The sequence below is a fragment of the Melopsittacus undulatus genome, chromosome 6 (genome assembly GCF_012275295.1).
Source record: "Melopsittacus undulatus isolate bMelUnd1 chromosome 6, bMelUnd1.mat.Z, whole genome shotgun sequence".
Classification (NCBI taxonomy): Eukaryota; Metazoa; Chordata; class Aves; order Psittaciformes; family Psittaculidae; genus Melopsittacus; species Melopsittacus undulatus.
This window is the reverse complement of record NC_047532.1, coordinates 36,074,799-36,218,977: the sequence shown is the minus strand read 5'-3', so window position 1 is coordinate 36,218,977 and position 144,179 is coordinate 36,074,799. Positions and strand designations below refer to the sequence as shown.

Genomic DNA, 144,179 nt, shown 5'->3' with positions numbered 1-144,179 from the left:
ATTCAAATTCTACCAAGCTAGTAGTCTGCAAAGACTGAAACTTCCATAATTTCTTAAAAGTACTCTTTAATTCTGAAATTGATAGCATAATATTTGGTATGAAAATTGTGTATAACCTCCAAGAGCTTCTCCTAGCTAGGCCCCAGAGAGATCAAGTGAGCAAGTCCTCACTCACTGGTGCCGGGGCTGTGACCCAAGCCTCCAGGCATCGGTTCAGGATGCTTGGCTATGTGCAGGACCTTTCTTTCCTCACCTCCGTCAGTTCCTTCTGTCTGTTTGGGTGCCCCCATATCAACGGTAGGGCCTTGGCACTACAATAGCCCAATCTGCTTGACAGCTCAGAAGTTGGTTCTGTGCTCTCCTGAGTGTTTGCCCCTTAAATTCTTCACTCCGCTTTCTCCTGAGCTGTTTGCCAGGTCAGTCAAGGCGCTGTGCCAGCTCTGCGCTGCCACTGCCTTGGCACCTGCCCCTTAGCCCTGGCACCTGCCCCTTCCTCCACTCTACTGAGCTGGAGTCAACTCCATAGCTGCATCAGTTCTCTGTCACCATCCTGGAGAAAAATCAGTTTCCTACAAAAGGCTGTTATTTGCAGTGGAAGGAAATGCATTTTTAATCAAACAACCCCTCTTTCACAGAGAAATCTCTGTCAGAGAGCATGTGCTGCCAGGGGGTCAGTGGGTGCCTGCATACCCACGTGGCACCAGGACATGTCCCTCTGCAACCCTCAGGCAGGGGACAAGCCCAGAAGGACCGTGCCCTGGGTGTCTGGCTGAGAGGCGGAGGGATACCCCAGGCCCTGTACCATGGTGAGCTCACAGCTATTGTGTTTCTTTGTTACCATGCAAGCCTGGAAGCTGTCCCGTCAATGGCTAGTACCATGTATTAGGACCTGGCTTTGGTTCTTAACATTAAAAAACAGAGCTGAGGCACTCACTCTCCTGGGTAAGGTCCATGAGACCAGCAGGACTTTTGCCTATAGATTTCAGTCTGCCCTAAGTCATTGCTACAGACTCTGGGAGGAGCATGCAGGATGGCTGCTGGTGCTACTGCATAAGAGTCATAAACTGAATGGAGAAGACTTTTATGAATTATTTACATAAATAGCTCTGCTGTTCCTTGGCTACATGGGAATGCCAGGAAGGGTAAATGGTGTTTCGAGTACTTTAAATGAGTAGATCTGTTGTCACTCAGAGACATAAGAATGCTCCCATGGGCAGGCAGCAGCTCAGTGGGACCCACACAGGCAGAGACGCAATTGCTCAGGACCCTGGTAACAGGTTTCCCCTTGGGAGCTGCTGCCTGAATCTCAGCAGGGAAGTCTGGTGTATTCCCAAGCTTCAGGACACCCTTCTGTGGGCTGCCGCTCAGTGCTACCTGCCATGACCCTGAAGGGGAGCAAGCACCCCGAAGGGGCTGGGGCTGCTGTAGGTGCAGAGAGCCCATCCAGCTCCTGCACATCAGCTGCTGTCCTGGCAGTGAGATGAGCCATTCGTGCAGCCCAGCTGCGGGCCAGGAGCAGCAGGCAAGATGACGGGAAGGTGGTCACCTCTTCACCCTGCTCCCACTGTGGGGCTGGGGAGAGCAGGGGGTCACTGCCACCCCACAGAGGGGTGACATTGTTCCCCAACTAGCACTGTGCTAGTGTGTGCACCCCAGAGGCTATAAATACACCTGGTGCTTCACTGTCATCTTTGTACCTCACATGGAGGCACTGCTAAAATTTGTGACACCCACACTCAGCTGCCATGTAACTCACAAAGTCCCTGGGTATTTATATTCCTGCAAGCAGACATGGTTGGTTCCACCTCAGCGGTACCAAACAGTTCTGCATCTCTCACCCCTAACCCTCAGTCAAGTTTAAGCCCTGCGGGGATGCAGTCACAGCTACGGGGCTAGAACCCTGTTGAGTCCAGTAAGAGTGTGCAGTGGTTGCCAACATCACTGCTGGTAATAATTCAGGGCAAACCCCAGAGGAATGAATCTCTTCTCCCAGTGGTCCCCAAACGTTGTCCTACTCTCAGCCCAACCCACTTGAACGCAGCCTGAACCATACTGCAACATTCCCAGTATCTCGCTCCCACTCCCATTGGAGCAGAAGCCTGATGCTGGTGGCAGCAACCTGAGCTGCACAGTTTGAAAACTCACATTTATTTAATTATTTATCTCTTCAGCCCATTGCCTATCACCGCAGGCTTGTCTTCTACTTGCTAATGCTGTAAGCTGATTCTAAAAAAGTTTATAAGCAAATATTCCCTGTGTTCATGCATTGCCTCACATCAGCCAGGGTAAAAGTAAACTGCATTTTTACCTTAGGCCTGCATTCACCTTAGGTTAAATGAAGCCAGAAATAAATGCACAATCAGTTCAAGTATTAAAATATGCTGTTTACAGGCTATATGTTGCCCTTTATGTTAAATAAAATCAGCAAGAGTAGAGCTTTACAAACTCCAATGCTTCTAGACCTGACTTACTTGTGAGATTTAAAGGTTTCTGTGTGGATGGTGGAAGAGACTGTTGGATATTAGTGGGTACTGGATGGGAGAGGGAACTTTGGGAAGGCATGAAACAGCACTATTTGTTGAAGATCAATCCATTTACTAACAAGAAAATATCATTACAATTAAAGGAATATTACAGCAAAGCTGAAACATTTTAATGAACTGCAAAGATAAACCAAGAATGAGTAAAAAAAATAAAAATAAAGAGGTAAATAAATCTTAAAATAGAGCAGGTGAAATAAATTGAATACTGATATATTATATCCCACGTACCTGCACTTTGTACCCCGTTATCAGTGTCAGCACCCTGTACCTTCAGTTTGCAAGAGCAAAAAGTCTTCAGCAACAGAGACCTGTCCCTCCTCTTGCAGCTCTAGCTGAAGGTCTGGGCCCTTGGTCCCTGCTCCAGGATTTTGCCTCATGTAGTCACTGGGCCAGAAAGAAGATGGCAGGAATTATCCAAAGGTCCCCTGAAGCAGCTGTGCTACTTTGGGAAGCTGGGATGCAGGAGACAGCAGAGGCACAGGTCCCAACATCCTGTGGCTGGCCCCTTGGAGCCATCTGATGCCAGCAGCATCCCCAGCCAAAGGAGCAGGGTGCCTCTGGGCACTGCAGCTGTCCCACATGAGTAAAGAGGGAAGCAGAACGGAAGTCCACAGTGTGTGAAGTTAGGGTAGCTGCAGGCAACGAAACAAGTCAATGGCATGAAAATAGAGAGTGACATAAAATCTGAAATACCCATACTGTCAGATAAGGTATGGATAAAAAGGAGTGTTAAATATTGGAATTAGTTTTTAGATGCTAAGCCTTTTGGGAAGGAACAGTCACTCTGCATCCTGCAACAAAATCAACATGCAGCAGCCATTGTCAGAGGAAAAAGGAAAGTTTCTGTAAAGACAGATTCAGCTTTGTACAGATGAGGTGGTGCACTCCAGGCTGCCCGATTGCAGTTGTATGTGCTGGACAGTAACCACAGGAATAAATACATGAGAAAGAGCTGCCGAGGATAAGGGACAGTGGGACTGGGAACAGGTTCTTCTCCAGCCAAATGCTGGAAATGGGAGTCATGGTGGGGGGTGCCCTCCACCAGCAGAACCACACACATATGCACGTCCTCTGTGTTAGGGAAGTGGGTCGTTCTCCTGCCACCTGTGGGCATGCTGTCTCTTAAAATCCTAGAAAACGAAGCATCACTTGTTTACTCACTTTGCTCTCAGTTAATCCGCCTGGTTCTTCCCAGGGTTTTAAATTTCATATGCCTTGCAAATCTTTTATTATCTGTTCTTAAGTACATATTGCTGCCTGAATAATCACTTGGAAACATGAATTAACTGCAAGAATACAAAAGGCAGAAAAAGTGTTTCATAATTTTATTGGAGCAGTTTCAAAGTGAGGTTGCTAGGTACAGTGCCAGCAACTCTGTGGCTGCAGTTCTGCTGCCACTAAAAATAGTTGTAACTTTAAAAGCCATGCCTAACAGTAAATGTACATGCGAAAGTACACCTCGTGCTTTATTAAAAAGAAACAAATCCTTTTATTCATTAAAAGTATAGACAAATAAGGGGATTTTTTTTACTACTATATAATTAAAGCAGTTACATAACCTGAGCTTAAATACCAAGTAACACTCTATCTGCAGGTATTGCAATAAAAATTCACTAGTATTTGCACAAAAATTGAACTCACTCAACAATATTAAAATCACAGTACAATAGAAAAATAAACATTTTCACCTATATCCTTGAAACACATTGTAACTCACAGCCACAAAATAAGTAGTAGTTTTAATTCACAAGTCGTGAAAATATTTGCTATTATTGTGCCAATAGCGTTAGGCTGCAGAAATACTGTTCTGTAGTAGGTTCTGATTCAGTGCAAAGACCCTGAAGTTAGAAATAATACCACAAATGTAAGGAGAGTGAAACAGTCCCATTCAAGCAGCTACAGTGTGGGCTTTCTCTTAAAGTTAAGGGCTTTTAATGTCTGTCTAAACCAACTTCCACCAAAATCAGCACTTCCCCTTGCAGCTTTACTGGTCCAAGTGCTTGCACTATCCCCAGTTGCTTAACCTGGCTGCTCAGGAGCTTGGAATACATTCTTCATATTCAACTTCAACTTCAGGCTTATAGCTGCCTTCAAAAATTTTACCCAAGGGGAAGACTAACTACTGCAGATAACAAATACGAAAGTATAGACTTGAAAAATACTGATCTTATAATAAAAATAAGCAATACCTGTGCTAAGACCTCACTCTTTATTAATATTTTTGTTCTGGACCAATCTGAAGAAAAAAAAAAATAGTGACAAAGGGAAAAAAGGAAGAATCCCAGAAAGGCAATTACCAGGTATTTTGCCTCCAGGCACCTCTATGGTCAGTGTGTTTACCTGCTACAGACCTGACTCCAGGTAGGACCATCTGTGGGTTGCAGTGGGGAAGAGCAGCCCCTTCAGCCCCTTTCCATAGCAGCTTCTGCCCGGGTCTTTGCAGGACACGTGCTCAGTGGCCTCCAGACAGACTGAGCTGGGCAGCCAGAGCAGCCACAGTGGCAATGCCTGCTCCCTGGGGCTCCTGCCACTTGGCTGGGTGCCCAGAGCTCTGTGTGTGTCCATCCTCCTTGTCCTTCCTCATCAAGGAAGAAGAGGATGCCAGGCTCAGGAGAACTTGGCATGGCCCTGGGGCTTTAGTCTATGGACCCACACTACAGGAACAAATTTCAGCTTCTGTCCTGTGTGAACAGGAAGGCAACAGGATGCTCTGCAACATTCAGTTCTGGTCCGTCGGCCATAGCAACAGCCCTGCAGATTCCCACAGCCACCATCCACAGGGTGTGGAGGAACTCAGGTTGGGAGGCAGCTTGCCAGGGTATCTACTGCAACCTTCTGCTGAAAGCAGGGCCAGGCAAAATACTTCTGATTCCCCGTATCTGCTCCTTAATTCATTAACTTGGTGTCATATAAGCTGGATTAAAGTACAAAATCCATGGTGCTGTGTTATGAAAATGAACCGACAGAAGCTCATGTGTAGGTTTCATACTTATTTTGAGTTAAAAATTACTATATGCAAGAGTTAATGGGCATAAATGAGAAAAAGATTAACCCTATGAGCCAGAAAAAGCAAAATATAGCTAATGAATAATGATTTGTTTTGGCTGGATCATTGTAAAACGCTTTGGCAAAACTTAAGCTCTAAATAACTATTTACTTCAAACATTCTGGTGTGTTCAGTGAAGGATTTGTAGTTATTAAAAGATTCCCAAATCTACACAGAGAAAAAATAGGTTAAAATCAGAACCACTAAACCATAGGTTTAATCTCATTTGCTAGTCGAAAGCTAATACAAGTGAACATGGAACTTCAGGTGGTCTTCCTGTAGTGAGACAATGAGCTGAATCTCATTCCAAGTAAACAAAACACCTGTGTCATCACTGATTATTAACTAACAGCCCAAAGGCTGTAGCTGAGATTGCATTCCCTTTGCATACTGGATAGACCAAAAGGAAACTCCAGACAAGTGGCTTAGGAAAGGGTTCTCTGACTATGCCCATTACAGAGGATTATAGATAAACACAGGGATCACCTTGGGCCTTTAAAGTTGGTGGACTGTATATTTGTGTCTTCCACAAATATACAGTAAGGGTAAGTGCCAAAAGGCAAATATTTAACAACAGCCTTGCAAGTTCTCCAGGAGGTAGCCCTCCTGCCATCTCCAGCCATCACACTGCCTGGACAGGAGTTGCTTGGGTTCATCCAGGTCATGTGCAACAGACACCATTCTGTCATGTTGCAGGTAAAAAGCAGTCACATAGAAGGAGGTACGGATTTAATGTGACTTTGCAGTGGTTCTGACTACTCCATGTCTAACACAGCAATGCTCAAAAAAAAAGAGCAGGAGCTTTACATGAGATTTTGAGGCTCAGCTTCAAGTTCCAGCTTGATTCGGAGGAGGCTGTGATATCTCAGTATATGTACAGCAAAGAGTTGCATGGGGGCAGGATGCAGTCTGAGGTGATGGCTCTGCAGGTCATGGGATCCGAAAGATGGAAAACAAACTGAGGAAAATGTGCTTAATGATCCTTCTCAGTGTTTGTCGGGAGGCTCCCATATGCTTCTCTGTGAGGTGACGATGCTGACTGCAGCTGCCTGATCACCAGTCAGAGCGATCTTCATTAAATGAAGTGTCAGAACAGACCTCAGCAATCAACTGGCCAACTGGACAGTCCTCTTCAGTGGGGCAAAGCAAAACACAGAGCTTTCAACAGGTTCATGAGGAAAGGGGAAAGACACTGCAGGTGTCCAAGACCCAGAAGACAGTGGGAAAGACAATACAAAAGCAGCGCTGTCCAGAAGGTGGGTCACCCTGGCAGGGCATCCATCCAGCCGTGGGTCTCTCCTGCATCACACCCAGCCTGCTGCAGGTGTTCCTGTAGAACACTGTTGGATTTCATACACACTGTAATAGTGAGCCAACTTTGCCATATTAGAGAGACATATTGCAAAACAACTGTAAGTAACTCCATAAGGACCAACCTGGGCGTGCGGCTTCACATTCTGCTGTGGCTGTTCAAGATCTTTTTTCAGACATGTATTAGTGGAACATTTTATTTTCTAAGTGAAAGAAAAATGAGGAATAGACCACGAAATGCCAGGAAATGAAGATGATTTTAAACCTACAGAGGCAGATTCAGAGAATATCCTATTTTTATGCTAGCTCTCCATTTAATTCATCTGCCATTCCAAACAAGACATGCCTCAGTTGAATGAAGTCTCAAATAATCACATAATAGGAGAAGTCATTTATTGTGAATCAGGCTCATTCTCCGGTGATATAAATAGGCTGTGCTGTTCCACAGTCTTTTGTCAGTAGGGATTAATTAGCAATTGACCCTTGGCTGGAATGTCTTCACTACCTCTACATTTTTCATCTTATGGGGCTAAATGAGAGCTTAACACTGCTTTTAGAAGCTATGCTTCCTAAGAACTTTAATTTATCTCTAGGCTATAAATCAGTAGTTTAATTTATCACTAGGTTACGTATCAACAGTGAATAGTCAGGGTGGAATTGAGTTTATTATCAAGATGTTCTGTTAGAAGACACAGTTTTACAGTGATTGAACCATGCTGTTAAATTTGCCATTAATGCCCAATTCTGCATATGGACACTGAGAACCACACTTTACATACTTTACATTCAGCTTTCTAATAAATAAGTTCAATAAATAGGGAGTTTGCAGATTAAGAAGCTGTACATGTGAACAGAAGCTGCTTTACAATGTTGTCAAGAAAACAACTAGAGCTATTCTTGTTTGTTACCAATCACTGGAAATAAGTAAGTAAAATGTAAATATTTTACTCTTACTATGAAGACTGGAGAAACAAAGACCTGTTAAAATCACTCTTAGGATTACACAGAACTTAAATTTCGTACACTAAATTTATAATTCAGAGCATGCTGCACACAGTATTTTCAAATACATTTCTTAGAAATACGAGAAATGAGTAAAACTGCCCATATAAAATTTCAACGTCTGTGCTCTGATTACTAGCTCTTGTGTTACACAATATTGCAGTTTGGCTAATTTTGGATGACCTATTCCACATTTGGAGAAGATATACAATGAAGGGCCAGACTTAGTCTGTAGTCCATTGCAACATCTTGTTAATACAGTGATTTATTTGTCACAGTACAAAAAAACTAATTCACAACTATTTTATATATATATATGTATAATATAATCCATTTATATTATCCATTTTAATAACTATTTTCTTGGGAAACAACTCTTACGTTATCTCTAAAGACTGCCAGGAACAGAAATACTCTTTTACAAATGAAAACGCAGGTAACTCAAGCGACTGCAGTTTTACTGCTCCGAAGGTACAGTTATTTTCAGTACACACATTTCTCACATTTTACCCGTAAAGACCTCCAGCAAGGCTCCCAACACCAGCAGTCAGGCACTTGCATTGTAGCGAGCTCTTGGTCAGCCTGTGGGAAGGGCAGCTCGCCCCAGCTCCGCAGAGCTCGCCACGCACTCCCCAGGTGAGCCCAGTCCATGCTCAGCCCTGTCCTGTGGCTCCCCCGCTGACAACACGCTGGTTTTCCTCAGCATGGAAGGCAGGATCAGACTATCAGCTGCTCAGAACCAAATCACCCCCCCACGCATTTGCACACTGACATCTGTTCATGAAACACACCACTATGCGCACGTGCGAAGCAGGCGCCTGCCTGCACCAGCTCCTAGCGAGACCTGCTTATCTGTCTGCCAGTGGCCAAGGTGTCAGTTCACCTGGAAGCCAATTTGCCTTTAAGGGTGGTCCAGATTTTTCATGAACAAACATTGCAATCTGAAAGCATAATCATGCACACATCAGTAAGCCTACTTTTTGTAAAACACCAGCACTCAAAGGAGACTGAATCATAAATGCCACCAAACTACCAAATAATTACCAACACTGGATGAAGAAATAATAAAACTATAAAGGTGAGATAACTGCATTGTGACTTTGATTTAAATACTTGTTTACAATGGCAAGTGAGCAGAAGGCTAGGTATGTGGACTGAGCCTCAGAACAGAAGATACTGCTCGTTCATATCTTTATTTCCCATTTCTAGAGAGGCTGATTGAGAACATTTTTTAAACGTGGGACACTAAGTCATTAAAACAGAAGCACTTGGATTGCTTTCTTCCTGTAGGGGATTTACTTCATTTTACTTTATCTGACACAAGTCAGAAAGAAATGAGAATATTGTAAGGAGAGGGAAAAGCAGAATTTTGACAGGTTATTTTCCACTGAAATTCCTCCACTGGTTTTGTTAAGCTTTTTCTAAGACCAAATAATGAGGCTTTACCTAAAACAACTTTGAGAGACTGGTAAGATTTTCCTCACACATTTGTAGCACTACGGTGTCTCAAAGCGGAGGATTTTTTCAAACTTCCCAAATCTTTCACATTTGTTCACAAACTGGTATCTCCGTTCTGTTTATACTCTGATAAAATATTGAGAGTCATTTCCTCGCTCTTCGACTGCACATTGTGCTCACTTCTTCTGGATGATTTCCTGGTTGCCCTGGAAAGCCGCCTTCGAAAGGTATCGCCTGCCAGAAAGTAAAGAATAGGGTCGACGCAGCTGTTGAGGCTGGCCAGACCCCTCGTCACCTGGTAGGTGGCATAAACCTTGTCGTTGAAGGCACACATTTGTGGTGTTTGAAAATCCACCCTGGCTCTTAGATTTAAGGTCTTCATCACATGGAAAGGAAGGTAAGACACAGCAAAGACTGTCAACACAATAATAACCAGGTAAATTGACTTTCTCCTGAGAGGAGAATTGTCCAAATCTTTGTAAATTAGAGCTTTCACAATGAGCCCATAGCAACCAAGAATCAGTATGAATGGGATGCAGAACATAAACACCGTGGTGCACATGCTGTAAATGAAGTAACTTCTCAGGAAATCATCAGCTGTTGTGTCATAGCACGTCGTGGTTTTATTTTTCCTTATCCCCGTTCCCGAGTAGAATAGTATTGGAGAAATCACAGCCACCACAATGACCCAGACCAGGGCACTGATATACACTGCATTCTTCTTCTTCAGCCTCCCCAGTGACTTCAAGGGGTGCACCACTCCTGTGTATCTGTGCACACTTATGCAAGTCAGAAACAAAATGCTGCCGTACAGGTTCACGTGGAAGATGAACCTCTGCAGCTTGCACATAATATCTCCGAAGATCCAGTCTGTTTTATTGAAGTAGTAAAAGATGAGCGCAGGCAGAGTCAAGACATACAAGAAATCGGCTAGTGCCAAGTTGAACATGTAAACTGATATGCCGCTCCAAGGCCTCATGTGGAAGACAAACATCCAGATGGCCACGCTGTTGCCCAAAAAACCAGTGATGAAGACCAGAATGTAGACAGTGGGCAGGTAATAGAACTGGAAGCCGGTTTTGGTAAGGGAACACTTGGTGGTGGCATTTCCTGCAGACCAGCCACTGCTGGATAACAGGTTGGGTTCAGTTCCATTCAAAGCAGCAGAGAAGAGGACTTCTGTCATGATCCTTCCGCCTGAGTCACATAGGTCTGAGGTGAAGCAACAAAATCTCTACAGGAACAGTAATGCAGCTGAAAGAGAAAAAAGCAAGGAAAGCCTAACTGGAAGGCAAAACCTGCCCTGCATTTCCAAGAGGCTGTGCTCGGCTGAGCGTGTTCCCCCGGCACAGGTCGGCCTGCGTGGGGCGAGGACCGTTGCCCCCGCAGTACCGGGACCCGCCGCACGCAGGAAGCACGGGACAGCTCGGCGGGTCGCTGCCCTGCGCCAGCCAGACCCTCTCGCGGCCCCGCACCTCGACGGGGCAGGAGGGGCGGGAGCGACATGACAGCGTGCTGCCCCGGCCACGGGACGCGCCGGCGGGAGCGGGGAAAGGCAAAGGGCGAGCGTCGCGACGGAGCAGCGGTAGCGGGGCGGGTCGGGGACAGCCGCTCCGCCCGCGCTCCTGAGGTGAGCACAGTCACCCCGCCCGCCTCCGCGGCGGCCGACCCCGTCCCTCAGCCCGCCGCCGCCGCCCGCCTGCCGCAGCTCCTCCCTCTCCCCTCGGCGCGCCCGGCTCCCCCAAGTCACCTCAGCGCGCCCGGTCCCGCTGCCCTCGCTTCCGCCCCTCTCCCCCCGGCTCACTTCAGCCCGCCCGGCCCCGCTCCCCGCCGCCGCGCCCCAGCCCAGCTCCGGGGAGCGCTGGGGCCGCCCGCACCTGCCTCCCATGGCGCCCTCCTCGCCGCCCGCTCGCCTCTCCTCGCCGCCGGCAGCGTCCGCCCGGCGGGGGGCGGTGTCCCGCCCGCAGCTGCCCTGGCCGAGCCGGCTCCCATCGCCGGGCAGGGCAGGGCAGGGCAGGGCAGGGCAGGGCAGTGCGGCCGGGGGTCAGCGGCTCTACGGCGCCTCGGGCGCGGGGCACCCCTCCATAGCGTCGCCGCCGCCACCGCGGAGAGCACGATCGCAGCCCCTCTGCGGAGGGAGGCAGCGCGCCGGCCCCGGTCGTATTGCGGGCGGGCGGGACGAGGCGCCGGCTCGGCCCAGGGGCGCACCGCCCGCCCCGCGCACCGCCCTCGCAGGCGGGCGGTGCTCGCCGCTCCCCGCCCGCGGCACATGGCTGCCGGGCCGGGGGCTGCCGGTGGAGCGCAGGGCGGGGCCGGGGCCGGTGCCACCCGCTCGGGCCGTACCCGGGACGCGCGGCTCGGACGGACGCGGACGCCGGCAGAGCTGCGGAGGCGGTGGCGCAGCACGCGGGCGGGCCCGCGCGGCGGGCGTGGTGCCGCCGGCGAGGCCAGGGGCAGGCGGCCCGGCTGGCGCGGTGCCGGCCCAGCCCCGGCATCCCCAGCCCCTGCGGCTGGAGCCTTCCGGCCCTCCGCGTGAGGGAGGTGAGGACACCGCGCCCCTCACCTTCGGTGGAGGCTGCCGTCAGCGCGGCGCAGGCGGGTGCCAGGTGTGCTGCTCCTGAGCTGCTGGGAGCGGCTGAACACCATTCCCTGATACTGCTTTCACTCAGCACTTTGAAATCTGTTCTGCAACCCAGTTTAAGCTACACGAACATGTTAATTGCTGTGAATGGAACAGCTGAGCAGAAATATGCTCTACTGACCTCTAATTAAGCTCTATACATTTGGCACTTGAGTCAGAATACGATTATTATTTATTGTCGTAGCAAAACACAATCTGCTGGTTTCAGCCATTTCTTCCTTGTTCACATTTTAGTTGTGTGGTGAGTGATACATGAGCTAGTCATATCTGCTTTCAGCTAAAAGCTGTGTTCTAGACTGAGGATTATTAGTACTTCATGAATATGTATTCATTTTTCAAACTTTTGAGTCTGTCTAAATTACAAAACTACTTTGCTGGGAAAGCTTAATTGGGAAATCAGCTGCTTATTGTACCCCTGTAGGAATATGCAAGTGGATGCAGATGGAGTTGCCAGCCTGGCATCTCTTTTGGGACAATTTACACGGACTGCATTAAAGCAACAGCTTAATTTTTTTAAATATAATACTTTTTCTTCTTGTATATTAGTTTTTTCTTTCTGTACTCACCCATTAACTGCATATTTACTCATTTGAAGATTTTTTTTAATGCAAGTTTAATGTAAAAAGAAAGGAAAGTGAAAAATGAGACAAGAACAGCAACACCTGTAAAATCTTTGTAAAGGAAGCCCGGTTTTCGAAACTGTTCTGTGGTGCCCTCTAGGATTTTAAAGTGTGAGCCAAAATTAATCCTTAGCCTCAGCATTACCACAAGAGAAAACACCCAACCCACAAACCAGACATACAGTGAACGCAGTTTAATAATATCAAGCCCACCATGCTGGTTTCTGAAAAAGCCATCTTGCTCCTCAGAGCATCAGCTGCATGGTCCAAACCAGTTTATTTTAATAAAGGACTTGGATCATTGTGTAAAAAATAATAATAAAAAATTACAAAGTAATGCTGTTGGCATACAAGAAGCCTTTTAGTTTATCTTTCCCTTTCTAATTGTTATTTCATTAGTAGTTTTCTCAGTCCCATTGCTCACATGTAGCTTCTCTTGGCAACTTCCTTGAATTCCCTGTCTTGAGCAAATTTTGAGTCATACCAAAGCAGTGCTAGATAGCACCTGTAAATATGCACTATGAACTACAGCTGTTTTTCCTTGGTTACCTAAGCAGCACCATAAATCCAAACTGTGAAGATGAAAGGTTAGAATAGTAATTCAGGGTGACCACAGCTGCCCAGGGAAGGAGGCGTTTCTGAGGATCTGAGACAGGCTGAGGTGCAGCCAGCAAGGCCAGGTATGAGGTTGGGTCATGGGGACCCCGCTATGCCATGAGTGGGTGCTAGCAGCACAAGTGGGAGCTGGAGCAGGCAGGAGAACGTGGCTGTGTGTGCTGGGTTTGCCCAAGCACCCATGGCAGCGTTCACACCAACCTCAGGCTTAATGCTGACATGACGTCTTCCAGGATGCAAGAGACAACACCTGATCCAGTAGGAAGCTGTGGCTGCGTAAAGAGGTGACACCACATCTAACATAACATTCCTGTAGGACCAATGCACATATTCAAGGATGAACACAAATGTATAAATACCTGAAGGCAGAAGTGAATCTGTACCAAATCCATGCTTCACACCCTTCAAGCTGCAGTACTATTGATCTGCTACCGAAGACTCCAAGCTCAGATTTACAATCTGGTCTGAGAAACTTTTTTAGTCTTCTCTGCCAGGGTAGGATTTTCCAAGATACCTGACTAATCCCTGTAGCTTTATTCTGAGTGTCATCTCATTTTCCAATAACTTTTCAGGAGGATGGGCATCAGGAGCAGACACCTTTGTGACAGTGTTGCTCAGATTGACAACAAGCATCAAGCTACCTCCTTGCCCCAGAGTTGCTGATGTTACACACTCATGCGTCATCTCCTGGCTGCTTCTGGGAAAGGACCTCCAACAACAGATTAGGTGCTACCACACACTATAAACAGCAGCATCTTTCCAGAACCACACTTGCCTTGCCTCACAAGAGGGGAAAAGAGCCATTTCTCTTTTCTATGCACATTTTCTGAATCACTGCCATTCCTGCCTGCTTTTTGCTCCTTCCTCACATTCCTCGCTTCATCCAAGCTTTCTTTTTCCTTTTTTATACTCCCCTTACTATGACTGCTCATCCCTTGCCTGTCCTAACAATCCTCATGTGTTGTTTCTGCCTACTCCACATTTCCCCTCCTCTTACAACTTGGAGTCAGCCAGGTGTGCTGAGGGAGAGCAGCAGCGCACAAAGGACAGCAACCCTTGCTACTCACCTGCTTTAGAGCACATTGGACCTGCCAAGAAAACTGCTTGCCCACTGTGGCTGGACCCATGCCGCCCATGCTGTTTGAGCAGCTACATCCCTGCTGCTTCATCGGCAGCCTGCATCTGAGGCTGCCGGTACTCGAAATGGAAATCTCACATACTGGTTTTAACAGTTTGCGCATTCTGACTGCAGTGCTTCAGCTACGAAAGGTCCAGGAGCTTACATGAATAAGGAACGAGGCATATTTTTCAGCAGCCATACTGTTACATGCCTTCATACACAACCAGCAGATTAGTGTCTTCCTGCTTGTATTACTGATCTGTTCTTATTTTGGACTACAACCATAAAGCATGTTGCATTAGCACCTTTTCCTCCATAGCTCTAGCATATGCCTTGTAGCTGAATAGGTTTCTGTCTGGTATAGCTGAAGCTGAATTCCTTCCAGCTTTGCCTCTTAATGCACTTTCTGCAAAATCTGGGATTTTATACCAGTGATTTTCATTAAACTGAATGTTTTGTTCTGTTAACAGCTGATTTAATTCAAATGGATGATGTATCCCTAATGAGAAATGAAAGCATGCTCGAGAGCAAATGGAAATTCCCAGTCAGTCCAATTAGCGCTGAACTATCGCAGCATGTGGGTGTGCAAAGGGAGCGGGCTGGACATAAATCCAGCTGTTTCTACCTGTTGGGTTTGATTATCAGGAAGACTTGGATGCAGATTTCAATATTTCAAAGTGTCCTGGTATGAACAATGGGCCCAAACCAGGTGCAGACTGAGGGGCTCATAGAAAGAGCTCCATAAATGATCATCACAATGCCTACACATAGCGAGGGTAAATATACATATATATAGTATATAAGCTGCTCTGCATCTCACTCGGGAGTGCTGCTGGAAGGGGTGGGTGAGCACAAAACTGGGAGGGTGAGCTGCTCTCTCTCTGCAAGACATCTGCTGCAAAAATGCCTGTTTCTTTTTTCACCTGAATTGGCTTGTAACCTACCTGTCGGTTTCTGGTGAGCTTCATTCCCCTTTTCATTAGGAAATTTGTTAGGTCAAATAATGATTTATCACACTATATTTTCTTCCTTCAGTCTCTGCAGTTCCGCATCTTCCCTTTTCATTTGTCACAGGAGATGGCATCTCTTCCCAACACCCCTTATGCAGCATGCAGACTTTCCACAGTGAGCTTGAAATACTAATTTATTTTATTTTAAAATACTACTGCCTGCAGTATTTAAAATACTACACTGTCGAAGCTGGGAGAGGTGCCTCAACTGGACTTCCAATGGCCACCTGCACATAGGTGAGAACTGAGGAAATTCTGGTTGAAAGGATTCAAAAAAACACTTATTTGCACAAAAAAATACCAAAGCTCAATGTCTGTGTAAAAATTCTTAAATATATATAGCAGATAGACTGGTAGCAATGGCTCTTTACCCCAGTTTTTGTTCCTTTCCAGCTTCAGCTTCACATGATGAAAATGCCCAGATTTGTCCTGAACTTGTACATAAATCTTTTCGGGAAATGTGAGGGTGAGCACACAGGAATGAAGAAAGTGGCTTTTGTGCAATGAGCAATTGCTGTCACCTTCCTTCAAGAACTTGTGACCCTTAGCATCTGAGATGGAAGGCTGGCAAGGAAATGATGTGCAAGACAAAAATGTCTGTAACAGTAAAGAAAACCAGGAGGAAGTGTAAAACCTTCCAGGAGAGAGACCCAGCATTCCCTTTTCCCCTTATCAAGGGCTGACAGGGTCGGTTACTGATCTGCAGTTTTGCACCAGCCCCCAGGATCCCACTGTGGGAGCCACTTGTCTGCAGCAGGGAGTGCCTGTGTCCTTGGAACCTGGAAGAGGGCAAGGGGGGCAGTGGGTAGCATGGGGAGCAGGGACCTCTACTCCAGTGCAGCAGCTCTGGCATGCTGCTCCACCGCAGCGAGCCTGGCACAGCGTGGGACCTGCTCACCTCTGCAAGCCTCTGCTGCCTCTGTTTGCCTTTCCTCGGAAAACAAACCTGGGAAATGTCAGTTCAAGAGCTGATAAGAACAATGAGACATGCCTGTTGCAGATATGACATGCACTGCAGGTTGAAAGCAAGTCTTAACTGAATTCCCAGCCTGCTCACAGAAACTGACAGCAGAATACATGCCCAAAGCTCTGCGGGTGCTTCTGCCAGCAAAGTCTTTGCTTCATCACTGCTTTGCCCTCCTGTCCCTGCAGGGTGGAAGTTGCTGTCCTTACGCTGTTCTTGGAGACCATCAACCTGCTATTTAGGGGGTGACAGAATCCTGCTGTGCTACATCCCTCAAGGAGATACCTCTGATGCCTGCTGCTAAGGCACAGGAAGAGGCTCTCTCCCCCACCCCGGTGAGAGAGGATCATGCGCCTGTGTGCATTTTTAATGTCTGAGCTGACATTTTGCTGTCTTGAAAACAAAAGCTGTTCATGGGCTAATTAAATAGATCTGCACACAGCATAACGTAAGCCCCAAGGAGCGACAGAGCCCCTGCAGGGTGTGAACTTTGGAAGATGGAATGACAAAGTATTGTGCATACAAAATATTGTAAATTTATAATCAATAGTGGGTAATGTGGTGAGCACCTAGCATGGAATTCAGAGTACTTGGTCTGTAAGGCCTGGTAAGTATCCAATATGATTGTCACATAGTCACATGGGGATGAGTACTATACATCTTTTCTTCTTCCTCTTTGCTTTTGTTAATATTATAAACCAACAAGAGTAACGCTGTTTTGGAGTGCCTTCTGTATTTCAGAGTATGCAAATAGTTTCTGATGAGCACTGCCACAGTGATGCCCCTGTGATACCACACAGCAATAAATAAGAGTTAATGGAAGTGACTTATTAATCCTAGTAGAACAACTACACTTCCAGAGCCTAAAGATAACACAGTATACTGGAAAACTTGTTCTAATTACAGCAGGGAGCATCTTGCCTCCTTCCTATATTGCCATTTTAAATTGAAATTACTATTCTCAGTAGAAAAGATCTTTTGTTCAGCTACCAGCCAAGAAAGACAATTCTACTGAGAAGGTTTAATAGTGCATTAATACTCGCATTACACAGTTTCCTCAAATGGCCAAGAAGACAAACAGGCAGGAAACAGTGAAGATTGCATACCAAGGGAGACAAAATTAAGTATTTCAATTAAGTACTTGCTACCTAATGCATGGACAGAAATGAAAACAGCACTCCCTCTAAGGTGCTGTAACTGAAGCATCCTATAAGCATGTCTCAGTGGGGTACAGGGACAGGCATTCCTGGTTCCAGGAAAGCCACTGGGGTGGCAGCAGAGCTCTGCAGGTGCCTCGTGCTCCCTTCCAGCCCCGTGTGGCTCCTTTTGCTCCCACAAAAGGGCTCTGCACCCCAGACCCACGCAGCAAAGCTGAATTTCCACACATGGCCAAGCCCCCAAACAGCAGCGCCATGTACCACCCTAATGCTGTTTCGAGCCCTAACTGATTTTCACTGGAGCTAACTTGCAAGTAAGTGTCCAGTCATGCACCCTGCATAATGGGCTGGCTGGGTGCTTTTAGCCATCTCTTTTCCCCAGTGGGGAAGGCTGTGGGTTTTCCCAGCCCATCAAGGTCTGTGAGTTGTATGGAGGGGAGGGAGACCACACTTGGGGAGCTGCATGGCACCACCACACATACACAGCCCTGCTGCTGCAGAGCTTTTTTGTGTGGTTTCAAGAGTGTTGTGAATTCTGCACTCCATGTTAGTGATCCCAGGAGTGATCTTGCTTGAGGTGATGGAAATGGGTGTGAGTGCCATGTTTCCTCAGAGCAGTGTTTCAAAAGCTGGTGGTTTAGTGTATGTCCTCACTCCTCACCTCTGTGGCATGTTTCAGCTCTCTCTTGCCTCCTGTAGGAACCTGTGGCTTATGGATATGGTTAGGCTTCTGTACTGACAGCAAGAATTTGGTAATCAGCACAGCAGGCATGTTCTTCAGGATGCAGATCGGAGCAAAGCCCTCAGTTTTATCTAGTTTGAATGCAGCAAACCCATACTCCTTAGGCATCAGTGATGTCTCTTCAAGTACATCTCTGACTGTGGCCAAGGCAAAGGGTGTGTGCTGGAAGAAGCACTGTTGAATGGTTGGTGCTGACAGCAGCGATTTACTGTCTGTAAGGAGATGTCCTGCTAATGACCTGTGATAATGCACAGGGATCCCCAGCATGTCAGGGCTGGCCCTGAGATGCACAGAAGCTGGCCCTGCCTCACTCCATGCTGACAGCCTCTGCCAGGATTGCAGTGCAGGTGTGGGGAAGGATGAATACCAGACTCCCACCCAAGTTAGGGACTTGAAAGAGGTGGTCCTGCATCCCCTGGCTGCATTCCAGATGTGAAAAGAGTGCTCAGCTGATGCTCTCAGAGGAATCAGATCTCAGCCACTTCGCACATTCACATGGCATTGGCCTCCAGCACTGGTCTCAAGCATGTGCCTGGACCCTGGCTTCATGCTAGTTTGCAGGGAGAAATTGTTTGAATGCACTTCCCAAAGCTCACTAGGTTGCTGAGAGAGTGGTCCTGCTGTGGGCCCACAGCTGGAGGCAGTGTCCACTTCTGGAACAGAAGAAGTCAAATGTTATTCAGAAAATACCTACATCTGCATCGCTGTCAAATCATATCAATGGCAAACATCATCTGCTAATGTTTAGCAGATATTGGAAAACATGTAAATACTGGATTTTCAATTAATTTTCCCTTTTGGTATTTCTTTATAAGCATGTTTAAATGTAGGCCAGATTGTTTCTTGGCATTTTAATAAACTATTTGATCAGGTAATCTATTTGGTTAAAATAAATTTTGTCAACACTAAAAATACAGGAAAGCTACAACAGACAACGGTTTCAGGTGCTAAACTTTCCTGCTGTGTATGAAACACTGGGAAGATGTTAAAACTGCTCTGGAACAATATTTTGAAAGCAAAGATTACAAAATCAGAGAACAATAATGTGAAAATAGGTGAAAACAATAGGTGAAAGCCTAGCATACTGACTTTCTACGGACTGGAGGTAGCAACAACTGCAATTTCAAAGTTGTGGACATGACTTCTTGCTGCTGTTAACAAAACACACTTGCCGAAGCCCCTTTGAACTTTAATCCTTCTGTTTTCCTTTATCCTGTACTCCCATTTTCTTTCCCAATCAGTTCTACATGAATTGATCTAGATAAAAAGATGAACATGCCATATACCCACACATAGTATTATATTTCCTGCAGAAATCTCACCCTATGCTATTATCCTGATGGAGCTGAAGTGCATGACTCATCATTTCCCATACAGTGGCATCTCGCCTGCTGTGGTATAGAGCACCTGACAGCCTCTCGGGCGCCTGTGCCAGTGGCTCTCACTAGCCCTGTCATGTCCAATGGGAGCTGCTGAGTTCACTGTGCTGGATGCTCAGGCCTCTGCTGGTGGTGCCCGTTCCCCAGGGAAAGCCATGCCCAATGGTAAGCACTGTCCCTGCAGCAAGGAGCTGTACTAAGCTTGTCATGACATTCTTCCACCTCTCCAGGCTGGGCTGCTGCTCCAGGAGCTGTAGGCACTGCCTTGCTCTGAATGGAACCAATGTGTGCTGGTTAACTGGAAAATATATAGCTTTTGAAGTCTGTTGGATTGTTACTTCCACGTGGATAAAAATAAACATCCACGTGGATAAAAATAAACATCCATAAACTGCTTTGTTGTACAACAGCAGTTACATGCTTATGCATTCAAACACTGACATATTGAATATCTAACCCTAGAACTGCATTTTCAAGGGCTCTCAGTGTAACTTGGTGTTATTCACCAGGTCCCTGCTAAAGGCACAGACTCTGTTTAACTGTGGGCAATGTTAAAGTCTGGCTATATTTCAGTTGTTCTTGAATTTGAGGATCCAAAGCTACCAGTAATGACCAATCGGTATTTTTTCTAATGGATCCTAAGGATCTACGTTGGCACTGGTTTTACAACAAGAATAAGTAAGGTGCAATTCTTGCCCAGGTCTCATTGACATTGATGAAACCAAAGTGGCCCTGGGTGGTGGTGCCCCTCTGCAGCACTGGTCCTGACTGCCCTGTCTGCCCATGGCACCATCCCTGCCTGTCCCTTCCTCCCATCAGTTTGCCTTTTCCAAACTACCCTCCTTCATATTCCTGCCTGAAGGGTTTAATTTGGGGAGGGAAGGGTCTTGACAATATCAGTCATGGAAATGGAAACTAAATTATTCAGTTTAGTGCTGCCACATAATGAATGCTGGGTTTTTAGCTGTCATGATGCCAATACTCTATTTTATTTTGGGAATATCTGAAAAGATGGTAAGACAATGAAGTGACAGGAGTTCAAACTAAGCATTAGAAGTCCCTTTTGTTGGACTCTCTTCCAATGGGTTTGAAGCTGATCAGGCAGATGCACCCTGAGTCATTTCCCTGCACTGGTGCCTCTGTGGCCAGACCCTTTCATTCCTCCTCCAGCTGTTGTTCCCTTTCTCAGTATCCTGCAGCTCTTTCTCTCTGCCAGCCACTTTGGCCTCCTTCCTCCCAGAGCTGTTCCTCTCTGGGAACTGCTGTATGGGTCAGTGACCTCTCATTACTGGGATGTTCTCAGCTGGTTTCTGTCCAGCACCAGGTTGAAACCAAGTGAGTTGAACGTCTTTCAGCACCTATTGTCTCTCTGTAACTCAGGGAAAGTTCAAAACATATTTGACAAGATAAAATTCAAGAGCTCCCATTGACAACTAGAAAGGAGGTAATTCTAAGGAATAAACAAAGAGATATATCAATACCTGAAATGAAAAAGCCTCATAAAAAGCTGATTATGTAGTACAAAGAAATGCCAGCTCATCTCTTACTGGAAATAAATACCCTGGCAATCATTACTAAGGCCATTTTTAACACAATGTGCAGTTGCTGAAGCAACAGCTTCATTTTAAACTGCAAAAGCTAAAGCGCCTCAATCCTGATGGGAAGTGGCATTGCTGCAGGGACCTTTCTGTCCCCAAGTCCCTATCTCTATTATTTAAATTCCACATACAAATAGACTCACCTGGTTTGTATCTTAAGTCATTAGAAAACAAATAGGATAGGCATGTAGAAAAAAAAAACCATGAAAAAAACCATAAACATTAATCTATTCCAATATATTGTAAAGCAAATTAGCACATGCCACAACTCACATGCGTATGTGGACATCAGACAGAAAAGCACTTGAGAAGACCACAACACAGCATTGGTGGGAACTCCTGGCTAAACAGAATTCACCTTCCCCTCAGGTGAATTTTAGGCTCTTTCCCCCTTTTAGTATGTAGCTTTTCTGCCTAGAAAATTCAAATCAGCTCACCCAGCCCATGCTGCACTCACTGACAGCCAGCAGCGCCTGTAGGGCCATGCCTGCCTGCTATGGCAGTGGGATTTTCTGCACCCTGATAAGGCAGCAGGACCCTCTGCACCCTGCTATGGCAGTGGGACCCCCAACTCCTTGTGCCCAGGCAAGGCCAGCAGCTGCTCCTTGCTGTGGGCACATCTTTCCTGCCTTTCAGCCTCTGCTTGCACCATACCTTAATGATTGTTTATTGAGCTCTTGAGGGATTAACCTTTGGCTTTTAAAATTGAAGCTTTAGGAGCTTACTTTAGGAGCCTAGTCTAAAAATGCACTGAAAAAAAAATCACTAGCATAGATAATATTTTTTATAATCACTAGAATTGATCTAAAAGAACTCACTCTTAAGGGAAAATACCTCTGTTAATGTCCAAACATGAGTGAGTATGGTGGTTAAGAACCTTTTAAAGCTATTAATAATTGCCTTTAATGTCATGTATTTCATGGGGGGCAAGATCATCACTGACTTTTAAGTCCTCTGTGATTTTCTATTTGTCATTTTGATTTGTAATATAAGTAAAATCAAGGTCAATTATAAACAAGGAAGGTAGAGAAGCTGTAATCCCAGAACCGCAGAGTTATCTCACATAAGGAACAATACCAAAACATACTGCTACTTAATATAGGGTGTCTTAAGAGAAACTTGTCCTTCATGCACAGGACCAGCATGATCGCTTGGAGCTTGCTGGGAAGCACTGCTGTTGCAGCAGCAGTGGTCCTACATAATGGATCCCATGCAATCCCATGTAATCAACTGTCACTTGGCAAAAATTGTTCCTTAAAAGTTCTTTCAAGAGTCCCTTAAATATTCCCTTTGTAAAGTACTGAGATAGACAGTGTGATATTCAGCCAATTGGTCTAAATCTAATTCACTCCTGGAATTGCCCCAACACAGAACGCAACATGGAACAGCAAACCAGATAATGCACACTGCTGCAGAGCCCCAGCATGGCTTTCCAGAGCAGCCTTCAGGCAACTTCTGCTCATCTCCAGTAGCCATTTATCCAATTCTTCAACTAATGAAACATAACTCTATTTTAAGTTGTACCTTATTAAATGCTTTTCAATTGTTCTTACAACGTCTGTCATTTGTGTTCTGGCATTTTGTCTGACAGATAACTGGTAGTTATATCACTGTAGTCTGCTTCAGCTTCTCTCTGTACTCACTACAAGAAAGGGGAGCATCACTGGCAGCTGTGGCTCTATGGAGACCCTTGCTGGGGACCCAGGATTATTCCTGCACCCTCTCCCTCTGCTGCCTGCTCAGGCCATTTCTGCTCTCAGGACACATCCAGATGCCCTTGCCCTCACTGAGGATGGGGCAGAGATGGGCTTTATCTGTTTTCAGAGTCTCGTTGACTTGGCTTAGGCACCCCAAACCACACAGAGCTGCCTATTTTTTCCTTTCTTTACCCCTGACCTTTAAGGAATTGCATCACCACATGTAATAAAACTTTAAAACCTTGATTTGAGACAGTTGTAAATGTTACAAAAAGGGAAGGTTACCTGTGACTGAGCAATTTTAAAGATAACAACTGAGATGTGACTGTAAGCTATAAATGCAAATTGCTTTAGACTTGGAGTGCCCTTTTATGTGCTATCCTATTACTACTGCACAACCACAGAGAGAGCAATTAACTGAAATCCTAATGTCTGGAAGAGGAAACACCAGTGAGATGTGACTGGTGAGCATTCCCTTTGTATGAGGGAGCTTGGGTTTTCCCCTTATCTCTACATGAAAGGGGACAAGAGGACAAAGAGGGAATATAATCCTTCAGTTTGAGTCATCAAGAGAGAAAACATGACAGTAGGAGACAGAGAGAGTGCCGTTGGTTAAAATAACAACTTTTGTAGCAGATTTGTGTGGTCCTGGTGCAAAGACTTACAATAAGCTACTGGCTTATCCTACAAAACGTGCTGCTGTCTGCGAGCCCCGTCCAGGTACAGCTGTTCCCAGCCACTACTCAGCACCCTGATTTTCCCTTGCAGACTGCTTCCTCCATGCCTAACAGCTTGGTTTCAAACTATAGATTGAGATTGTTTGCCCTGTGGCTAGAAAACTGATGGACAGGTTGCACAGGAATTCAGTTCTAATTTGGCAAAAAGACCCAGGCACGGGCAGGAGGAGCATGGAGCAACACCCCTGCATTAGCAACCCCAGAACAGCTTCCTGAAAAAGCCAGAAGGCATAACCTGTCTGCTGTGAGCCCCAGCAGCAAGGCATACCCCTGCCTGCCCCGGGGCTGGCTCTCCAGCCTCACTGGGGTCCAGTGGTTCCTCCTTTGTATGTCCCAGTGCAGAGCACTGGCTCTGATCAGCCCAGGCCTGTTTAAGCATGGGAGGAATGTAAAGACCATGCCTTCTTTCTCCAGCATATTAAAAGCAACCTCTGGAGAGTTACAAGGCTTATGTTTTCTGGTGGCAGTGTACCAGCAAACCCCCTTCTGGGCATAAAGACTCCAGTGAAGAGCTCAGTTTTTAAGCCCATCCATACCACTTGTTTCACCCATGCTATTCAATGCCACACATGTATGGGCAGTTCCAGAACAAAGGCTCCCCCCAGCACCCTCTTGGCAGCCATTTCCAGAGACAGTGCATGCTGGCTGTCCCAGAGATCCTGTTGGGCTGCCTCATAGCAGCCCCATCCCCAGGGACTGCAGACACCCCACAGCCCTGGCCTTGCCAGGGTGCCAGCACTGGCTACCAAAATGGGATGGCAGAGCCACAAACAAGCTCATTTGTATCTCAGTCTTGTTTTGGCAGATGGTTTAAATAGATGCTAAGTAATGAGGGAGCTCTTGAGGAAAGGGGAGCAGGACTGTCTCCCCTGTGTTTGCACTGTGCCCAGCAGGAAGGCACACTCCCTGCTGTCTTAATGGAAATAAATACCTCCCTGGTACAGGTGCTAATGGGGCTTCATCTGTTTGGCTAAGGCGGCTGCTGCAGGAACCCTGCCAAATCCCCTCAGTCCCAGCTGCAACAGAGAAAATAGCAGCCAGGGCAAAGGCTCAGTACTTCTGTTAAGTAATGAGAGAAGAGGGATTTTCCTGCCAAGCTTACAGGCCAAATAATGAGACTGAATCTCCGAAGTCATAACTTGGTTGTTAGGTGAACAGGACTAATTCTGTGTAAACTGACAGGTCTAATTATTGGACACATTTCTAGAAAAAAGTCAGGGAGCAGGTATGCAGGAGCCTGCTCCAGATCCATGGTGTGTCTGCTAGCACCAACAGCCTTCACCATGGGGATAAGACATCAAAACCAGCCCTTCGCCCTGAGGCTGCCCCAGAACTTGGTGAGGGTCACACACCAACTCAGAGGGTGGCAGAACACCCCTGCAGACATGTCTCATGGTGGTGGCCTTCTTCTGCATGAGGAACACCCCAAATGCTCTGTGGGAGCCTTCTGCCCTCTGGTCTGGCAGGAGAGCACTTAATTCCCTACAGGCCCCTGATGCCAACCCTGTAAGATGCTTACAGCCTGCTGAATAGCAAGGGACTGGAATGGCACCAGCTTTCCTGCCCAGCACATTAGCCTGGACTAAGCAGCCTGACAAGAAGCATGGGCTTGCTGGGCAGTGACTCCCCTCCTCTGCAGCCAGCACATACCTTGGGATGCCATGCTGATGACAAAGTCAGCTGCAGAGAAGAGGCTTTGCCACCCAGAAATGTGGTGGTGACACTGCTGTGCTGGGTCTTGCCTGGGGCAGAGGCAGCTGCTGCGTCCCAGCAGCCACAGACCCAGGGATCCATCAGTCCCTGGCTTGCTTTCCAACAGCTCACATGAGAGGGCACATGGGGTGGACAGGGGTTGGGTGAGTCACTATGACCCCAGAGCACTGGGCCTGCACACTGGGCTCTTTGATATGAGTGTGGCCTGGCACAATCATGGCACTGCGTTTGCAGGGCTTCTCCCAGCAATATTGTGCAGCCCAGAGTAGTGAATTCCTGTGAAGATTGGGAATTTCTTCGACCAAATTCAGTTTCTCTTAAATAACATCATCAGTTTACACTGGAGGGAGGGCATAAGCTTGTGCCAGCTTCAAAGCCCAGAAGTGCTTGCTGGTGTCTCCAAGATGCTGCACCATCGGATTTGGTGCAGGAGGGTTTCTTGCCCTAAGCAGATTGACTGCAGTAGGACGCACTGGAGTCCCTCTCTTTTAGCAAACACAGGAGGAAGACAAGTACAGGATGTGAGGCTGTGTATCAGCAGGACGGCATGTTTGCTTTCCCGCTCACTGGCCCCAGGAAGCTGCTGGCCCCAGGAAGCCCTGTGCTTCAGGGCCTCAAATGTGGCAGCCCAGCAAAACCAGGGCAGTTTGGCTCCTGGAGGGGACAATCCATGGCCCTGCTCCTGGCAGCAGCATGCCCTGGCATGTACCAGCACAGGGTGTTTGCTGGCAGAAGGCGAGGGCTCCCCAGCCCTTCTGCAAACTCTCCAAGTTAAAAACTCCAAACTTGGGATGTCAGAGTTCAGCTATAAACCAATCCATGTCTCGCTGGGCAGAAGTAAGTCGCTGCTTAGAGGGAGCAGTTCGATAGCTCAGAGTGCTCCCCAGAGTACTTCCCTGCAGGGGCCACTGAAGAGAGAGACAGCCTGAGGGCAAGGTGGGGTAAACCCAGTGATTTACCTTCACTGAAATGGTGATGTGCTGTATTTTTGCTGGGATTGCTGCCTTGCTGTTTGAGTTACAGGGTAAGCTATTATGAGGCCCCAACACTTTCTCCTGGCTGCATACGGGTTGTGTGCAGCTGTGGTGGGGCAGACTAGAGGCAGGAGTGTGCTGGGGTGACTGAACCCACTGGTGAACCCACTGGGGTGTCCAGCTGGCAGGAGCCAAAAGTTAGAGCTGCAAAACAATTTGTCAGTGATGTGGTAACTTGTACCTCCAGCAGACTGAGGGGTGTGTAAGGGAAACTTCCTGTGTGCTGTGGCAAAGCAAATTATGCAGCGTCTGTATGAAGGGAGCCTGCATGACTCAGGATGGATACAGCAGGGCAATGGATGGGTGATGGTGCGACCATGCTCAGCATGGAAGAGGATACATTACAATGCGGCAGAAAGATGCTGCTGCTGCTGCTGGAGGATGAGGCAGTTTAAACTTCAGTACCTGGTGAAATACAACGTGTGAAGGCCTGGTGTGTTGAATAATAAGTAGTAAGTATGATGCTGCCTCCCCTGGCACTGCTGGCTGCCAGCCGGGGGCTGCCCATGCCTGCCTGCACCAAGCACAAGGTCTGTACAGAGGCAGGACGCAGCAGGACTGCGGGTGGTTTGTGTTGCCCTTCATGCTGCTGAACTTCAGCCTGAGCATGCAAGAGCTTAGGTACAAACCTGGGACGCTGCTCCATGCACTCCTCCTCTCAGACACACAAACACCCTCTGCAGGTCCCCAGCCAAAGGACTTATCGTGTAAGTGACACAGATACCAAATTACCCCAGTTTTGAAAACCGGGGTTTTTCTTTCATGAGAAAACAGCGTTCCTGGTAAACATTGATGAGAAGATAAGGCAGGCAAGAAAGAAGGTCAGATACAGAGATTGCCTTCACATCTCCTGGGAGATGCATAGAAACCATAAAACCTGCTTATTTACAAGTCGCTCACAGTCAGCTTTTCCCTGCCAAACCACTGCCAAGTTATTCTCCCTGCGGGAGAACGGGATACAGCCCTGGGATCACACCATCACACTGCTTAAAGAGCGGGGAAACTGTTCTGCAAGTACCTTTTCCAGCGGAGATCAACATTAACTGACTGTTTCACCCAAATGGCCACTGGAGGGGAGAGCTGGCAGCACAGAATCCCTCCAGGCACCGGCATCTTTCACCAGCTCTCCCCAGACCACTGCTGCAGGGATCCCTTGTGCCAGGTCCCAAACTTACATGTTTAAAATTCGTCTCTTCTCTGTGCCTCTCTAGTGGATAAAACATGACTTTTTTTTTTTTTTAATGAATTTTGGGGTTTTTTTTGAGCACTGATTAATATTAAAGTGCATCTCTCAGAGGTTTAAAAAAGGCAGAGCCTTTGAAGGGGGAACACTGAACTGCACCAAACCAAGTAATTTAATTTATATTATCTTGTTTAAATTAATGCTGGGTTTTAAAATGCTGTTTAAACAGAACAAAGAAATCACTGGCAATGTTAACTGTGCCACTTAGTGTAAATAGGTTTTTGCAGAGAAATATAAAAATAAATATGCTGTTCTTCTAGCAGCCCCACCGATCATTTCATAATGAAAGCAGGCAGGCAGATGAATTTCCTTTCAGTGAAAACACAGAGAAAAATGACAGGCTCATGGTTATTTACTTTAGGTTTTGAAATGAAATTACGGCAATTATTTTGCTCTTCAGCACATGAAATACAGAATTAATAGAATTCACAGAAGATGAATATTCAATTATCCTGGTTTAGGGTTTTTTTTGTGGCTGATGCTGAAGCAATAAACAAACTTTCCTTCAGAGAGCTGTCTCCAGTAGTGCCGTCTGCCAGCAGATCCCTGCTAGGTGCAGTTTTTGCTCCGCTTGGGATCCCAGTGATAAAGGGCTGTCCTGGCCAGCAGGTTTGTAATCAAAACCTGCTCCTGTTCACAGAGAGGTTTGCCCGGGAAAGGCAGACTGAAGAGTATGGGACTGGGAGTCCACAACCAACCAGGAATTTTTGAGATGACAGATTTTGTTGGTGGGGCCCAGAGCGCAGATCAGGGTGCTCAGGGTGCACTCAAACTCCAAAACAAGTTATTTATTAGTATTGTCCTGCTTCAACACTACCACAAGAGATCCTGCTCATTGAAGTTACCGCTGTCAGCCAAAGTCACTGACTCTCAAACAGTCCTTAACCTCAGTCCAAGGGAGCAGGATTGCAACCTGCAGGTAAATATCCATGTGCACAAGCAAGGTGATGTTGTTACCACAGCGCAAGCCCACTCTGACCAAATAACATGTTTGTGTTCCTCAGCCTGTGGCTTCAGATATCGTGGCTTAAATAGCCAGAAATAATTACAGTTAAAAAAACTATTTACCAAACCATATCCACCGCGGTGGCTGTGCAGCCCCAGTGCCAACACTTTTAAAAGCTGATGGGCCCCAAGTCTGACTTTGGCTGTCATCTGGATCTAACAATGCAAATACCACTTATGAGGTCCTGACCTGGATCTTGCACAGGGCCGCAAGCTTTGCTGCAGACGCTGGAGTGGGACCAGTGAGTCCTGCCTGCCCTGCCCGACAGGGTGCCCTGACCCTGCAGCACCTCTGTTCAAGCAACATTAAGGGCAAGAGTTATTTTTCAGCTCACAACTATACATTAGAAAACACATATGTGAAGATTATTGAAAGTATTTTTCTGCTTATAATGGCAAGGTCATTTGTTTTTGAAAACAACAAACTACTATATGACAGCTATTAAAAGAAACTGATGTGGAAAAAATGAACATTGAAACAGTGAAATGCATCAAAACTGGCTTATTATAATGCTTGCAAGAAAGCACTTTTTTGAAGGGGGGAGCCTTTGGCAGTGGTGTCCTTGATCAACTTGCCTGCATTTTGGCCCTGAAGCCCTGGTCTGCAATACTTCAGTGTGCATCCAGACATACAAAGCAAGTATGGAGCCAGGTAATTAATGGGAAGATCTGCAGGTCTGCACTGGAGCCAGGAAGACACTTTTCCTGCAGAAATCAAACCTGTGGGAGTGTGTTTCCATCCTGAAGTTCTGATTGTATGTGCAGACACCTTGGGGACCATCCCCTCACCCCAGGATGTCCTTTCTCTCTTTGACCCATGTCTCAGCTTCTTCAGTGCACATTGCCCCATATTGTCCCTCGTGCATGAGCACGCATTTCTGCAGAGGGTGTTAAATCTCCCAAAGGAGACAAGGCAAATCCCTAATACCACCTCCATCTTTGAGTCCCACATGGCACAGCCTCTCCATCACCCTTCAAACCAGCTGGCCACTGCCAAAGCTTCGCTGGCACCACTGCAGAAGATTTCCTCCTATTTCACTTTTGTAGGGTACCTCTTTTAAGGATCACACAGCCTTACAGAAGGAGGTAATAGAACAGCACAATCTAACATGTTTACAGTTCCACGTTTAAATTTGAAAATGTGTTTTCTAAACTGATAGCTGTATATTTTCAGACCTTTCCAAAGTGCTTGTTTCTCTTTGTATAGCTTCTGCTTCATTATTCTAATTTAATAAAACCATAGCTAAGGCAGAGAGCCGACTCTTTCTGACTAATGACAGACTTTGATTTGTTTGTACTTCTTGTTATAGATTTTTCCTAATTACAAGCATTTTTCTGAGGCAGTTGAAAAAATAAATGAGCAGCTGGTTTGAATGTGCAACCTATTATTGTATTTCCTGGAGCTGCAGAAAAAGTATTACATTCACAGTAGGATGGTTTTCAATAAAGAAGGGCAGAAAAGGCATTTTCCAGTTGGGAGTCCATATCACCTCCCTCCCTCGCTCCCTCTCCTGCCTCCCAGTGTTACTGCCAAAAGGCAGCCAATTTTTCAGCTCTTCTGGTTCCCTGGAGGTGTCCACCCAACCCAAAGTGCAATTCATGGACCTTCTACAGGGCAGCCAGGGCAGGGAAGAAGAGGAGCAGCATCGCAGGGAGCCCGAGAGCAACCATGCATGGTAAGGCAGAATAGGGGTCTCCAGGGTCTAGATGACCATAGAAGGGACTGCAAATGCAGCAAGAGCCTTGCATGGAAGATGCTATTCAAAGCAAAGGAAAACAGGCAAAGAAACAGGGTGCCTAACTGCAGTGGCTTGAGCCCGGACTGAGAAACACATCCAGAGCGCATCCAGCTCACACCTTCTCATAGCACAGAGAACCCTGCAGCAACTCAGCTGCTGCCAGTCCCACAGCACTGTAAATGAGGGCCCCAGTGCTCTCTCCCCAGCCCAGCTGCTCTCCCTGCAGGTGTTCACCATCCCAGACCCCCCTCTCAGCTGGATCACAAACGCAGCAGGTAGGACCTGCTGCAGTGACTAGTAACAGCACACAGACACTGTCCGAGCAGGGGATTTGGGAATCAGCCCCCCAAACCAAAAGCCTTTCATACATGTCTCAACAGCTGGGTGCAGTTTGACCCAACTCATACATATTCCCCTGATGGGAATATATTCTGAGGTAAACACAGACTTTTTTTTTTTCCCAAGCAGATGATGTTATTTACTGCACAAATGTACGTACTGTAAAGTCATATGTAAACTCTTTGCAACAAGCAGCTTCCTGGTTGTGGAACGAAGCCAAACACTGAAGCAGACCTCTCTTACCAAACACAGCTTTGCTGTTGCTGATTGCAACTTGTTGTCATGCAGTTCATTAGAAATCACGCACATGTTATAAAACAGTATTGCTAAATGTCTGGTTAACTCATCCAAGTCAAAGTCCCTGCACGTTTGATTCATTCTCAGAACAAAGACTGATTTTCCTATGGAAACAAACCCCTACATGCTTCTATTCACCCCTTAGGCAAGCAGATTTGTGGAGGTGTTTTGGTGTTGTTTGGTTTGGTTTTGTTTGGTTTTGGGTTTTTTTTCCCCCCTTAACGACAACATATTTGATTGCAGAAACCATTTTAAGACTTGGAAAAAAAAAAAAAGAAAAAAAAAAAAAGAAAAATCAATTAGGATCCTGTATTCTTTGTTAGGGCAAATTAGGAAAAAAGTTGTATTTGAATCAAACAGTTCACATTTTCCCCTGGCAGTGTGCTGTAGAAGAGATACAACCCCAGAAAAGCCAGTCAACACTCAGTAATTCTGCCTTTTAACTACCCCAATTTTTGCAAAACAGCAAAGAGAAGTAGCAATGTGGTCACTAAGATAATGCTGTTGAATTCCTCTGCTAAGTCCCTGGTGTGTCATTGCTTGCTGCAGCAAGATGCGTTAGGTAGCAAATAGCTGTTCAAGGTGCAGAGAAAACACTGAGCATTACATAAGGGAAGGAGCCTGACAGCCTTCCACGTGCGCACTGTCGTCGTGAGTCACAGCTTCACAGCAAAACGCCTTCCCATCCACCCCTCCCAGTGCTGCCGGCGCGGAGCCGCTCCACGCTTCAATGCTGAAGCGTCTCAGAAGTGTTGTCAAGAGGCGCTTCCCTTCACTCCCTCCGTCTGGCGGATGATTAAGTTAAAAAGCCATTAAACCTTATCCGGCCGCAGGTCTGCCGGGGCTTTCTGCCCAGCTGGGAGGTGATGCCGCCAAGCAGAGTGCCGGGGCTGGGTGTCACAAAAGCACCCTTTCCGCTCAGATGTTAGAGACGGGCTTTGGGTTTATTCAACCTTCTATATTCACACTGCATTTCAAATGGGCGTTTTCTGGTTGGAATAAAACTCAAGGGTCCTGCCTGCTGCAGGAAGTGGGGAGGATCAAGGTTTGCTTTGTCAGGATCCGTGCCTCCTGCGGGCAGGGCTTCTTCCAAAATAATAATCCTTCCACTCCCATGACATAAAGTTTTTAGCCTGATTCATTTAAAAGAATAAATTCCAGCATGGTTGGCCACGCAGGGCTTTTCTAACAGAAAAGTGGATGCGGGATTGATAGTGGGAGGGCAGGAAGCTGCCGAAGGGTAGTCTGGCATTTTTTTTTTAGCTGTGACTTGCTAGAAGTCCCTTCACTTGCTTCCTAAGCAAGTAAATGAGGATAATTAGAATTAGCCACCCTGGAAATCTAGAAATGCAAAGAGCTGTAAAAGAGCTAAATCCATCATAGAAGCATAATGGAACTTTAACATTCAGTAGTTATTATTTAATGACCAAAGTGTTAAGAGCTGCAAACACAGATGGGGATTTGATGTGGGGCTTTGTAGGTACTGCCAGTGCAGAAGGAAGTGGGCTCTCCAGCATGGGGCATGGGCAGAAGACAATGCTCACCGGTCCTCAAGCCAGAGTGGTAAAGAGGACTTAGAAAGAAGCATGGGAGAAACAACCATCCTCAGAAGTCCAGTTTGGAAACAAGGAAACAGCATTATTGGTTCATTCAGATCACCCTTGGCTGTCCTCAAGAGTGTGTGTGACCAAACTCTTTTGGTTTTCTCCCTGGAGACCACACTTGGGTGTCAGTGCCCTTGCTGCTTGGTGCTGGGAGGAGCAAGTGGCAGGGTGAAGGCTGCAGCACACAGCTCCCTGCTGAATCATTTTGAGACTGAGATAAACTCCCTTTGCTCCTCCAGCCACAGGAGCATCCGGAGCTGAACAGGCTGCAGGGGTTGCACCAGGCAGGAAACAGGTTTGACTCTATCTGGTGCTGTCTGCTGCTGCTGCAGCCTGACCACAACTGTTTTACGGTTATTGTCTCCTCTTTGAAATGGAAGAGCACCAAAGGAGGGCAGGCTGGGTCTCCTCCAGGGAGCACAGCCTCTCCACAGCATCTCTGTTTTCTGTTCAAGCTGGCACCAAACAAAAACCCCTTCAGAAAAACTCCACTGGAATTAGCAGAGGCCTTCAAGATGGAGTCAAAATAAATCACCAACAGTAAATTCCACCACTCACACTCAAGTGTGCAGTTACTTAATTGTGCATCTGACCGCAGGAAGCCCTAGTCACCAGTTTACCTCTTGCTAAAGCAGAGTCTGATCTGGACACAGGAGCACTGCAACATGCAGCCCACTACAAATAAGTTTATCCCCAGCCACCCTCCTCTCTCAAGCTGCTAACTTGAAGCTTGATGCTTTTAGCCCAGTTTGTGCCCAGGGAGAGGAGCAGAGAAGCCTAACACCAGTCTCCTCCCAGCCTTGGTGAACTGCACTCATCAAAGATGGCCACCTGGAAATCCTCTGTCGGGTCTGCCCTCAGCCTAGCTGGAACAGCAGCACCACATGGCTTTGTAAACCTGGTGAAAAAGCTAATTTTCAGATACAAACATAATGTTCAACAGTGAGCCAAACAGACTCAACTCACTGTTCAGGCCACCAGAGAAGCCCTTCTGTATTTCCCCTCTACTGCTCTCCTCAGCACCTCTGGATCCTGACCATTTGTCTGCTAAACATGCTGGTTCCGACAATGCATAATTAGTGCTGCAAACTGCATTGTGTTATGCATATGAGCTCAATCTGACCTGTAATTACAGCCAGTGGAAAATCCACCAGTTCTTGCTGCAGAAGAGGCAGCTCTCTCCCAGCAGTCTGAAGTAAGAGGGCAGAGTCCAGAAAGGAGGTAAAGAAACTTCGTGGTATTCTGCTCTTTGATCTCCCTGTTATCCCAGGTGAAGGATTTTAATAGCATCCTTTTATGGCTGTGGGTTGTTTGTTTGTGGATTTTTTTTAATCACATTTTTTATTATTTAAACAATAAAAAAAGGATTGCACTCTCCACGCAACCAGGAACTGTACCTGCAAATGACCGTCCTTGAAGTGATATAAGAAACACCACTGGAATTGTCTAATTTGTGGCTTCCACAGTCTGAAAGCACAGTGCACGGGCACTGGGTTGTCGTTTTTCTACATCCCTGGGCCTGGAAGGCAGCTTTCCCTTTTCTTGTCTGCTGCCTGGCTTCTGCAGGTGCTGCCCTCCCCTCCTGTGCCTTTCACAGATAGCACAGAGCTTAATTGATGTATTAGGAGCAAAAAGCTAAAGTACACATGCATTGCCAGTAAAGCTAATTTTGCACAAGCTATTAGGGATGTAAGTGCCAGCAGATGATAACAAGACCAGAAGATGCAGGGAGCAGCTGCTGCTCTCCCTACCTGGAACACCAGGATGCCTCACAGCTGGCTGGAGTGAGGGCGTGCAAGGTGACTGGATGGACTCTGTTCCTGCCTTGTGGGATAGGACAGGACCAGTTGTCCCACTCCTGCCCAGCTCCAGGTCCCTGGATATGCAGCAGGAGGATGTGGTGCCCCATGGGAGGACAGGGACAGTGGGATTCTGCCCTGAGACCCTGCCAACAGTGGGATTGGGATCACCCTGAGGCTTCACAGGCAGGTCAGAATTTTTACTATTAAAAATCCCAATTGGTTTACGAAGGCTGAGAGAATTGGCCTCTAATAGCTCTTATCTTATCTGAACTTTTGGCTGTTCATACCAGAGCCTTTGTTGACATTTGAAACTATTTTATTTATAAACTTTCTTCCCTCTACAATAGGCTACTCTGGAGAAACAGATGTTCCACACAAACAGCTTTCCAAGCAGATTTATATCTCTTAGGCCAAGTTATCCCACTGACCCCAGACATATGCCTCCTTAATAATTAATGGCTTTTTCTAAATTACTGGAATGCAGCACAGATTCCCCTGGTTCACTGAAGAAAGAAACCAGACCTGCACTAGGCAATATAACAGGGGCTGACAGACAAGCAAAGCAGCCTGAGTGAGAGGGCTGAGTAGGCTCTCTGGGAAGCTCTCCTTGCTAGCTGGGCTGACACCCACCAGAAGGTCCCATGTTCAAAGGCTTTAAAGTTTGCCACTTCCCTCAGTTCTGGGGAATAATTTTTATCCATGGAAGGCCATCAGGCTGTGTAAGTAATTCTCAGAGTCACTAAAGGCTGTGATTTCCCAGCAGCAGCTTTGGTGGTGCTGGCCAGGGTCTAGTACCTTTGAAGACCATCACACATCTACTTGAAAATGCCAAATACTAGAAGTCAGCCACACCTGAAAGTCCATGCCCAGAGAAAACCAAGGGCATTGTTCCCTCTCCCTAAAGGGCTTCAACATGTATAAGGAACATCAGCATGCGGCCTTGTCCCAGAAAACCCTGAAGGCCTTTCACTGGTCACTGACTCTGTTGCTGCAGAGACCCAGAGCAGTTCATCGCAAGATCAGAGATGGTCCAAAAAATAAATAAATTGGTATTCCTGTTCCCCGGGGAATTTTGACCTATTTTGAAATGAACTGCAGGTTTTTAACATTCAGAGTTGCTGCTCAGTATTTTGAGTCAAAATATTAATTTTTTTTAACATTGAACAGTGTTAAAACAAAAAAATGCTAGAGCATGGCAACATTTCAAACTGTTAACATTTTTTTCCTATAAATAGGACAGACTAGATAAATGATATCATACAACTTCATAAAACTAACATACACCCATGCAAACTAACAGGAGATGAAACCTCTCCTCACCAAAGCTTTGCTGTAAACTGTAATTCTGAATATCCAAAGTTTTCCTTGTTTAACCCTGTTTTAAGAGACCTTTGGATAATTTTTTTTTAAGAAAAAACCCAAGCCAAAACAAGTAAAGAAACCAACCCAGATCATTTTGCAGAATGAGCTACAAAGACTTTTCCTAGCTCCTTGCATTGACTCCCCTGCTATTCACAATCGCTGACAAGCAGGACCAAACCTGGGGTTGAGCCTGGATGGGGAAAAACCCAGTCGATGAGCTGGAGCAGCTCATGCCCAGGCTGGAGCTGTACCACAGGGACTGCCCCCATGTTTGAGTTAAAACATCTACTACACAGCAATGAGAGTACATTACAAAGGCAGTAAGAACCTTTCCAGCACTGGGGGTGGGGGGACTCCTCCTCCTCTGATAAATGCATCATCTAGTGTTACGTTATCGCAGTAGTTTCTGTATCAGTTTATGTCAAACACGCTGCAAGAACACAATCCGCATGACCGTCAGGTACCCATTGTGCAGCTGATCGGTTTGAGCTGTTTTTGGGTGCTGTCTTATCACCGCGTAGGGGCGGAGGGTCTATCCTTGCCCCGGCTGTTCCCAGTCCCCTTGGCACAGCCAAGAGCAACTGCCCGGGGGCTGAGCTGTCCTTTGGGCTGGCTGATTGGTTGGCTGGGGTTTTTAATGTTAACTTCCTCACTAAATCAAGCTGCTGTATGTCTCCCCCCACAGAAATCCTAACTATGACCAGCACAGTGCACCCCCACACACACTCTGTGCCTGCCCCACCCAGGGAAGCTAACCAGCTAATTGAGAGAGAAGCTCAGCTCACAGCCACTGAAACCCAGCGTGTCTGGTGACACTTAATTAAAACAAACCCCCACATGCTTTGCAAACATTTTTCTTTTTAATTCCAGTGCATTCTTGTCAGTATGATGTTTTTAATAAATTGTATAATGCATGGCAATCCCCTGCCCACTGCTGAAACACAGGGATATATGTTCATTTTCGTATATATATATATATATATTTTTACTCTATACAAGCAAAGACCAGCACCCACCTGCAAAAACAGATGCCAACATGCCACAGTGATGCCCACAGAGGGGCTTAGGCATTATAAGACTGGCAGTGCCTGTGGGATGCCACTTTTCCCGCTGCAGCTGGGGGACTAGGGCCATGGCCCTGCACACAGGGGGTCTGGGTGTGAGTGGACTGGCTCTATCTCAGCATCAGGATTGCATCCAAATTTCTGTTGATGCAGGTTATGCACAGATGATAAAACCCCAGTAGCTTCCCTGTGGCCACATGTTCAACAGTTTGCACTTCAGCACAAGATCCTTGCCCAGAGCAGAGATGGGGGGGCTGCCGATGACTTTGCAGCATGGCCCAACCATGCTGGATCAGGTTTGCTAGGAAGACGTGCTCTCTTACCAAAACCACCTTCCCAGACTTGCTTCCAACCACTGGAGCAAGTCTAAGAAAAGAAGTGCATGAAGCCAACATGCCTCAACTGAAGCAGATACAAAGGATAAAATACAAGCTCTATCATGGTTTTAATGCTCATGTCCTCCTTTTCCTAGAGAGAGAAGGTGCAAACACAGCCATATTTTAGCCCTGATCAAGCCAGTCCCACATACACAACAACAATGAGTGACCTGTGAGACAGGGCAGCATGCCACTGGGACATGCTGTTCTCCAGGAACAATGACATTAAGTGGGAAGCCACCACACTACCACGGAGGCTGAAGCCGTGCGGCACAGACGCTCCACGCCTGGTGGGGAGACAGCTGGACCTCCCCCGGAATATTAGAAAAACCAAGGGGATGACTCAGCCTCCCCCTGGAAATGCAGCAGGAGCAGCAAGTGGAGGAGCAGCACATGGCTCCCTCCAGCCGGCAGCACGCAGGTGGAGATATCCCCATCACACTCTTCCAGCCCATTGCAGTGTCTAAGGACCACTGGTCCACAGGGCTCCAAGCACCATCCCAGGGGTACTTGTGCCCATGGTGCAGCAATGTGGTTTGGCAGGCAGAGAGCCTCGCCGAAAGGCATTACTGACTTGGCAAGGGATGTTGCTTTCCAGACAAGAAGAGACATGAAGTTGTTGACACATTTCTTCCTGTTCCCATTCAAAACTACATCTCAAGCGGTGCTGCGAGAAAGTCACATGCCGGGTTTAACAGATTTCTTCCCAGAATGAGTCTTCAGCTCAGAAGGGTAGGACATGAGGGATTAAAAAATTAATACAAAATTTTGTTTGCCTATAAGGGCTGTCACAGCATGCTCAAAATAGGGTGCCAAATTTTTCAGTGCTTTCTGCCCTGTAGTAGCCTGAACTGATGCCACTTGGAAAGCTAATGACTTCAGCAGCAGTTTTGTTCACATAATTATTAATATCCACTCTACTGGGAAAGAATTTACAAATAAAGTAGAAGAAAGTGTTGCCCATCCTTCACAAGTGGGTACCTTCAAATTGCAGCATTACACACTGATAGCCAGGATTGGGAAAAGGAACAGAGGGCTGTGAGGTGGGGGGAGAGGGGGGGAAGGGGAAAGAAAAGAGTTGGAAGTGCGTCCTTTCTGCTGCCCTGCTGTCTGTCTGTCCATCCGTCAGCAGGTTGGAGGGACACCAACCTGCCCAGCAGAACAGAGTGCAAGCGCTCCCCTCCAGGATTTGGGCTGTAAGGCATAAGGGAAGGGGAATGCTGCCAGTTACTGAAACAGGGCGAAACGTAAAATGCCAGAAAGTGAATTGGGATACAGCAACACCTATATTTTAGTGCTGAATATGAAGTGGTGCAGAAGCAGCATGTGAAAAAACAGTTTAGTTCTGGCAGTTCCTGACACTGGGTGCTGCCTGTGGGACATCACCCTGCACACTGGGTGGGGGCATGGGACAAGCCCCATCATGCCCTGTTCCTGTGGGAGCGTGGCAGCAATGGGCCCTGCAGCAGCCCCCAGCTCAGGGGGGGCTCATGGTCCCCAGCTGCAGCATTCACCCTGGGAGTAGTTCAGGGTCTGCAGGAGGGGACCACAGAGGAGCAGATCACAGCTTTGAGAGGCTCAGCAGGTGGACACACAGCTGCCAGGGTGCCAGGTACAGCCCTGGATTCCTTCTGGTGCAAAACGGGGGCTTTTGCCAGCATCTGTTGAACAGGGAGAGATGCATGTGTGAACTAGCAGCTCGATTATGTTTTTGCTGTGCTCTAAGCAAAGCAAAGCCTGAATTCCTGAGAAAGAAAACAGATTGGGAAACAGAAGATTACCCAATTTACCTACCAATGAGTCAGAAAGCAGCAAATATGGCACATTTGTTCTCCTGCAACAAGCCCTCTGTTTGACTGGGGTACCCAAAGGCAACCAGTAACAACCCTAGGGAGGACCAAACGCTCACTTTGCTGTCAGTGTTTACCCATCAGGTTCTGAGCTTGGCTGAGCAGTGCCACTACCAAAGGCAAATATTTCCAAGGAGGCTGAGCTCAGTTTGGCACCTGGTCCTGCTGCAGCACTGGGAAAGTCCCGTCTGGGGACCTGAGGCCAGCGAGCTGTGGTGCTGCCCCAGCCAGCAGCATCCTCACCCCATGGTCCCAGAGATGCAGCTTGTCCTAGAGAAGCAGCCACTGCTAGGGAAGTGGACCACCATGGCTGCCTGCAGTTACAGGGCTAACAAGGACTGAAACACCATAGCACTTTACTGGCCAGTTCCAACAATTATGGTAAACAACTGCCTTAGGCTTACAGTGGTAGTTTTATTATTGTCATTAATATGTTACTGAATACAAGTATGCAGAAGCTTGCCTCCAACAACAGACCAGCATCCATGTTTGCCAGTGCCTAGTTAGATGAGGTTCCTCCAAAGGAAAATAACCTAAGTAAACCTGAACACGTAGTGGATTAAAATTCAATTACTGAGGCAGCACAGGACACAGAAGCTCATTGGATCCAAGACATGAGCAGTCGCTCAGGTGGCAAACACTTGCCGCAGCATCTCAGGCAAGTCCGTGTAGCTAAGGCAGATTCGTGCTTGCCCTCATTTTAGCCATGTTTAGGGCTATTCCTGGACAGTGCTTTTGCTCTGGGAGCTTTCACAGGTCACGGCTCCCCCTTGCTGTGCAACACTCCTTTCCCACACCCTTGGCTGGCACCCTTGGCTGTCCCAGCTGCAGCAGTGAATACACTGGAGGGGGAAAACACCCCTGGGGTACGTTCATATCTGCTTAGCCCCCTTGACAGCACCCCAGGGAGGACTGGGTCTCCTGCCAGCTGATGGCCTGCACGCATAACTCTTTCTGGTTGAACTTGGCCATGGCCTCTCTGGCTCCAGCAGAGCCCAGTGAACTGAACACAAAGGGGTTTCTGAACTGAAAGGGATTTTACAAACAAATTGCAGCTTACAGCAGTGTTATAGACATTGAAATTGGTAAAAGTCAGTCCCCTGACTGGCTCTCACTGCAAGGTGGCTTATGCCCAAGGTGCTGCCAGCTTCAAAGTATGAAGGGATCTCCTGGCCAACAGATTTTGTGCCACATGTAAAACATAAAGGGTCACAAAGACCAAGGCTTGCACCACACTTTGGAGATGTGTGTCATCCAAAGAGGATGGAGTTGTTTTAGAGAATGGACATAAAGTGATTAATGCATTGTATCAGGAGAAATTAATCCAGCAATGTAAGTGAAGCTAGAAAGGAAGGCTGATAGATACTCAGATACCTCCAGAGAAATTTTATAGGGCAAGTTAGATTCTTGTTGATTTCCTCAAGCTCTCTTCCTTAAGTTTCTCCTTTTCACTCTGTATCTATGCATCTATTTTAGGATGAAATTTTCAGTTCTGCACAGATGTTCAGAACTGGGTTTCATGCAGTAACAATCTTTTCACATCATTTTCCTTTTTGCACTAGAAATTATGAACAGAGGAAGGAGCTGAAGCCAGCAGCAGCTGTCAGAGGCTGGGTAAAATAACACACTGGATGCCTTTACCCCGTTTGCTTACAGCTGCCAATGTCACAGGACCTGTGACCACAGTCACAGACCCCTTCTGCATCAGGTGTCAGTGTCCTACACCCCTCCCATCCCAAATCTCATGGTCAGGTAGTACACTTCAAGCAGGCTGCAATTGCTTGCACTGCAAGGAATGCACCACACTGCACCAGCTGTCATTCGTTCACCAGCTACTCCTCCAGCCTGCCCAATAGCACACCTAGCCAGACACTAGAGATGGACCCATTTCACACATGTGTGTGTATCAGCTACAGTTATGGCATTTTAAAATACAGGCATTATTTCAGCACCATTTCAGTTTTGTTGCAGGACGCATGGTACGGTCACAACAGCCCTGTGAGAAGCAGTGACTGGCCCCTGCGCACTGCAGCAGAGGTGCACAGGGCCAGTGGTGCTAAGCATGCAGCAAATGGGGACACGGCAGGGATGAGTGGCTGTTCATCACCTCCTGCCCATGCTCCCGGCACTGCCAGAGCTCACACCTATTCCCACCCCAGCTGCTGCTTGCACTGGACTTGAGGACCAGCTCTCCCCAGGCTAGGCTACCCCTCACTTAAGTGCCCCAGAGCATCACTGGAATCATCCAAACTCAGCGCTCAGGCCCAGCTCCCGCCCACCACAGGCAATGGTGCTGTACAGGGGGGGGCAGCAGGGGCCGTTGCACCGCCAGGCACGCAGGGTGACCTGCAGCAGGGACAGATGTAAGCTCTTAGCCCCAGGCTGGCTGCACGCACTCCACACAGGATGTTGCCGCACTGTGTCTGGTGGCAGAAATACCCCATGAAATGAGATGCAGTGCTTGCTACAGAGCCGAAGCGCAGCAGCTCTCAGTGTCTGATGCTGGTTGTTATCCACCACTATGAGTGCACACTAACCGAGCACTTGGTGTTGAGCCAGGCTCTTCTTCATGCTTCGTGTTCAGGATTTCAGCACACCCCACGCTTCCACTGCAGCAGGTCCCACACACATGTGTCCAGGGAGCGCCCACAGCCAGCAGCAGCCAGGCTGCAAAGCTGCACCAGCCCCCAAAGTCACCCAGTGTTAAATGTGCCCCTGCTGAAACAGTGGGAGAGCACAGGAGCAGCTCTGTCATGGGGCAGCAGTCAAGTGCACAAACAAGCGCAAGCATCGCTGCTCCTGGCTGCACAGCAAGAGATAGGTGCAGGAAACGGGAGAAGAGAAGCCACCTGGGCTCTGTGCCCTGGTGCTTCTCAGCAGCACGACCTCAGGCAGGTCCGCCTGGATTTGCCAAAGACACACACAAACACCAAGATGGACTCCACACTCAAGTGAGTGCTGGGAGCAGCTTTTCTTCTGTGCGCTGATGGCAGGACATGGTGCCTGCCCTGCACTAAGCCTGCTATCAGCAGGACACAGGATTCCATTTTTAGCCTTACCAAGACAAGCAGCTCAGCTGGGACTTGCCCATTCAGTGGAGGCCTGTTACCACAGGAGTTTCCCCTGTGACACTGTGCCCTACTAATGCTAACAGTAAGATACACAGCTCAATTTGTATAAAGTGTGGTTTTGTGGTTTAGGCCACCTAAAAAGCCATCCATACTTGAGAGGAAGGTAGAAAGCAGCAGCTTCCACTGCTGACCTTTTCCTGAACCAGAGGTATGCACTGAAAAAAGAAAATACGAGGTATGGGTGGAAAAGGCAATTAGCAACATTGCTTTACAGCTTTACAGCAATTCCTCAAACACCATTTCACAACATCCCTGCAGAGCGCCACTGTCAGGAGTCAGCTGTGGCTGCTCCAGCCCAGCTGCAAAGCTGCTCCTGGGGCTGTGTGCCCAGCCCTACACAGCACACTGTGCTCCTGCTGCGAGTAGAGCCCCAAATACCATGTGCTCCGTATACAGCCCAGGCTGGATAACCAGCACATCCAGGCAAGTACAGTTTGGGATTATCAACAGCGTCAAAGGAAGAGCAGAGAAAAAACATTTCCCTTATGACTGAATGTTTTCTCCAGTGCAGACATTGCTTTCCAGCACAAGCATCCCACCTCCTTCCTGGCCTAGCCCATCTGGGCATCTCTCCAGCTCAGGAGCCTGCTTTCAGCCCTGTGGTTTCATTCCTGTTCCCACAGCAAGGGAGACAGGCTGGGCTCGCTCTCCCAAACCTTCAGACACATTCCCAGTCCTCAGAGAGTGCTGCAAGTGCCTCCCAGCACTGCACTGCCTTGTGGCTGGGGCACATGAAAACAGTCAAAGTGACTTTGCTCTCTCTGCCCCAGAGCTAAGGGTCCGCACTGTGCCCACAGCACCCCCGTCCCATCCCTCACAGGCTGGGTGCTGCAAGGGAGGGACCCCTCCTGTCACCCTGAACATGCTGTGCCATGTGCTGCTTGCCCTCAGAAGAGCATAACCAGTCTTATCCCATACTTGTCACTCTCCTCTTGCCACTATTTAACTGCTGGTTTCCCTGCTGGTGCCATGTAATTGCCAATATATGCCACAACAAGCTTGTCAAATTCCTGTGATGGGTAAAAGACTCCAAATTGCCTATCCTTAGGTACCAAGTACAGGTGTGTGATGAATGCTGTTTGGCCGTAACTTCACTGGGCTTCTGTGTGCTCAAGAGTAACTGCAGTTCATTTCCAGTGCATTCCTGAAATACCACTGTGGTTCATTTCCTCCTGTGGTTTATTAGCACAGGGATAATACTCCTCCTAACATCTTCACCAGCTCCCATGAAAGATACAGCACATCAGCTTCTTACCCACTCTTGGTTTGCTCCTTGAGTCTATATAACAAGCTGCAGGCAGCTGCAAACACCACAGCTCTATCAGCAGACTGAGCTCTTGCAAAGCACCACTAGATACTGTCACTGTCACCATCAGCAGCCATCTCATCCCATCCCACCTGTCCACAGGGCTTTCAGCACCACCAGCAGCAATGAGAAATCCCAGCTAAAGCAGCTGCACACAGGCTGTTTTGGAGGACTTCAGCCATGCCTTTTCAAAACCAGGCAGCTCTGCACAGCAATAAACTGAGAGAGGTGTATCCATGCCACAGGCAGTTCACTCCATGGAAGGGCCCCACCACTTCTGGCAGGTCAGCTGCAAGATGCTCATCCCTTCTTAACTCCTTAAAAGTAGCATCAAGGACCCCTTACCACCTGGCACTTTGATCACTAACTCTCAGAGCCAAAGCAGAACCACAAACCCCATGGCACTGCAGCCCTTCTGCCATTAGCCAGAAACCAAATGCATTGAGCTGTACCTTGGCAAGACCAACCTGGCGGCAACAAGACCCCAGCCAGTGCTGCACAAGCATCAGGCAAAGACTTCCCTAGAGCTGGCGTCCTCCCAGTGCTGTGGTGGAGCCGTGTCCTGGGGGATCTCCCCCCAGCAGACCCCAACACCACACCCACCTAGCAGCAATCAGGTCCTACCTGCACACCCTGAGGCTCTCAGCTCCCTTCTGCAGCCACCTCCCAGTCAAGCTGTGCCCTGCTGCCTCCAGCCCTTTATCCCAGCGGAGCCCCATCACACCCACCAGCACACTTAGCACCGCTGGAGGCATGGGTGTGATTCTCCAAGCCTGCTCTCCCTGTGGCCTGGGGCCGGAGGAGATGATGCTGGGATAGGTTGCTGCATCCCACAGCACGGTGCTGCTCTCCCCAGCCCCACATGTGCTGTGTGTCTCTGGTGCTGCCAGAGGGCAGAGTTGTACCTGACCCAGCACCTCCCCCAGCACCAAGGCAGAGCTGGCAACCAGTGTGAGGCACTGAGGCACACAGCATGAAGCCGCTGCCAGGACCACAGTGGTGCGATCAGCTCTGTTTGGGCAGGATATAGGCTGTTTTTTATTACAACTCATACCCGGATGCAAAAGACCTTCGGAATTACTGTTTCCTTCTTCCTGGCACCATTCCCTGCTCTCATTACACATCATACAAAGGCCATTCAAACTCCTTTTCAGGCTTCTGCTCCTCCTTTCCCAAAGGCTGAGAATCCCTCACTCATTTCAGGAAGCATCTGATCTGCAGATACACACGGATCCCTTTGGACAAAATTCTTATATTTTGCTTTTAACTGCTACAGTTGCTGTTGCTTCCACGCTTGTTACCACCCCAGCTCTGGCCAGAGACATGCCACTGCTCTGGGCTTCCTGGTCTGCAGGTGCCAATGCTGCTTTGGCAGGAGCTCCTTCTCATTATTCTCCTCAGCAGCTGAGTGGTTTTTCTTGGTTCTCCTGTGTGAGCCCTGCTATGGGCAGAGCTGCTGCTTGGTACCTGCTTACCAGCCTGAGCACCCAGCACTGCCCAGTGTGATGGGACAAACCTGGCTGGGATGTGGCAGAGGGTCCTGTGTGACCCCAAGCTCTGTGGGGCCAGTGGCCCAGGGTCCACACCACTGAGTTACCTCCTGCCCAACAGCAGCTGCCAGATCAATGGCAGGAACCTCCATGGCTGCCTTCATTGGATAGAAAGAATCAAGTCACGTTATTTTTGCTAATTTAGAGCACTGGCACTGCTTGACACAGTATTTTTCACTTGGCAGCTAAATGCAATGATAGATTTAACTGCTGGTGTCACTGCAAGCATGAATGCAAACGCAGTACCAACGAGCCAGGGGCTCTGCTGACAGGAATGAGGTGTCTGGGTGTGCTGAGCTGAGAAGTGGATAAAACTAGCCTGTGAATTCTGAGGTCTCTCGGGCTGTGCCGATGAGCACAGGAGACACCTGCAATCCTCTTGGAAACCAGCTGTTCTGACAGTTTCATTTTTTCAAATTAAGCCTGTGATATTTTTGGTCAACAATTTTGATTACCAGTGATCTGTGGGACACTGATCAAGGAAGAGTAAAATGTGGAAATGGGGTTCCCTCTAATGCCCGTCACTGCCTTGCCGCAGGTACCAAAACTGGGGGCAGCTGCTGAGGGCCCATTTCCTTTACCTGCATCTTGAAAGTACTGCCACAAGAGGGTAATAAAAGCTCAGTCTAGATCTATGGTATCCTACTGTGCTGTATTTATCCTCTGGATTTAACAATAACCTCACACTTACTTAGTATTCTTCATAGATCTACTGTATCAGAGGATGTGCTGTAAAAAACCCCAATACCAGCATCTTTTTCCTCCAAATAAATTATATCCCTTCAATAGAACAAATGCACAGATAAAACTGAAAATGTGTGCAAAGGAAGCAGTGTAATTTTTAGCCTGATATAGAAAAATGTAATTAAGAAAGAGATCTTTTATTAGGGCAATTTCACTTTATTTTTTTTCCATACAGCAAGGTCATCTATAGCAGTAATAATAAAATAAGCATAAAAAACAAATTGCAGCCCAGGACAGAGTACATAATTTGGAGCAACTACAAGCAAAAAGTAAGTAAGTTTGTGATTACATAATAGTAAAACCAAGCACATCTGTCCTTTCAGCAGATGAAAGTTGTGGGGTTGCAAAGAAGTGCAACTTCACTAATTATTCAGTGTGAGTACTGGAGAGATCAGGTATGGCAATGGCCCAATCGCTTTGTCTTTCCAGCTTTGGCATTCGTGTAATGAGAAGGTTTCTTGAATGCATTCCATTAAAATGGTACAATTTCCCAGGTTTTTTTTCACCTGCTAAAAGAACAGGACCACTACAGCAATAAAAATAATCACATAACAACTACAGCTACGGTGTGCTGTTTGGTTTGCCTGTTCATGATTCAACTCTTTTGTGAAAGTCAGTATTTGTTTTTAAGAATCTTTTTTGTGAACAATAAACCACTGAAATTGTCAGAAACTGGTCTGAATAGCATATATCTTTAATATACTTTTTGATACTTTAAACATGCAGTAGTTTTTGAATAATGTACGAAATATTTGATCCATGATTTCACCTTGATGGTTTGAAGTACCTGCTTTTTTTTCTTTTTTTTTTCTTTTTTTCTTTTTTTTTTTCTTAATGATTTTCAGGCAGATTTGAACCAGTGGAGCTTTTGTCAGTCATGAGATCTTGGAAGGATGGCGTATCTTTCCAGCTGAAAAAATCCTGGCAAACTACAAGCTGTCCACATAAAGCAAAGCAACTTTTTTGAAGGGGTATGGAGTGCTAACTCTGTGCCACTTTTGCAAGCAATTTTGTTCAGCCTGTCATTTTATTAGCCTTAACAAAACTCCTTGTAATTATAGACATTTTTATTCAAAATAAGATCTTACTATTATACAGGTTTCTCTCTTTTTTGACTATATACAGAAGTGCAAAAAGTCAACCTTCTCTCTATACGTTCCCACATGCTAAACTGCAGCATAATCAACCCTCAAGAGTTTGCACACACACACGATAATTCTTGTTACGTAAACTTTGAGTATTTGGATTATCAACAAAAAGTCCCTTGATCTATTGATTATGCAGCTTATTTATAACAAGGCCTGATATTCAGGGATTTCAAAAAATATTTAAACAATATTTTAACATTTGAAATGGATACAGTAGAAAATAAATTTTATTCTAATATCTAGGAACTAGATTTTCTCATAATAACTAATTACAAACAAAATAAATCATCAAAATATTACTCAATTGTCTGCCAGGATTGTTGCCATAGCAACAACTTAACTTCTTACTTAGCAATGATTATATAATTATAAGATATCCATATAAAAGATCTTTGTTCTTTTAATGAAAACTAGACAAGAACTAACAATGACTGACATTCTTACATTGTAATATTAAATCAGTAAAATATAAATCATTTAGTTAACAAATACGAATACTCATATGACACTACATGTAAATTCAAAACTGAGTATGTTATGAAGAAAACTACCTTTTTTTTTGTATTTTGAAAAAGTCATCAGTAAACTCTAATAAAACAAAATTCTATAAACTGAAATGGTATTCAACTGGTAATAGAAAATGAAAACAATCTAATAAATGTAAGAAATAAAGCCTACACTTTTAACAAGAAAAAAAAAGTAATATTCTATAATGTTAAGTAACTACAATAACATGTGAAGTCACCTATACTTTCTTAACACGATTGAAATTACATTGGTATGGGTTTTAACCCGTAATGTAATAATCTAAGGCTTTAATAGATGTACAGTACAATCAGTAAAATCAACACATCATTCTTATACTATAAAGCATCTCTCTCAAGCATAAAAACTTGCAGTAAACTTGGAAGTATGGAGAGTTCTACAACCGAACTCACGCTTCTTCCACTCCACGCTATGCTACCAGTGACCTGGCCCCCACTTCAGCACTTTGCTGAACAGAGCAAAAATATCCTTTACTAGCTGCAACATCCAAACCACAAAAAGGAATTCCTTTGGATGAATCCGTTCTTAAAACTTGAATGCACATCTATTTTTTTTTTGTTTTTATTTTGTAAAGGCTTTCTAAGGCTATAAGCAGTTAATCTGAACCAAAAAAATCACATATAAAACTCACCCAAGTATTTAACCCACCCAATTTCTACACTAATTAACATCTCCATTTTTTCATATTTTGGTTTGTCATGCATCTGATGTCAGTGCTTTTTGTGTCTTTGTTTAGAGTCACCATGTAGAGCGTGACTTTGATGAAGTAAAAGTGAAACCCATCTCTGCAAAACATTTATAGTCCTTTTGACTTTTGACAGAGGGTATAAATAGAAGCAAAAGAAGTTCCTCAAACATTTGTTACTGTGTCTCAGAAATGGCTTTTCCCTTTCGCATATCATGTTATACAGTAAAATATGCGTAAATATTACACTACAATGCCTTAAAAGAGTTAATATATATGTCCAGTATGGGTTAATTTGTACGGCTAGAGTATCTTTCTTGTGCTGTCTACTGTTACGGTAAGGAATAGTTGGCCATTTCTGAGACAGCTTTGGTTTGAACAGAATGGTGCCCTTTGACTGATTAGTACTAACAAAATAAGTGAAAATGTGGTTCTGAAAATAACACTGCAGAAATAATACTCTAATCGGATGTACAGTCTATGGCACTTCATGAGAATCCTTAACAACGTGGTACTTAAAGCCATTGATGTGCTTTAAAATATACACAGTTGTGGTTTTGCTTGGCACATTCATCTCTGTCAGATACCTCTCTTACCACTTCTTACAATCTATTACATTAAAAATATTACTCTTAAACAAAAATTACTGTGCATGCACGCTCTCGTCTATAATGGCAATTTTAAATACAAGGTGCACCTTTGTTATTTGTAAACCTTGAAAGAAATAAACTTACTTTAAAAAATTATATCTTGGTCTACAGACGTACCAATACATAATAGATTCATGTTTACATCATCGTCTGTCTTTTCAAGGTGACATACATGATTATGTAGGAAATAGACTACATATGCATATTCAAACACATATGCATACTTCTGTTCCAGAAAAGATAGACAATGTTGTAGGTTTTAGACAATAAGATCACCTCAGCACAAATACCAATTCAATGTACAAAGTATATAGGCAACAGTGTGCAGTGGATTTCCAAGTTCTTGTTTCATCTTGTTAACATGCAATGTGTGGATGTCTTACTGCTGAGGGTGTTTCCGCGTGTTGCTTGACAGTATATACATTATGGCTAATGAGCTTGTCCTCTTCCCCACCCAAACACACTGTCCTTTTCTCTTTAGTTATGATCTAGAAATAAAAGAAGATAGATCATTTTCAACACAGTCATAACTTTTTGTTAGCACCATTATCAGCCCCAACTTTACACGTGCAGCAAGGAAATCTGCCATCAAGCATGGGGAAGCTTGCACATGCCCCCTGTTGGATGTCCCTCCCTTTAGCAGGTGTTCTTGCAGCACAGCTTCCCATTACACCTGAATTCTGCAGTGGCAAAAGTGCACAAGCTGGCCTCCTGCTGTTCCCAAGCCCCAGCTGTGGAATCAGAACTTGGGGACAGCTTCCCAGCCGGACAGCCCAGACCCTGGGAGGCAGCTCCCCATCCAGCACTGCATCAGTGCTGCCTCAGGCCCTCTCTCTTCGCTCTGCTGCTGTTGCCCCTTGTAAAGCCAATATTTGAGAGGCACCTAAGTATCCTCAGGAATCTGGGCCCTATGTTCCCAAGGTAATTTTTCACACCTAACTGCATGACTAGTGTAGTTGTTTCTCTAGTCTCTGTTGCCTATCACATGAGGGATGCCTCTAAAGAGTGGTCTCTACAACAGGGACACCCTCAGCCCCAGCTGACTGCAAGGGGAAGCTTGGTAGCAGATTTACACTGCAGATAAGCGGCATCCCACCTGAGTCGCTCAAGCAGTTTAACAACAGCTTTTTTCACCTGAAAGAATATCTATTATTATAAACCCACTGTGGCAAATCAGTTAATCCTCACCCTAAGTAATAAATCTGTTATTGCTGAGCTATTCAATAAAAACCACAGTAGAAATGGAGTGCAAAGGAGAGAAACACAGTACAAATGACAAGCTATCCTTGGGGAGGTGATGTGCTGCAAGTGGTCTTAGTTACAACAGGCAGTTTAGTAACAGACTGGAATCTACAGTTTTTTCATCACAGGAAGATACAGGGGGAAAAAAATGTCTCCTAAGCTTAGGCACACAAACCTAGATTTCAGGTTATTCAGGATGAAGATTGCAGTATACACAGCTGATCTAGACTATCTCCAATTGCCATTCACACTGACATAATGCAGGTTTGAACTGCACCCGCACTGTGGGACCTCTCTCCTCACCATACCACGCATGTAGGAAAATACTGTTCATAACATATTGTTGCCACCTGACAACCTGCGCTTGTGAGAAATCAGGTGTCAGCTAGACAGACAGCTACACCTGTGCTTGCAGAGATGCTGGCTTTCCAGATTTGCAGATTTAAAATTTGTTCTTTCTAAAGACAGCTTAACATAACCATCTCTCCCCACGACCTGGCCCTTGGCTCACATTAGTGCTGGAGCCATCATCCTTCATAAACAAAATGTCAGCCTCTAATTTTAGACTCTGATTTTGATCCATGTACAGACTAATACCAACATTTGGTCCAATGCACTAGCTAATGTGGTCACTGCTAACTATGGGGTCACTACTCAGAGAAGAATGGCATGCCAGTGGAGCTCAGAGCCTCCTTCCCATATCTTACTAGTTTTCTTAGAAAGGAAATAAAACATCCTGTCCCTGAAAAAGACAAATTATGCACATATGAAGGTAAGAAAAATGCAAGAAAAAACACATTGGGAACTTACTGTTTGATGACAAAATGTCTACATCTGTGTAACATACTTGTGGCTAGTCAGATGTTCGGCAGATATTATGGGTATCTATAGGTAAAAAATTTAAACAGTGAATAACATGTGCAATGAGCCAACCCAGAGACACAGCATTTTGCTATAGAATGTAAGTTTGGCAAAGTGAGGATTGGCCATGAGTTGGCAGATTTTATATTTCAACTAGAAGTTAAAGTCAACTGAAGTGCTACAATAGCAACTTAAAACTGGAAAACATTGTGCTAAGTACTAATTGACAAATATAAATAAGTATTTTTGGTTGTTTAGAAAACAAGAGAAGTTAAAGTCTACAAAAGTCATGCAGTGCAGTAATTGAAAATAGCCCTTTTTGTTGGCCTACACAAAATTCTGTGCTTTCAGTGTATCATTTTAAATGACAAATTCTCCAGTGGCCTTGCTTCAGTCTGATTTTGTGAAGTGTTCACTGCTTCCAATGTCTTGGCTATTGAATGCCAAACCTAAGATGCCCTGAGCTTGATTTTCATGGCTGGTGAAAATCCACTGTCAAGAAGAGCTGCCCACTGCTACCATGGCCATGACGGTGGGTCAGCTGAAAAGCTGAGACTCCCCAAAGCAGTGATACAATTCTCAAAATGTTCATCTGCATAAGCAGAGCTCAGGACGTGGCTCTCCCAAAGTGCTCCATCAACTCAGTTTCCCATAAAAAAGTATTAAAAGCAGAGCAGATTACCAGCAGTACAAACTTTTGTTCTACACAGGAGCCTTATGTCACATCTGTGCAGCCCTGTGGGTGGAGTCAAGAGCAAGCCCTTGGGGCCACGTCCTTGAGAAGGGCCAGCACTAAGGTGTGCAGGTGCTGTAGGAACCATGAAGAACCCTGTAGTACAGACAGGACCACATCTGTCTGGAGGGAGCAATAGATGCACCCATGTACAGGGAAACATGCTGGGGCATTGGCACAAAGTTGATTTGTACAATCACAAATAGCTGTTGTACTTGAAAAGACTCTTTTTCCTGGTGGATACTGAGGGAGACCTGTTAATGTGCATGAGAAAGTGAATGGGGAGGTTTCTTCTTAAATAAATCATTTACAGGTCTTGGTGTCGGTTTTTCCACCCCTTGTGCCCTCTCCTCCCCTAGCAGCTCTACACAACTCTACAACATTGCCACCTCAAACAGAAATGTGCTTCAAGCATAATGAAGCTTCTCATACCATTTTTTTTCTACTGCTGCAGGACAGGCTCTCGCACCCAACTGTGTAGAAGCATCAGGGATAGGGCTGTCGAAACATACCAAGGACCTTCAACATCAGTCAATGAAGATGAAGGGCCAGATCTTAAGACTTTTGGCATGCATGCACATTGCATCGTGTGGCATTAAATAACTTCAGCATTGCTCACAGAGTATATACATATATTTGTTATATATGTATATATTGAGATTGGTTGCAGTACTGTACTAGGTATGTTATGAGGCTCCAGGGAGGATATGCATGAAATTATCTGATTCTACAACAGAAAGTTGCCCTGTAATTTATTTGGGAAAATGCATGGCTATTTAGACAGAGATGATTTTAAAAAATAATATTTTCCTGTGGTTTGGCTTGTTCTTACAATTCCCTGGACTTACAAAGGATATAGAGACATACTTAAACTAACTGTATGGTGTAATAAACTACTGAGAGATCAGTAAGCAGACAGGTTACCAAAGAACGTACAGCTGGGCATTGTAAAAACTGGGAGTGCTCAACAGGCAAAGGTGGAGAGGCTCGAAGCCAAAGATTCTGGGCTTAATCTTGCAAGAGCCTGCAGCATGCGGTACCCTCAGTGGCAGCGCAGCACTCGGTGTGCTGCAGTAAGGCCAGGGCTGCTGGTGTTACCCACCCCAAGCACAGAGGGGCATGTGCACATGGGCACATGCACTGCTGCCCAATGTCCAGCTGTGATGCACACCCAACAGCTTTCCCATGGGATCTGTAATTGTTTAAGGAGTTAGTGCTAATGACTTAGGAAGCTGAATATATCAGGTAAGCCTGCCTTAAAAACTGACATCTCCAGGATTACACATACAGAAACATGCCTGCAAAATGCTGAAGAAAACATTTAGTTCCCTTTTCTAAAAGTGATTCCCACTGAGAGTAATACATACATATTAGACCAGAATTGATGGCTTCATGACATCAACAATTCTAATTCCCTAGTAAATCTAAAAAAAAATATTTGTTTTTATAAGAGGAACAAGAGGGTCTTTAAAAAGCTTTTACTGTTGCAGTTTCAGCCAGATGTACTACAGAAATCTGCATTTTTGACAACCCAGCCAGAGAAAAACAACAGGCCACGTTCTGTTCCCAGGCGCAACTCCAGCTGGTGAGTGTGGGGACTGCAGTTCCTCTGGCCCTGCAGCTCATCTTTGGAGCACCTCTTCTGGCTTTTCTGGGAGGACTTTTAATCACTTACTTAATAAAGCCTTACTCGTTTATTCCTGAAATACATCCAAACATGGCAACAACTGAGGTAACTACTTAGAAATAAAACCAGGCTCTAATGCACATTTTGTGAACTGAAGTCTGCTATTTCCAAGCAGAAATGCAAGCTGAAACAAAGGTTTAAATGAAGTTTCTATGTGGCCCTTGATCAAACGTTTTGTTTGGTTCCTGGAAGAGGAGAGTCAGAACACGTTCAGACTGCTAAATTCAGATGGTTAAAAGTGTGATCCTACAACCCCCTCTGCACAGAGGTTTTACTGGCTTTCACTGGAGTTCTGTACTAAAAGGAACTGTCGGCTTCACAGAAATAGAAATAAATAATGGGTTCCATGTATCATCCCTTTCTCTTTACATCTCTGAGAGCAGAAATAAGCAGCATGGCCCATAAATGTTAAAACTGAGTCAGAAACCCTATTATCAATTATTTTTAGCATCAGAAATGGAACTGCAGCACCTTTTGAGCATGGATAAAGGCTTATTAAGCTGTGCTGCAGATCTTAGAGAGAATGTGTAGGCCAACAAGAGGTAAAATCAAAACCCCCATGCTCATTAAAAGCACCAATTTCAAGTTGTCTGTAAGGAAAAGCTGTAAATTAGCAAACCTGGTTGGCTGTGGCTGTTGCAGCGAAGGGAACACTTGTGGCAGATGTTGTTGCTGCAGACACAGTGGCTGGCGTAGCACCGTGCACCATGGGAACTTTCGGAAGGAAAATCATATAAGCAAACATACAGAAGAGTGTAGCAGTATGGGAACCAGAGCGACATGTGGTAGGAGAATTGAGCATGGTATTTATCACAGCAAAAAGCCCGAGACATCATTGCCAGCGCGTGACATGCAATCACAGTGCAAAGCAGGACAACATTCCAGGGAGAAAGAGGGGTGGAAAATGAAAGAGAAAAAAAAAGGGGAAAATGCTTGTTACCATCAAATCAAGAAAATCGATACAAACAAGATTAACCATTTCAATACAAAAATCACAGCAGAATTTTTATGCACTTATATTTACAAATTTTTGTCTATAAAATTCAACCCAAGTATTTACTGCAAACAAAAATTAATCTTGTTGAAGGACAGTATGTGGCTATAGTAAGATACAGTCTTTATATAACACAAGATAGTTTCTAAACACTGGAACTCATAGTCCAATCAAAATCCACCAAAGAGCAATGTGCAATTCAAAAAACTGCTCTACAAAATTAACAACATCTATGTGTCCATGTCAATTAAATCAAAACAACTGCATTTAATTGACAGGTGTTAGGGCAGGAGGCTAAGGGAGGTGGACCGGCATGAGACCTGTAAGTTAAAATCTAGCAGTGGATTTTGAGGGTCTGTGAGCTGCACCACAGGTTTAAGATAATCAAGAAACAAAGCTGGCACCTACCAACACTTGTAGCGGGTGTCATGCACAATATTGAGCCTGCCCATCATGCATTGAAGGAAGGTGGATTTGGAAAGGGAAAAGAATTAAAACAACCCATCACACGTGTAATTAGAAATTTCATTTGAACAAAGAAGAAAAATTGTTATTATGGGAACAGTGGCATGTAACTGTCAGCACAATCAAACCATACAATAGCACAGTGATCCATTCCAACTAGTCTTCAGTGAAGGAGTAGGAGCTCATTGAACTGTGTGCTGGTTTATTGTGTTTGCCTTAGTAGTACCATGGAGGATTAGCATGGCCAGGAAAAGTTTCTTTAGCTTTATTTTAAACCTCTTTTGGTCTTAAATTTTTCTCTTTTTGAATTTGGCATGCATAACCCTGTATAACCCTTGTGAGCTTCTGGTGCAGTGGAAATGATGCTGACCTCTGCATCTATGTGCTTAATACACAGGTCAGAGGAGTGACGGAATAGTTAATGTCTCCTGTGCAGCTCAAGGCAGCACGTAAGACACTTGTTCAGCATTTGTTCCTACATTATTGAAAGCAGATAACCTTAAGGTCCTTTTCAACCCTAACTATTCTATGATTCTATGATTATGGGAGGTATTTTAAGCTGCTGGTGTCTAGGCTCACAACCTGCAACTCTCCCTAGGCTACACAAAAATAACTCAAGGGGCAGAACCTGGTGATTTCTGCCCTGCAACCAGAGCCAACAGCAGTATGGTGGTTTTAGAAACATTATGGTATCATTTTTTATATGTTGCTAAGTTGGTAATTCTGTTTATTTTAAACGGCAAAATGCCTTCCACCAGACTGAACTCAGAACCTTATATTTTTGCTTTCAATATGATAGAAAATATATACTGATATTTCAGGATATAAATTTTTAATATACAATTCACTTTTTATTTAATAATAATATTTATTAACACTACTAATTATGCCTGACACAGCAGAAGCTGAAATAAAATCTAAAATCCCAGAGACTGCAGTGGAAACGGAAACAAATCCTAGAAGACTGCCAATGGGAGCCACAGCAATGCTGCTTCCTTGACATTACATGACGTAACTGGGGGACAGGAAGTCATTTTAGCTGGTGCCAAGCATTTTAGTGGCTTGCACAATCTCAGGAGCATTTAACTAAGCAGGGGAAAAGTCAGTCAGTATAGTTACTGCTTGGGACAAGGTTATTCACTGTCATCACTGTATATGTAAGGCCACAAAGAAAAGAGCATGTTTCCTAATTACTTTTTCCTAATTACTCTTCTATCTCTCCTTCATGGGAGATACTGAAAATATTAATGAAGAAAGATTAAAGAAGGGTAGCTTTTTTGACTTCCCCATGCACAAATCATGGCTGAAGTCAATGGAATCACTTGCAAGATTAAAAAATTAAGCAAAATTTGTTTATAAAGTATGAACAGTATGTAAAACTGCTTTCTCAGTCCCTATTATGACATCCCTATGGTGCTGATAAGGTTACAGAGAAGAACCCTTGAGTTCTGTCTCTGTGCTGAAATGCCCTATTTATAATGTGGTACATACTTTTTAGATCTGGAATACTACATCATTCCATGCATTATTATGTCTACATATTAAAGACAAGTTAGATATTAATAATGGCTCTGAAATATCACTGTAAAGCTTTTCAGCTAGAAATCCTAGTCTGAGTTGTCATCATTAACATTATAACCAGTGCACACAGTTTTGAAAGCAAATTAAAGCAAATGAACAGAGGCGGAAATTAAAATACTAGCTAGGGTGCAATAACTTATTATGAAGACATAATGCTGTATGACCCTCTTACCTGAAATAAAAATAATTTTTGCTATGACCTTAATATTCATTTTGACTTCAGAAGCTTTGACTGACTAATGAGAACACATGAATAATAAATGTGCAGTTTCGAATGTTCCCTAGTTTTTCAGCACAAGGCAGAATTTTAATTCAAGGATGTTCTCAGTTAACTGATCATAACTTCACAACCAGATTATTTCTACAGTGGCATAAAGCTATTTTTATAAATATTCTATGTTTGCTAGAGCTTTACTTCCTCCTGTTATTCCCCTCAGTCTATTTTTTCAGTCCAATATATTAAAACCTAATTAGAAATATCACCATAGAAAGCATAAGCACTCCTGTCAAGGTGAACAGCTGTGCCTTATTTTTTCTTCCCTAACATCTTGGAGGATGTTGGACAAAGACCCAGAAGCCTCATGGATGAAAGTGCTCACACAGACACCACTTTAGGAAACTATCTGTGAACTGAGTCTCAGCCATGAGTAAGTTTTCTGGTGTTGAGGGCTGGAGGAACTACATGAAAGTGCAATGCATTATCTTAACGGCAGAGGTGGCTGAAGCCCTTCCAGGCTGGCTCTGCAGTTCAGCTGCCCTGATACAATTCTGCCCCTTGCAGGTGCATCGTGACAACAGCTCCTGTAAACTGTAAACCTGACCCCTTTCTTCTGGAGGATTATGCTTCTCAAAGACTGCTTGGCTGCCCAGTTGACACGCACAGGCTGAGAAGAGCTGTATATACACAACTGAGGAGACAGTGAGCTGAGGCACAGGATGGTAACAAGCACCAGGCCAAGAATTTTATCTTGTTGCCCACATGAGCTCTCTATCAGCACATATAAACATACCCCCAGCCAGCTCACAGTTACTGCAGGACAAATGTGTGGAAGTAGTGAATGCCAAATAATGGGTGCTCTGCAAGTTCACAGCCCCACAGCAAAACACATCTGCCAAGGTGTCAGGAGTTGGCAGCCAGGTCCAAAGTACCAAAACATCTACTAAGTCATGCAAAGCCTCCTCATTTGGCAGACTAACTCCACTTATTTCAACTAGCCAACACCACAAGCATTCCCTGTTCTTTCTTGCAAAGCCTTTCAGACTTCCCTCTCAGTCTGGGGACAACTTCCAGCAGTCAAGGTTTCTGGGAGACCTCAAGAGGGGAGCCATGTAAAGAGAGAGCTTTATTCAAGAGCAGTGAGATGAGTAAGAGCTTATAATCATTTATAGTGTGCTGGAGTGCTATGTCTATCCCCTGGCACATATGATCTGTTCATTTGCTTTTGCATGCCCTTGCATACAGGCAGCCAGAATTCCACCTTACAATTCTAAAGAGGTATCTGGGTTTGTCTGAATCATGAGTGGGAAACTTTCCAGGGTGAAACGTTAAAAGCTAAGTGCCCTGCAGAGAGGAAGGTACTGCCAAGATCCTCCACAGAAGTACATACTGATCCTACGTAGCGGACACACTGACACTGTGTAGGTTCTACAAGTGTCCTGCCCTCAGACCTCCTGCATTTTCACACACTGCAGCTGAAGCAGTGTAAGAATGCATATGAGTAATTACACTTCGGGTGTCTGAACCTGAAAAATGTCACAGTATTTCAGACCCCACTGAATTAACCTGCCTCTGCTTCATGGCAGTGGAGCTTGAGGGCACCCATGCTCTGTGCTCTCATGTTGGTTCTTAGGGACAGAGAAACTCTATTTGTAGATGACTCTGCATAAACAGGACTGATGCAAGTTAATTTTGAGTGGGGGAAAACTAAAAAGGGCAAGGCAGAAAATAAGATTTTCAAACTTTCAGAAAAGTACTGGATTACTGAGAAGCTCAAACTGCTTCTGTCTGAAAAACATAAAAAGAGAATGTAGCGCACACTAAAAAATCCTTTGCTTTTCTTGTTTAACACATACTGAACTTCAGTGGTCCAGAAAGGTCAAATGACTCATCAGGAACCACTGCGCAAACTCCTGTAGGTTTCAGTACAGATTTGCTAGAGGAAGGGCTGAGGTAGGTGATGTGTAAGTGCCAACATCAAAGACCATGGTCAATGATGTAGTGCAAGTGAGCTCTGAGGCACATGAACCATACAGCTTCTAAGTTCAAAGAGTGTGATTCAAATCAGCTTGAGTACTTTCAGAAATGATCCAGCCCCTCACTGATTTAATGGAAGCTGGAAAATTTAATGGTTTGCTAATTACATCAGTTATGCTTTGCCAAAACAAATGTTTAATATTTACAGGAAGGACTCTGATTGCACGTGTTTTTATATGAATTTTAGAATGTGGGCTAGAGATTTGATCTAAAACTTAATCAGTCTTTCTATTGACTCAAACAAGCTTCATAACAGGCTTTTACTAACAGATTTCAGAGGTTGTAAGCTATTAAAATCAAGCTACTACATCAAGCAACTGATTTTTGTGCAATTTAAATTACACCTGCAAGTTGTATGTGAGATCAAAAAAGAATGGTAAAAGGCATTATACTGAATTTTTGGGAACATACATGCCACAAATGTTTAGGATAAAATACTTAGGTGTTCTTGGTAAAGACTAAATAGCTGTATTTTCTTTCTCCCCTCAACTAGTCTGCATTACGAAGGGCTGTCCTCACAGACCCTTTCTGATTTTGTTAGTACAGATCTATCAGAAATCCTCTGCATACCTCCTAGAATGATAGTGCTGTTTTAATGTGGGTTCATATGTGAAAAGCTAATTCATCTGTGTTAATACAGGTATAAATTCACACGGCATACTAGCTACACAATTCTTCATGAAGTGCTGTTTGCAGAACCAAAACGTATATTCTGAGTCCCATCACTTGTTCTCTGAAGGGACTTTTGTTTATGTAAGTAGTACAGGCATCAATTCTTCTTCCACTGAGACAGGCGTAGATTTGATCACTCTTGAATAAGAACAGGTGCACTTTGGCTCTGCTTAAACCAAAATCAGCCCTCGGACTTTAGTGGTAAAGGCCTGAACTTTGATTTCTGTGTAGGTTCACAATCAGCCTACCTGTGAGACTGCCTGCCTGTGACTTTTATGATCACTGCACTGTATTTAAAATCAAAACTTCCAAGCGTGTGACTGAGAACAACTGTTGCTAAGCACACAAAGGCAAAGGGGTCTTACAGCAAAGACAAACAAATACAACAGCTTGAGAGATGTATAATGAAGAAAAGTTAATTGAGGGAAAGAAGAACAAGACAGAAGATTTCATATTTTGATTTGGGATGACAGAAGATGATGCTGATTTTTATGTTAGACTGGAAAACACCCACCCAGCTTCCAAGAGAAGCAGAGAGAAGCCAGCCTTCCTGCAGTCAGCACCTCCTTGGCCAGTGGCTCACTGGCACCGCAGAGCTCACCCCGGCACCAGCAGCCGCTGCACGCACAAATACCTCTATGCATTTGCCTCCAGGAACAAACGGTTATTTCCTAGTGTATTTTTTCCAGAATTCCCATTTTTCCCTCCCCAGAAAGAGGCAAATGAGAACCACTTACCTGGTGGAAGGAAGGCTGTATGCTGCTGTAACTGCATGTTGGCAAGAGCTTGCTGGTATTGGAAAATACCAGTGTTAAAGACTGCGGTGGCACCATTGGTTTTTTCAAGCGCAGGCCTCTTTGGTAATGGGGGAAGTACAGCTTGAGGAATTCCCTGAATGGTGGATGGGTATAAAAATAAAGTCCAGTAAAAAAAAGAAAAAAAAAAAAAGGGGGGGGGATTGGAGGAGGACAGGAGAGAGAAGAAAAGGAAGAGAGAAAGGAAAAGAGAAATATCAGTAGAAGGCAAAAAAACAGGCAGCACCATGTTTATCCATGAGCAAGCAAGCAGCATAGCAGACTTAACTACCAAATAAAAGGCAAGGTAAAAGCCTTACAAGGGAGCACTACTTTAGCCTACCATTACAGCGGCACAGGTAATGTGTTGGAGCCATACATTATAGGAACTGGCGTAAATATTATGCTACTGTAAAGCTTCAGGGTTTCGGTCAGGAGCGAGGCTATTGGGGTAGGGGTAAACAGCACTGCTAGCTCCATGAGGATCAACACGTAGAAGCAATGTTAATAGTCACCGTCCGGAGCAGATGGCAGGGCCACTGGTGACTACCCACTCCCTGGGCCCCAGCGCCTGCCCAGGCATGCAGAGCGCGCACCGCATGCCGGCACCCCCAGGCCACCTCCGCGCCACAGCGCCGCGAAGCCATGCCAACGCACCCTGCGCCTGTGGCTGGCCCTGCGCCATGGCCGCCCGCATGGCACCCTTGGGGAGGGGACGGGATGGGACAGGATGGACGGACGGACATGGGGGTAGGAAGGGAGGGGACGGGTGGGGGCCAGTGGAGTGCAGGGGCGGTGGGGTCTGGAGCCCTGCTCTGGGGCCTGGTCCAGCCTGGCCGCCCCTCTCCTCTGGCCAGGGGTAAGGGAGGGAAAGCGGGATATTCCATTTCTACACATTAACCCCAAACTCAACTCTACGATACAGCTACATGCCAAGCTAAAAGGTGAAAGGTCATAGTACCAGGTCAAAGGTTGCCTCGAGGGGTCGCTTCAGTGATTTGACAGCCGACTGAGTCTTAATTAGCAGGCAGCGAGCACATGATGGCAATGGCCAGTGGGGTCAAGCGCATTAACATAAACAGCAAGCAGAGGTGCATCATGGGGGCAGCAGTGCATTTGGGTAGGTGAGAAAAAACAAATAAAAACAAATCACCGGATGCCGTGTACAACGGTAACAAGACTAGGCATGCACGGGGGGCCGGCAGGCGGCCCCGCGCGGGCAGGCGGGTGAGGCGCAGGGCACTCAGGGCTACGCAGGAGCGCAGATGGGGCTCCCCACAACTGGTCACCACCCGCGCTGGCCGGCAGTGGAGTGCCTTCTGGGAGCCCACGGCCACCACCTAGCAACGCTGCTCCTGCTCCCCCTGGCCACCACGCCCCAGCACGCCTGCTGTGCTCCTCTTCCCACACCCCCATGGGCTGAGCACAGCCAGGGCAATGTGGCTCCAGGGAGGGTGCTGTCCTCTCCTCACTAGGACACCAGTCCCTGGACAGTTCCACATTTGGTTGCTACAACTAGGAGGTTTGCTCTAGTGCCTGGTGAGAGCTGCTGACAGTCCTCGGGTAGGGGACAGGGAAGTGGGCTATGAACAGCATTAACACAATAAGGTTGACTTCAAACTAAGTCTCTACAGACATGGACTTACGGTAACTGAAATACAGGTTTATCTATCCGTGCAACTAGATAGATACACATCTACCCACACAAACATACAATAAACTATATATACATATATGCACACACACGTACAGACACACACACATGTATGCACACGTATATGTACATATAGATACTCTGTACATCAGCAGGCAAAATTAGTGAAACACCTTAACGGTCTGAAACTACTTAAGAGCAGATCTGGCACCACATGCTGAGAAAGCTCATTGCAGCACGTAGTGGCTAGGACCCCGAGCACACGCACCCCCTCCAGCAAGAACAGCTATTACACATCAGTTATTGTCTCTCATCAACATACTTCAATTCCAGAGGTGTTTTCCAAACTTACCATGGCAGCTGCAGTCGCTGCTGCCTGGGCAGCTGCAGCTTGATTAACCTGGTACTGGGCAGCCTTGATCTTGGCTTGCAGGTGTGCAGGAGGGTGGAAGTATTTGCACTTTTCCCGTGAGCATCTCCCTTTGATGTAATCCATGCAGACAGTGACCGTGTTATCGTTGGTGTCAATCATTGCGCTGTCGGCGGGGTGAGCAAACCGGCAGTCATTTTCTCCCCTGTTGCAGTTGCCACGCTGGTACTCTCGACATACCTGTGACACCAGGAAAGGAAGTTGCTTAACTTGGGTGATGGGTGTTGCAGGCACAGCTTGAAGCAAAGTCAGGATTTCTGAACATATATGAGTGCTGCAAAAACAAGTGCCTGTCTCACCATAGAACACAGCAATGGTGAGATGGTGGGCTTGGTTCTCTGGTGGCAGACACTGCTCTAAAGACAGTTCTGATGTCAGAGCATCAAAACCCATGAGGATTAAGAGCCAGTCACACAGCAGGTTCTGTTTTGGCTCGCACCTAGCTGCCCACCAGTTTTTTCCTGTTTTCTGAAGAAATGTGCTGTGGCTAGCTCTCAGAGATCACTCCAAGCACCACAGTGCTTGGACAGAGTCACACTCCACTGTGATCTGGCTGTGATCAAGTTAGCAAGAGTCAATGCAATAGTTAAGGTGATCGGCCAGAGGTGCTGGAAGAAGGGCTGCATGGCTGTCCCGGAGCAGCCCCACCAGACAGGCAGGCACTTTGTGCCCGGGCCAGGGAGCGAGCTGCACCAATGGGATGTACAGTACAGCACCGCCTGCCACTATCCAGAAGTCTGCCACAAGAGGGCAATTCAAAACCCGTAGTGGTGGTGGCTGCCTCACCCGGGCTGACCGGCAATTGCCCTGCGGATCAGCGGGAAGCTAGGCCCTGGTGGGAAAGAGCAGAGGCTCTAGCCAGAGAGGCCACCGCTCCCGCTGCCACACCACCGCCGTATGACAGCAGCAGAACAACTGAAGGAATCAGAAATGGCACCGAGAAACCTGCTCGGCTGGAGAGATCCCCTGCAGCACCCCTTCTGCTCATACAGGGACTCCAGGCCGGTCTTAAACAGCACAGAGCCCTCCCAGACCTGCGGCCACCACCAGCAGCGCAGACACGACTCTCATCACCTCTGCGACAAACAGCAGCTCCCCCTTCACACACCTTGTAAACCCTGCATTTGAAAAAATGACGTGCGTTCCTTTCATGGTCAGCTCTTCACAACCACAAACAAAAATGCATTTGTCATTTTAGTTTTCCAAAGGCTATAGGAAACAGAAGGGGACAAAAACAAGTAAGTTTGTGTAAAAATAAAACCACTTTAGTAGATGGAATTTCCTTTTCAAGGTGGGTGCCCATGAGCTTGAATCATCAGTATTTCCTCAAGAACCCTGGCTTTGATCCCTGTAACAAACCAAATTTGGTTTTTATTTGGTTTCCATCCATGCTAGTGCTCTAGCTGCTTTTTAACCCCTGTGCTGCTTCAAGTACCAGCTGCCCATCACCTAAAAATTATGAAACGACATCCCAAAAGGACAAGAACAATGCCATTTGTGAACCCCTTCACAGGAAATATCAATTTGTCCGGTGCCATTCCAGCATGACCCTATTTATAGCTTTTTTTCCATGCAGTGACAAAAGACTAGGTGTATATTTGCAGCAGAGCCAAATGAGCCAGTTCAGTGACTGGGAAGAATGTGGTGCCTTTAAAAAGGTGCCATCAGAATCACAAATCTTCTAGTATCTGCTATGTGAAAGCACCATCCCTGCTCACGCAGGACTCCTGGTCTCTCTCCCTCTCACTCTCAAGCCAAATGGAGTGTCATGTCCACGCTTCTCCATTAGACTTGTGCTGGGCAGGTCAGCCACATCATCTGCATTACAGTGTGCTCTCTTTCATCATCTCAGAACATTTTCTGGGTCATGGACCAGTGCTTCCTAGCCAAATACAGGCCTCTCAAACAGACCACAAAGGATTATTTCCTTTGATTATTTGTTTGCAGTCTAGAAGTAAACTGAAGCCCTTTCCTCTGAACAGAAGGGATGCAACTTATGTCAGTTGACTGTCTTTGATCTGTCTTGTACTGGTTATCCACAAAACCAAGGTCTCAAAACCATTCCACATGTAAGCAAGAGCTATTCCATTAACTCTACGTTGTGTTAGTACTCCATTAATAACACAAAGATGATGTAAATAAGTGCATATATATAAAAGTATACACCAAGAGAAAAAAAATGTATCCACAGATAAGCTAATTTTACCATAAATAAAAACCAAAGAATGACCATAAACCTGAAATAGTTAGGCAGAGATAATCTTTGTCATGTCCAGAGCAAATTTTCACAGAGCTGTCATGTAGTAGCTGAGATAAGGTGATGAATGGCCTGCTCTCAGTATTTCTAAGATCTCTGAACGATGGTTTACAGCAGTCAGGCACAAACCATAATACTGGCAGTCATTCTAATGAGTGTGACCAGCAATGGCTTTTCAGCCACTGTGACAGTAACCAAGAATGTTTTTAATCCTTGTTTATTTAAAAGCAATCACTGAAAATGGTGGTATTTTTTGCCATGGGCATGCAGCAATATTTCACTCATCTGCTTGACCAGAGGCACAGAAGTATGACACGTTGCCTGGTCTTTCAGATCTGGAGAACTCTTATTTAGTTATTTATTAACAGCCCTGTAATTACTATCATAATTTTCAACTTAGTTTGTTCAGAAACATAAACAGAAGAGGCACCTTGTGGGTCTCTGGCCTGTTGGCAAAAATGCTGAGTTAGTGCCACAATCTTACTGATTTGTTGCAATCCACTTAACTCGTTCTGACTTTGGTGTGCGTTTATTCTGACTGCCCTGCTCGGATTTAAGCTGCCCACACTGGTACGGAGCTCACCATTGTGTCACCACACCTCTGGGAAAGGTCATGCACTGCTCACCCAGAAGCTGGGCAGAGCTTTGGCCAGAGGGACACAGACAACAGAGCTGAGATCCCTCTGTACTTCCAGAGTAAGTCACCCCTCCTGTCTCCTCTGCACTGAAGAGAATTTGTCAAAATGGGCATATTGTTATCCCATATGTCCCAAACATTTAAGCAAATGGCACCCCCAAACATTTAAGCAAATGGCACCACTAGGTCAGATTTTCTGATTACCCAAGATCTAAAAATCTCCAGGTACTTCTAAGCTGCTTCTTTCTGGGAAAAAAAATGGTATGTATGAAATAAGCTGGAAACAGCAGCTTGGTTGTGGTAATTTTTGACTCTTGAACACTTCTAATAGAAAATGATGGCATTTAAATGTAAACACGTGTTTAAAATAAAGTGTTTAGGCAATTACTTTCTCTCTCACTTCCCTGTCCTTGCTTTTCTTCTAGTTCACTGAGAGAGCCATGGTTTTGTTCAAGATATTTCTGGCAGGAGAGGAGTGTGAGGAAAGCTGTAGGAAAGGCCCCAACCCATGAAATTTTCACCCTGAGATCCAGATTCCTTATGGGAGTGGCTGAATGCACTGGACACCCAAACATCTGCATGCTATCTGTACAAGCAACACAGTCCAAATACATATGAAATCAATCTTACTGCTAGTAACAGTCACTGACCTTATTGTATGAATATTCATATTAATTCAGGAGACCAGGCACACTGCCAGACAGATATGTGTTGTCTGCCTGCTTTTCGTAAAATCCCAGGTACATGTATTGAGAGCTTTTATTGTGGAACAGTCTGATTCAGTATCCCAGAAAACGTGTGCTAACTTACTTTATGCCAGAGTACATAATTCTTGAAAATAAATATTTAAAATTCTAAGCAGAACAAATCATATTCCAAGATTAGATGCTAACATCACAGTGGTTATTTTGCTGAAGGACAGTTCATTCCAAGGGAGAGCAAGCTAAGCCTTATAAAGCTCTCTAATTGTGTCATAACAAGCGACAATTCTGACAGCAATAACCTCACTTAAAGAGCCGGTGAACACACGCTGGTTTCTCTGAGAGGTGACAACCAGACCATGCAAAATCTCTCAAATCAGTTCTGCATTTTCATAATCTATAAAGTCCATTAAGATGTTTTGCTATTAATAGAAATTATGTGCTTATTTGGTATATTTATACTATATTTGGATACTCCAGATCAAATGACTAATACTGGCAAGCAGCAGCAAATTATTTTCTCACCTGCATATTTCACTACTTGAACTGCATTTGCTGAGGGGAAAAAAGGAAGAAAAGACACAACAGATACTGATTTTGGAAGAAAGCATCATGCATGGTGTGGCATTGCAGAGTTGGTGGGTTAACCTTGATGTGATTCATTCTACAATTCTGTGATGTGCTTCTGATCCCAGTCAAAATAAAAACTTAAGCAGCTTAAAGGGCAGCAGAAGCTGGATTTCTCTAGTTATCTACATGGTGCAATGGCTAGAGCAGAGTCAAGGGAAGGGCCCCATTAGGAGGGACAAATTAATCTCCTACGGGCAGAACCCATCATGATAGAAGCATCTACCACAGAAAAAACTGCTGGGTCCTGATGAGCTGGGACCTTACTCACTTGAGAACATGGCTGAGAAGTAAGTGCCCTGTTCAACCGCGTTCTGCCCATGAACCAAGCCCACGAGGGCTGGTGCTGCCTTCCCAGCACTGCCGCGGGCTCCCCCTGGTGTAGGGTGCTGCCCCAGAACGCAGGGACGCAGCACGTTTCTGCACGACAGCAACTCCTGCAGCAAATGAAGTCTGCTCCCGGAGGAATCCTCTCACAGTGCCATTTCACCAGGAAAAGTGACAAAAGAGGCACCCAAAGTCTCTGAATTTTTTTCAGGAGTTTCTAAGGCCATCATCTTCTTTTCCACGGAAATTCAAAGCAAAACCATGCAGCCTTTTTTGTTTGTTTGTTGTTTGTTTGTGGTTTTTTTTTTTTTGTAATTTTACTGGCATCAGATGGTTCTGCTGGCTTTTCCTAACCGATAAAACATTTTTTACTGCAGACTGTGCCCTGGGTGTTTTGTGAGAGTAAGACTCTCACAACTCCCTCTCGTGCAGAGGAGTTTGGCTCAGCAGTGTATCACTTCACTAAGTAGCTATATAAAAGGAAAACAAGCATCCAGAAGACCAAATCCTGCATATGAAGTCCCAGATTTCATTAGCTCCCTGTGCACTTTGGTCACAATCTGCCCTGGAGGCACCACGTGAAGAGGTGCCCCCTGCGCACTCCCTCTTGGGCTCCCACGGATGTACTTGCTTTCCTGGCCACAAGCAGAGCTGGTGCTCAGGGACTTCAGGTATGTCCTGCTCTTGCTTATTAACAAAGGTTTTGAGCCCACATGTCCCCAGCACCACTGACCAGCACCACCGCCTCTACAGAGGTGGAAGCACAATCAAACACAGCAGCTGACCATGGCGTTGTGAATCCTACCACTGGTGTCCTCTCTCAGTACTGATTTCCAAATCTAGCGTGATTTATTTACAAATTTATCTAATTGCATTTCAGTTTCAATTCACTTCTGGAAGGTACCCATTGTAAAATAGAGTCCTCAAAGAAAAAACATCCCTTGGTGATTCCAAACAGCCACCCATGCATCAGCTCTCAACAAAGTGTGGCTGCCTCTCCTGTAACCTGACCATGCCTTGGGGAAAGCTTTCCTTGGAGAAAACATCTCTAAAAAGGGAAATGATGTGATCCCACAGAAGGGGAACCTGTGGTGACGTGAAGTCTCAGAATAGTGACAGTGGCAGTGGGAAATGCTTGCTGCCAGATGACTCTCCACGCTCCTCCCAACTCACAGTGCTCTGAGCAGCAGCTCATCAGTTAAAAACATAACTAAGAAAAAGGAATTAATTTTCCTTCTAAGGGGAGTAAATCTCTGTTAATGCAGATACATGGGCAGAAAGAAAAGCATTACAATTACAGCTAGATGTGCTGTGAAACAGAGATCCTTCTCGCTCCTCCCATCATGCTCCCTGAGTTCAGGGACTTATCATAAACAAGAGCAGAACAACCCATCCACCCCTGCACTCCCAAGTCTTCACAACCTTCCCATGCAGAGATGTTGCAAGGAATTCTGCAACCTGCTGCTGCACCAGTGCTACAGAAAAACTGGTGCTGAGCACAGGCCACTGAGGTGGGGGCTGAGGGCAGAACATGAAGGCTGGGGCTGCAGGGATGGGTCACAGCAACACTTGTCTCTCTCCACTGCCAATCAAAACTGATGCTGGCTGCTGTGAATGCCAGAGAGGGAGAGTACCAGCCGCTGCTACAGGGAGAGCTGACCTCCTGTAGGCAGTGCATGCCCTAACACATCGCCATGTCCAACAACCAACCAGGGTGACAGTGGATCAGCCCATGTGCTCAGCCTCTCCCACTGCTGCCTTTTAACCACTGGACCTTACCAGGGCTGTATGTGCCCACACACAGGCTGTGCTTGCAGGTGTGCCCCAAGCACGTGGCAGCTGGTGGCATGTCACTGGCTTAGCACCCATACTGCCACAGTCCCTGATAAGGTGCCAAAAACACTGTCAGGCCTTTCAGATAAGTAAGACTGAGGGCACGGGAGAGCACCAGCTAGAGAGCACTAGCATTTGTCAGGGTTGTAGCAAGGATGATAAGCTGGGTGTGGGAGGCCAGCGGGGGAGTGCCAGCACCATCTGTCCAGAGAGAACCTAAGACAGAGGCTGAAAGTCATCTTTTCCCCAGGCAGCTGAAGCTCTACCTTTACACTGCCCCTGGTGCTCAGTACCCATGCCCATGGACTTCCCACATTGCATACATTAACACCTTCTGAGCATATGTTAACACAGTTTTGAAGTGCTCTCACTGCTGCCATGGCTATTCCTAAAAGGGCTCAGTATTTCCATTTCTTTCTGTAGTGGAGGGTCAGAAGCAGAAACACAAGCATTAACTTACTGTACAATGACTCTGTCACTTCCCATCCTTACCTGTTACTGAGATTTGGTATTATCAGCTGAAGTAAAACCTGCATTACTTTCTTTTACACAAACAATATTTTATATCTAGGAGACATAATAAATGATACAACTTGTGAGAGTAAGTTACACATATTGTCTCCTACCTCCAGCCTGTCTGTCCTCATTAGCTTTTGGGCAGCAGCAGCAGCAGCAGCAGGAACCGGGACACCAGGGTTCCCTGTCACCAGCATTGGGGCAGTGGGCAGGATCTCCGCTGGGACCAGGCCGGGGGAGACAGGTCCCAGATAGGGGTTGAAGGCGGCTGATGCATTGGTGGCTAAGCTCGGTGTAACAGAAAACATCGGCTGCAATCAGAGAAAAGAAACACACTTCAAATATTTATACTTGCCACGTTCACAATGTAAGAACTTTCTGGTTATCATCTTGAGCACAACTGTGACGAGTTTCTGTTACTGATGGGGAAAAAAAATGCTATGTTTGCAGGACATGAAGAACACCCATGCAAATGTCACACACAAGCAAGACCACAAGGACAAGCATCCCCTGCCAGCCTCTGCTGGTTCTCCTATCCAAGCTTCCCTTGCATGCTTCCAACACATAGCTGCTCATGGAGCAAACTCATTTGATCTGCACTTGAGCAATGCCACCATAAACAAGCACTCCTGGCCACAGGGGAAAGCCTGAGGCTCTCAGGGGGACACGTCCAGAATGTGTATAAACATCCGCTCTGAGGGAGAAAGGCATCTGTGCAAGAGCCCCAACACACTGTCACACCACACTTAGCTTCGGACACAGATAAGCACGTTTCTGACCCTGATGACAGCCAGCACTGATTGAGAAATTACAGAGGTTTAATATAGGAACAAGACCAGACGACCACAATCATTTAGCTTTACAACATTGAACAGACTGTCCATGCAGATATTCAGAAAGAAATACACTGCATCAAGGATATGCTTTATTTAGACTAAAACATTAAGCCAGAGAGCATGCAAGTACTATTTTTTTGTTTGTTTGCTTGTTTTAAAGAAAAGAGTCAGATGCCCTTGAAGGCTATCACATGTTGTGAAGATAATTGGATATAGAAGACCAAATAGTGCTGTAAGACCAAATGTGGAGCTGTTACACTGCAGTAAAGATTAAATAACTCTTCTGTCTCACTGAATGCAAAGGCACTGCACTACCACTGTAATTGCCAAATAAAATTTAGTCTGGAGTGTTTATCTTTAGTATCTAAAGTAGTTACTCAAGGCATTTAGACTCTTCTTCCAAACTAATTTTTAGAGGGAAAAACAACTTCAGAGTTAATGCAACTCTCTGTTTCATATCTATTTAAGCCAGACAACATAGCACATCACATGTTTTTGTATTCCTGAGGAAATGACTGAACTGTTCGGAAGCAAGGAACAAGTCTATTTGAAACACTGTACAAAAACCCAGAGAGAGACTACTGAATTAAAAAAAGAGTCAAAGTTGTACAAATGGGAATAATCTCTCTAATGTCTCTGGTTCTTCACCTATGTGAATGAAAAAAAAAATCAGCAAATTTTACAGGAAATAAAATATGACTCTCAAGTACACTATTAATTAGCTGTACTTTTCATTGCTGTGCTATCAGCTATGTAATAATGAACACTAAAAATGAAACTACAAACCACTCTATTATCATGTAACTTAAGAGATACCCATGTTTGATTTCAGCCCAATATACTCTCTGTAAATAAAAGTCTACCCCATTTATTTTCTTCTGAGATAATTTCATACTAATATAAATATCCTGTGGTCTTTCATCTTACAACCACTGCAAAATAATAGCATATTTTATCAGAACCACTTTGTATTACACTGAAACTCATCGACATTTTGCAATGTGCTGTACACATGTAAATTAGGAGATAAAAACCTGTACTACATTTGTACTGGCCCATACTCAGAGCTACCCTGCTGGCAGAAAGAGCCAGCATGAAGTGGTGGAACCTGGGCAGCACACAACTGCTTCTCAGTGGCAGGACTCTTCCAGGGCACAAAGCTACCTGACTGCTCCAGCACCGACTCAAGGCTTGGGTGGCTATGGGATGTGGAAGAGCAGGACTCTACCATGCGGGTCACCCCAAGAATGGCCCTGACAACCAAGAGTATCAGCTGAGGGTCAGCTTGGGATCCCCTGCCTGTAACTGCAAACTGGTCGGAACTGGACCCTCAATGTGACACAAGAAAGGAGAGATATGGAAGGGGTCCAGTTCCATTTGTGCTGCTGGGCCCATCTCTGCTCTTTACTGCTGACTTGTTTTCCAGTGAACTTTCACTTCCCATCTCTAGAAGCAGAGGTACTATTTCTCTAGCACCATGACCACACCACAGAACTACTTAGTTGCCTTGCAGTCTGGGTCCTGCTATGCTATGCCTCTTGCAAAACTGTTCAAAAAAGCAGCTCCTGAGATTAGCAGAGAGTACAAAGGTGAAGGAGGACACAGCCTTGGATGCAGGTCTGTGCTGCCAGATGCCCCATAATCCATGTTGTCTCCTCCACTGAATAATTCTGCTGTAAAATTTCCTGTGCACAACTAACATGAACCTCACTAGCAGAGCTGACCTCCACGGGTCTGACATTGCTTGCTAACAGTCTATTGATTGGGAAGGAGACATGGGGGTACCATATGAATCAGTCTCTGCAGTGCAGCGGAGCCATGGCTCCTCCCCAGACAGACAGGCTTTATGCCAACACTCCAGCTTGCTGACCCAGAGGGACCAGCTGCCTGTAGGGAAGGAGCTGGACTCATTTCACACATCTTTAACAGTCATCTACAGAGCACCTGCCCCTCCAAGAAAAGCACAAGAGTGTACCACATACACAGAGAAACACTGACAACCTACAGCTACCTGTTACAAACACACCTGTAGGAAAGGCTGTGACCTTGCTCTGCTGCAGGTTTGCAGCTGCAGCATACAGCAGATTGCCTCTGGCACACTAGTGCTCTGCAGAAACGCATGCCTGCCTAACAGCTCTGCAGCTCGTGAAAACTGTCAGAAACCCCCTTCCTCAAGTGCCAGCTAAAAACAGAGGAAAGAGTGAACTAAAAAGGAAAGATTGGAAAAGTCCACAGACATTACTTGCAACTAAGATAATTAAAACGTTTATCAAACAAAAATATGAGTGAAAGGATCCTACTGCTTTGCTTACCAAAATAGTCTCTCATTAAGTTAGTTCACTTACTTTTATTAAAGCATGTATTGATTTTAGTAAAACAAAACAGACTGAAGCATTATAGGATGGGATGATATAAAACACTTCCCAGAACACCCTGAAATAACATCTGTTTCAATTGTGCTATGAAATGAAGTAATTTTACAACCAAATTAGTAAGATGACATCCATTTGGAAACACTATTGCTGTGGCAGCCAGTGGGCCTTTCTATGAATGCTTGTACTGAATGGACTCAATTCTGAAAACAGCCTGCAGTGCCTGGCCTCCAGCAATGCACACAGAATCTCCCAGCTGCAAATGGAAGGGTTGTGCTGCATTTACCATGCTGACTTAAATTTTGCTCATTAGGGACAGTGTGAGAATAGCATAAGGGAGAACTGGAATATGATTTCAATGTCCTCGCGCTAATCTCTTCTATATTAAAAAGGAACGTTAATCTAAACGACCGTATTAGTGCTTTTTTGCATGTTTACCCAAACGTTGGTGTGTGCCTACACATTGTTTTGTATAAACCCGAGACAGCCACATTCGGTTACAATTCATGAAACAAACAACTAAGCAGGTTAACAGAGAAGAATATTTTAAGCAATGGTTCCTACTGTTGGCTGCATTCTGACTTTAGTTTTCTCATAGTCTCAAATATGAATTCACTGGCACTAATCCTGTGTCACTATACTCAGATCAGGAAATAAAAATAAAATTGTGGTATGAGTACACATCTGCTTTGAGCTGTTGAAACTGAAAAATAATTCTGAGGTTGCTCTGGAGTTGAAGCATGTAAAGTACAGCCTGTTTTTGAGCTGTCTAGCTGTACAGACACTTAATCTGTTTCCTGATCTGAAAGCCAGCAGCAGTGGGCAACAGCCCACAGGCAGCCCCATTTCTCCTGCAAGACAGGAGGCAAAGAACTGGCTGTGCAGCGCAGTGCCAGGGTGTCTCAAGGAGCACTGCAGTGCCACAGCCTGTAGAGCGCTGATGCTGCCTCAGATCCTCTCCTTGCCTGGGTGACACAGTTTTATCAAAAGAGAGGAAAAGAAAATGGGGTATTGTCTCACACTGGGCTAACAGGTACTACAGCCAATTTGCTGTGACAATCCTACAACATTTTCTGCTTTTCTCCTCCACATACAGTTTTTCTTGAAACAGCCAAGGCATAAAGCTCTGTGGGAGAATAACAGTTACATTAACTGAATCAAATAAGATACAAAATATTTAGTGATATTCTGTAGACCCACAAAATGTGGGGCCAAATAACCATGAGAGCATTAACTGTCACTATGTTTTTGAAAATAAAAGTTGAAGAACTCACCTAACAGAGTGAATATAGGCTTTCTAATGGAAGGTATACAGAGATAAATAAATCTCCCTAAATTCTACCTTTGCCAGCAGGAAAGAAATAAAACAACTGTCAGAAAAGTACTAATGAAGATATATTTATTTTATACATATGTATGAAAACTTATTTTTCCCTTTGCTGCCATTTTACTAATTGAAAGGGAGAGCTTCTGCCAGGGGAGCATTGTTTGCCTTTTTATGTAGAAGATACCAGCCTTGCTCATACATTAATCAGCGTCAGTCTTGCTCATACATTAGTCAGTACCCTCTAATGTCTGAGCTAGAAATTTATATCACAAGGGCCAAATTTATCCATAGGTTAGCTCAGTGACCTCTCTGGATTGCATTAGAGAGGGATCTGGCACAGGATGTTCAGTTCCCAAAGGCATACGTGCACAGTGGGTTGATGCCAATCATCTCTGTATTTGCTGAAACAAGGGATTACTGCAGAGCAAGAACTTCAGCCACAGCATTGGACTTCATGGAACACTGCACTGTGCCTCCTTACTATGATACAAGAAAAATAGATACAATGTAATCTGTGGCCACATTTTACTGTGTCTGGACAAGAGATTTCTGATAGGCTCTCCTTACTCTATCCCTTGTCTTTCTGTAGAAAAATATGATTATCTGTGCTTCTCCTTCTTCCTGCCAAGCCTAAGCTGTTGATCCTGCATGTCAGACTGACACGCACCATACATCACTCAGAGCAGGCTTTCTGCTCTGCCTGACAATGTGCTGTAAAAACCAAAGTCAAATTCCAGCAAGTAATTCCCTGAGAAGGTTTCCCTGAGTGAATGGAAAACATCCAGTGGGAAACTTCTCAAACCCAGGAATTTCCTAGAGCACATGAATCTGCAAATGAAACATCTATTTACAAAAGTCCCACACAGATAACTCACTTTCCTAATTTTAAGAAATAAGTTGCAATGGGAATTAAATTAACAAAAGACTATTAATTAAATTAACAATATTAATTCAGGCAAGGGAGAACTAAGCAGTACAAAGACATACAGACCAGCATTTCATTATATTGATTTCTCCACTAGTTACTGACATTTATGGGATTTCACAGGCAGGCAAGCACACCTCCAACAACTTGCTTCAACTAGAACTCACTGTGCTGACTGATAGAAGCCAAAAAGCAACACATACCACAGGCTGCAGTGGGGCACCAGGCATCATGGCATTGGCAAGCTGCATCTGCTGGGCCAGCATGGCCATGTTCTTCTGCTGAATCAGGTTATTGCGTCCATTGATCTCCAGCTGCGTTTTTAAGTGGGGTGGTGGGTGAAGATATTTGCAGTTTTCTCTCGAACATCGACCCTGAGGAAGGGAATTGACATAGCTAGCTTAGAAGCTATAGATGTATTTTTGTTCCTTATGTCTTAAGCTAAAACAAATGCAAACATGCATGCTACAAGCTGGAGGAAAGCCCCTGCAACTGATCAAAGCTGCTGCATACTGACCAGAGCAACTTGACAATTCCACTATCAGCTGCTTGCTTTGCTTTTCTAACTTATGTATTTCTGCAGTACAACTCTAAAAAAGACCGTTTCTTTTAAAAGTTGCTGAAGGCAAGCAAATAGTTGTTCTGAAAGCACAGCATCCCATCCACTATGGGCCCATAACTTTGATCAGTGAAAGCTGTGCCCATGAGGCCTCAGAAAGGCTCCGCCCGTCCAACAACACAAATGCCCAAGGCTCGCTTCTTTCTGCTGTGAAGGGACACAAGAGGCACTGAGCATACAATAAAACATGTGGGCAAAGTACCATTATCACCAGGAAAACAGTACCAGCTCTGCACTTCCACTAGACCTGGAATACAGCATCTTTGAAGAAAACCTCTTACATACGATGCTTTTTTGTTGCAGTTGTGTAAACCAAACAAGAAAATCAGAACTGACTTGTTTCTAATTTTTTCATCAAATTCAGCTGTGGTAAACAACAAGTTTAATGCATTAATTTTATTTGGATGAGAGGGCATTCATCAATCTGACGAGCATTCACATTGAGAAAGAACAAAAAAATCCTTCTATGTACAACATATAACCCCACTGTACCTCCCTGTTACCAAGTGCACTAGCTTTGCACATAAGACAACCCCACTTGGCAAACTCTCCCAAGATGACCTCTTGCTTCGGGTGCCCCCTGTGGGCTCCCAGCTGGGCACGGGGAGCTGGGAGCCGAGGTGGCTTCTGAAAACCAGCCCCTAGTGCCCTGGCTGGTAAAAACCTCTGACAGGCTGAGCCAGAGCAATGCGTGCTGCCGGCACGGTCGCTTGGCACAGTGTGCGGCAGAGGAGGCCAGGGGAGGAAACCCCCTGTCCTGAGGAAGAGAATCTCTTCTCCTCAGGGCATGCGAGCTCTGGTCTCACATGCCAGGAGACTTCCGAAAAGGAAAATTCATTCATGTGGAAGCTTTACACACTAATTTTTCTTTAAAATTGGAACGCTCGAGCTCATGCTTTCGCTAAAGGGGTGACACATTGAAAACAAAAAACAAATAACCCAAACAAAAATTAAAAAGGAGAATTGAATCACTCTCTGGGGGTAAAAAAAACCAAAACAACAGATTCCTTAAATTATATTTTTTCCTCTTTACTCATTCATCTTTGAATAAATCCAAACAGGAACAATGACAAGGCAAAAGACAGTCTTAATTTAAGTAAGAAACTGTTTTTTATCAAGAAACAAATTAATTCAATTTAGTTTGTCCTTATACTACAATTTTGCTCAGAAAGTTAAAATGTATTCTCATTATAAGATCTGCCAGAAATCTAATTTGTATGATGACTTTTGTCTCCCCTTGAGGCTAGGATAAGTGGTTTGCTGCTGCCCCTCTCCTAGGCTGTCTCTCCTGCTGGCAGTCCAAAGTTCTTAAAAGTAATTTTCATAGTTATTTATCTGACATCTACGTGATCCTGCACAGGAAGATACACTTAATACAAAGAAAAATACGGGAAATTTTGTGGATATCTTCAGGTCTCCAGGCTACCCACCAAGATTATAGAAAGCCCTGTGTACGTGAAGACCACTACACTGCAGAGAACAGCAAAGAAATTCCATCTTTCAGAGCATCTGTTCATAAGCTCTGCACAGATTTCCTTGAACGAAATGCATTTTCCATTACATGATCCTGTCTGCCTCCAGAGATGACACAAGAGAGCTGAGCAATGCCGGCCAGCTACAATGGGTAGGTGCAGACAAACAGAAACCCCAGCACCTGGCCGTGCCATGCTCGCTGCCACCTTTGCTGGCCTAGACACTGGCCTTGCTGGTCTGTCTTCTTGCTTGTGGCAAGAGCTATTGGGCTCCCAGGCCCCTGGTATGTGGAACCTTTGCCTGCCCCTCACACAGCCCTGGAGAGGGCTCCCATGGGCACTTGCTCACTGTACAGTGGGCTGTCCTCAGCAGAGCTGATGCACAGAAGGGACCACCAAAGTCACTTGCAAGAAAATCTCCCTAAATAACACAGCTCTGAATGATAGAAGATAACCAAGATAGGCCAGATAATGCACAAAAGCTAAAAGCACAACAACTATGCTACAGATAAGACAGGGAAAAAACATGTGCAGCCTGGGAAAATATTTTTACAGGGGAATAGAGTATCCTATTGCAAATAAGGATCAGGATATACCAGTAACAAACATCAACGATTCCCAAGGAGAAAACACAACTTGGTGGTGGCAACAGGAATCAGTGTTCACGGGGCATGAATTTTAGTCACTGTGCTATTAATTTAAATCATGTTTTTGTATGTGCGCCTATATGCACATACAGAGGTGTGCATGGCCTGGGGTGGACCAGCAGAAACGTTGTGATGGACATCTCCCACCCAGCATACCAGCACAGCACACCTTTGCCTGGGAGGTAGGCGGAAAGCATGCTTTCAGCCTGGGGGGATGCTTTCACACAAAACAACCCTCAGTTCTCTCCTTTAGTGCCTTACTGACACTATTCATACTGTTAATACTGTTCAGTATTTAAGCCATTTTGCAAGATAATCCAATCTCATTTCAGCACACATCTCTCTTCCCCTCAGCATTTCACAATTATATGAAATGGTAGGTAAAAGGCAAGCACTTTGGAGCAGCTTTATTTACATATTTTTTTCTCTTGATACTAAACCCCATGTTAATTATTGCTACCACTAAGTAAGATGGGGTAAAATTACACGTTTACTAGCTGCCTGCAAGATGATATCTTACATTAGCACAATGTAAAAATCAGACTTAATTACTACTAAATGGGTAACATGAAACTGCAACATGTGTTGCTGGAATCAGAGAGGAGCAATTAGCAAACATGATTCTGAAATGCAAATTAAATTCAGTGTCCTCAATTCAGTGGTGGGGTTTAGGCTGCTCCACAACTCCCCAGACTGGATCCTAAGCCTGGCAGTATGGGTTGCATAGCATGACCATTTAATGTACTCTATAGACTCAAGTGCCTTAGGGCCAGAAGAAACCATTAGAGCAGCCTAATGCACTGCCCTCTCCTTTGTTTCCAAATCAAGGCTATCATTTCTGTTCACTTAGCAGATGATCTTTAAGGAAGACAATTTACTCTCAGTTAAGGACTACAAGAATATACCATGTTCCTGAGGTAAACTGTGATTATGGTTAGTTATCATTAGATACTATAAAAACACTTACATCCTTCTTGTTTACATGTTGCTTTGGAGCCTAGTGCAGAGTGTTAACCCTCAATCTATTCTAATTTTCAGATCTCAGAAAATTTTCTCTGTTTGGGAACAAGGCTTCTTGTCTTACTTTTACTCCACAGACCTTTAAAAATGGTCAACAGAGCATCCAGGAGTCAGAAACCAAAGAATGAAAAGTACTGTCAAAAATCTCCATCAAGAACAGGGACTGAATTAAATCTCCTGTATAGTGCAAGCAAGTAGTTTCTTACTTACTTTTTCACTAGATTTTGATAACTCCAGTCAACAGAATTTAAGACATATTTTAGTCTCTCTGAACCTTTCTGAACACTGTGTTTTCAGTCATAAAAAATGAATACTACAAGTGAGTAAATTCAGCGAAGCAGAAGTTGAGGTTGTGTCCAGAAATGCTGTACCAACACACCGGTGGGGTTCTACCAGAACTCTGCTGAACTAAAACTTACCAAACATGCCCCCGAGGCTCCTAAGGTACACTTTCCAGCAGAGCCCCCCCCCCCCCGGCAGACCTACAGTCCCTTGAGACATGTGGGAGAAGGCCTCCCTCATGGGCAGAACCATCAGGAAAACTTGGGGTGCACAGCATGACACTAAGTGGGGGAAACACCCACACAGCACTATGGTATTTGGGCAAAAACCTGTCCCTGGCCAGCAATCACCAGCTACCACGCGCCTGACAGCAGCGTCACCAAGCACAAGCCCCATGCACTGCGGTGAGCCATCTGCACACCCTGCTCACAAATAGGCCCTGTGGAGTGAGGAAGAGGGTGAGCTGCGTCGTCAGCCACGCAGCTCTGTGTCCTCCCAGCAGGAATGCCAGAGCGGGAGGACGCATGGGCTGCTCTCACATGATGTTTTTCTCCAGCTATCACATCAACAATGTTCAGGCAGAGAGCCCAGATGAACTGAACAGCAGCGCGATTGTCATTAAATCAGGGCAGCATGAAGTCTGCAGTATTTTAAGCTGTCTAGCCTTGGCCCAAGCAGGTGATGGGGACCGGGAGAGAGAGGTATGGGTAGCCCCTTGCATGGGGCCCAGGAGGTGCACGATACTGCCATGCAGTGCTGGGCATGCATCTGGTGTTATCCGCCCCAGTAGAGCTGGGGCAGTGATGGTGCCCTTCTTTGCTGGTAAGGTCTCCTGCCTTGCTCTGCAGTGCTTTCTGTGCCCATGTTAAATGTTTACACTTCACTGACACAAGCACATAGCAAGCACACCCTGAGCTGATGAGCAGCCATGCAGTGACCTGGCTGCCTCCTCAGCACCCTTCTGGAGGGATGGAGCCAGGGCCTATAGGCCCAGCATCACCCAAGGGGCTCTGTCAGTCTGTCCACCCCCACTGCCTGCTAGATCAGGGCCACCTCTGAATACCTGCCAAATCTAAATGCCATGCTGACATCATGAAATGGCAAAAGCATGAAAGGGCAATGCCAAGAAGACATTTGTTTGCGAGCTGATCTACCTACATGTTACCTTCTGCACCACTCCTCCTCCTAGTCGTGTCAGTGCCACCGGGAGCCTTGTTCCTGCCTGTGTGTGGCGCTGAGCCAGTGCGGCTCCTGTGCCTGGTGCAGGCAGTGGGCCAGCAGCTGGCTCCAGGGATACGCGGCATCTCCACCCAAAAATGTCCAGAGGTCTTTGTCTGCCACCCGCTCCCTGTCACTCACTCCCAGGTCCCTTGCTCAGAGGAGCTGGCAGACTTGCCAGTGGCTTCAAAAGCACACAGTACACACCACTGGTTGTGCCAGTGCCACCAGGAGGTACCGGCACCCAGAGATGCTCCAGATTTGCATCCTGGCCAAAACCTCAGCAGTCAGGTACATGAAAAAAGTCAAACCTTGCGCAGCTGCAAAGACAGAAACTGAGGAGCAGGAGCTGCCATGCTGCATGAGGAGCCTGCCGGAAGTGGGAGACCCCAAATGGCCAGAGACACTGGGATGCTACACAGAAACCATTGAACATAGCTTCAACATGCCATTCAACAGCAAACATGGCTCAAACATTGACCCTTGCACAGCTCCCTAAGAAATAAAAAATAGCCCCACAAACACACAGAGCACTGAACACCTTAAAAATTGGGTATTGTTAATCTCAATATTCTTCATGGGCCACAAACCAAACCCTTAAATCTGGATATTTTCCTGAAAATTTCTGTGCTTTAAAAAACTGCTAGTCAGATTTTTGTGCTGAGGAGTTTTTAGTTGGAAACAGGGATTAATAAAAATGTGTCCGTAGGAAAATATTTACTTCGTTTATTCATCTGTTGACTATTTCCTTTGACTTCTCTATTTATTTCCCTAGACAGGTGGAAGCAAGTGGCATTGCCCATCAGCACATGCCCATCATGTACGTTCACTCTTCAGGAACGATGTAAAGAAGGACAATCCTCTCCAGTTGTGGGATCAAGATGTTGTGTATGCCTAACTCAGTGGTGTTCAGCCTCCTTTAACACCTTATGCAGTGCAGCATGGGACTAATCAAGGTCTGGTGATCAGGAGGCAGGTCGGGAGTTACTCTTCCCAGTGCCTTCAGGGGGCAGAGATAAGCAACTGTCCTCCCACAGACCTCCAAAAGCATCTTCCAGCTATGCAGTTCGGTTCTATTCCCCACAAAGTGGGAGGCATTTCCTGTGAATATTCACAGAATTGTGGAAAAGAAATCATGGAAATCTCAGAAAAAAAGAAACCACAGTCAATCCTGTCTCAGAAAAATCACCCCCAAAATTCTGCGTTCTGAAAATTCAGTGTATTTCTACATGACTTGGATCATCTGATGTGCTGGGTATTGATGTTACACTAGATATTTAAGATTTTCATATAGATAAGCAAGAAATGAGCCTGTTTCTGTGAGGTCACTTTCTTCTCTACACCACCATCTTTCTGTGAAGCGCAGTACGTCCTGTTTTTCAGACCCCACACTAAATGTTAGAAATACAACAGCAATTCTTGATCTCTGAAAATAATTTCCTTCCAGAAAATACCCTGATTGCATGTTTAATAATGAAAAAGTATTCATGGGATTCACTTCTGAGATTGCAAACTCCTTCATCTACTGCAGTTACAGCCTGGGTAACACAGGTACTAATAATTTTTACTTTTTCCTTGAGGGAATATTTAATGAAAATATCAGCAGAAGTCAGTAAGCAATTACCAAGAAGATAATGTGAGCTTAGTGTGCTGTGGAGCTCTCTGTGTGACTGCATTGCTGCCTGGCAGAGAAGCGTGACCCACTGGCAGGCTCAGGGCATGTGGTGCTGCGACAGCCTCAGTGCTCACCCACAGCCGCAGGGCAGCCCACAGGTTTGGGCAAAATCCTCCATGGCCTGCAAATGTTCTTTTAAATGCCAGCTCTCGGGGTGGCATTGGGACCAGCTCCTGCATCCATGACCCTGGATTCTCCGGCACTCCACTGCTGGTCTCTACCTCTTCTCCAGTAAGGCACGTGTGAATCCCTAATCTCAGGCACACTTAGGCCAAAGTGCACATGCTTTGTGCAAGTATCTTCACTAAGGTGTGAAAAGCAGATCCCTGACTTTGAGTAGTTGCTATTAGGCCTTCAAAGCTGCTTTAAGAACTTAACATAAACTTTAAGCTTATTGAAATTGGAAACAGTTACTTTCCAACACCTCCTTAGAAACACCATCTAATCTGTCATGTAAAGGAAGAACAGCAAACTGTGGACTTGGCTCCAGCCTAAAACTTTACCGGAAAGCACAGCCTGTTAAGGCACTAAATAAGGTCAAATTAGCCAACTGGGTTGTGCCAGAGGTTATTGTTCCCCCATCATCCCCCACATCAGAACCCCACAGTGCCTCCACAAGGGACCTACAGGAGCCCCGGGCAGCCCCTGCACAGGGAATTCCCAAAGCCAAGATGTCCTCTCCTTAAAAACTGTGAGCAGGCAATGGGAAGTCTTCCACACCGAGTCCTCGTGGGGTGCAGGGAAGACCGAGAGCACCCCGCTATGCTATCATGCAGTGTGACACTCAATGTGAACATTCTTCTTGCAGAAGGTTCTGCAGGATACCACTGCATGCACCTCCAGTACCCCCTGCATCTCAGGCTGAGGTTCCTCAAAGCAGGGCTTACCCTGCATTTGGTTATTTCCATGGGATGCTATTTGCAGTAACATAATACATAACCATTGCCAGTATTCTCTGTAGCATCCAGATGGGTTCTGGACAGCAACAGGGTGTGCACAGCTGCTGGGGACTCACCACTCTCAGCACCGCATGGTTGTGACGAAACCAGCATGACAAGGGAGAGGACAGAGAGGTGACACTGTGCTTGTATTTCTATCTGCAATGTTAGCAGCAACTAAACAGACTGCCAGTTCTGGGATGCCTGCAGTTTTTGAGAGGAGGCATCCTTTGTGGAAGAGGTTGAAAGTCTTGGGAGGATCAGCAAATATCAGATTGGGCATACACAGTAGACATACAGAGCCTAAATGAAGATCACAGTTACTGCTGTCATTTGATAAACACCAGAGAGCACAGTAATCTTGCCATTGCTATTTAAGCTTATCCCTGTGCAGCACCATAAAACCAGAAAAAGCAGACAGACCCAGCAAGCCACTGGTGTGCTCCATTGACTCTGCATGTCCAAGCACAGCACTGACTCCTTACTTCAGCTGCCTGACTCCACGCAGAGTTTTCCTTGGTGTTTCTGGAGGCAGGCAACACCAACCACTCTCTGCATATCTGAAGTAAATACATCTGTATGGACAAGTTTCATTAAATGCAATTGGTCTGGGAAAGTCTTAAAACTAAGCTGTGCCAGCCTACTGGGTCTGTTTGTTTATGCTATTTTTATACCACTGCGGTAGCACAATCCGAGTTACCAAGCACTTGCTCCACCACTCTGTGCGTGTTTATACAAGAACTACTGCTCAGAAAAGCAAATGGGAAAGCTTCTTGTTTTTCATCAACCCACCAACACCATACCATTAAAATATCACCATAGAAGTCCAGGGCAGAGAACCAAGAGCACCAGCGTGCTACTCACTGCGTGCAGAGATGTTACTGGAACAAACCCTGGCTCTTCCCCCGAGGTCCCTGGAATAAGTTCCACAAGCTCTCCTCCGAGGTCCCAGCACTGGCCCGCTCCCTGCGGGCAGGGCCACAACACTTGGAAGAGTGTGAAGCCCTTTGTGGTGTGGTGCAGACACCAGTGGGTGCTGATGCTGCAGTGGCTTCCTCACCCTGACCACAGGCCAGATTATCACTTCAGAGCCACGACGCTCATCGGCAGCCCCGCAGTGCTGCCCCTCACCACCCTCAGCTAAACGCTGAACAAAAAAAACTGCTAAAAAAAAGGACTGCTACCTATAAACACAGGGTAAATACAGGGCTGATGCAACAACCTTTCAGTTTAGATTTTTAGCACACATTGCTGCTCAGGATGTTCTGGAGACAAATTAATTCTCCAATTAAAAATGTTGCTTAGCAACAGGGTTTGAGATGCAGAAGGGAAAACCCAGGTGCCCATGATGGCTGTCTGTGGGCAGGCAGGATGGGCATGAGGAGCTACCTCTACCCCAGCCTGCAGCCAGCACTGGACACCCGCCACAAAGGAGGTGTCCATGCAGCACCTTCTGTGCAACAGGTAAAAACAACCTCCAGTGCCACAGGGAAACATAAGCTGCGGAATTAAACTCTGCTCTCACTTATTTCAAAATAAATTGCAGTGAAAGAAACATCAGCCCCAGGGATTTGCTCTGAGTTTTGAGCAAGTATTTTTTCCTTAGGAGGTTTTGTGAAATTATGGTTAAATATGTGATCCTGCATGCAGCATTGCTGTTATTGCTGCTAACATTAAATCAATGAGACAACCTCCACACCCCAGGATGCAAAGAACCTGGTTTTGAATCATAAAAATGTCAACCTCAGGCAAGCTGTAATTTCTGCTGACAGCCTTCAGCAGCTACCATGGACTTCAACCATCTGCAACATTACGATGGACTCACAACACTTCTGTGCCATTAGTTACCAAATCGTACTTTTCCAGATTAGACATAGAACCCTCTAATATTTAACAAGCTATTTCCTGAAAACATAAGAAAAAGCTTCCTGCAGCCAGCAGACACTTCTATGACTGCTGTACGTCCCGACAGCGCTGCACTAACATTTACCACCCCATCACTATTTAACAATTATTAATGACAGACGCAAATCAATCACACTGGGGTATTCCAAACATGCCACAGTACTGAATGGCAATAGCCACACCTGAGGATGCTCCACTCACATCTCCTCTTGGCTGGAGAGCTCTGCTCATTGCTACCACCTCTGCAGTGGTGCTGCTGGTCCCCCCAGTGCTGCTGGTACCCAAACTGATTTGCACTGACAACAGCCAAAGCTAGCAAACCAGCAGCCACACTGAACAGCACAGCTCTAACAGGTTAAAAATTTTTGCTCTGAAACAGACACGCAAACACCTCCCTCTTTTAGGGAGTATAAATTCCTTCCAACAGCAGAGAGCTCAGCGTGTTAAAACCCAAGCAAGAAGATGGCTATTATGCAAATCCGAGTATTGCCTGTAAATGGAAGAACTATTTATACCGATGCACATGTGTTTTACAGGAAAACATTTAACTACACGTAAGCTATGATTTGCTTTTTTAAAAATAAACTGCACACACTTTATTGTGTTCATTGGCCTGCCAAGCAAACATAAACTTTTGAAATATTTAATAAAAAGAGTTACTGGACCTATTTTACTGACTTGAAGCATACAAACTGCAGTCCCAGCAAGCCAACAGCTATGCTCGTGACTCTGAAGGCAGACTGTGACTCAGAAGCAGGACCACAATTGCTGAGGTGCTGCAGAGCATTGAGGAACAGACCGTTTTGAGATGCACACACACCAAAGGAGTCACGACACCTCAGCTCCTCTGCCAGCTTCTCACTGCCCCGGCACACAGCCAGCCATTCTCCTGTTGCTGTGGGACCACAGAGCCTCTCCCCAGAGCTGGTCCAACACCGTAGCCAGCTGCTGATTCATCGCCAAACCCACCAGCTGGGAGCAATGCTTAGGCAGACTGCCCATCCATGACAGCAGGGGCAGGCCCTGCCATAGCCAGGCCATGGCTCACAGAGCAACAGCCTGCCAAGGAGACAGCATGAGCTTAGACACTTCCAAAGAATTTTCATGTGCAACCTGCTGGTGGCAAATGCACATCTTCAGAGAAAGGTAGTGAGTGCATCGGCCCCATGAAGATCCCTCAGCCCTGTCCAGGGCTGGGCTGTGGCATGGGGACACTGATGAAGCACGAGCTGTTACTCACATTCACCACAGACATGCTTTTCCCACTTAAGGTGAAAGCTAAAAATTAATTCAGTTTTTTTTCCAGGGGGAAACAGCTGTGATCGCTTTCTCTTGTCCAAACTGCAACGCTACAGATGCATCAGGAGCTTGGTTTTGTTTTTCTGTTCCCCAAGAGGCATAGAAGAGGGTATGAGCATCCTTCACCCAGCCAGGTCCCCACAAGCTTCCTTCAGAGACTAAACTGGACAAACCACCATTTGCTGAACAGTAATGAGGTGTGCTTCATCACACGAGTGGTGTGAGGACATAACTGTGTGACACGGCCCTTCACTGGGGACCAGATTACTGAGGGAGGTGTAAATCCCATTAGCAGCACTCCATCACAGTGAGCAAATAGCCTTTTTAAACATGTATGCACATATCCATCTGGGATGTAAATACCTGATTTTACACTCTGCACAAACCATACAGAAGAACTCTCCTTTTAAAACAAATTTATATTTTTTAAATTAGGCTGTTCCAAAACTCATTAAAACCCAGGCAGCACTGTCACCAGCACCCCTGATCCCTGCACAAGCCCTGGCAGAGATGGCCCTTGGCACACACACTGCTCTTGACTTCAAACCGATGACTTTCCTAACAGAGGAGGCACGGGGGGCACTCAGGGCTCAAGCCTGAAGTCTGATTTAGCATGTCTGCCTCCAGCCTTGCTGGTTCTTGCCTCCTGCACCATGGTACTTTCACCATGAGGGGGTAAAGAGGGATGTTGCTGCATTTTGTTGGTTTTGGAGCCATTCAAGCAGTGCATTCCTCTGCAGGTTCCTCCACAGCACTAGCACAACAGAGGAAAGCCTATCAGCTCCAGAGTACCAGCAGAAAGGCAAAACAATGCTTTGCGTCCATGTAAAAAAGATGAAAATCACCTCTGTATTTCTGGTTTTATAAGTGATTTTCATGCATAAAACGAAAATACACCACAGCATGGCAAAACCCAGCAGGTTCTTGTTTCTATGTACAGTAACCACATTCCTGGCACCATTGTGGTCAGGCTACCCTGCAAGCAAGCCTGCCAGCACAACGACCTATGACAAACACATGGAGAACTGGGAGTGAAAAATATATCCCCTTGATATACTCATTTCCTCTTTGAGTACAGTGAGTGCCCAGCAACATGCGGAGTGTCAGAGGACTGCAGCCACAGAGGCTGGCAGTGATGGATGTGGCAGTTTAGGTCTCTCCTCTCATTAACAGCTCCAGCTGCCATTCAGACCTCATCTGTTAGCCAATTATCACTGCCATGCTTTGTTCTGCCCAAGCAAACTTCTCTGCTCTGGAAAAATAGTCCCTAAACATCCCACTGAGCCCAATTCCACCTCCCTGCCAGTCCCACCTCCCACTGCCAGTGGCTGTGGAGGTGAGCAGGCTGCCACCAGTCCCCACTATATAATACCAGTCTCAAAATAGTTAAAGAAACTTATAAGCAAGGCAGACTCCAACCTACAAAGCAAGCACAAAACTGCGGTGGTCGAGATAAACCCCTCCTGCAGCTGTGGGGGGTGAGTGATTCAGACAGATGGCAACCCAGAGACAGCACACTGCTGAGCCAGTATGGCCACGCAGGGACTGGCAGCCACAACACTCACAGCAGAGTCCCTGGTCACAGAGTTAAAACAGCAGAAAGCATGATAAGGGGTTGATTAAACAGCAGCAGAAGAGAATAAATATTGACAACAACTGCTTAATTTCTGTTAAACAAAGGATTTCCCATAAACACACACCAGCCAGTTACAGCTGAACAACCCTGTTGTAGAACACTGAAACTGAGGAGCACAGCACTGGGTGTTCACTGCACCCATAGCACTAAGTGACATCAGGAGGGGTGCCATGCCCCAGGCCATGTCTGTACTGAGACAAACTCACAGCCAGGCAGCATCGCCGGCACAGTACAGCCCTGTGCTGCCCCATGTCACCAAGTATACATTTCAGTCAGCATTGACATTAATTAAGTTCTCATGGAAAACACATTTTTAATGAATGGCAACAGTAGAAGGATAAAAATAATCCAGATATCTTTCCAGAGCCTTCAATTCAGCTTGATTTTGTCTTCCTGTAAGGCTTTCTGTTGGACTGCATATAGCTGCCAAGTGTTAGTAAAGACAAGCAGGAGGTATTTTTAACAACAACAACAACAAAAGCTCTGGGTTTTATTACATAGCTGAAAGATGCATTTTATTCAGGCCTTAAACAGGGGTCTTGGGAAGTAGATTTGTAGTGGGGAGCATGACACTGTCATGAAAGCAAAGGAACCCCACAGCCAGCTGTGACACCAGAGCAGCAATGGCACGCACACTCTGCCATGGCACCAACACTTTTCCTTGCTTGTGTTTCAACCAATCTCCTCTGCAAAGCCCCAAATCAGACAATTAACAGTCAACAAGAATCAACATAATTTTTTGCTTTTACTGGTCTTAAAGACCTTCCTCCATTTATCACTGGGCTTTAAAGTCCCCCCAGAGCTTCCCTGGCAGCCCTGGGGGCAGGCTCCCCAGCACCCTGGGAACCACCCCTTGGGCACCTACCTATCCCCCTTCCCACTTGGCTCTGGACAACACCTTAGCAAACCTCTTTCAAGTATGCGCATCTTTTCATTCTGGACTATAAACTTATTTATTAAACTTATTAAACAGCCTGTTGTAGAAACCAAACAAATAATTTCTGCTTATAAAGCACTGTAAACACTCAGCAAATAACTGAGTACATCTGGTTAAGTTCTGCTTCTAGGAATACCAGTCAAGGCTCTGCCACTCCCTGTAAGAGTTTAGCTTTAACCAATAAATGGTCTGGAGCTGTTTCGAGCTTGGTTCAAGGCTGCTGCTACTCTAAGACCTTAACACAAGGCCCTTCTGCTTTCCCCCACACAGAATCATAGAATCATTGAATAGCTAGGGTTGGAAAGGACCTTAAGATCACCTAGTTCCAACCCTCCTGCCATGGGCAGGGACACCTCACCATAAACCCTATCACCCAAGGCTTCATCCAACCTGGCCTTGAACACTGACAGGGATGGAGCATTCACTACCTCCCTGGGCAACCCATTCCAGTGCCTCACCACCCTCACAGTAAAGAATCCCTTCCTTACCATCCAATCTAAACCTCTGCTGTTTAAGTTTCAACCCGTTACCCCTTGTCCTATCACTACAGTCCCTAATGAAGAGTCCCTCCCCAGCATCCCTATAGGCCCCCTTCAGATACTGGAAGGCTGCTATGAGGTCTCCACGCAGCCTTCTCTTCTCCAGGCTGAACAGCCCCAACTTTTTCAGCTTGTCTTCATATGGGAGGTGCTCCAGTCCCCTGATCATCCTCGTGGCCCTCCTCTGGACTTGTTCCAACAGTTCCATGTCCTTTTTATGTTGAGGACACCAGAACTGCACACAATACTCCAGGTGAGGTCTCACGAGAGCAGAGTAGAGGGGCAGGATCACCTCCTTTGACCTGCTGGTCACGCTCCTTTTGATGCAGTCCAGGATACAGTTGGCTTTCTGGGCTGTGAGTGCACACTGAAGCTGGCTCATGTTCATTTTCTCATCGACCAACACCCCCAACTCTTCCTCTGCAGGGCTGCTCTGAATTTCCTTTTTGTCCAACCTGTAGCTGTGCCTGGGATTGCTCCAACCCAGGCGTAGGACTTTGCACTTGGCATGGTTAAACTTCATGAGGTTGGCATCAGCCCATGTCACAAGTGTGTCAAGGTTCCTCTGGATGGCATTCCTTCCCTCCAGCATATCAACCAAACCACACAGCTTAGTGTCCAGGCAGATGACATCAACTGCTCCACCCTTGTCCATAATTTCTGTAGCCCCATCATAGAAAGCCACCAAATTGGTCAGGCAGGATTTCCCCATAGTGAAGCCATGCTGGCTGTCACCAAGCACCTTGTTGTTTTTCATGTGTCCTCCCATGGTTTCCAGGAGAATCTGCTCCAGATTTTGCCAGGCACAGAGGTGAGACTGACTGGTCTGTAACTCCCTGGGTCATCCACTTTCCCCTTCTTGAAAATGGAGGTTATATTTCCCTCTTTCCAGTCCTCAGGAACTTCACCTGTCTGCCATGATTTTTCAAATATGATGGCCAGTGGCTTTGCAACTTCATTCGCCAGCTCCTTCAGGACCCGCAGATGGATTTCACCAGGTCCCATGGACTTGTGTACATTCAGGTTCTTAACATGGTCTCGAACCTTGTCTCTGTCCTCCCAGGGCCCACCCTCCGGTGCAGGTGCCTGGCTTGGCAAGAGCCTCTGCAGCAGAAACAGAGCCCCTCTTGCACAGAGCTGTCGTCCTTGGAGCTGAGGAGGAGGAGGGAGCCAGGGGAGAATGCCTGGGGCAGTGAGCAGCCACAACCGCCTCCTCACACCCCTGCTTAGCCTGGACATGCAAAGCACATGCAGGACACACTGCCTGCAAGCATGTTCCTTCCAGCTTCATCATGGCCACTGGTCCAGGGGATGACTTCACTCCACCTCCAGTTAGCCCAGCTGTAATTATGTGCTGTGCTGCAGGTACTGCAATGGATTATTTTGATTTATTCAGCTAAATTAAATCATCAGTGGCTGAGCAGAATTATTTTCAAATATCTTTCACTGATTTATTTATCATGTATTTCTTTCTATGATTCTGCAGCTGTTATTGCCAAAAGAGGGAAAAAAACAAATTAAGAGACCTTTTTCAGTTATTCCTGGTCACTCAGGGAGTTCTTTGCCAAAATCTGCACTACCAGAATAGGTACAAACCAGGTGTTTCCCAAGTTGGCTCCACAGAGACAGGACCTAACAGGTGCTGATAGCCACCACTGTAGCATTGCCAGTGCTGCCAGGGCCAGGCCAAAGATGGGGGCCCCCACAGCAGCAGTGCCATGTCCCCGCTCCAGCTGCACCACGCTCCAGCTGCACCATGCCACTTCCCTGCCCAGCAGTGCTGGTGGCCCGGGCCTCCTGCAGGCACCTACTTTGCCTTTACACAAGGAGAATGTGACTCATTTGAATTTGCAAAGTGAGATGCTTTGTCTCACTTTTTTGGCATGATGTGATCTTGGTTATAATAATTAAATTGATTTGGCTACAAGTTTTATACTTTTTAATTATCTTTGTGCATCTTTTCATAGCCAGTGTAGCAATAAAACACACCAAAGTGATAACTTAATGACGTCTGTGTATCTTGTAGAGAAAAGTCTCAAGTTCTCTAATTTATCACTTTAGCTTACACTGCTAATGGCACTCGTAGGGGAAGGAATGCAGAGGAGCCATCATACTGCCATGAAATTCAACAGGCTTAAAAAAAACAGAAAGAGAAGCAGTGTAATGCAGACTCCCAGCATGAAACCAGAAGGAAAGAAAACAGCCCATCAGCAAAACCCTCCCTGCTGTTCCTGGCATCTGCTTGGAGCTGCCCTGGGCTTTGCTGGCTGGGCTCAGCAATTCTAGCAAGTCCTGCACAGGGACTGGGACAGGGGACATGCCCTGAGACTTGCCTGAGACTCTCCACCAGCCAGCGGCGTGTGATGGGTGCTCCTTCTGCTCCAGCATGTCAAGCCGTCGCCCCACCATCACCAGCAGTTCAAACTGCACAATTCCCGTAGAAGCAGACATGGAGAAACAAGGGGAAGCATAAACTGATCTCTGGCTACAGGAATAGCAGCATAGGGACAGGGACGTTCACGCCTGCACCACTTTTTTTTGCAGCCTCCTCCTCCTGCACAGCACCCACAACAGCATCACCAAAGCGTCTGTCCAGCTCAAGTCATTCTGCAGCCTGGGGGTAATGTTCCCACTGGAAGCTCTGCCAAAACACCAAAACTTTGCTTCCTTATAGAAACAGAAGTATGTTTCCAATCATGTAAATACAATTTGGGATTCTTACTCATATTGTTACAAATATTTGGATACCCATGTGTGTCTGTATATACAGATTGTATCAGTTTATCAATATTTATATTTACACCACCTGACACACAAACTCCACAGACTGAGAAAGATTAACACTGCATTTCTTCTTAAGTAACCTTCCCCTATCTCCAACCAGTGCTGTACTGCAGCACAAGAGAGAACTGCATTTTTTCTCCAGGCCTTTACAAGAAACCATAATGCTACCTCAAGAGGCAGTTATCTCACAGGTGGCACAAGTAACAACAGAAAGTACAAGACATTTCTAGCAAGGACTTCCGAAATGGCTCTCTAAACTCTTAATGCCATCAAATCCTGTTAGAGCAATCTCTAACAGGAGTAATCTCTAGAGTAATCCATATGATCCTTACTCAAGCACGTAATAACACTTGAAGAGTAAAATGAGTGACTCTATGTCAATACCAAGTAAAGCATGCAAGATTTAACCTGTTTATTGCTACAGCTTCACACAGTGTCACCAAGCAAGAGGCTGTGGATGAAGCAGTATTGTATAATGCCTCACCGGCTGCAGGTATAGAGGATTACTTACATCAATGTTTCTGTTCACAGTGAATAATCTCCCTGTAAATGACTTGGTTTGAAAAGCATCCCTTTGCTGCCCAGCCTCTGCCCTTAGGATCTCAGTAGTTCCAAGTAAATTATGAAAATGAGCAATAATCCGAAGATCCATCGGGTTCCACTACAACTGTTTAATGGATGTACTGCAGCATAATTAATATTTAATAGTATTTTCAGACTTTCAATTAGTTTTGTGTGGTATGACAGAGAACAGGCAATTCGTCAAACAGTGCAGACTGGGGAAACAAACAGGTGGCTGCCTCATTCCTGGCAGTGTTCAAGGCCAGGCTGGACAGGGCTTGGAGCAACCTGGTCTAGTGGAAGGTGTCCCTGCCCACGGCAGGAAGGTTGTAACTAGGTGATCTTTGAGGTCCCTTCCAACCCAAACCATTCCATGATTCTATCGCACAGCCCTTGCTCAGCAGAGCTGCTGAAAGAGGTCAGTGTCATTTGTAGCAAATTCAAAAAGGGAGTAACCACAAGAGAGATGACACCATGGATGTTATCACTTACTTTTTACATAATTGATGTATTTAAAAACTATCTAGAAACCTGCCCTGGCTGCCTGCAGGGGTGTTCCCACTGTTCCAGCCCTGGCTCCTCTGGTGCCACAAGGGTGTTCACACTGCCTCTGGTACCTGCCTTCAGGCTCTTTACCATCTCTTTGACTCAAGCACACTCTTCTCAGTAGAAAATATCAAACACAACTTTTAAGGCAGATTTATGCACATGTAAAATAACCCAGATGTAACTGTTTCCATCTGGGTTTGCAGTGCACTGGCATTTTAAGTCTCATCCACCTGGCGAAAAGGGGAGGTGGTTGACATGGTGATCTGAATTGGATAATTAGTGTCCTCATCCTTGTGTAAATGCACCAGAGAATTCTCCATTATAGGTGCTATATTTAAACCTGAATTGCTACAGTTTAAAAATAAAATCTTGCCTTGTGATTTCAAGAGAGAAAAATTGTACATGCAAACAGAGAGTAAGTTGAGGTCAAAGACAGCAAGCTTGAGCCCGCAGGAAGTGGGACATGGCACTGGAATGGCCCTGGCCATGCTTCTGTGGCAGAAGTGATGCTGCGTTGATGCTCCATTTATAAAGATCTTCCCTCAGTTGCACAGGCACGACAACATAGCAATACTACAGCATCTTCAGAACAAATCTGACCTGGAACATACAGGACTGGCAAAGCAAACAAGCAGCACAAGGAGGCAAAGGCACCACCGCTTTGCCAAGCCTCCAGTGCAGAGTCAGCTGACCAGCTGACACCTGCAACACATTCCCAGTTTGGTACCGTGCTGCGCTTAGGCAGCTCTTCCCATGTGCTGACAGGACCAGCATTCCTGCGCCTGCAGCTGGATGTGGCTGGAGACTGAAGGATCCCCCACTGCTTAACAGGTGTGCAGGAGCTTAGGGTAAGCTCCAGAACAAGGGCCAGGAGGGCAAGAAAATCATTTAGGTCAGAAAGGGTAAGTGCGCCTTTCCCTCCTTGAAGCTCTGACGAGGCTTTATGGCAATAATACACCACTGCATTGCAATGACAGGGACTGAGACGGGAGCAACATTAACAGATTACAGCTGCAAACTGCTGTGCTTCTAAATGGGAGGGATTTGATAACCAATTCACAATATACTTACTGCAATGCTAAAAATATCCTTTAAAGAAGATATAAAACATTTTCATAAAAATTCACTGTAATTATACATGTGATTAATTTTCCTCCTTAAGCCCTGCATCTCATTTACAGCTCGATGTTGCAACAGCTTTCCACAGTGCAGAAGCTGCTCTCACAGCTGTGCCTGCCTGCACTTTCACCTCTGCTGCAAAGTGTCTGGGTATTTTTTTCATCCTAGTAATTCAAAGGTAGTCCTTTATGTAACAGCGGAAGCAGCAGAAGCTGGTGAATCCCCAGCATCCCAGCAGTATCAGGAACTGCCCACCTCACCATTGCTGCTGCAATGTATCCCTGTTTTTCAGGCATAAAACTGGCAGAGCACTGTAACCTGTGGGACTAAGTTAAAAACAAAGATAAACCCAAAAGCTGATAACAGGCTGCCACAACACTCAAATCAGACACAATGCGGAGGTGTATTTGGAAGAGGATAGCTTTAACATAGGTGTTCAGGTACAGCCATGAAGACACTGTAAAGGGAAGCCGGCCCCAGACAGTCATACAGTGACAAAAAGGAGGATATTCCTCACCGCTACTCTCCTGTATTAATCTCACCAGTTTTGTTTGGATGTCTGAAATCCTCATTGCTACATCTCCTTCTGTAACATCCTACAACCATCATGCTTGCTCTGCAGGCTCACTCTGTATTTACCCCACTAAGAGAAGTGATCTCTGCAAACCTTCCTGCAGTATTACCCCTATCATGCACAGCTCTTTTGCTAGTATACTTTTGCAGGGAAAGTGTTCAATTTCTCCTGAAACCTACTCATGCATGGTCCCTTCCAGGGTTAGGTTTTAAGCAAATGTCTTACTGTATTATGCAGGTGGTGAAACCTGGGAGCTGTCTTTGCATCCTAATTAACAACTTGGCTGTAGAGGGAAGAAGCCCCAGGTGAAATGAGGACACAGACTGCAATGCTCTGCTGTGCTGGGGGAGATGTCAGTGGCCGAGCAGCCTGCCAACACTGCGCAGCCTCCTCACGCATTCAGTTAAGGTCATTGCTGAATAACAAAAAAATTAATGTCGTATCAATAAATTGTTCTCTGCTTTCCAACAGCACACCAATGGACCTCCTTTAGCAATGTGAAGGTCAACTGCTCTCATGATTTTTTGGCTGGATTTATATCGAACAGAGGTTGATTTAAAAGCATTGGTGAAAACTGCAGTCCCACACCACCATCACTAGAAATAACTGCTGAAATCGTAACCTGAAAATGCCAACACATTGACATGTTTGGGTTTTTCACTGATTTACGTAATAATTATATATTTCTCTACTTTCTTGGTATTTCTTTTGTAGTATTTTTCTCTGTTTTTAGCAAATAAAGAAACTTAACATGTTATTTTGAATACAACTAGAATAAATTGGTCAGGCAAATATTTCATTGATTGAAAAATAATTAATATGGATTGGCTGAAACTGTTCTTAGATTTGACTAAAAATTACCCAACAACATTAGTAGGGAAAGCTGTAGCTGTCCCATCCCTGGCAGTGTTCAAGGCCAGGTTGGACAGGGCCTGAACAACCTGGTCTAGTGGAAGGTATCTCTGCCTGCGGCAGCGGGGCTGGAACTAGATGAATCATTAAAGTCCTTTCCAACCCAAACCATTTTATGATTCTATGAAAATACTATTTTATTCAAATGAAATTTCAAATTCTCATTAAAACATGGAAAGCTGTTAAACTTAATTTTAAAATAGGACTTGACTTCATGACTGAGCACAAGTGAAACAAAGCTTTCTGATTTTGTATTTTGTGTGGCCACCCAAACAGGGAGCTCTGCTATCTGCTTTCTGTTATCAAGACCTCACAGCAGCATTCCAGTGCCCCAGGTGCAGCAGACCGTGCTGCTGCTTCTCTCTTATCCCGCCACCCACATGGGCCCATATGGTTTCTCCACTGTGGGTCCTACGCCTGCACTGGACACCTTAGTGCACCAGTGGCTGCTGCTAGCCATGCTCAATGCATCCAGCCCCACTGAGGTGTCTGCGCTGTACTGCCTTTCTGTGCTCTTGATTTCTTCTCCTGACAAAATCTCTCTTCCCCCAAGCAAATCCAAATGTATGGTGTCTATTCAGGTCCACCTCTGCAGCAGAATTACCCTACTGCAGCCTGGGTAGCCTCACCACTGTGTACCCTCTGCTTCAGGTCTGCGAAACCAGAGGTGAATGGATCTGCCAAAAGGTTAATTAAAAGCTGGAAGTACCAAAACTCTGCATCCTATCCCAAACACAGCCAGCTCCCAGAGGACAGGCTCTAACACCTCTCTTGTGACAGGGGAGACCCACTGCCCTGGGATTAATCAAAGGAGCACGGGAAGCAAAGGGAGCACTGAGATGCTACCAGTCCAAAATGTTAACTAAAGTTTCCAGAAGCTTCAGACTTTCTGTGCCCTGCAGAAGATATTTGGTATTTGGCAAGACTTAGTGCATCCTGCCTGCTGGTCCCCCTCCTTTGGAAGGGACTACAATGGGTATGGGCTAATTTCACATGGTTTTGGTATCTCAAAGCTGTGCTGAAAAATCAACTTACATTTCAGTCAAATACCGAAAATGTGTATTCCAAATTTTAAACATCTAAATAGTCATTTCCACCACTAAAAGGGAGATGAAGGTCTCAGCCAGGAGGACCAGTGGTGCCCCTCTGAACAGGCAGACTTGCACAGAGAAAAAGATGCACAAGCACACACCAACACAGCAAGATCTAAATGATGCCTTCTCTCTGCTGATACAATTGGTTCAGGGGGAGAGGACTGGTTTCTGCGGAAGGGGAAAAGACGGAAGGTGAAATCTGCCAGGACCTGAGGCACTTCTTACAAATACAAAAATTATTTTTAGATAAATAAAACATTTTCCTGAAACCAAGGCCAACCACTCAAATAGAGTGACTCAGGAAATGATTTCAAAGGCATCCACCGAGCTCTGCTCTGAGATGCCGCTTTCATTTGAATGTGAAAAGCAGAAAGTGAATCTTCACTGAGTGAATGCCAGGCATGGGGCTCTAATGAATCTTTACACAAGTAATAAGGAGCAGGTTAGTGCCACTAAGGGAAGCAACGGCCATTTTTACCTGGAAAAGTGAATAGCTACTTTCTCAGTGCTAAAAGCTTTTCCCCAGAAGTTTGCAAAGTTTAACAATTGTGAATTAGCAGCATAAGAAATGATCTTGAATCCCTTTTGGTAATACTACATCGAAATCTCCACTGAGCAACATGCTCTGCTTCTCTGCACAGTTCTGTAGGAGCTGGCTGCCATTTTCAGTCAAACCAGACAAAATAAACCCATCACATTTTGCTTGCTGGGAAAACCCACTAACTGCACAGCACAGCCATCCACTGAAAGTCACTGACAGGTGGCACGGAAAAGTGACCTGCTTTTCAGGAATGCAAACAGCTCTCTGGTCCCTAACCCTGACAGAAGAGAGACATTTTACAATACAGTAAACTTTCTTAGATGGAAACATATTGTTTCAATGAAATCCAAACCTTTCTACTTTATTACTGCACACGCTGCATTATCACAATAAACCAAGAACAGTAGCTATGGAGGGGAAGGTGAGAGATGTTAGGGGACTGCAACAGAGACTCTCTCAGGCAAATAACAGCCCTACTGCAGCTGCAGGGACATGTGTGGGAGCCACTCAGGCAGATGTGTGCAACAGCAGAGGACAGGCTGCCTTCAGCATCGAAGTTGTGCCTTTGGCAGCTGAAAAAACTTCCGGCTCTTTTTTGCACAGTCTGCTTATATAGTAATTAAATTAAGGCCACTCAGTCTACTTGGTTGTAAAAAAAGGAGTGAAAAACATAAAGCCACATAAGAAAGACCTATGCAGGAGGCATGGTTCATATTTACCCCTAATTATACTGGATTTCAAGACCAGTTTACCCTCATGTCACCTCACCACAAAACACTAAGCCTAGATATGTAATTTCCACAGGTGCTTCAGCAATAAGGTATGTTAGGATGCTGGGGCTGAAGGACCACTAACATTCATCATAGTGAGCAAAAACTGAGACCCTCAGAGCAATGATGTGAAGTCCCACGTGTAAACCCAAGCTGACCCACAGCCCAAGAGGGGGATGACCCACATCTTTTACACTGAAGGTTTGCATTTGGCTTGCAGTTACCACCACCATGGTACCACTGACAAGAGATGCACGGAGAACTGATTGAGTACCACCCAGCCTTGCAAGCCCCACCAGTGCCAGCCCAGCTTGCTGCTCCCCAGGGCTGGGCAATGCCCTGTCAAGCTGTGGCAGGTGCCCAGGGACAAGTGCTGGGCAACACTGTACCACACCGATCAGGGCATCCACTGTGGGATAAAGGATGCGCCTTTAGTCTGTAGCCGGCTGCCAAAGGTCCAGCTAATCCCAAGCATCAGGCACAAGGCAGAGTCCAGTAAGTCAGCACAGGACAATTAAATAGCACAAGGGAGACTGGCCGTATGGGTTTCTTTAAAGAGACAAAAAGGAGAAAAGAAAAACACATAATACATAGAAAAGGAAGGAAAAATGCTTAGAACTTCCAGTAATGGGACAAATCAGGCCAGTGGATGTCCCTCCACTACCCAACATCACTGCTGCTGCAACCAAAAGGACAAAACTACAAACGTACTTGAGTAAAGCAGAAAGTTTCTGTTTCGAGAAAAACAATCAGGAAACTTTTAACTAATTTTAAGAAAAAAAATCCACCACTTTCACCACAACAGGAAGCTCCATGAAGCTAATGGCTTCCACTTTTGACAAAACAGTCATTTCCAACCCAACAAAATGCACCTTTAAAAAATGACAGTCCCCCTAAGACCGGTGGTAAAAATGAACATTGTGAACAGTGGCTCACAGGCATGCTGATGCACATGTGCTGTACAGGCACATGCTCCTGCACCACTACAGCCCTCAACACACACGGTCCCACCTCTGAAGGAACTCCAGGCATCACTGTCAGTGCCACACAGTGCCCCGGAGCACAGCCACTTACGTAACTCCAGTTCTGGCACCCACATGTGCCCCACAGCCTGGCAGCCACAGACTGCCAGAGCCCACGGAAATGTACCTGTGGTGACAGGTACGCATACTGTGACAAAACAGGTATTTAATTTAACTGTATTCCTAACATAGGAGCCAGAAAAATGCAGAGTGAACAGTTGGTCTGCATACCCAACCAAGCCAAAAAAGTGCCAGCATCTGATTATTATTTATTGCACCAATAGAGCTGGCACTGACAGAAGCTGCTGTAAGCAGTACACTAAACAAAGCAGTAATTAATGTGCAATCATGCACCAGCACAAGACAAGGCTAGCTGTCCAAGGGTCAGTGTGAAATACAGCTCCTCACCACATCTCACCATGATGCCTGTGCTGTAATTAGACAACTACAAAGTTTCCTATAGCTTGACATCGCTACACTTAACAAGTTATCAATGGCAACAAAATTTTGCAAGACTTAATCATCAGTTTAACAGGAATTAACAAACCCAACAGCATGCACCCATGAGAAAGGACAACAATCTGACCTCCAGCCTTACAACATCCACAGATCACTAACAGCTCCTGCATCCTGGTGTGCCCCTGCCATGTCCCACACCTCTCCTGTTGTCTCACAATTAAATACATCTGTCCCTTTGAAGTTTTTCCTTTAAAGCTTAATTCTCTCTGGTTTTTTGTTTGTTGCTTGGTTTTTTTTAGTGAAAAATCAAAGAACTATCATTGGAATATAAAGATTAGGCTGATGGAAAATTAGATTTGCATATTTCCTTAAACATGCAACACAGAATGAACACTGCCCTTCTCTTTTTCCTCTCTACTGTGTCATAATTATAACTAAAATTGTTGGCTTTGGCTCTTTTATTTTTGCACATGTGGATGCATGTAAACATGCTACCTGAACTTCATATTTTACCTGGTAGTGAAATCTTTCTCCTAGACTGAGACTAATTACTAGAAATCATTTATAAGAGTAAGTTTTATGGAAAGGAACAGTAAACACACTTCAAAAAAGAAATAAAGGAAGGGCTGGCAATATGGCCACTCACCCTCCTTACTGGCTACTTAGTATGGAAGGAAAGGAAAAGTTTCAAGAGCAGAGGATTTGGTGGAAAAGAGAGATTCACATGAAATTTATCAGGGAATAGGTACTGAGGCACAAGAGAGTTTTACTAAATTGAGTTTTTAAGAGACCTAGAAGCCAGCTCCATGAAATGTGTCAGGAATAGCTGGTGACAGAAAGAGATGACTTGAGGACAGGTGAGAAAAGCTTTGGAGAACAATCAAAATCGGTGCTATTGCAAAGAAAAGGGCAGGGAATAAAAGAGAAAACATAAACAACTGATTTTTCTAGGGAAGACAGAACTTAAGGAAAAAGCACTGCAGAGAGCACCACACCAAAAGCAATCAGACAACCATAACTAAGTGAAAAGGAGAGAAGAACAAAAGGCTTTGCAAGACAAAGAGGAGGACTGTAAAGCTCACAGGCTCTGGCTCTGCCTATGCCATGACAGCAGCTCCCAAGGGGCCTACAGTGGGAACTGCAGGGCTCTGGTCCCAAGGCACTGAACATGGACTGCAAAAAGAGCACAGGCAGAAGCCTGTGTAACAGCTCCCAGCGTACGTGGTACCACGCAGCCTGACAGCCTAGCTGAATTCCCCATGCTGCCCCACCTTCCTTTAAACTTTCACCAGATCAGAGCTCATTAAATCCTCTCTACTCATTGCTCCTGTTCCTTATCTTCAATAGCAAGAAGAAGGCTTCCCCTTGCCCTGGTGAAGATCCAGAAGACACCCATAATTCGTGTCCCACTGTCTGCAATGCTAGGAGCTGCAGAGAATACCGAGTCAGCACCTGTGGGCAGCCATGGGACAGCAATAGGAGCCAAGCCAGGGCAGACACTGAGGAGACAGAGCCACGCCACCAGGTATGTGTAGGCAGCTATTAATATGGTTGCAAATGAACAATGGGGACTTGCACAGATACTGTTTATAGTCAGATGTTTCCTTCCACACACATCTAATGGCTGCTCAGGTGGCACTTTGGCCAAACCAGCTGCCGACAGCTTGGCCACCAGCACAGCACCCAGTAGTGCTTTTCTCTAGCCTTAGAGAGAGAGCATGTACAGTGCAAATTATATATCTATGTAAGTAAAACAGGAATAACATTAAACCTAAAATATGGGTTCCAACACAAGCACTTACAGCACACTTAAAGCTTGCCTGCCCTTGCAGGAGAAAAACCTCTAGCAGTGTGTAGGGAGAAAGCCTACAGAAAGGACAAGTGCTTTGTTACATGGTCATTCCTCATCACAATAAAACCCACAAAGCCTAATTGGGAATGGGTACTGATCCACATAGTTTAGTAATTGACAGAATTCAGCACATGCAAATTAAAACAATTAAAGTTACTAATTTTTACAGTAATACTGTTCCATCAAAAAGAGAAAACATAAAAGAAAGGGATGCTCTCCCCCATGCTGCCAGGCCTGCAGTAGTCTGTGGGTGACAAGTATTTTAATTATATATATAAGAGAACTGTAAAATCAACTAGGTTGGAAAAGACTTTTAAGATCATGAAGTCCAGTCACTGACTAGAGAAACTGTTTTCCATTGTGTGTTATTTTTCATGCCCAGTTACTGCTGGGCGCTATTAATTTTCTACCAGCTTTATCCCTATTAACTGTCAGAAAATGATTCCCTGAAGGAAAGCAAAAGTTTAAAATCATCTGAAGAGAACGTGTGGCCACAGTATCCTGCAGTGCAGCCAGAGGAGCTGGCAGGGGAGGTTGCAGTCAGCTGCACCAACTTTTCAAAACAAGCTCTTTTCCTTCCATTTAACTGTGCTGGCAGTATTTCAAATATTATTACTTAAAGAATTTAGATATACATTTCAGTTTTTTTAATAAATCAGCTGATTTTCAGAATGGCTGAGTGCTTTGTATCTCTCGTAGTTTGCTAAAATGACAGTGTAATTAATGTCACAAATACTGCCAGAACTGGCTGTGGCTCCAGCAGGATCAGCTTCTCTCGCTGCAGGACCTTTGGGTCTGGCACTCAGATGTCTGCTCCTTCGAGAGCAGCAGCATGATCTGGCAGCCTGCAGCCCCTCCTGGGCATGGACATACCTCCTCGCCTGCCTTCTGAAAAAGAGGGGAAATGCGCAAAGTCGTTTCTGAATGCTCAGGATGTCTGAGTAAGCCTTTGGTGGCAGAGCAAGGCAAGGCCCTGAGTCAGTTGTGCATGGCCACCCCAATACACAAAAATAACTTGTTTGTTCCTCTTGATGTGTTATTTTTACACTGGCAGCTCTGGCTATCCATGGCGGTTTGCTGCCGCTGGTCCCAGCGAAGGCACATAGCAGGGGCCTGGTGCATGAGCCCCTCAGGGCACTGATCAGGATGTCCCTGTCTGGCCCAGCCATCCTGCCCTAGGGCACAGGGCTGCCCTGTGGGGCGGGGAGAGATCCCTGCACCGCAGGGTCCGTGAGAAACACAGACAGCCACTCACCACCCTGTCAACTCTGCCAGGCACGTGGGGAGAGCCATGCTCCACCCATCATGGCCAGTGCCCCCACACTGCCCTGGGAAGGAAAGACTTCACCTGTGCTGCTGCTGCTGAAATAGAAACTTCTAATTTGCAACTGTCTGGAGGAAAGCCCTTGTCCTGGTTTCAGTTCACAATGTGCTCACCATTTCCAATGAGGCAGAAACAATTACTTTATACTTTATTACTGAGCATTTATCGGCTCAGGATAGCTGACAACAACTTAATGATGCCCACCCTGGCTGCACCCTTATCATTGTTTAAAGGAAGAATCAAAGTGCAACTTTTCCCTTCTGCAGTCTGAATGCTGGTTCCCAGTGCATTCCCAAAGTAACTTGTTAAAGCTCTTCTGGAGTTGATTTCTCTTTATAAATACTGGTTTTAGGGATACAATCCAGCTGAGCAAATGTGAACATCTGTAAGAGCTGCTAATAACAAAGCACTGCTGGTGAAAGGTAAGTGGGAATGCAATGAAGCCAGACTGGGACAGCAGCAGAGGAAGCTACTGGCAAGTAAAGATTGCTCAACATGACACCAGTATTGGGGAAAAACTGACAGAGTGGAATAACAGGAAGCTTAGTCACTTCTGGACAAAACCATCACAGCGTATGAGAGAGGGGTGAGAGGGGAGCCAAGCAGCAAGCTAGGGTGGCTGGGCTGGGAGGGCTTAGAGAGGGGAGCTCAGCTCCCAGGACAGGCCAGTGCGGGCAGGGGACACAGTACTGCAGACACCAGAGCAGCTAGAGGAGTAGGTCTATCCTGCCCAGGTGCCCCACTGCAGTGCAGGGCCAGGGCAATGGGCAGCCCCACTACAGCAAACCCTTCCTGAATACAGCATGATTTGCTTGCATAGTCTCCTTACATCCCCAGGCAACTCCAGCTAATGACTGGTCCTCTGCCTTCCTAAGCATGGAGAGCACCACAACCGCTCAGCTTGGAGGCAGATAAAAAAACACTAGGGGAGGCCAAGGAAGGCTGAAATACAGCACTTCAAATTTAAGGATGTATTTAATTTTGAACAATTATTGTTATAATTCAAACCTACCACGCAACAGCTTCAGGAGCAGAATTAAGCCTGACTGATGCAGCACAGCACACCCGCCACCTTTCATGGACCATGATGGCTTGCTCTCGTTAGGAACCATCACAGAAGGTGACGGGCAGGTGCATGGCAGAATGTGAACCACAGCTGAGGAAAGGATCCTGACTGGCAGACCACAGACCATGGCACCAAAGCATCACCCTGGAGAGCATTTTGCTGGTGCACAGCATTAGCACATTCCTCGTGATTCTCAAGCAATATAGATTCAGACCTTAAGGGTACTTTGCAGAAGCCTCAAAAGTGGGAAGGAAAGTTGAGAAGATTATTAGATTTCCCTGCTGATCTTCCACACTGAAAAGTACTCGTTACCCTTAAAATACAGTCTGCACTGCTCACTGATGAAGGGATAACGGCATTGGGTATTAGCAAAGGGACTATGCTAGGAAAACACAGAGCAAGAAAGGCAAATTTAAAATAATTAGAGGCTAGATAAACAAAGAAACCAAACCATGCCAAAATTAAGACAACCTTGACTATTAAAGTATTTTACTGCTTAGGCAAATGAAGGAAAAGGATGTAATAAACAACTGGTTCAGCAGCAGAGAAATAAAACTTAACCAAGTTAATGGTTAAAACTACTATAATGTAAATCTGTCTCTAAGTAATTCAGATTTCAGTGGCAAAAAAAAAAGAAAAATAGAGAACCAGTTGATATATTTGATACCAGGAGGAAAAGGGAGAGTTAGAAACCTTTAACAAAGAACAAGTTCAAGCAAGCAAGGCTAGCAAAGGAAATGTGTCATGGGCAAATAAAGGCTGATGCACTAGGTTTGTTTTACCTAGCCATTGTGTGCTAACGCACAATAAAAAGCTTCCTAACCAAATAAACAGCCCTCCAGTCCCTGCAGGCTAACCACAGCCACGGCAAAATCAAGCAATTGGGTGTACAGCTGGAGGCCTGGGCTGGTGAACCCAAGCAGTGTAGCAACACGCGGGGCCTCGCATCAAGCACTGCTTCATGATACACTGTGGGATGCACTTGTCATGTTTATTAAAAAACCAAACAAAACCCCAAAGTGGTGTAACACTTACATGAAAAAATAAACTGAATGAGGGACGACACCAGTCTCAGCTGGTGGGAAGGGAAGCCTGCCTTGCCTCATTAGAAATGTGCAGGTTACTGACACACCACGAACAGCAGGGAGGAGGAGCACACCAGGGTACATGTGGGGAGGACACCACAGAGGCCAAGCACTGCAAGCACAGGCTGAGCCCAGCACCACAGCAGTAGCACTGCCAGAAGCCATGGCTTGGCCCTGCAGATATGCAGGCGAAGGGCAAAGGGCCTTGGTGAAGTTGTAGCAGGAGAGCCAGCCAGCGCATGACAAGCATAGAGCAGCCCTAAAGAGGCCAAAGGACGAGGTAGTGCTGCAGATGCCAGCTCTTGTGAGTCTCTGCTGCCGGTACCATCCCAGCTGGATGCCCAGGGCTGGCCAGGAGTGCAGCAAAGCTCTGGGAGCATCTCCCCGGCCACAGGCCATACAGGATGGTGGCAAAGGGTGGCTGGGCTCAGCAGGATTGGCACAGGAAGGCTGAGCGGGTGGCACTGGGCCCACCATCCCCACTGCCTTCTGACCATCTCTGGAAAGGGTGACCCACTGCCACAAGAACTGTTTTGTTCGATTTCTAATTTGTGGTGGCCATCTGTGGCTTGCCTTCACCACACAGCAATGAAACAACACCCGAGGCATGAGCTCAGTTCAGTGTCCAGCCACCGCGCCCTCAGGTCAGTGTCTGGCTCCACCACCAGCACTCCATGACATGATCCAAAATAATCATTAACACTGGGGCACAGAAACACTAACACAGAAAATTGAGTTTCAACCCATACCTATGACAAGTTTCTTACTCAGAGCTCTGAAGTGCATCGCCTGAAGCTGATGGGAACGGCAGGACACCGTTGGCCTGGCAGCAAAGCTGGAATCAACAGGTCCACTATCAGTCACAGACTTTTTTTTAATACAGCTTGGGAATAATTTCCTGCACTAAGTGCTTCCCAGGCCTCAAAACACTGATACTGTAGATCAATATTTTACAGACACAAAGCTGCATGACGGATGTATGTGCTAATTAAACCATATCACAAGCAGTGCTGCTGAAATCACATGCTTCGTATCCCGTGTAGCTTTTACACCAGAGGTTTGGCCTTGCTCACTTTCCACATAAAACAAAATGACAATAAAATGACAGAACAAAAGATCCACTGTAAGTCACAGCGTGCAAATAAGATAGTATCTACGTTTTCCATATCAGTGCAGTGCAAATATAATTAAGGCTATGAGAAAACATCACTGGCTCCCAGGAGCTCTCTATCTTCTCTCTGTTATAGGCCCTGCATAGGCTTTACTTTCACAAATGCAACTCTTTGTTAGAACAAATGCATACTTTGCATAGATCTGTGCTGCTAGAACAAATACATACACTGATAGTTCTCATACTTGAGTTGCTAGTACTCCACACAGCCCCAGGCAAAGCTGGTAACAAATGGACCACACACCTCAGTGCTGCCGCAGAGTGGGCTGGGAGCTCTCAGTACAGTCAGCAAAGGTGCCTGTCCTCTTGACTGCAGGCATATCTCTTCATCCCCCAGCTGATCCCAGGGGAAGGCTGCTCCCTGGCCTTGGCACCAGACTACAGCACCAGCATGTTTTTGAGATACAGGTGTTGCTCTTGTTGGAAAGGACTCAGGTAAAAGCCTGTATGTACTCAGAAACACAGCTGCAGGATGAATATTCAGTATCAAAGCCTTCAAGAAGGCTGAACTCTGACAAAGTAGTGTACTGGGAGGGCGGGGGAAGACAAGGATAGCTTAGAAAAGCTTACAAATATATGACAATACCATTAGAAGAGCAGAAAGTACATATAAATGGCAGAAACTGGTTTTCAGCATCTGTAAAGTGTCAATGGAGCATCTGGGCTCTGAAGGAATAAAGAAATTAAGATTAATCTGCCCTTGCTATTTTGCTGGAGTTGTTGAACAAAGGAGGTCAATGGACACAAATTAGTAGGAAACACAGATGGCAGGATTTATTTTTCTAAAGTTAAATAATCACAAAATATGTCAAAAGACTGCTTTGCGGTCAGATTTCCCTTTTATTGTTTATTTTAACATGGGCACTGACAACTGAAATGTCCTGTCATAAAAACAAGCTGTGCAGGCAGAAGCAGCAACTTCCCTCTGATGGCAGCTCAGCTCCCAGCAGGAGTCCCACTCCCAAGAGGAAAAGGTACAAAAAAATAACCAAAACCAACCCCAAATGCAAAAGTGGAAGGGGGGGTGGGGGTGGAGAGGAAGTATTTGTTTTACAGAATTAATCCTTCTGTAGGAATTAACATTTGTACCAATGGCAGTTTAAGTTTGTTATAAGACACTTCAGCAGTTCCACTACCTTTCCCATATACACCAAGAAAAAGGAAATACAGCCTCCGCAGGTATGATCTGTAGCGTGTACGAGATTGAGAACAGGCCTCTGACCTGAAGACTTGAGCACTCTTGCTTGAAGCATTCAGCCGCAAAGCTAGTAGGAAATCAAAAATTTTCCATGTGTGGGAGCCAACCAAACTGATGAAACAAAAACTAACATTCAGAAGGAAGACCAGCATATCATGATCTCACTCAAGAAGCACTTTATCCCCCAGTTCAGCATGTGTGAGGCAGAACCAAATTCACAGAGATGAGCGCATCGGCCTCGGAGCTGTGCTTGAGGGCTGCACTACTGGCGTTTGCCCTTCAAGAACCTAAATTCTCCTTTAATGTATTTCACACAGATCTGTGAGAGAAGAGACAACTCACTTCTAAGTATTCAAAGGAAATAAAACCACTATTAAATTCCCCTCTCTTCCTCAGCTTTTTTTTAAAGGGAGACTGAATTGACTGTAAAAGTAGTAGAACAGGAGAGAGCTTTCTGCACTACAACCTCCCTACAATAAATTAAGTTCAAGATCAAAGTTTTGCCCACCATGACTGCCAAGCCCTAAAAGCCCCAACAAGGTATTTTATTGGATCTAGAGGCATGCTGCCCCCTACACTTCCTTCGTGCTCACATGCCCCTCCAACTCCCAGGGCAGTAGTGAAGGACAAGGCACTGCTTCACCAGCACACACCTTTCTCCTGTTCTTTCATATGGATGAAGCCACTTAATGCCAGGATTCTCCGCAGTGCTGGCAAATTTCATTTTCCCATGCCAAGAATGAGCGCTGGAGCCCACCTGCTCCTGTCACAGAAATATGAGCAGGAGGGAGAAGAGAAGGGAGGTGAGATGGAACCAGAAGCCAAGACAAAAAGAGAGCAGGAAGATGGCTGGAGGGAGACCTGGCATTGCTGCCCATGGTTGCTCCCACTGCTGTTCCAGACAATAAAATCCAGCAATGCTTTTCAAATGTTAAAAATTAAGTATCAGTGTATTTTCAGCGACTGCTATTTTAAATTTGTTTAAGCACAAAGCAGCATTTTTAATTCACAAAAGGTCCTTCCAGTTGCTGAAGGCCCTTTTTTACATACAAAACCAAAGTCAATGCACAAAAGACCAAAACTTGAGGAGCCATCTGACACCAGTTGCTCCAATTGCTGGAAGAATCCACAGCAAGGCCAAGGATTCAGGAAACATGGCACACAACTGCTCATATCTAAAGATAATGTCCCAGTGATTCATGGCCACTTTATCTCCCTGCTACAGGCAGGGTCACAAGGCGTATAACGATGATAACAACTGTGTCGTCTGAAACTACCAACCTCCCACCCCATGGGAAGTTCCCATTTAAATTCCTAGCCATCCCGCATCCACCTGCCAATGTAGCACCACACCATGCATCACGGTGAAGGCCAAGGGCTGTGCAATCCTGCTACATGTTAGCAGTAACACCCTGCAGCATCACCCTGCCAGCTCACACCTTCTGTGTGTCAGAAAGGTGTCACTGTCACACCTTCCAAGAGACTGCTGGCAGTCTCTCTGGCCTCGAGCACTGTATCTGAGGAACAACATTATGAAAATGCTGCTTTTCAAAAAGTATCAAAACCAAATCATCAATGTACTGCAAAAATACAAGGTTGGTACAAACCAAGCAAACCCACCACAACTTATCAGAAGACATTCACGCAGAGCCCTTCTGAAATTGGCAGTAGATAAAGTGTAAAACCAAGAAAGTCTTTTTGACAGTTCAATTTACAGAACAATTTTTAAAAACTGTCATGTGAAATAAAATAGATTAATACCAAGCTCAGCGATTTTTCAAACCTGTGCAATTAGGAAGAGAGAACATAAACAGAAACAAAAATCAAATTACTTTCAGGGTCTTTTTTTCGTCCTTTGAATTACAGTAGTTACATGAGACAGACAGAAGGTCAACTGGCATTACAGCAGGGAGCTCAGAGTCGTTTGGATACTGTGGCAAGCTATGCTCATCCCACCTCTTCCCCAGTCCCAGCTTGAAGGAAAAAGGGGAAGTCTTGCTGTGGGATGTGAAAGGAGAACATTGCCTAAGCCTTAGCTTTTGTGAATGGATTCTTTCTCTGAAAACACTTTTTTATGTTTCAAATACTTCACTGTAAAAGTTTTATTTACTGATTTTTGCCAATCTAGAGTTAAAGACACTTTTTTTTTTAAGAGAAAGAAGCTGTTCATCTGTTGCATTTTCTGTACTTTACTAAATCTTTAAGCTTTACCACTGGAAAAAAACAACAGTCAAGGGTGTCTCATTGTACCCAGGTCAGTTGGTGTTTTCCTCTTGTCTTTGGAGGGAACAAAACTCTACCCTTACCCCAAAGCCCTGCTTCTGTTAAATATAATGAGAGCACCCCCCTGCCTTTCACCCACGTGTTCCGAGGGAGCAGTCTTTCGGTTTCCTGCACACTAGTCCACTGATGCCAAAAAAGAAAGCAAGTACAAAAGAACTTTGAAAAACAGCCTGACTCAAAAACTATACATGATATATAGAGATAGAAAGCCAGAAGAAAGCAACACACTGATGAGGAAATCATGTAACAGTTGGAATACCTCTTACTATCTGCATTCTGCCAATACACAATAATTACAAAAAACTATTGCTGACGCACACATGCCTGCTCCCAAGGACCACAACCCTGTGTGCTCAGAGCTAGTGAATGAATGACAACACCTCCCCATGCCTGGGTGCCAAATGCTTTCATCAGAATCCAAACCCACTGCTGGAACCTCAGAGCAATTTTGATCACAGATCTACTTAATGTCATAATTTAAATGAATGATCATCCTTCCAAGGAATTTGCAGCAGCATTTGCCTGGATACAAAGCCAGTCAGCTTACACAGGAACAGTAAGAGCCATGCTGTGTAAGCAGGGCCGAGAGGCACCTTGGAGCTCAGCCCCTGCGGTGCTAGACCAGGCTTCATCGAGGTGGCACTGGGAACACCAGGCTGCTCTGGGTAAATGAAAACTGAGCATCACCTGAGAGCTGCTCCCACTAGCACAGAACCTCCCTGCACACCGTGCAGCTGGGGCAGCACCCAAACACCCAAAGCACAAGAAGTTCACACCTCCTGTCCCCCCCCTGGCCACAGTGAACCTCGCTTTGTGTTACTGTCATCAATCTGTAATGTTCATAATCATACAGACATCATATATAGTATATACTGAGCATATATACACAAACAGTATGCAGTGTCCATATGCACATATGCATAGCACAGAGTAAAACACTTAGTTGAAAGCTTTATCACAAGTAACTTTAAACTTCCACTGCAGCCACTTTTTCAGTGTCGAACCACTTAGGTGTTTACACATAAAAAATCACCACAAGCATCTAAACAATACATGTGTGACAAACAGGATGCAAAAATATTTTACATTATTACAGACATTAAAAATATCTTCAGAAACATTAACAGGAGGCCTGTGTTTCCCTTCATATTTTCAGTGCCTTAATTAAGCCAAATGTTAAAAGCCTCCAACCACGCAAAATCAGGTGTACTTTTCTCCATATTCAAAAAGATCTATAAATAAGTATTTGTTTTCTCTTCAGATATATCTAAAATCACACCAGTAATCATACTTAGAATTTGGTAAAAAAACTGTCTTGCAAAGAGCAGGCAGAAACCGAGAACAAACGCATTTTCTAAAGGAATTTAGGAGCCTTTCTATGGATGTATGCTACATCCAACCAATGCACTGCCCTAAACAGTTTAGTTCTCAACATCTCTTGTGTTTTATTCTTTCTTCCTCTTCCCCTTCTGTCTGCTCACACTTACAAAACAGAGTCCTTTCTACTTTGGTATCTCTCAGGAGGTGTAACAGCATCTGACCTCATTCAGCCCCATGCCTTTTTCTGTCTCTTGTTTTAATTCCACTTTGTCTTCTTTTCTCATTAGAAACTGAATCACCTCCTCACACATTTTATTTCTGTAAGCTACAGAACATGCGTGGTCGTCACCTCCTCTTCCCCTTTGACTACTTTCTTTTTCACTTCCCTCTGATGATCTCCATTTCAGTGCATACTAAACACCCCCCTTCACTGATGGCCTGCACCATCTCACCAGCAAGCCCCTTTGAGTGCCTTCTGTGGGACAGGGCTCAGCCCCAAGGCAAGGAGCTGCTGCCACTGCCAGTCCATTCTCTGCTCAGGGCCTTCAAAACCTAACACACATATATGCTATCTGCTTTCACCTACAGCCAAATATATTGTAAAAAGGAAACAAAAAGGTGTTAACAATGTACTGGTTCCTTAGCTGACTATGATGAGGCCATTTACATAAAAAATTCAGCACCTAAATGTCTTTGTTCTTCCAGCCTTGACTTAAACCAAAACAACCAATCTCCTTCTCACGGAGCTCCTGTATAACAGGAGATACGACACAAAAAAGGCAATCAGAAATTCTGCTGTTGTGGACCTTAACTTTAACCAGCACCTGTCCTTAGGAAGAGCTTTTTACCTCAACATAAAGAAGTCATATCAACCTGTACTTGCAGTGTATAATTAAAACCTGCGCCCAGAAAACAACACAGTACTTCAAGGAAGTTTTAAAACCAAATGAGAAGTAATTCCCAAGTCATGTTTTTCTGCATTTTTAAAATCAGCATTTGAACTAATTATCTGTGTGATTAAAGACTTTTAAAAGTAAAATGAGCAACACTGCATATCAACCTGCACTTCACAGCACTCATCTCTACTCAAAGTAGCCAGGCACATAAAAAGCCTTAATCATTTACAGCTGCTGTAATTAATACCTTGACTACAGGAAAAAAGGCAGTTGTCTGCTCTGACAAGCAGCAATGGATCTCTCTCCAGTCACCACTGCTACAGCACCCCTGAGCAACAAAACTCTATGCTCATTCCCGATCAGAGGGCCATGAGGTCCTGCTCCACTGAAATTTAACTGCAGAGGGCAGCTAAGTGATTGCAAGGTAACAGGAATCACTGTGAAAGCTCTGAAGAAGGCAGAGACTTTGAGACTCTGTACAATTTATACTTATTTCAGTCAATTTCCAGGCTTTAGGGAAGTCATGTTCCAGGGAAGCTTTAAACATAGTAATCTGTAATCTAAAAAACCTGAGTCCAGCCGCCTAAAAGCTAGTATTTCTGCATTCTCACAACGGCATTCTTACCTTGGTCAATTCATTTTTTTTTAATGATACAAGCAGTTGTACCACAAAAAAAAAAAATCAGCTGCATCACATGGTGGAGGCATTCAACGTTTGGTTTATACGTGTAGCGCTGTGCTCTCCTCCCTCATGTACATATCTAGACATTTTGAGAGAATTATGTAGGCTATTTATAAGGCTGGTATTACTTTCCAACTCCTGTGATGGCACCCATTCTTCCCTCATCCAAGCCACAGGAAAAATGCTGATAAAAAAATAAAATATGATTACATGCATTTCTAGTTGTCTCTCTCCAGTCTTGCTCATGATGCTTCAGATGGGTCCTCCCACCATGCTAGCAAGTGGCCAGCTTAGTGTGCTGAACTTATTGGTTTGACATATAAATATGTTTTAAACCCTTTTACCTGGGCTGAATCTGTTTCAACTGCTCCTGAGAGCAAGTCAGTCCTTGGCTGCCTTTGGAACCACAGGTGAGCTGGTGGCTACATCAGGGCTAAGTCCAAGTCCAGAGGCCATAATACCGAGGGTTTACTGCACTCTGTGTCAGTGAACAGACCCCCTGCCCAGGTTGCCAGCTTGCACCAGCTGTGCTTCTGTCTTGTTCTCCCCTTCCTGCTTCATTTCAGTCCTCAAGTAATATCTTCTCCTATGTTTCAAAAACAGTCCCTGCTTAGTGCACCAATTTCCTTACGTTTAACACATATTTTAGTTAATTTGTTGCCATTAGGCTTATTTAACAATTGCATGCAGAAAACTAAATTTCTCACCAACATTATTACATTTTTACAGGCCTTTATGTTTATTCTTCCTAAAGGCTTCACTAAGCGTCCTTGCAAATTTATCTTCCCTCAGCACAAATATCGCTCCATATATTCCACACTTGCACAGGTGAGAGCACAGAAATTATACCAGTGTGTTCACTGCTCTGTTTGTACTTACTGAAACTAACCCTAGGAACGTTTTCTGAACACAAAATAAAACTTGCAAATCAACTTTTACAAGTGAGTTACTTGAGGAAAAAAAATGTTTAAATTCTTCTAAACATTTTTTCAAGCAAAAATATAAACTATCGTCCAATCCTGTTAGTATCCGTAGGAATGTATGGATAGTTTTACTTTCAATGCAATGAAAAGCTGGGTTGACTTCACAGTCCAAAGACTCTTTATCTTGTGCTTTCAAGAGCTCACGAACATCTCCAAAAAGCCAGTTTTGACATGGCACAGCTGTTACAAAAATCCTTTTTTGCATCCTGTTCAGTCCAGCCACAGAAAAAGATTAAGCCCCTTAGTTCTGGTTACAGTGTGCTTAGCCTTTTATTGAAGGTGTGTTTTAGCCAGTTTGCAGCTCCACGCACATCCACTTCTGTGCCATGAGCACTTGACCAAGTGAGAAATTCCCAAACAACAAACCCCACCACAAGCCCCACAGAGTCAACCAGAACTATTTAAATCACAAATTAATTTTTCTCTATTAACTAATTCCTCATGCTCCACCACCAAAAAGAACTTTGCATTTTAACCTTCACCTTGAAATAAAGCTGCCATATATATCCATGTGTATCCATCCATCACCTGTGTGCCTTGTGCAAGGGTACCTTACTCTGCTCCATAAACCAGGAGGTGCAGCATCAGTGTTCAATAAACAACAGGAATAAATAGCAACATAATGAAGAACTGACTCTTCCATTTCCTCTGAGAAGTGTCTAATTTGAGTGTGAAATCTTTAATCATTCAGTTTGCCCAACCAGAATTTTTCCTAACATGCCTGTATTTTTATCTGGCTACTATCATAGTTATCTCAGTCCACTGCAGGGAAGATCTTACCAGAGTACTGCACAAGCAAGAACACATTAATGTGAATGATCTTTCAAACATGCCTTACCACCAGAAAGCTGAATTAGAGGCACAATTTAGCATCAAAAGCTGGCTTTAAACACTGACTCTGCTGCAGAAAACACAATGTGACAGAAGAACCAGCAGCCTGCACTGCTTCAGCTTGCCCTGTCTCTGGCTCTGCAGCATGCTCTGAGCTCTGCTTGCTCACTTGGACATTTTTACACAGGGTTATTCCTTCGATTTCTCTCCAACATGTATGAAGTACAGGCTAGTCAAACTTGTTAAAACCCACTCTTATGTCTTCTTGCAATCTTAACCTAGTAATGTTTATGATCAGCTTGTATTTATGCTTTTAAAACAGAATGTTTTTAAAACATCCTAGATAAAAGTCAGGGGAAGGGAAAACAACGCTGGAAAGGCTGGAATTTGAAGAAGCATTAATATTGCTAGAGGCTAAAATGCCGCAGGGCTTCTGATGTTCCTGAAATTCAGCAGGTGGGCACTTCCCTTGGACAGCAACTCAATTCATGACTGTGAGACAGGATACACTTAAGAGCAGAGAGTAATGATCTTTATTCCTAAAAAGTGATGGTTACCTACTATACCTGCAGCTGCTCAGGGCTTGCATGGCTACCCATGGATTCTGTTGTTTTCCAGCATGTCCACAAACCATCCTGCTCCCCAAGAATGTGCAGAATCCATGGTACCTCAGCCAACTCTCGCCCATGATCTGCCCCAGCTGTGAACTGCCATGTTCCATCTTGGGTTCAACAGTGTTTGCTCCTACTAGTCCCACAGGCAACAGCAGTGGCCCAATAGCTCCCACCTCTATGTCCTCACAGCCCCCTCCCTATACCAGACACTTCCTGGCCCCGTGGGCATGCAAGGACATGTGACCTCTCATGCACGATGGACAGCTTGCAGATACATAACAGATGACTTCCATACTTTGTCATTCCTTTTCTTCAAAATTTAAATCTCAATCCCACAACTATTTATATTTAAGCCTGAAAACTATCCTATTCAAATTCAGTGAAATGATGCCAACAAAAAGTAAACGGCTTTGTTTCCTCAAAACCCTGCTCCTTTCTTCAAATAGTACTCCCTTTTTTGCTAACTTTTTGTATTATTTCGCCAAGTTAGAAATAGTCTAGAGGAATCTGGAGCCAAAGAGAGTCTTTCCAGGAATTTGACGGGACTTGAAGTGCTCTCGAGATGTAAGCTTGATCCAACCCCACTACCCCAGCTGGCCCCTGCAAACCCTCCTGCTAAAGCACCACTGCTCTTCAGCAGCCTTTGAGCAACTTCTGAAGTATCAGCATTTTCCCCTTGGAGCAGCACTAGTGCTCCCAGCATCCTGTTTCTGAAAAGCCAAAAGGATCTGTGGGGTTGAGAGCTGGCAGTCAGTGCACACTGGGGTGCGAAAGGCTGCTGAGTTTAGCACTTTTATCAACTCAGAATTTTATGCAGTGACTGGGATATGAAAAAAAAAAAAAAAAGAAGCAATCTGAGGAAACAGATCCTGGTTATCACACCAATACATCTGCCATACCCAGGAATGCCTCTACTCACTCTGAAGCAGGGACAGCACCTCTCAAGGCAGTGCCCACAGAATGCAGCTCTGTAATGGAGCAGATTTAATCTCTGGGCTGGGTACACAGACACCTGGGCAGGGGGGGCAGTATTTCCGAGAGCACTCATCACTTCTGCCCTAGTGCTGCTCCTCAGGGAATGTTGCTGCCTGCATATGGAGGGCTGACAAGACATGGCTGGGTAGGAGACAAGGCTCCACCACAACCCTGTCAGCTCCTCAGCTCTGAAAGGGTGATGTGGGGGCAGCTCTCCGTGGGGACAAAGCCTCAAAGCAGCTTTGCCTGGGTATGTGACCAGTTTCCAGCACAGCTCCTGGTGGCTCACACAAAGCAGCAATCCTTCCAGGCATCCTACACTGCTGCTACCAATACAGCAGGAGCTCACGAAGCTGCTGCATCCCACAGCTTGACCTTGCTGGTGTGGAGCACTCCAGCATCACTATGCCTTGCAGATGAAGCAGCTGGATTTATTATTATTCTTTAAAAATCCACTTCATCAGATGTTAATATTATCCCCTATTCAATCAAAACGCTGAAGTTGCTTCCAACTACCTCAATGGGTGTTCTGTATCAGTTAAATAATCAGAAGTTCCCTAATGAAGGGGATAAGTTGTAAGTACTTCAATAAATTCAAACATGAACCCCCAAAAGATTTTACTTGCATAACCCTATGTTTCAGAACCTGACAATTCAGTACCTACTTAAATCTTATTTCAATAGCTGTAATCCTTCTAGAGGCACCATGCAATGAAGGAAAAAGAACTCTGGACCAGAATAAAATCATCTCTTTTGTTATTTTATACAGGGACTAATTCAAGAGCTGCTGTGCATCCCTGGGTGAAAAATATAATAGCCTGGATTCCCCAGCCATTGCGTGAGGCTCAAACAGCTGGGCAACCAGGAACCAGCTGCCACAGCGCTGCTTGCAAACAGATTCACCTGTACAAGTTCAGTCCCCTGTAATCACAGGCAGGCCAACTAGCACAGCTGGCAAGATGGAGATTCTGGGAGGTGGCTTCATAGCCTCTAAAGACTAGAAAGATCACCCTCTTATTACCCCCAGAGCAGTGTAACACAAGCCCCGTAGGAGGAAACAAACAGCAAGGTGATAGCTGACAACATCAAGGAATTAGTGTCCCTGAAACTGAGCACTGTCTGAGATCATGGTCCTCACAAAATAAGAGCTGACCCCTCAGTGGTGCTCTGAAGTCTGCTTTCTCTCTGTGCTTGAGCACAAGGCATTGCTTCCCCACGTTCCCTGAGTCCAGTCCCTAACCAGATACTGGATGGTGCCAGAAGCTGCTTCCCAGGACAAGAACCACTGCTGCGAAACAAGGAGAGGGAGAGCAGCCTCTCTGCCAAACCTATCCCCATGCACCCATCACCCATCCCTGAGGAAAAACAATGAGGCACAGAGCATCCAAAAGAAAACAGAGATCAATAAAAAGATGCCCAGTACTAACCAACCCCAACACAATGCTAGAGCTTTAATCTTATCAAGGATTTCTGAATCTGACCGAATTGATGGGAGAGTTGCAGACTTGCCTTGGCTTTGGCTTCCTAGAGAAGAGGTCTCATTCTCAGACACTGGACCTGGCTCTGACACGGAAGCTATTCCTGACATGAATGTCAGTTTTCTAAGCAGCATCCAGAGCAGTGTTTCCTAACCGGTATCCAGTCAGGCTAACAAGACTAAGCAGTCCCAGCAAAGAAACATTAATGCTTCTCCAAAGCAAAAAAACAGATGTGATCATTTGGTCTTGAATGCAATTAGTTGCTTCCAAAAAATTCAAGAGTGAGCCTTGGTAACAAGGTATCTGTATTTAGGAAAACAGAGACTTGGGGTCATCCTGGGAAGGAGAGGCCTCACAGGCTGCTTCCAACCCCTCCTTTGAACACCTGGGAAAACGACTGAATATTCTTGATGTGAGGTTTTCTTATTTTATGCCTCTTTAAGTTTTCCCCAGAATTAGTTCAGAATTTTACTGATTTTGACTGTACCCAGGAGAGCTCCTGACTGTACGTAACAGAAACCCACGCCTGTTTCTACCAAGTACAGCCTCCAAAAAATGACAGTGCAAACGCTGCAATGCAATGTTTTAATTTTTTTTAATATCTTTCTGCAGATGTAGAGCTGAAACTGTAACATGAACTCTGAACACTGCACTGAGCCATAAGTCTGAATATCCGCTAAGGTTTCAAAATGCCACCAAGAAACATGCATTGTTTTTGACTGTTTTTAAATGGACTGTTTGCCACTCAGCCTAACAATTGCACCAATTTCCCAAAGTATTTGCCACCTTCCCTTTGGTTCCTCTTCTGGAGCTCAGCCTACTGGCAGACACAGGCTGAAGAGAAGAAAAATGGCAAATCAGATCTCAGGAATTTGAGCACTGTTTGTGTTTTCATTTTTTTCTAAGGGTTACTGCTTTATGAGTTTCCTTGGAACCAGACGTGTGCCCATCTGCCTCCCAGCCTCTGAGCTGAATCTATCCCTGTGCCCTGAATGCTGTTAACTGCTTTGCACTCCAGTAGCGCCATATACCACAAAGTTAAAACTATTGAAGAGTCACCTGCTAAACTGTTCTGTGACTACACGTCTGGATTTTTTCTTCTGCCTTAAAGACAAAGCCAAAGATCTGCCGTTTGCACATTACCAGTGAAATATTCTTACTGTGATTTTTGTTTCATCATATTAGAATAAACAAACAAGGTCCTTATTCTACACCCTTAGGTAAGTAGAACATGAAGGGGAATAACAAATCAAAAAATCACTATTTCTTAAAGCAGTGACAAAGTAGAGAGATTTGAACAATTAACGATTACATCTCCGAGGTAGCAGAAATAAGGCGCTCACCAAGTTCATCAACAACAAAATAAATAATAATGTATTTATATACTTTTAAGGTTTCTTGGTAAGAAGTGACATGTCACTTCTACAGAGTTCAGGAGTTCAATACAAAAAAATAAGTACTTCAACAGAAGATAAAATACTAAAACACTGTGTATTGGTGGATCTCAGACACAAAGCACCAGAGCTTCAAACTCAAATGCTATCAATGAAAAGACTTGAACTTTTAGTTTCTGGGGTTTTTTCTTAGATTTTTTTTTTTTTCAAAAAAAGGCAGAAAAATATGAAAGTTGACTTTTCAGCTGTTGAAGGAAGAGTAGAAAAAAGCTTTAACACTTCACTGGGACATCCAACTCCAGCAGGAAGCAGCTGCCCCAGCAAGACTGTAACTTGAGAGAGCAAGCATTTATTTGAAAGTTGCAGTGCCCATAGTGAACACCAAGCTCCAAAGGAAAAACAATGATTTATGCCAAGCTGTGTTCACCAAGCCCGAACTGAACTCATGTGAAGTTCAGAACAGTCAGAACTGGCATGTTTTGAATCATACCAGCTCACACCCCATAGAAAGCCCACTGCTGCATTGGAGGGGTGCCGACGAATGGCAGTGCGGACCACAACCAGGCCACAGCACGGAAAAGATAATCCCAGTCCTCATCATCCTTTCCCTGCTCTTGTCCTCACTGCTTTCACACTTCCAAACATCTATGGCTAGGCAAGACCATGCAGCAGCCAAAGGCTGCAGCACGCAGATAAGCAGCAGGCAGGCTGCTGGGTGTTCTCAGTGCATCTGCAGCCTCCTGTAAGACTTGCATTTGACATCCATCTCCCCATTGTCAAGACATATTTATCTCAGTTTTCAGGAAACGTCAGATGACTCATCTATCGGAACATCTGATGAAGTTAACGTAACGTCAAAAATTGATTCTATTTAAGCCTATTTTTCCAAGAAAAAAGGACAAAAAAGAAAAATATTTTTAAATTAGGCTAAAAATCAAATTTTTGTGCAAACCGGTTTTCTCATTCAGAAACTCGAGAACTTATTTTTGCTATCGACAGTTAAACAGGCTTTTAGGCATCCAAATTTAGGAAAAAAAATCCTACAGCACCTAAACAACACAGAGCCAGAGCTGGAGCTGACTCAGCCACTCCAGTGCACAATTTGAATATACTACATAATCATTCTTGTTTTAAAATTATCCTCCTAATATCTAAGGGTTAGATTATCCCCCACACATTCATCTTGATTAATTCACTACCCTAAAGACAGCCTTGCAGATTCCATTAGGACTAATTAGGAAGCAGGGTATGCAACAGCAGGATGATACAATCTTGCTCTGATTGACATGGCCCTGACCTCTTCCTTGCACTCCCTTCCTAAGGTCACAGAATGCATGTGTCTTTCCTTTTCTCCCCTACGCTCCTAATTAACATATAACAATTGCTGCTTGTTACCAATTCAGAATTAAGAAAGAATCGTGAGGTGCACATGCGGGACATGCTTCCCAACATATGCAGATGTCCAGAGATCAACATGGCAATGGCACAGTTCCACAGAGCAGCCCCTGCAAATGTCAGCAACACGACCTGTGGGTGGCAACATGGCACAGAAGGGAGAGTCTCTGGAGGTAAATGCCCTTTTTGCTCTAGACCTACACATACAGTTTTTGCTTTCATTTCACATGGAGGGATAAAATTAAAAATAGAAAATATATATTTATACATAGATTTTACCTAAGCTGAAAGTTCCACTTCTGAAACCTGTTTCTGCCTCTGACAAGCAGGCTGGATGAGAGGTATTTGCCCATGACTGGCTGCGCACTCTGTGTGCTCTGTCCTGCACAACACCCGCAGAGGACACCTGGGACAGAGGCCAAAGTCTGGCCGGGCAGAACTGAAGGGTAATGCCATTTCATGGGGTCCCCACAGAAAGTATTTGCTTTGCTTGTTTATGTTCTAAATATAGCAGAGCACACTGGCCATCTCCAGCTCGCAAGTATTCCTACCAGGGCTGCAGCTCTCTGCAATGCTAATACACACCTGCATGTTATCTTCTAATTCTTTTTTTTCTTAAATACACTAATTCTTGGGAACACTGTGAGTGAAAGATGCATTCACAGTCTGCAAAGAAATATTCAGTGACTAAATATCCATCTTACAACCAAGAGATAATGCACGATTAGCTGTTCAGTTAATATTACATATATCTATACAAAATCAAGTATTTAATATTAAGGTCAATTTTAGGTGTGCTGCTATTTTAGTAAATAACAAGGACATTACATCCACACTGAATTACTGAAATAGTCAATATTACTTTTGAATGTCATAATAGTTTACCAAATTAAAAAAAAAGGGGGTTGGTTAACTGACCTTACAGGGTCTAGACAAATCTGGTAGAACATTTCCCTACATTGTCTTTGCATTAAAAGTTTGTGATATTGCAGAAAGCATGAAGTAACTAGTGACTGTTTAGTTTTGCACACAGAAAAATTGATGAAGATCTGAAACAAAACCAAAACTGATCAACTACTTTTCCACTATGTGGACTGTACATGGAATTTACTGAAGGGATATAGTCCATTTTCTGTTATCAAATGTATTCACATACATTATACAAGCTACTTAACTGAAAAAAAAAAACAAAACAAAACAAACAAAAAAAACCTAATAAACCCTGAGAGCTCAGGAGCCACCTGATGACCATAGCCATAAGGCCTGGCCACGGTGCAGCACTATGCTCAGCAGCAAGCAGCTCTTACAGCTCTGGCAGCACCAGCACAGCCCTGCACTGCTACCCAGGCTGTGTCAAGAGGACCCATCAGATCCCCTCTGGCACATGGCACTGCAGACACAAGTAAACCTTTCAGCACGAACACAAGTAAACATATCTGGTAAGCAGGGTATTTTTAAATAGCAGATTCTTTCCCAGCTTACAACTCAGCTACTGCACTGACTTTCCATGTGCAGTGGGAGTCAGAAGCATAATACTGGCATAGTGTTACCTACAAGTATTATCCATGGACCTTGCAGCTCTTTACAAAGGTGATGATTATGTCCTTCATTACAAAAGGAAATGGAAGAGCCCTGCTGATGGATGTGCCACAGGCCACCTTGTACAGCACAAGGATTTTAAGGCACTTCCAGCAACCAAGGACATCAGAAATCTGAGCAGAGAACACTGATGTACAGCAAACTCAGGGAGTATCTCCCACAGCAAAGATTCATGTCCAGTTAACTCCGCTGTCTTGTTTTAACCTTTTCAGTGGGATCCTCACTCTGACAAGCACAAAGCCAGCAGGCTGAGGCTGCCATGACCACAGCGTGCCCTTCAACCAAACAGCAGTTCAGCGGAAAATCAAACTGGGGCATCCTGCAGGTGGTGTCTTACCCAGCAAATGCATCACTCACAGCCTCTCACACAGAGGCAGGTTTCAGTCTCCAAGGCCAGGCCCAGGTTTCTGGCAGATGTGCCACCAAAGGGGCAGTGCTGCAGCAGGCCGTGCAGCCACCAATGACAATGACAGCACACCATGGCTCATGCCATTGCTCACACCATGCTTTGCCACAAAGAGGAAGTGCCAGGACGGCTCGCTGCCTCCCAGGCGTGGTGGCTCTGACGGGCAGAGATGGTGGCCTAAGGGGCCAGGACTCCCTATCAGCACAGGCAGCCCCTGGCACAGCTCATGACCAAACAGGTTTTTAATGCACAGAAACCTTTTATTTCCACATTTGAAATTATTTTTTATTCCTCTCTCCCTCCCCCACACCCACATTATAAGTCCTGTAGTTTTAAAACACATTTGAACAACACAGAAACAGAAGCATTTCAATATGCATTGGAGAGGGGGTGCTGGGTACTTGCACATGAGAGCATTTTAAAGGTTTACCCTCTACTCTGATCTAAGACAAGACACATTTTTAAACTCAGGAGTGCTGCAGGATTTATATAAACCCGCTAAAAACCTGCTTCCTGCTCAGCTCTCACTGCAGCTGGGGCCTGGAAGCTCAAGTGACCTGCAGTAGCCAGTTACAGCTACAACTCCCTCTCCAGAGCATATCTCTACCATGAGTCAATACCACACACTCAAGCTCTGCTCTGCTTCCCAGATTTGGTCCCAGGAAGAAAAAATTATATTGTAGAAATCAGTCTGCCAGTTGTTTTTTTTTTCCTATTTCCCAACTTCTATTATTTTTTAATTACTGTACTGAATTTATCTTGCACTGTTTGTGGCATGAGTATTTAGATGTTAAGATGACTGAATTCATAAAAAAAGAAGAGAAGATGCTGGCATCCACATGTTTAACACCTATTAATGAAACTACAGCCACAGTAAGACAGCAGCTATACATTTACAGTGCTGAACTCAGATGCCCCTCCTAAAAAGCACTGTGAGGCTGTACCCTCTCTGCCACAGCCCTGTTTGGACGTCTAGAGGCACCCTGCCTTCTGCTAAGCATCATCCTCTGCTTAAGCAAGTCCACTTATGAAAATGACAGAATAACCATAGCAGTCCCAAGCACAGAAATACAAGCAGGGTGCTCACAGACACCCAAGTAACCTAGGGAGGAAAACACTCTTCTAAGATTCACGATCAGCTGTCCAGAGGCACCAACCACCCGTTGGTAGTTACGAGATGAAAAAAAATCCACATATTGCTTACGTGGTTTGTGTTATTAAAAACAAAGAATCCTTACAGTGACTTTGCTGTTTCTATGTGAAGCGCCCTTTATTCCAGCTACAGGCAGAGATAATTTGGAGGCAAAGAACTAGTCAGTGTAGCCATGCCAGAGGATTTGAGCTCTGTCAGGTATATTTTCCCTTCATCCCCCTATCCTTCCCTTTCCCCAGAGGAAAACAGCAAAACAAATCAACAAGCATCAATAAAATAAATGCAGCAAAACAGCCCACTGCTGGCAGCCAGCAATTGCTCCCTTTTGGGCTGTAGGGTTTCTCTGGCTACAACCGCTTCTTTCATCAACCGTATATCCTTGAAAATAATATAGTATTTACTCACTTTCAATGAATCAAAGCAGGCGATTACGCGTCCATTTTCAACTTGGCAGCTTTTCGATGGGTGTGCAAATTTACATTCCGTGTCTGGTCGTGAGCAAGTCCCCCTTTGGAACTCTCTACACACTTCCAGCGTTAGCCATTTTGTGTCCCGAATCGGTGTGACACTAACAGCCATCTTTAGATTTTACAGGTAGTTAAAATTTCCAATAAAACGGACAAATGAGTAGTTGAACTGATAACCTGGAAATGATCAAAGCACCACCTCCAGAACACTTTTTCTTCCCCACCCCCCCCCCGGTTTCCTATTTTAAAAGTACATGTAAAACTGGGTGGCTGCAATCTCAAGGAGGTGTGCCACCGGGAGTTCACAGCGTGACACTGTTAACGGACAGAGGCTTCGCACTTAGAGAAGCGCTCGGATTACCGGCGAGGTGAAAGTTAAGAAGCGTGGCCCGGGACTAGCCTCGCGCGCTCAGTGGCCCATCTTGAGCGCCAGCCGGAGCCCACGACGCACGCATGGGAACGTGGCAGACCCTCCAACACGGGATTTCCGAGCTCTGTCAATGAAGTTGTCTGAAAGGTAATCTCCTCGCAGATGGGTTTGCAGCGGGGGGTTGTGGTGCAATCGGTATCGATTAGTTTGGCATAGACAGATGCAGCAATTTAGAGCAACGATCGAGACGGGATTTATTTTTTTTTTCCTCCTCCTCTCCTTGATTTTCGGCAGCAGAGCTCTGACCTTCTCAGCAAACTTTTATTTTTACAGTAAAGCAGCCTGCGGCAAGGCCCGGCAGCGCCCTCCTCCCGGCGGGGCGGCAGCGGGTGGCTGCCCGGGGTCGCTCTCCTCGCGGTCTAGCTGGCAGCAAGCAAGGCAAAAAGCAGCGGCTGCTCTAGAAGCGGTCCCAAGCAGCAGAGACGTCAGGAAAGGCACTTCTTAGTACCGACCTGCAGAGAGAAGAGACACGTTACAATTCGCCGGGCGGCACGGGGGCCCGCGGAGCTGCCGCCGTCAGCGCAGGGCACTCACGCCAGCGCCGCCGGGCTGCGGGGAGAGGGGCCGCGTCCCCGGCAGAGCCAGGCATGACCGGGAACGAGCCAATGGCAGCGAGCGTTGCAGCGATACTCCGGGCGGGAAGCCAATAGCGGGGGCCGTCTTATGAAAGGTCGCGCCTGCCAGACGCTGCGCTGTGCGGTGCTGCCCCGAGCGCCGAGCGCGCCCGCCCGGCGGGGCTCGCCCGGCCGCCGGAGGACGAGCGGGCGGGCTCGGGCCCTACCCGGCATGCAGCGAGGGGGGCGGCCCATCGCGGCGGCGCGGGGAATGGTGCCGCCTGCGCGCCGCCAACCCCCCTTCTCCTCCGCCTGCCACAGGTACGGGCTCCACGCACGGAAGCGGCGCGACCGGTAGGACGCAGAGGGGCGGGCTCGCCGCCCCGCCGGGAGCTGTCATAACGCCGCGTTACGGTGCGGCTGTCACCGCGCGGGGGCTGGCGGGGGCGCGGCCCCTCCGCTCCCGCGGGCCTCTCCTAAGGACATACCCCAAAACGGCTCCTGTCCCCGGAGCCGGCTCGGGGCCGCTGCCGCTGCTCGCTGCCCGAGACAGCCATCGTGCTGGCCAGTCACTGACAGCCGCCCGGGGTCTCCGCAAACCGGCCTGGACCCGTGTTCACCCGAGACACCGGGCACACCGTGCCTGCACCCGCGTGACCCACCCCTCCAGCAAGGACCGGACCTCGCTTCCTCCCTCAGCTATGGGGAACCACAAGCTTCGTGACGAACTCCGTTCACTTTAAAACCACCCAGGCATGTAACAGCTAGGAATGAGAGTGTAAACTTCTCCGTTCAGATGCCAAGGTGAAACCATTGTTTCTTCGAGACGAGTTTCAGACACCCAGCTATGCCACAGATGTCTGGGGCCACGAGTAAATACAACTCTGTAATAAAGGATAGCTTCTGGCCCAGCACGGAGATCCTGGAAAAGCAGAGGAGCCCTTGCGGCAGCACCAACGATGTGCTATGGGACAACATTGGAGCCCCTGGGCAATACAGACAACGGGAATTCTCCTACCAGCACTGCAACTCCCAACAGCTTCCTGCCCACCTGCATTCAGAAGGTTGTTTCCACCCGTCTTTCTAAAGACACTGATCCACAATCTCTGTTTCCCACCACCATCAACTGCCAAAGCAGCATCCCTGTAATCAGAAACATAGCCTGGAAAATGCTTGTCAGTATGCACACCAATAGATGATGAAAATCTACTAAGGGTCTTTTCCCAGGGGCTGAGTGGTTAGAACAAACTACAGGAGAAGTAAAGCACACCTAATACAGCTAACAAGATTATAACAGACACCGTTGTCTGCCTGCCAGGGCACTTGTAATCATGCCCACATTTTTCACCCCTGCTAGCAAGAGACAAACAACTGTGCACAATTACTTGCAAGCACAAGTTAACAGCTAGGTATGTTTCTGGTAAACACAGATACTTATTTGCTTCAACTGCCTAACTCTCAGGAATCAGACTCATCCTGTGCCAGCAGTCACTACTGATCACCACTCAGGACTACAGCAGAGACTCAGGTACTGAAAAACTCCTTCTGGAACAAGTGCTCAAACAAGTGAGGGTCTCCCACCTGTGCCACGGCACCTGCCATGAAGGGCCAGTACCAAGCAGACCACTACCAAGCACTGATTTCTCCAAACACCAGCAAGAGTTAGAGCAGCAAATGATGTATTTTACATGCTAAAGCGAATGCAAGTTAAAGGCAACATTTTCAAAATAAGATATTTAATTTCATTCTCATTACAAGAGTAGTTGGTCACCCCTAATAAGGAAAGAAGACAGGCAACACACAAAATGAACATAGATGAAAACTATTTTTTGCACTCACATATAGTGAAAGGACTAATATTCGTGGTACAACTCACCAAACTAGGTTTTATTCCTAGCTTTGTAGTAAATTTTCTATTTGGAATTGGACTACCCACCCACTCAGCAAAGTCCTGCTCCTGTTGAAGTTAGGGACGTATCTGTAACAATATTACATGAGGCTGAATTTCACCCCTCATGTGCCAGCCACAAACAGAAAGGTTACTCCAAGGAGCTGCAATGCCTCAAAGGGAAATCTTCTTAATGTGAAGAAACGTTAGGCATATATTTTGTCTGCATAGTTACTTGAAGAAAAATTGCTTGGTCAGAATTTTTTACCTGAAAACAGAGCAGAAATGTCAACTTTAAAAATAGCCTTCTAGCAAAAATAAAGACTGACTTCAGACCAGAGGTACATCTTCAGTATCTCCACTAAATAAAAATGTTAGTATAGAAATACAGTTACTTTATCTGCATAAACTACTTTCCCCTAGCTTTGAAATTCTCTTGTGATGTTCCATCTCCCCAGTAAGCCTCAAATGCTAAAGGATTTCCCTGTCTGCAAGAAAACCCAGCAGATATAAGTGATGTCTTTCTTTGGCTGGGGAAGACTGCAACAAACCCAGATGGAGGAACCCTGGAGAGAGACAGGAAAAGGATTGACTTAATTTTTTTTTAAATTAAAATTTAGTTAGGGGCTGAGAGTTTCCAGATTCCACCTGGCAGGCCATTCAGTACCAAAGACTGTTCTGAATCCACAGGTGATTTTTGAAGCTCACCTTTTGAAATTTGGAAGTATTCACTACTTGTCCTGGGAATGCTGCAACATTGGCTTGGCCAGAGCAAAATTTTGCCTTCACAGATAATTAGGAATACAAGGGAAATGAAGCTAAAAATATTGAAAACGTCTTAAAATCTCAGAAAAGACAAAAGAGAGAAGTAACAATGACAAGTCATTCCTTAAAAGGTTAAGACAGATGACAGTTGTCTGCTGAGCTACATTAATGAAAATCATTTAGAAGCAGCTTCGCAAATCAATGGAAAGGTTATCTGGAAATGCACAAGAAAGTGAAACTAACACAGAAAGGACCATGGGATTATGGTTTCCAGGTTCTGATTAAATAAGTTCAACTTTTATTACTTCCCATTATTGCTGTAAAGAGATGTACAGCCAGGTTAGCAACACCATTTTCCTCCCCTTCTCATTACAGTCTTAGACACAAAAACAAGGTCTCTGAATGGGTGTGCCCCACTGCTCTGGGACTCTCCCGAAGATCCACTGCTTTCACTGTTCCTGTACCTGGGTTTGCTGGATGTTCCTGTTTTCTTATGCCAATTCACACACATCTCTTGGGAAGAAAGATGTGTAAGGTTGGACATGCAAAAAGCACAATATTAAAGAACACAGCAGTGCAGAATGCTATTTTTACTCTCAGAGAAAGTGGAAGCTGAAAATACCAGCCTCAGTGGCATGAGAACTGTCAGCAAGAACCAACGTGAATTCATCCTCATGACAATGACTCCAGTGAGATAGGAAATGGAGTAAAATCAATATTCCATTTACATTGACAGTATAGTATCAAAGCTTGAAATTGCCAAATGGCTGTCTTTTAAATAAATTAGAAAATTACTGTCTGCCTTACCATATTTTTTAAAACACCTCTGCCAAATTCAAAGTTTACTAATAACATATCTCAACATAAAATTTGGAGAAGATACAGCAATTACTTCATGGCACAACTAAAGGATGTAATTAGAGCACTGTCACAAAATTAAGCAGAAACAATGAGCTAATTAATATCCTGGCCACGTAACAGTGAAGGATTTATTAAAGAAAAAAATGGTCTGGTACCCACCATCCCCAATACAACAGCACATAAAAGCAAGAAAACCCCTCTCTCAAATTTGTACTTTGGCACATATTGTGAAAAGCAGAGCCCCAAGGCAGCAGCACAGAATGGCCAGCTCAGAAGTAGGAATGCTGGTACTGCACCATGCAACACATGTTTCACAGGTCCCCTGCCCAGCAACTTCCAACTTAAACCAAGTCTGGTATCAGTACTGAACTACTGAGCAAGTCCCACACTGGATTTGTAAAAAAAACTGTCATTCAACATGACTTCTATGACCCAGGTACTTCACATAATATTCATGGTTTTAGTAGCAGTAGTACTAGTAGTAGGTTTTAAAAGTTATTTCTCTATTATGTTAGCTCTGACAAAGTTGCTTGGGAAGGCAGTGCAACCTCCCACCGACTTCAGTGGGCTGCTTAGGCACATCCCCATCAGACATGTGTTTATCTTGAGTATATTTCACAGTTTCTGAAACTATTTTAGCAGAAACACCTGTGATTACATTGGAATTTAACACATCCAAGCATACTCAGTTCATGAAAACCAGATAAATAATTAAAAAAAAAAGCAACATCATAAAGTCAGTGCCCCCAGCTGTGCACATTACAGCAACATGCAGAAATAAGGTTATTTCCTTGAAATCAATTCTGTAAGATTCACATCTGTAACCAAACTGTGACCCAATTCCCAACACCAGTGGTAAGGACACTGACGTACAAATCCCATAGGTCAATCCTTTCCCACTTTAGATTACAGTAACGCTATTTCCAAGTTAGAAGGTTACACTGCAAATGCCATAAAGCCTCTTTCCTTTAAAAAGCAGTTATGAATTAACTACTCTTACTGTAAAAAAAAACCCTCTGAAGTCAAGAAATATGCCTGTTGAATTTATTTTTTTTTATTTTAGAAGCAATGGTATATATCAATCTCCTTTACAAAATTTGGGATGCCAGACATGCAGAATTCACATTATCTGACAGCACTGGATGGATGTGTATTTACAAACTAAAACAGGGAAAGGCCAGTGTCTGTCTCTTGACGGAGACATGCATACACCAGCTATTATTTTGCTCCCTCAACCTGAAGCCAGAGACACAAAAAGGAAGGAAGAACTACTCTGCATTTCATTCATTTTGCTGTTCATTTACATATTACAAAGCATTCACATATCCATCTGGACCCCTAAAGCTGCAAATACTGTTTCTGGTAGTAAAACCATGCCCATACTATAATTCCCTAGCATGACATTTATATAATATCCTTTAGAAATGGGAATTCCTGTATTATCCTGGCATAGGGGAATTTCAGCCATTAAAGAAGTGACATTTCCCAAGGAACTCTAAAAAGACATTGTTTATCTTTAAAAATAATACTAACCTAGTGACTTAACATGAAACTCCAAAAAGTAATTTTTTTAAAAGCTGAATTTAAATAACCAAAAGCTCTTTTATTAAAATCAGTCCTATGTGACTGTTCTAATTAATATTTTTAAACACTGTGTTCCTATAAAAAGACATTTGAAAGGCTGTAACAATAACTGTGCACTCTTCCAAAAAGTATAGATTTATTTATTAATCAGCATTTTGAATATTAAACACTTTTTTTGGGGGGGGGAACTGCAATCATACAGAAGCCCAGTGATGTAGGAGAGGGGTGAGATGATCCATGTCAGTGGCATCACACCAGGATCAGTCTCTCACAAACCCAGCATCTCTCTGGGGCACCCCAGGGTGCACAGGCATGGCAACCACTTCCCTCTAACATCAAGTTCAGCTGATGCCAATGACTGGTTTCAGGGAGGAAAGATGAGCAGGAGCTCTCATCCCTGAGAGATGCAGCAAACACCCAGCCTAACTTCTTGCAGGTCAGATGCCTTAGCATCTACTGTATAGCAAGGGAAAATATACTGGCACCTCATTACTGCTAAGGTTCCCACTTTTTACAATCAGATACATCATATTTCACTTCCCTTCCTAAAGCAGCTGCCACATGGCCCTGGCTGGAAATGGTGGCTTTCTCCTTCCCCAGAAATGGCCGGATAAAGCAGTGGGTTAAAAGACCACTCTGGTGAGCACCAGATGGATTATGGCATATACATCGTCAGTCCCAACATTATTATTAATTTATTACTAATAGTATTTGCTTCATTCACAAGCTCCTCCACTTCACTGACCTAACCCAGTCTGGGTACCCCCTCCCACATTTGCCCCTGTCACCAAACTCTAGATTCCAAAGTTCTTGCCCATTCGCATGATGATCGCTTTGTTATGTGAACAATTCTGAATTAGAAGTCTGGATGCAGTCACACATCCTTGCACACGTCAAATTAACTGGCAAGATTAAAACTGAACTTAATTACCAGAAACGGAATAGGTCACTGATGTCATCTGCTCCAAGCCTGTGCATCATCCTGCTCCCTGCTTGCACTGCGGAGAGATGTCTGCCACAGCAGGGCCTGCCAGGGCTTCTGCAGCAAAATTCAGTGGGATACCTTACCTCTAACTGCCCTCTGCAAAAACAAGCATGCTCCTAGCAAGGCAAATCAGTTATAATTACGTGTATTGCTTGATCTTACATCTGACTTGAGGGCAAACAAAAAGGGACATGAATACAGATAATGAGGAACACGTTACACAGAGTTCCGCTTTCAACAGCAAGTCAGACTTCGGGTTTCAATGGCCCAGTCACTTCAGCTCACTAATGGTGCGCTGTGGCAACACTGTGACAATCACATGCTTCTCTCCAAGGACAAGAAAATTACATAGGAATAGGGCTGACCAATGTGGTTGGGACTGCAGGAGAGCTGCTGGCAGCGCCAAGCCAGTACCTAGCACTGCAGAGCATACCCCAGCACAGCACCCCCAAGAAAGGCCCAGGGGACCCATGCCTCTGAAATCGCCCCAGTCCCCAGTGATTGCATCCCTGCCACACTGGGGACACCCAGAGCAGTAAGGCAACACCAGCTTAGTGTGAGGACATGACTCCTGTTCGCATTAATGTGAATCACAAAGCAACAGTAGTGCTGGAAGACTACTCCAGCATCTGTTGCAAGACAGGATATAATGCCGACCACATTTCAGTGCAAAAAAGCTTTGTTTCTCAAAGAATCGCAAATCCAGAATAAGAGAATTTTCTACATTTGAATGAATTCTGGCCTTACATTTAATTTATATTTGTCAGTCATATCCTTCCATGATAGTAAGAACTTGCATGAAGAAAATAAAATTAATCTAAAATAATTTTATTGTTCATGCAAGAACCTAAGAATGGCACTCAAGAATCGGGCTAACTCTATGCTCTGTCCCCATCTGAGATACCCAAGAGAATTGTTAGGCATTAATGTAAGATCAAAATTATTCTCCAGTACACAACAAAACTCACCAAGTTTAGGAGACACTTTCCTTAACAGAGATCACTACACACAGTGCTCAGTACAGAAACACATATTGATACAATTAATTTTGCATCACAAAAAAAAAAAAAATCTCACCCAAGCTACATAAACATGTGTCTTCAGATATCAAGAAAAAGCTCCAAAGTAGTCACCATTATTAAAAAGTAACAAAACTTGAAGGACTGTATTTTAGGAAGGAAGTGAAAAGTGTCTTTGAGACCATTTTCTAATTAGCATTTGCTGTAATTTATTGCTAGACTTGCTCATTTTGAATTACACTCTTTATACAGCTAACAATAATAATGAAAAACCATCTCCAATGTTCAAACAGCTGCTCCTGCACAGAACTGCAGCCAGATGAACCGCCATGACTGGAGGAGAATTACAAAGGGACATTGGAGCAGGGCTGTTCCCAGTGCAGGCTGGCAGCCATGCAGTTAATGGGGATTCTCCTGGTACTGCGGTGTGCTGTATGCAAGTTTTTAAGAATAGCTTTCCTCCACTCCTCTACCAAGAGCTGGGTTTGGTGATGAATTTTGCTAACACTCATTTTGTTCATTGATTCCCCAATGTCTGCATGATCCAGTTGGTGCCACACTGCTTCAGTACATGCTTGCATACAACTTTTCTCTCATTTTTATCCTTTGGCTGTGGGTAACAAGGATGACCTTAGGGGAGGATGAAAAAGAGATTTCTGGTTATTTCACTGCCCAGAAGGCCCTTCCAGAAGGTTGTTGTTCATATGGGAGGAAGCTGCAATGCCTTGACATCTGCAGACAGCGCTTGCAGCTGAGACCCCATTTGCTGCCAGCGCAGGGTCCTTGGGCTGTCCTAGGGCCACCAGGAAAAAATGGCTTCAGGGACACCACTGATGTAACACAAAAAGGCACATGAGATCACCCATAGGCTGCTGTCATCTGAGCTTAATAAACTCATATTTAAAAAACGAAAAAAAGAGAAAGAGCCAGAAGCAGCCTGGTTGGTGTGGGAGGTGCAGCAAGTGTGGTGGCACCTTCTGCATCACTGCAAACGGTAGCTACAGGGAGTTTCCAGCTTGGCCAGTCCAACCTTTAGAATGGGCTAGGTCGTAACAGACTATCTTGCTAAGCTTTTATTTATGGTTGTTGCACGGCTATCTTAACTATTTCTGAGGTCACATCTTCCACAGAATAATCAAGGAATGTCTCCAAGGCAGAACAAATACAGACCCTTCATCACTCTCTTGCATCCATATATTCCTTGTAGTTTCACACTGTAGTAGCTGCTGGATCGCTCTTGTTCCAGCTACGTGCACCTGTAACTCACTACCCCAGCCTGTTCTGCTCATGCCGGGCCAAGGGAGTGACCTTTCCCACTGCTCTGGCAAGACCCTGAACACAAGGCACACAGTCTGGTCTCCAGTACAGTCTCCTGTGGCCTTTTGCTCACTTTGCAAAGTGAGGCTTTCCTACACTCAACTGGTGCCAAATCAGAGAACACATAAACTTCAAGTTCCTGTTAATTCTTCTTGCAAAAGAAATGGCCTCCATATATTCATGCAACATAAAAAATGGTTCACTTTCCCAAAAATGCCCACTAGGACAGAATAAAAATACCAGTGGTAACACATCAATGGACCGCAGCTGTGGAGCCTTAGACAGTATCTAAAGCACCCAAGGTTACACCCATCATTAGAGATACTTAACCATTCTTATTTTCTAAACAATCCCAAATAAAAGCTTGAAGAATTACACTATATGAAAACCCAATAGAAAGAAGGGCTCAAGCCCATCTAATGTTGCCACTCACACTGAGAGATAGTTCTGCAGCTTCTCATGTATTTTATTTCTAGAGAAAAGCCACATAAAGGCTTGTGTAATACCTGAAACATTTATCATCATTGCACACCCCCACTATTTTTATCTGCTTTCTGGTAACATTTCTCACATGGAAGATTCCTCTCTGTCCTCTACTTGAGTTCTCCTCAATGTGTCCCCTTTTTCACTAATGTACCTGTGCAAGCTACCAAAACTGAACAACACTGTGAATGAACTTTGGAAAAAGCTCAAAAGATAATGTTTTTCCTTGTATTCTCACTCCTGCCTCTAAAAGCTATTTACAAATACTGAATATGAAAGTTTAAAACATTTGGAAAATAGCTTCTGACAGATTAAAGAAAAAGCAATTTTTATGAAAAATTGTGATTAAAACCAGAAAGCTTAGAAGTTTAAACCAAACCAAATCAAACAACCCAAAGCAGTAATTTTGCCTGTCATGCAGAAAAATGAGTGAAAGAAGTCCAAATTCTTGCATTTTAGTTGCCACCATTAGCTGTATTTAATTAGAAGAATGGAACAGAGTTGTGTTACTTTTCACAAAAAAAAATCACATAATTGAAGATTTCTTTCTGGAGTATATTTGCACATAAATAAAGAAGCTCAATAAAATGCTAGTAAGCAGCAAGCTTGATATCTTCCCAGGGACCTTCTTCCAAGCAGTTTGCACAGCTAAGTCCTAGCAGCAAGTGCCTGCACTCCCAGAACAACATTTTTAACTGTTACACATCAAAAAGCTGAAAAGCACATTAACTGCATTATCCGTATCATGGATTCACTACCTTTGATTTTTCACTGCTTGTCAAAGAAGTCTCAAAATCAATTGAAGTTTTGCCTATGCATTGAGAACTGAAGGATTCCCACATAAAATTACATACGGAAAAGATTTCACTGAAAACCAGAAGTGATCATACAAAGTCCAGACTGCTTCTCAGGCACTAATAAAGTCTTCCAAATACTGGAAGAAACTTTTTTTTCAGATTTTAATTTTTTTTAAGCTTCCAACAGTTACAGAAAAAAATCCAGTTTATTTTTCACAAGTAAATCGTGCTGCATTTATTGGTATGTGCAGCTGGCAAGACCTTTCCATCCATGGAAACAAGATGGCACAAACAACACCAAAATAGCCAGTGTGAGTTGTGCTGGCGAGCACTGGCCCTCAGGGATCCGTGAGGAAGAGGAAGGGTGGGTGGTTCTGCACAGCCGGCCCCAGCACAGCAGCCATCCCGCCCGCACTTCTGTGAGCCAACTTGGCCCATCTCAGAGCACCAGCTCTCAGGCGCCTGCGCGAAAGGAGACATGTATTTTCTATGGTGAATCCAGGACTAATTGCTGCTGCCTTCGGCTTGGCAACCTCCTTGGAAAACCTGACGTATCTGCCTGGTTCAGCAAGCTCCCAGAGCATGCATGCTCCTCCACCATGCCTCTGGAGAGCACAGAGTTTAAAGGCTCAACACCTTGGGTATACCTAGACCCAATCAACACAGAAAAGTGCATTTTCTACTACAGCAATTTACTTAAATTTTAAAGTAAAGCTTATCTCCTTGAACACCATGTGGGTGTCACTGCAGCAGAGATACCAGCACTGCAATGGCAGAGCTAACAGAGTCTGGAAGCACGCTCCTATCTGATGTGCCCTGCTGCAGGCCAACCTGGGTGGGCTGCAGCTGCCCACCTGTGGACTATGGCCTCCCTGTGAGGAGCAGGGGATGTGGCATTGAAGGACTACCGAGAGAGGAATGCCAAGGGCTGTGTGGGCCAAGCCAAGGAGCTCTGATCACTCTCCCTTTTTTAGAAAGAAAAAATTCCCATTAACTTCTCTGGAAGCAGGATTGGGCCCAGGGCCCATAAATGCTCTGGGTTCCCAAGCCCTTACTCACTTGCTAGGGAGCCAGCAGCAATGTGCAGAGCCACTGCCAGTGAAGGCAGCAAGGGCTGCTCCTCCAGCCTGCACCACTGACACCTGCACCCAGTCTCAGCAGAGGAACAACTCTGTGCTTTGTATTCCCCCCATTAAACATCATATGTACGCTTCACAAATGCTGTCTCTCCTCTGTGGGTATGTATAAAGGGCGAACACAGGTGTCGTCAACTGAGCTTCCCATGCAGGCTCTTCAGCAAACTTGAACTTACGGCCACTCAAGTCAGGACACATTATTTATAATGCTTTTGACATTTTACTTTTCTCTCCATGCATTACCAACTCCAAGTTCAAACCCAAGGCATATTTTGCCTTGCCATATGATCTGCGACCATCTCATGACTTATTATGTTATCAACACTAAGCTTAGCAAACAGGGCTGGTAAGTCTATTAATCTTCTGAAACATGAAGTCTGAAACCGTAGAAACAAAACATCTTTCTACAAGACACATAAAATGTGCTATAGTGAGATAAGGGGAAAACTCAGTGCACGCTCTGTTAATTTTTTTCTGTGCCACTGCAAGCAAGACTGACGTACTTCTGTAAGAACCAACTCTGAATGTAACATTACTGGCAAGTACGTAAATGAAAGAAAAAATAATTCCTTTTACAGCAGCAGCCTCCCTCAGGGGCAGACAGTAAAGTACACTTCCAACAGGGAAACCTGGACTGCACACAGAAGTGTAAACTGCCACCTGTGAATTCACAGGAAGAACTGATAGAACAAGTCAAACACTGCTGGGTGAGCAATGGAGGGCTATGTGAAAGCTCACTTTTCGAAACAACTAGATGTATTTTAACCTGTCTAGTACCTCTTTTTATCATGCTGAAATTCATTCCCATTGAGCCACGGATACACAGCTTGTATATTTATGTCCCAAAATATTTTTATGTTAAAACAAATATTTGCTGTATTTGTCAAAAGCACAAGGTCCTGAGAGCAACACAGGCAGTTGCACACTTCCTGACAGTTGCTCAGATCAGGGCTGAAAGTTGTTTGTCTCCAGGACTTCTTGCCAGCAGCAGCCTGTAGCTCCAGGAGGCTGCGGAGCTACAGAAGGATGGACAGATCAGGGGGTCGAGCTGGCACGCAGCTGTGCGACAGCAGCAGCAGCAGCATAGCCTGTGCCCCTGCACTGCATTAATGCTATACATTTGGCTAATGGGAATGATCATCTGGCTAAGCGAAACTTACAGCCAGTTGCAGTTTACTCAGCTCTGGCTTCCCATGTTTTCATGTGCAAGCAGCAGATTCCACCAAAAATGGACTTGAAGCACACTATTTAGCATCCTAATGACAGAAGTATACTTTTACTTTACAAACTGCTGCTGATATTGCTAATGCATGTAGCAATTATCCCATTGAAAATTAAGCTGCATCTAATAAGAACCTAAATTAAGCTTTAGTGAGGACAGATTATATCTGTTGCAAACCTTGACATTTTTTCTCTGTAGCACTTTAAAAGAGAGTTTCCCAGCCACCTAAAATAAAGATATTGTGACTAAAAATACTCTTTATGACAATGCAGCAGATGTACACAATTTGAAACGTGAACTATTTCGCAGGTTAGTAGATGGCAGCAAGTTGACATTTTAAAATAATAATTGACCCCAAAGGAAAAGCAATTCTCACAAGATATAGTTGGGTTTCATCCTGAGGTAAACACGAATCAAACCCTCACAGTCACCAAGAAGACCGACCTCATGTGCGCTGGCCTCCACCAGCTCAGTGCTGCTGCTCTCACTCTCTGCCACTGAAGCTATAGAAGAAACGTTACATTGGCCTGAGAGCAGGAAATTTACTGCTGCTTCTGAATGCACAGAACAGTATAAAATGACATTTGCCACTGACTTTAGTCTCCAAGCAAAGCAACAACTAAGATGTTCACTCTGCACAAAGTGCTGAAGGTAGAATAGGAAGGGGTGACATCAACTTGAACATCCTTACCAGGAACCATGCTCCACTATAAAAAGCCATATGCAAAACCTTCACCTCTTGACTCTTTATATTAAATGTGTAATTTTTTTTTCTTTTTCATCACAACTGTGACACAGTTTTAATCATCCCTTCTCTTTCCCTGTTAATTGCTGGGAACTCTCATTGACACTAATGGGAATTATAATTGCATATATGCACGACAGAACAGACTCCAAATGTCACCAAGGATAGCAATAAAAAAAATACAAGTTTATCCTTTCAGTAAATATTTACAGGGTAGTTGTAAGGAAATGTTGTTTACTTTGCTGCATTACTTAGGAAATGAAGTTTACAATATGTAATTGTTAATAAAATAAGATAAAAAATAATATTCACAGGCCAACTGCTCTAATACCTAATGAAGACAAACAGTGGAGACCAGCACATACGCAGGCAAAAGAAAGCCACGGAGCCCGCCCCAGACCCTACGCGGGGCTGAAAATGGGATAGATTTGAACATGGGAGCCCCTAGAGAAGCTATCAAACCCAGCCAGGCTCCTCACCTCACAGTTGCTAGGTGTATGAAGCACATGAACCAAAATGCTGGATCTACACATCTGAGCTCTGCTCACACTCCAGCCAATCTCCAAGCCCCGGGCAGCACCTGCACATTCATATGCAGGATTATTCTGCCACCCCTCACAAATAACAGTACAAAACTGGATTACTTCAGGCGATACCCAATCACTGATGTCAGTGTCCTTCCCTGTTCATACTGAAAAACCACCACAAAACCATACAAAATACAATCACAGTAAAATTCCTTCTGGACTGAAGTAGTTGCATGATTTTTTCAGATAAATATTTATAGTTACAGAAGCCATCCTCAGCATGGACAAAAATCAGAAAAATCTGACAACAAAAGAGAACAGAACTTTTTTGCAGTTTTATCTTAATGAGCTGGCCCTTGTTAACAGCAAAATCACCTCTTTGTAGCATTTGCATTTAAAATGTGCATAAGGCAAAGGCAAACACATATTAAGCCTTTGAAAGGAATCAATAGTTACTGCAAGGCCTCTTTTATAATCCAACACATGTGACTTCCTCAGTGTTAGTGCTGCTAGAAAAATTATGTTGACAGTTTATACAAGTGATTCCCAAGTAGCAATCATCCTCAGTTCTGGGCATCAAGAGGTGCTAAGGCTCATCCTCCTAATTACAAGCATTCCTGTGCCATTACCACTTCCACACTGAATCTGAAGCAGCAGAATAAAACAAGTACTTAAACGGAATAAAAACAGGGCAGAAATCGTATATTTTAATCTGAACTGGCCACAAGATCTTCATCTACACCACATGTATAAGAACCTTTACAGTGGCCACATAAGCCATCCTGGACAGTAGGATAAAACCCAAAAACCACGCAGCCTTAACAGTCTGTGCTTCTCTAGGCAACCAAAATAACAGCCCTATGGAGCAACACCCTTCTGACTACTTAATGTTTGTTTCAGCTGTCTGGTGTGATGCATCACCATCTCTTGCACTTCCAATTTATCTTCCACGTTTCCAATATACATGAGCTTAGGGAAGTCAGGTTTGCACCCTGGGGAAGGGATGCAAAACAGTGCAGCTCCGACGCTGTGCAAAGGCCCCAGGACAGAATATTTATCAGTCACCTAAAACCCTCTGGAGGACAGACTGCAGTGAATGACACTACAGGTTTTGGTCAATAGGATCTTCTCTGCTTCTCAACTTCTGGAAAGCAGCATTTTTGGTGCTCCTGAGACATGCAAACTGGGCAAGCACCAGAAACCTCCATGCAAAACAGTTTTTTAAAGAAGGCAACAGCAGCACCTGCTACTTTCAAGCCGTTGTCATTGTGTGGTATTTGTCACAGAGGTGTCTTAAAAAGGTTAGTTTATTCAACTCCTGGCCTCACTGTAGGAAGCAGAAAGTAGATAAACTCAGTAATTATTACCTAGCAATAAGAGAAAATTATAAACGGCATCTGAGACTTAGTGAATAAACAAAGTAGTAGAGCTCAAGAGATGGAACAGTGCAAACCAAAATCAACCATTTTTAAAACTGAATGGTTGCACTGAAGGCTCAAAGCAGCTTGATTCATATGTATTTATTTTTTATTATACTGCTGAACTTCCCAAAGCAGAATGAACTAACAGTGTTTCCAGTCTGAATGAAAAATCAGCAAAACTCCACAAAATATTTATGTATCCACACCCTTGCTGACTGCAGACCAGTGTAGAGCTGCTCCTGCACCCCAGCCTTCCCGAGGCACCTGTGGAATGGCCGCTGCAATGGCGAGGTACTCAAGGAACCTGCACAGCACTCTACCAAACCCCCACTTGGTGTTTGGTTTAGGATTATGCTTTTGTCATCTCTCAGGTCTCACTGGGATGAACTGGGCTGAAAGCTCTCACAACCACAGGCAGTCAGCGAAGGTGTAACTTCCTGGCCCTGACTGCCCACTGAAAAACCTTTGAGTAAAGTCTAGTCTGAATTATGATTATAATTAGTTCCACAATTAGATAATAATATACCAGAGAAGTTTTAAATTTAAACCCTCTGCTTCCACTAATTCAACTGTTTTGGTAATATTCCTGAAGACAGATACTATCTATTCCTTATTAACCCACCAGATCTAAAACTCTGCCATGAGGGAAAAGGCCAAGAAGGTGAAGGTCAGGTGCCTGCCTAGGAGAGCCCAAGCAGTAGGCAGTCAATGGATACACCTCAACTGGCAATTTCCCATGTTTGCAATACAGCTTTCAGAAAAGCACAGAGCTTCTGTGCCTCTGCAGCACGTGGCACAGCTGTGCTTCACAGCACTTCTGAGACAAGGAGCACAGAGGATGATTCTGTGGGCAGGTGAAAAGAAATTCACAAAGGAAAGCTGTTCCCGCCACAGGGAACGCTGGCTCTGCGCAGTGAAGGGATGTATGGAAACTATATCCTGCACGGCAGCTGAGTTCACAGAATGGTGCCCCAGTTTTGCCCATTGATTCAGCTGCCTCATAGCACAGCAAACATCCTGTGACCCAGACCCGTCTGCCATTCAAAATAAATTTAATCAAATTATGGTATTAAGGAAATGAGATGATATATATGCCCTGTCACCTTTTCTCTCATATACCAGACTAAGAACACCATTGCCTGTATATCTTTCCTCAGCAGCCTGAAGAAGTAACAACTGCACAATACAACTGTACAACTGTACTTTCAGGTGTCACGCAAACTACGCAGGCTCCACAACAATCATACATACAACCTACAGGGTATTAAGTTTGCCAAATTTTCTCAAGTCTGGAGTCTAGCTGGTTATGAAACTTTGAACATTCAGTCATCACCATTGTTTTTCTACTTAAACATCCTTCATTTCAACTAAGCTTGAAGAAGTTCAGTACTTCTGAAGCCCACCCTTCAAATCCAGGGAAGCCCAGTTCCATTTTACAACACTCTGGCCTACACCTGATCTGATAGAAGCTGAGGAGAGAAGCAACATAGGCCTCACGGAATTTAAATTGCAAAAAATACAAGCTGCAACCACAGAGCTCAGCTCAAGCATGCACCCAGCACCCCTGTTCCCTCCAGACGGGCCATCAGGGTGCTTGGCTGTCTGGAAAACCTCCCAAGCAGCGCTGCCATCTCAGTCTACAATGCATAGCATGTGGAGAGACTCCTGACATTTCAGTTTTCTAAGCTGGTACACCCCAACCTTCCACATCCAGCTGTTCTGTCATCCACTTCAGTGAACCTGGGGATGCCAAGCTTTCAATTTCTTTCTGTCTACTTTCAATTGCCATACTGGTTTATGCCAGCAGGTCTGGCAAGGATCAGTGCCAACACAAGCAGCCAGCCCTGGCAGAAGGCTGCCATCCACTGCAGTGTCCAAGTGCCCAACCTTGGGCTCTAACCCTCAAACCTCCCCTGCAGTAGCAGGTACCATCAGTTAATTACGCATTATGCAAATTATTTCCCTGTTGTCACTTTGGAACATACTGCCGTTTCATCGCAACCTTTTTTCCGCAGTCCTGAATAAGATACAGCTTGGTCATTTATTCCATTCTATTTGCATGCCTCACTCCTGCCCGTCAGAGCCCAGTACAACTGCTATCATGCAGTTTCACTCTCTCTACTTGTCACCTGTGCTCTGCTACTGCCATGTTTGGCAGCACACATTCGCTCCTCAAAAAAAAAATCACCCAAAGAAGTATTTTTTTAAAGAAGTAACCATGCATTTTTTCTCAACTGTTTTGCACAGACAACATTGCTGCATTTTGCTTTTCCTCTATACTCGCATCTTAAACTGATTTGCTTGCAGTAACTAGCTGCAAAACAAAGTTCTGAATTTAAGAACTTTCTCTAAAAAGAACAGATTTCGGCGCAGTTGCTCTAGAAGCTCCCAGAGGACAGGCAGTACGGCCATCGCGCATCTGACGGGCCATGTGCACCCACCGGGACCGCCGGCCGCCCTTGCCAGCATCCTCTGCAGAGCAAACCCTACCTCCGGAGCGGAGACTCGGCACCACACGCAGCTGCCTTCCGCGCCCCGGCACCCGCCGCGGCCCTCCCGCCGCCGCCTTCCCTCCCCGAGCGCCCGGACGGCACCGCTCGTCCGCACCTGCCCCGCACAGCGGGGCGCGCCCGGCAGTGCTCTGGGCTCCCGGGACGGGTCACGCGTGAAGCGCTTCCCCAGCCGGGCTGCAGCGCCCCGCGCTCGGCCCTCATCCAAGGAATGACGCGCGGGCAGGCACGGCTCCCCTCGAGGAGGGCTCCTGATGCGCCGGCCGAGGACGTCTCTGTCCCCCCGCCCTGGCCAGCACCCCCCATCCGAGCCCAGCCGAGACGAACAGGGCGGGCATCCCGCTTCTCCCGCTCCACCGCCATCAACAAGCCACCGCCCGCGGGGCCCGCCGCAGCCGCCGTGCCGGGCGAGGCCGCCGGGCGGAGGCCAGAAGCGCACCGGGCACCTGCGGCCGCTCCCACCAGACTCACCTCTGGCATGCCCGCGGGGCGGGCGGGCGGCAGCCCGGCCCGGGCTCGGCGGTGGCGGCCGCGAGGGCCCGGCCCAGTCAGGGGCGCATGGTGACACCGCCGCCGGCGCGGCGGGCGGGCGGGCGGGAGGCGGCGGCAGCGGCCCGGGCTCCCCGCGCCGGCCCCGGCTTCCGCCGCCGCCCCCGCTCCGCCCGGAAGCGCGGCCCCGCGGAGCCCCGGGCCCAACACGGGCCCGCTGGGAGACCCGGGTCCGCGGGGATACTCGGCCCAGTCGCAGCTTGGCCTGGGCCCCGGCCCCTGCCCGGCCCGGCCGCGCTCACCTAATCCAGGCGCAGCCTCCGGGATCCGGGCGACACAAAACCGGGACCAAGGAGAAGAGCAGAGGCGTCGCGGGCTACCCTCCCCCGGTGACTCGCCTCCTTCATCCTCCCAGCAGCGGAGCGGCCCGGCGCCTCATGAGTCACGGTGCCCGGGCCCCAGCACACGTGCCCGGCCCCGCCACCGCCTCCGGTTTCGGAGGAAGGGAAAAAAAAACCGAGCCAGCAGAGCCGGGGGGGTGGGGGGGGGAAGCGGGTGGAAAATGTCTCCGGCAAACAGCTCGGCCGGCGCTGGTCCTCGCCACCCGGCCCACTGTGCGAGGCCTTGGCACCAGCGTCCTCCAACTGCATTATCCATTATACCACTATTTTTCTAGACATCCCACCCCTCAAGTGCTTTTTCGCTAAGTAGGCAAGGCAGTCTTCTTTCCAGGACAAGCAAAAAGGCCATAGTTTGGTCCTGTTTCCTGCTTTTTCTTCTTCTCGGTGATTACCCCCTGTACATTGGCTACCCGTGTATCATCGGCAAGTAAGGTGCATTGCAGACCAGTCACTTTGTCCACATGGTCCCAATATGGTGAGCCTGGAGGGTGCTGGGGTACTCAGGGGGCTGCTCCAGCTGGCATGGTGCACCCCATGGCTGCCTTGGGCACCCCACACGCTCTCTGGCCAGAGCAGGTGGCCGGCACTCACTGCGGCAGTCAGGCACTGCTCTGGAGAGGCCCTGTCCCTCCTACAGCAGCACAGCCATCCCCAAGGTGATGGCTCTGTTCTGCCAAGCATCACAGGACTGAGGTGTTGGTCCTGCCATGTCAGAGATGCCAACGGGAGCAGTGCAGGAGCTGCAATAGTCAGACAGTGTGTCCCTTGCCAGGATGCTCACGTCTAGGGCCATGTGTGAAGGAAGCTGTACAAAACAACATGCCACTACCTGAAAGGCCAGAAAAAGAGAAGGACGTACACCTGAACACGAGGGTCTGGTCCCATCAGCGTAGGCCTGCCAGGACACAGGAAGTGGGATGGGACTTCTAGGACAGGGGTGGGGACAAAATGATTAAAAGAATTTGAAACAACCTCCTGATGCCAAGACTGAAGGAAGCACAGCAATGATGGTCTGAGATCTGAGAACACTGTAAAAGCAGGAAACAATCTTGTCTCTGTATTCCTGGTGGTGAAGATGAGGAGATGGGCATAAACTGCAGGGAGGGAGGTTCAGGCTGGATTTAAAGGAAAAAAAAAAAAAAAAAGGATTGACAGGGGTACTAAATCAAGGTTAGGAACCCATCTAGAGGAGTGATTCAGGTGTACTCCATCCTGCCTGGGGCAAGGGAATGGATTAAGTGACCTTTTGTTCTCTCTCTTCTGGCTCTTTCTTCCACTGACCCTGCTGAGGTTTACGCTTTTTGATCTGTACATCTCTTTTATACTGTGCAGTCTGTACCATCCCCAAGGCTCACAATACACCTCTTACACTGCTAATGCCCTTTTTTATCCCCACAAAAGAGTCCCATGCCTTTGAAAATTATGTTTTTCAGTTCTCTATATTTGACCATGTTAATAAAATCAGTGGCAGGATTCTCCAACTCTGTCTTACAAACATTTGCAATAAATCTAGCAGACATTTTGCTTATTTTTTTCTTTTTTTTTTTCAAAGCATCTCATATGAAGCCACAGTTTATTGTAAAGGCTGAGTACATTTCAACACATGTACGCATATGTTTTTTAAAAACCCTCAATTACTCTCTTTTCCCTTAAAATTTTAATTTCAATTCTGATTTCTTCCATAGAAAACAATTCAGAGAACTGCTACCTTATGGCAACTGCTCCAGCTGTCTCCGTTCCTCCGTGG

General features: G+C 45.4%; 2 protein-coding genes across 7 annotated transcripts; both read right to left on the bottom strand.

Annotated features, from left to right (window-relative positions):
• Positions 1-5,747: 5,747 nt before the first annotated feature.
• On the bottom strand, positions 5,748-11,512 carry P2RY1 (purinergic receptor P2Y1). The gene is made up of 2 exons (XM_034064125.1): positions 11,238-11,512; positions 5,748-10,614 (listed from the first exon to the last, which is right to left on the bottom strand). The coding sequence occupies exon 2, from the start codon at positions 10,544-10,546 to the stop codon at positions 9,455-9,457; it is 1,092 nt and encodes a 363-aa protein (XP_033920016.1). The 5' UTR covers positions 10,547-10,614; positions 11,238-11,512; the 3' UTR covers positions 5,748-9,454.
• Positions 11,513-45,921: 34,409 nt separating this feature from the next.
• Positions 45,922-142,505, bottom strand: MBNL1 (muscleblind like splicing regulator 1). Of its 6 annotated transcripts, none has more exons than XM_034063461.1 (10): positions 142,334-142,505; positions 123,237-124,180; positions 74,758-74,928; positions 69,205-69,405; positions 62,119-62,376; positions 60,056-60,209; positions 54,755-54,790; positions 53,972-54,066; positions 50,882-50,956; positions 45,922-49,317 (listed from the first exon to the last, which is right to left on the bottom strand). In XM_034063461.1, exons 2-9 carry the CDS (start codon positions 123,408-123,410, stop codon positions 50,900-50,902), a joined length of 1,146 nt encoding a protein of 381 aa, XP_033919352.1. In that variant the 5' UTR covers positions 123,411-124,180; positions 142,334-142,505; the 3' UTR covers positions 45,922-49,317; positions 50,882-50,899. The 6 variants fall into 6 exon arrangements, with proteins under 6 accessions (XP_033919352.1, XP_033919353.1, XP_033919354.1 ...); XM_034063462.1 differs by lacking the exon at positions 142,334-142,505 and adding an exon at positions 142,014-142,119; XM_034063463.1 differs by lacking the exon at positions 142,334-142,505 and adding an exon at positions 124,263-124,434.
• Positions 142,506-144,179: the final 1,674 nt, after the last annotated feature.

What these genes read in the sequence shown, in the direction of transcription:
- P2RY1 (XM_034064125.1), bottom strand. Translation starts at nt 10,546, where the DNA reads ATGACAGAAGTCCTCTTCTCTGCTGCTTTGAATGGAACTGAACCCAAC.
- MBNL1 (XM_034063459.1), bottom strand. Translation starts at nt 123,410, where the DNA reads ATGGCTGTTAGTGTCACACCGATTCGGGACACAAAATGGCTAACGCTG. An exon ending in TCGAGGCAACCTTTGACCTG is followed by an intron (nt 60,210 to 61,073) that starts GTACTATGACCT and finishes TCCACCATTCAG; the next exon opens with GGAATTCCTCAAGCTGTACT. An exon ending in CAACAGCCACAGCCAACCAG is followed by an intron (nt 50,957 to 53,971) that starts GTTTGCTAATTT and finishes TTTTACCTATAG; the next exon opens with ATACCCATAATATCTGCCGA.